Source organism: Haliotis cracherodii, unplaced genomic scaffold, assembly GCF_022045235.1.
Source record: "Haliotis cracherodii isolate W230 unplaced genomic scaffold, xgHalCrac1.p SCAF_7, whole genome shotgun sequence".
Taxonomy (NCBI): Eukaryota; Metazoa; Mollusca; class Gastropoda; order Lepetellida; family Haliotidae; genus Haliotis; species Haliotis cracherodii.
Genome location: NW_027266330.1, coordinates 18,648,241 through 18,771,715, shown reverse-complemented (window position 1 = coordinate 18,771,715; position 123,475 = coordinate 18,648,241). Strand labels below are relative to the sequence as shown.

Genomic DNA, 123,475 nt, shown 5'->3' with positions numbered 1-123,475 from the left:
AGGTAGTTAGAGGAATAACACATGACTGTTAGTCATATGAAAAAAAAGCAGCAGTTATTTGTCGAAACGGGCGAGCATGTAGGATAACTGGTAGACAAGAAATCGCGACACTGCTATGATGCGAAGGTGCCCTGTCGATCACTTCGGGCCTGGCCATTCAATGTTTACGTTGTGATCATGGACTTGCTGCCCATAAATATACACTATACGACCGTAATATTAACGATCATAGCTATCATTCCACATCTTAGGCTTGAATATTTTCTGTAAATCAGCATAATAAACAGAAAGACAGCGCCATGCTAAATCACCATGAAACAGAGTCGACAACTTTCGTTGCATCTTCCCGAGGCAAGAGAGTTAACTGACTATAAAAGTCCAGTTTCCACCCTTGACGAACTAGGCTGGTATTGTGGAGTTATATTTTGGCTGGACTAACGAGTCTATGCATAGTCCAATCAAAATCGCGCACCGAAATCGTAATCCGGTTCGTAAACTGTCGAGCAGATTTCGATCGATTGCAGGATTGGAAAAGCATGTGCACCGCCAACTCGTTGTCAGCAGATATTTTCTAAATCTGTTCATGTTTTTAATCAAGGTGCTCACGTGATTTGATGCATTTCGCGATGTAAGACATGTTATCACAATATAGATCTTGATTATCGATCAGATCGTCTTTACTGGGCGCCACCATTTTGTGTGAAGCAAACGCAACTTATACGAGAGGTGGAATCTGATTGGTCCATAGGAGAGGCTTAGAAGGGACATAACTGGTAATAGCCATTGGTGGCGCTACGATCGAGCCCAGGAATTCCAGCTTTGTTCGGCAAGGGTGGAAACTGGACTTTTACAGTCAGTTAACTCTCTTGCCCCGGGAAGATGCTTTCGTTGCGGACTAAACGTTGGTGGTCTCACGCCAATAACTGTACATTGGGGAACAGTAAATCTTTCTGGCCGGTTTGATATATTTCTTTTTCAAATTGGCTGTCTGATATAATAATAGTTACGTATATGTGTCATGGGTGGATACTAAAAAAATTGCGTCATTCGCATGAAGTTCAGCATGGCAGAAGAAGGACGAGAAGCGCGGTAACCACTTTACTAATCTCGCCATATTTCGCAATCCGGAGCACTGTATAAAATATGAGTTACATGATGTTAAAGCTGAGATGAGTTGGGTGATGATGGTTATAATTTTGATTGTGCGCGCTCAGTCTTTGACATCTTGATTTACAGTTGAAAAGGGACATTTTCACGGGACAATATATGGCCATACGACAGCTTGTAATGTTTCATGTAGAACTCTGACACACCTATTTATGTGACTTGAATATCCACATGATCATGACAAATAATGATAATAAAGAATTCATGGTTACAGTTCTGAGTTTCGTCCGTGTGGTTTTATGCCAGAGAATGTGCATGGGTGTGTCGCTATGGTTTAAATTCTACGATTCAACGATTGTCATTTCAGTACAGTGGAAGCAATGTCTGAGAACCCGTTGAGTTCTGAATCTCGATATAGAACAATTTACATGCGTTCCAAAAGTGTTACATCGTGAGAACGCGTTGAAACGTTCTTAATACGCCTGTTCTGGGTCGAGAACATCAACATTCAGACTATTTTCAGAACACATGGACGCGTTCTAAAAGTGTTACATCCATGTGTTCTGTCTGCTGTAAATAGAACACTTAGGGTTAGGGTTAGAGTGTACAGGACATGGTGCCCGAACCTGCAGTTCCTTTCGTCCAAGACAGTCAGCAGACAGCCAGGTAAGCGGCAGCAGAGGAAACAATACACCTCCAGGTAAGAACGCGAGCAGACCTTCCAATTAGGTTTGGAAATATCTTACCTTGGCTCAAAAACATTACTCTTTTTCTCAGGCGGTCATCACATACGAAGTGGTCAGGCTCGCTGACTTGGTTGATGCATGTCATCGATCCCAATTGCACGGATCGATGCTCATCATGTCAATCACTGGATTGTCTGATCCAGGCTCGATTATTTACAGACCGCCGTCATATAGCTGGAATATTGCTGAGTGCGGCGTTAAACAACAACAACAACAACAACAACAACAACAAAAAGCTACTTCTTACAGTGAGTTGATATCTAATGTTTCAGCTCCGGTTGTGACGCGCCACTTCACATAATGATTTGGTCTCTAGTTATACCCCCGTTTACGAAGTAAATCGGGGGTATATAGCGTTCCGTCTGTCCGTCCTTCCGTCCGAGCTTTTGTACGGCCCATAACTTGTTTACCATGCACCCGAGGCTTCACCAAACTCGCTACACACATTAACCACAATGATTACTTGTGCCTTTTGCTAGTTTGAAGATTCTAAACTTTATAATTTTTGCCGTTTCCATGGAAACATTAAGAAACTTAAAGTTTTAGGATGGGTGTTTTGTACGGCCTATATCTTTCTAACTATGTACCCTAGCTTCACCAAACTTTCTACACACATTAACCACAATGAGTACTTGTGCCTTTTGCTAGTTTGAAGATTCTGAATTTTTAATTTTTTGCCGTTTATCATGGAAACATTAGAAACTTAAACTTTTAGTTTTGGTGTTTTGTACGGTCCATATCTTCTTAACTATGCATCCTAGCTTCATCAAGCTTGCTACACACATTTACCACAATGAGTACCTGTGCCTTTTGCTAGTTTGAAGATTCTGAATTTTTTAATTTTTGCCATTTCCATGGAAAAATTAAGAAACTTAAAGTTTTAGGATGGGTGTTTTGTACGGCCTATATTTTTTTAACTATGCACCCTAGCTTCACCAAACCCTAATGTTTCAGCTCCAGTTGTGACTCACCACTTCATAACTACCGTGAAGATGCGGGATAGAATAGGTCTTCAGCAACCCATACTTGCCATAAAAGGAGACTATGTCATTTGCGTTGATCGATGGTCATGATGTCCATAACTGGTTTGTCTGTTCCAGACTCGATTATTTACAGATTGCTGTCACATTGCTGAGTGTGGCGTTAACAACAAACAAACAAACATTTCAAATAATGTGTTAGTCTCAAATGTTACAGCTCCGATTGTGAAGAGCCACTTCAAGTAATGAGTTGGTATCTAGTGTTGTAGCTCCAACTGTGATGCACCGCTTCATATAATGAGTTGGTATCTAGTGTTGTAGCTCCAACTGTGATGCACCGCTTCATATAATGAGTTGGTATCTAGTGTTGTAGCTCCAACTGTGATGCACCGCTTCATATAATGAGTTGGTATCTAGTGTTGTAGCTCCAACTGTGATGCGCCGCTTCATATAATGAGTTGGTATCTAGTGTTGTAGCTCCAACTGTGATGCACCACTTCATATAATGAGTTGGTCTCTAGTGTTGTAGCTCCAACTGTGATGCACCACTTCATATAATGAGTTGGTCTCTAGTGTTGTAGCTCCAACTGTGATGCACCACTTCATATAATGAGTTGGTATCTAGTGTTGTAGCTCCAACTGTGATGCACCACTTCATATAATGAGTTGGTATCTAGTGTTGTAGCTCCAACTGTGATGCACCACTTCATATAATGAGTTGGTATCTAGTGTTGTAGCTCCAACTGTGATGCACCGCTTCATATAATGAGTTGGTATCTAGTGTTGTAGCTCCAACTGTGATGCACCGCTTCATATAATGAGTTGGTATCTAGTGTTGTAGCTCCAACTGTGATGCACCACTTCATATAATGAGTTGGTCTCTAGTGTTGTAGCTCCAACTGTGATGCACCGCTTCATATAATGAGTTGGTCTCTAGTGTTGTAGCTCCAACTGTGATGCACCGCTTCATATAATGAGTTGGTCTCTAGTGTTGTAGCTCCAACTGTGATGCACCGCTTCATATAATGAGTTGGTATCTAGTGTTGTAGCTCCAACTGTGATGCACCACTTCATGTATTGAGTTGTTCTAAAATGTTTTATCTCCAGTTGCAATGCATCACTTCTTATAATGAGCTGGTATCTAGTGTTGTAGCTCCAACTGTGATGCGCCACTTCATGTATTGAGTTGTTCTAAAATGTTTTATCTCCAGTTGCAATGCATCACTTCTTATAATGAGCTGGTATCTAGTGTTGTAGCTCCAACTGTGATGCGCCACTTCATGTATTGAGTTGTTCTAAAATGTTTTATCTCCAGTTGCAATGCATCACTTCTTATAATGAGCTGGTGTCTAGTGTTTCAGCTGCACTAGTGATGCACCACTTCATGTATTGAGTTGTTCTCATATGCTTTATCTCCAGTTGCAATGCATCACTTCTTATAATGAGCTGGTGTCTAGTGTTTCAGCTGCACTAGTGATGCACCACTTCATGTATTGAGTTGTTCTCATATGCTTTATCTCCAGTTGCAATGCATCACTTCTTATAATGAGCTGGTGTCTAGTGTTTCAGCTGCACTAGTGATGCACCACTTCATGTATTGAGTTGTTCTCATATGCTTTATCTCCAGTTGCAATGCATCACTTCTTATAATGAGCTGGTGTCTAGTGTTTCAGCTGCACTAGTGATGCACCACTTCATTTATTTAGTTGGTCTTATATGTTTCATATCTAGCTGAGATGCACCACATCATATAATGAGTTGTTCTCTTTTGTTTCAGCTCCAGTTGTGACGCGCCACTTAAGATAATGAGTCGTGTACTTATGTTTCAGATCCAGTTGTGAGCACCACTTCATATAATGAGGTATCTCTAATGTTTCAGTTTCAGTTGTGACGTGCCACTTCATATAATGAGTTGGTCTCAAATGTTTAAGCTGCAGTCGTGACGCAACACTTCATATAATGAGTTGTTCACATATGTTTCAGATCCAGTTGTGACGCGCCACTTCCTACTAATATGAGCTGTTTTTTTATGATTTATGTCCAGTTGAGAAGCATCACTTAGACGAAGCAAATTATTTCTCCAGACAGAATCATATTTTGAATATTATGGTGTAAACTCGGAGCTACTTTAACTCCACATAGTTTCTACAGTCACGGTGACTTTGACTGAATGTAAGCATGTCTTTCGACAAATGTAGGTTATACCTAGACGACCAAGGTGTCTGGACATGGGTTACACACTGCAACTGTCCGTGGTCATGTGGGCTCCATACTGAGAAAGCCATGCTATGCTGGACTTTCTCTGTGAAGAATGTGGTCAGTAGATATAGGGGTGTATTTTGCTGGTCCGAATGTTCCGAGTAGTAGAGAAAGTATAACCTTCCGCATTCATGGTGAAGTGTAAGAATGAGTTGCGGGTGCTGTCCACACCCAATGATACCCCAGTTACCATAGAAAGGCAGTTGTAGTGTCAGCTGAGGTCGTCTGGAAGTCTGATCTCTAGAACACATATACTGATATATATTAAAAAGCTATCAGCTTCAGGTTACAATGAAGAGATACCCTCTCTCGGTTTGACCATTAATTAAGCACAAGATTCAGTGCAAAGATTTGGAGTTATAGACCTCTGTGGTGTGTACCCGTTCCAGCAAGTAACTTTTGTAGAGGTTTATAACGAGTTGCTTATCAATACAAAAGGATCATTGTGAAAACAAAATCAAGCCTCTATAGTCTTTATTGAAATGTACCACCTCCAGTAATGATGATTTAGTCTTTTAATGTTTAAGATCCAGTTCGGACGTGCAAAACATATTTTAATGAGTTGGTCTTTCAATGTTTGAGATCAATTTGAGAAGCTTTTGTTTCAGCTGCAGTTGTGATGCACCTCTTCATATAAATAGATGGTCTCTTTTGTTTCAGCTGCAGTTGTGATGCACCACTTCATATAATGAGATGGTTTCTTTTGTTTCGGTTGCAGTTGTGATGCACCTCTTCATATAAATAGATGGTCTCTTTTGTTTCAGCTGCAGTTGTGATGCACCTCTTCATATAATGAGATGGTTTCTTTTGTTTCAGCTGCAGATGTGATGCACCACTTCATATAAATAGATGGTCTCTTTTTTTTCAGCTGCAGTTGTGATGCACCACTTCATATAATGAGATGGTCTCTTTTTTGTTTCAGCTGCAGTTGTGATGCACCTCTTCATATAATGAGATGGTTTCTTTTGTTTCAGCTGCAGTTGTGATGCACCACTTCATATAAATAGATGGTCTCTTTTGTTTCAGCTGCAGTTGTGATGCACCTCTTCATATGATGAAATGGTCCCTTTTGTTTCAGCTGCAGTTGTGATGCACCACTTCATATAATGAGATGGTTTCTTTTGTTTCAGCTGCAGCTGTGATGCACCTCTTCATATAATGAGATGGTCTCTTTTGTTTCAGCTGCAGCTGTGATGCACCACATCATATAAATAGATGGTCTCTTTTGTTTCAGCTGCAGTTGTGATGCACCTCTTCATATAAATAGATGGTCTCTTTTGTTTCAGCACCAGTTGTGATGCACCTCTTCATATAATGAGATGGTTTCTTTTGTTTCAGCTGCAGTTGTGATTCACCTCTTCATATAAATAGATGGTCTCTTTTGTTTCAGCTGCAGTTGTGATGCACCTCTTCATATAATGAGATGGTCTCTTTTGTTTCAGTTGCAGTTGTGATGCACCTCTTCATATAAAGAGATGGTCTCTTTTGTTTCAGCTGCAGTTATGATGCACCTCTTCATATATTGAGTTGTTCACATATGTTTCAGATCCAGTTGTGACGTGCCACTTCCTACTTATATGAACTGTTTTTGTATGATTGTCGCCATTTGAGATGCATCACCTAGACGAAGCAGAGATTTTTTTCCAGACAGAATCATTTTTTTAATATTATGGTGTAAACTCGGTGCTACTTTAACTCCACATAGTGTCTATAGACTCGGTGGCTTTGACTGAATGTAAGCATGTCTTTCGACAATTGTAGGTTATACCTAGACGACCAAGGTGCCTGGACATGGGTTACACACTGCAACTGTCCGTGGTCATGTGGGCTCCATTCTGAGAAAGCCATGCTATGCTGGACTTTCTCTGTGAAGAATGTGGTCAGTAGATATAGGGGTGTATTTTGCTGGTCCGAATGTTCCGAGTAGTAGAGAAAGTATAACCTTCCGCATTCATGGTGAAGTGTAAGAATGAGTTGCGGGTGCTGTCCACACCCAATGATACCCCAGTTACCATAGAAAGGCAGTTGTAGTGTCAGCTGAGGTCGTCTGGAAGTCTGATCTCTAGAGCACATATACTGACATATATTAAAAAGCTATCAGCTTCAGGTTACAATGAAGAGATACCCTGTCTCGGTTTGACCATTAATTAAGCACAATATTCACTGCAAAGATTTGGAGTTATAGACCTCTGTGGTGTGTACCCGTTCCAGCAAGTAACTTTTGTAGAGGTTTATAACGAGTTGCTTATCAATACAAAAGGATCATTGTGAAAACAAAATCAAGCCTCTATAGTCTTTATTGAAATGTACCACCTCCAGTAATGATGATTTAGTCTTTTAATGTTTAAGATCCAGTTCGGACGTGCAAAACATATTTTAATGAGTTGGTCTTTCAATGTTTGAGATCAATTTGAGAAGCTTTTGTTTCAGCTGCAGTTGTGATGCACCTCTTCATATAAATAGATGGTCTCTTTTGTTTCAGCTGCAGTTGTGATGCACCACTTCATATAATGAGATGGTCTCTTTTGTTTCAGCTGCAGTTGTGATGCACCACTTCATATAATGAGATGGTTTCTTTTGTTTCGGTTGCAGTTGTGATGCACCTCTTCATATAAATAGATGGTCTCTTTTGTTTCAGCTGCAGTTGTGATGCACCTCTTCATATAATGAGATGGTTTCTTTTGTTTCAGCTGCAGTTGTGATGCACCACTTCATATAAATAGATGGTCTCTTTTGTTTCAGCTGCAGTTGTGATGCACCTCTTCATATAATGAGATGGTCTCTTTTGTTTCAGCTGCAGTTGTGATGCACCACTTCATATAATGAGATGGTTTCTTTTGTTTCGGTTGCAGTTGTGATGCACCTCTTCATATAAATAGATGGTCTCTTTTGTTTCAGCTGCAGTTGTGATGCACCTCTTCATATAATGAGATGGTTTCTTTTGTTTCAGCTGCAGTTGTGATGCACCACTTCATATAAATAGATGGTCTCTTTTGTTTCAGCTGCAGTTGTGATGCACCTCTTCATATAATGAGATGGTCTCTTTTGTTTCAGCTGCAGTTGTGATGCACCACTTCATATAATGAGATGGTCTCTTTTGTTTCAGCTGCAGTTGTGATGCACCTCTTCATATAAATAGATGGTCTCTTTTGTTTCAGCTGCAGTTGTGATGCACCTCTTCATATAATGAGATGGTCTCTTTTGTTTCAGTTGCAGTTGTGATGCATCACTTCATATAATGAGATGGTTTCTTTTGTTTCAGCTCCAGTTGTGACTCACCACTTCATAACACCCGTGAAGATCCGGGGTAGAATAAGTCATGAGAGGTTCTGCTTGTCGTAAGAGGCGACTAACGGGAGTGGTTAGGCTCGCTGACTTGGTTGATGCATGTCATCGATCCCAATTGCATGGATCGATGGTCATGATGTCAATCACTGGTTTGTTTGTTCCAGATTATTTACAGACTTCTCTCATATAGCTGGAATATTACTGTGTGGGGCGTTAAAGAACGAACAAACAAACAAACATTTCAAATAATGTGTTAGTCTCAAATTGTGTTACAGCTCCGATTGTGAAAAGCCACTTCATATAAGGAGTTGTTCTCTTTTGTTTCAGCTCCTGTTGTGACGCACCAATTCATATAATGAGTTGTTCTCTTTCGTTCATATCCAGTTGCGATGCACCACTTAATATGAATTGGACTTTGTATCAGCTGCAGGCGACTAATGGGATCGAGTGGTCAGGCTCCCTGACTTGGTTGATGAATGTCATCGATCCCAATTGCGTGGATCGATGCTCATGATAACAATCACTGGATTGTCTGGTCCAGACTCGATTATTTACAGACCGCCGTCATATAGCTGGAACATTGCTGAGTGCGGCGTTATACAACAAACCAACCAATTGCGTGGATCGATGCTCAAAATATTAATCACTGGATCGTCTGGTCCAGAATCGATTATTTACAGATCGCCGTCATATATAGGTGGATTTTGGTTGTTTTGTTTTACGCCGCACTCAGCTATATGACGGCGGTCTGTAAATAATCGAGTCTGGACCAGACAATCCAGTGATTGATGTCATGAGCATCGATCCACGCAATGGGGATCGATGACATGTATCAACCAAGTCAGGGAGCCTGACCACCCGATCCCCATAGTCGCCTTTTACGGCAAGCATGGGTTGCTGAAGACCTATTCTACCCCGGAATCTTCACGGGTCCCACGCAATTGGGATTGATGACATGCATCAAACAAGTCGGCGAACCTGCCCACCCGCTGGAATATTGCTGAGTGCGGCGTTAAAACAACAAAGCAAAGCAAAGCAAACCAAAACCAGCTCTCCTGATTTGACATTCAGGCCAATTGTCGGAGGACGGAACAGCCCGACGCAGCGCTTTAGTATTCTCGTCGATATTATTTTAAAACCACTTACAGAGCATGTTTGTGAGAAACGATGAAGTAGACTTTCTTACCCACCTTCCCAATGCCGTACCTAAAGATGCGACTCTAGTCATCTTTGATGTGAAGAGTTTATATATACCAACATACCCCATGACCTGGGATTGGAGGCAGTTCAATTTTTGCTGAGAAAACATTCCGAGGTTATCGACACTAAATTTCCGGATAGCTTCATCATCATTGAATCTTCAAAATTAGTCTTTGAAAATAAAAGCTTCTGTTTCAACGGAAAATCCAGTCATCAAAGAAGGAGAACGGCCATGGGAACCAACATACGTCGCTCCAACATACGCTTGTGATGGGTTAATATAGAGGATATTCTTTACAGGAAGGTACAAGATTCCATGTAAAACATTTGCGCGAAACTTGGAAGGGATTCTTCGACAATTTTTTTTTTTAGTTTGGCTCTCAAACGCGTGAAGATATATACGGAAGCCTTTCAGGGCCATTTAAAAAAAAGAAGAAATCTTGTAATTTCAACGGATTATCTTCAAATTTCAAGATGCTAAGTTTCATGATAATAACTTGAAATTTCAACATAACATCAATAAATTTCAAGTTAGTATCTTGAAATTTGAACTAAAAAAACAAATGGCCCTAAAAGGTTTCCGTACATATACACTTTTCTGAATATTATTATACGCCCCATGCTTCCATCAGTTTTACCATGGAGTTAAGCAAGAGGGAAGTTCCATTCCTTGTAGTTAAGGAAGATACTAAACTGAAAACCGATATCGACTACAAAACAACGGACACCCATCAATACATATAATTCGGTTCATGTCAAGCCAAGCATACATGAACCAACATTCCTTATACACTTGCGCGGAGAGCATGCACCATTTTGGAAACGGATAAACTAGACTCAAGATTGAAAGAATTGATGAGATATCTAAAGTAGCTAGGATATCCGCTTCGCGTCATAAATGAAGCCATAGAAAAGTCGTTAAAATTCCAAGACATACTCTCTAAACCTAATGAATAAAAATTATTCCGTTTGTATCCACTTTCAATCCTCCTAATAACTGTATTATCATGCCAGTCAAAGGACAAGCTTCCAATTCTACAGCAAAGTGATAATATGAAACAAGGGCTGAATAAATTTAAAATTATAAAAAGTACCAGGCAACCCAAAAATCTCAAGCAAATTCTTTGTCCATCCAATTATTCTCGTACAGAGAGAGTACCATGTGTAAGATGCGGCACGTGTAAGAGAAGGTACTAATTTCCTTTTTGCAAATAGCAAGAGTTTCAGTGTGAAAGCCGACATGAACTGCCGCAGCAAAGATGTGGTGTATGCTCGGAGATGTTCGGGATGCAGCGAGGACTACACAGGTGAAACCGGCATGGACTTAAAAGATAGAGTCGCTGTACTCAAACAGCAGATTCGAGACCCTAATATTCAATGCCCAAGTGTTAGCAAAACTATTGTTGGTTTGTTGTTTAACAATTCTAACTATATGACGGCCGTTTGTAAATAATCGAGTCTGGTCCAGACAATCCAGTCGTTAATACCATGCATGAGCATCGATCCACGCAATTTGGAATCGATGACAATGCAAGTCAGTGGGCCTTGACCACCCGATCCCGTTAGTCGCCTCTTACGACAAGCATGGGTTGCTGAAGACCTATTCTATCCCGGATCTTCACGGCTGGTTTAAAAACTAGGATTCAGAACGACAAGAAGAAAATCCGTCTTTCAACTCCGCAGCCCAGTCAGCCTCCCTCCGGTATACAAACCAACCAAAATGGAGATGGGACTTGCCCCAGGGGGAGGCACAGAACCCGTCCAAGAAGACCCTTACCGCCGTCATATAGCTGGAATATTGCTGAGTGCGGCGTAAAACAACAAACCAACCAACCAAGAATATCTTAGATGCACCAACTCAACAGTCCACACTTCTCGAGTGTGCGAAAGCAACTGCATGGCCAGACACACCACGAACAAAATGGCAAGTTACTGATCGAAGCAACATTGGGACAAGGCCTTGCCAATATATATGCATACCAGGCAGCAGAATATTCGCGACCAGCTCCGGCGACTGAAGTTGTAAATATGCCGAGAGTCTGGTTAGCTAACTGCCAAACACTAGTCAGGCGCCTTTGTAAGTACCCCTAACTCCCCCCCCCCAAATAAATCGACTCTGGACCGGACAATCAAGTGATTGACATCATAAACATCGATTCCACGCAATTGTAGGAAGCCTTTTAGGGACATTTTTTAAATTAATTTTTCTCGATACTATCTGTTTGTTTGATTAACGCCGCACTCAGCAATATTCCAGCTATATGACGGCGGTCTGTAAAATAATCGAGTCCGGACCAGACAATCCAGTGATTGGCATCGATCCCAATCACTGGATTGTCTGGTCCACACTTGAAATTTCATTATCCTAAGTTGAAATTTGAAGATACCATCTTGAAATTTTTAAGATACAGAGGTTGATAGTATCTTGAAATTTCAACATATTTTCAGATTCCAACTTCTGTTTCTTGAAATTTCAACTTAGTATTTTGAAATTTAAAGATACATATAGTATCGATTTTTTTATATATAAAAACACATGTCCCTAAAAGGCTTCCGTACAATTGGGTTGGTTGATATGTTGTTTAACGCCGCACTCAGCAATAGCCCAGCTAAATGACGGCGGTTTGTAAACAATCGAGTCTGGACATGGCATTGTCCGAAGTGTTTATATGATGATTTCATGACTTTTCCCAGTTATCTTTGTTAGGATACTAACTGAAATATATGTGCTGCTGACGTAAATGCTCTAGGCATGATGGATGATAAATTACTAGCTATTAAGTACATTTATTATCTGTGTAGTTTAAGTGGAACAATTAACAACATTGTCGGCACTTTTACTAACTACAAACATTTACCATGTTACATTCTCAATTTCTTGCACAAATGTTTGTTTGTTTGTTTGTTGTTGTGGCGCATCACAACTGTAGCTGAATCATTAGAGACCAACATATACAATATATTAATTGTTTGTTTGCTGTTTAACGCCGCACTCGGCAATATTCCAGCTATATGACGGCGACAATCCAGTGATTGACATGCTGATCGCGCCACGCAATTTGGATACGATTACATGCATCAACCAAGTCAGCAAGCCTGACCACTTCATGTTATGTTCTTGTAGGGTCAGGGATGTTTCAGAAACAAATGTTAAACAGAAAAGACACTGTTGCTCTCTTCTGCAGAGAAGGAAATGGGCAGATTAATTTGTGTTGAAAGGGATTGATGAATGAAAGATGTTTTTTAGAAGCAAATCACGCTCTGTTACGAATTAAGAAAACTAGTTTTGTTCTTCACCACGAAAAGAAGAATTACAAGTAAATAGCTTTTTTAAAAGCATTTTAAAATCGTCGGTCCCTGAGTTGTTTTCCCCAGTTTGAAAAGCTTCGTTCAGGTGGGCAAGGGTTACAGCCTTAACAGGGAGGGCACCGTGAACACGGCCTGTGATGTACAGCTGTCTCCCTGCCGTGACACACAGACACTAACATGTGTCATCGCCGGACGAGATTCAAGCAGCTTGTTGGATAAAACGAGACGCTCTGATTTACCGTTAATTCATGATTATTCGCTAATGCATTTATTTTACTTTTGAGCCCTGAGTTTATTCATGACATGCATTTGTTATCTATGAAAAATAATCGTGGTCCTGAAGTTTTCTTTTACAGATTTTTCAGGTATACTTAATACTGAGCCACCCGATCCCGTTAGTCGCCTCTTACGACAAGCATAGTGGCCTTTAACGGCAAGCAGGGGTTGCTGAAGACCTATTCTACCCCGGATCTTCACGGGTCTCCTGCACTAATGAGTAAATGGCAATGCTCCATCAGCTTGGGACATTTTCCGTGTTGCTGCATTTGATTTCTTGGAAATCGTGCATTGGCCGAGTATGATGCTATTGATAGCTGCCCTGTGTTGGTTATAGTTGGGATTGGATCCACAATCATGGTACAGTCCAGGCTGTTGGGTTGGTTGGTTGTTTAACGCCGCACTCAGCACTATTCCAGCTATATATTGAATAGGTCTTCAGCAACCCATGCTTGCCGTAAAAGGTGACTATGCTCGTCGTAAAAGGCGACTAACGGGATCTGGTTGTCAGGCTCGCTGACTTGGTTGATGCATGTCATCGATCCCAATTGCGTGGATCGATGCTCGTGACATCAATCACTGGATCGTCTGGTCCAGACTCGTATTATTTACAGACCGCCGTCATATAGCTGAGGGCGGCGTAAAACAACCAACCAACCATCCAACATGTACTTGGTAATGTCAAGTTGTGGTTAAGTATAGATTTAGTTACTTTTACCTGCAAGCAGAGACGTCGCGAAGAACAGTCCTTGTGTAACGTGATGACTGGTCGACGTTTTATGTCGCATCGTTATCATCAGCACGCCAAACACAAGGGAGAAAACTCCAGCTATCACGACCAACGTTTCAAATGCACGTACAACACCCCATCGCTCGACTTCCGGTGTGCGATCAGCTGAATTTACAAAACATAAACGAACGTTATACAAAACAACAGGCAACTTTTACAGGACCTGTATTAACATTCAACATGTGCGGCGTAAAACAACACTCCAACCAACCAACCAATGTTATTTAAGAATTAGACTGTAAAGACGAGTGGGAATCGTTTTTCGTACAAAAAAACAACTATGTGGTTTATTCTCCCTGCAGAGTTTTATTTTACGATAAACAACGACCACGAGTCGTTCATTTCTTAAATGAGATATCAGTAACCAATGTTTGCCGTTACAGGCGACTATGCTTATCGTAAGTGGCGACTAAGGGGATCGGGTCAGGCTCGCTGACTGAGGTTAGGCATGTCATCGTATCCCATTTGCGTAGATCTATGCTCTTGATATCAATCAATGGATTGTCTGGTTCAGACTCGATTATTTACAGACAGCCGTCATATAGCTGGAATATTGGTGAGTGAGCGTTTAAACAACAAACAAACAACATAGCACATGCATGGTGAGTGAGTGAGCTAAAATTCAAAAATTTACAAAACCATATCTTTTATTGACCCCAACAATGAGACGACTTAATGGATGAAGTGGGTAGGCCCAGACGCTTGGTTGCGTGTCATCGTACCCAAACAGCGTGAATTATTGCTCATGATGTCAATCACTGGATTGTCTGGTCCAGACTCGTATGTTTACAGGCCGCCGTCATGTGGCTGTAATATTGCTGAGCGTGGCGTTAGACAACGTCAAACATGCAAAATTATCCCTCTTGAGGACATAACGAGTCAGACTGACGCGACCATCTCACAATCTGTCTACCAGACAGACGCGGACGCCCATGCGGCACATGGCGACAAACCTTACCTGCAGCTAAACGTCACACAAATATTCACCTCTTTTCTCTTAAGAGAAGAATGACACGGCTGAGTTATTTTAACGGGGTCGTCAGATTCTTCCCGAAGACAACGACGTGCACAATCTGAAGGACAGCAACAGTTGCCATCACTATCCCGCGACAAGCTTTGTGAAGTATTTATTGCAAACATGTTGTTACATGGACGTCGTTACTGTTGATGTGGTCGTTCCCGATAAGGATGATTTCACCTAATGGGCATACAAAGTTTCAGATCGGGATACGCCCTCGGCACAGATTAACATAAGTGTTGAAATCTGGCTCAACTGGCTTCACATATTTGACTTGTGTGACTCCATTACCGTTTATGTGAGGGATTTGTGTGATTCTTTTGGATTAGTGTTGGTCTTGGACGCTGGGATTGCTATATTTGTTGCTCAATCTGGAGAGAATCGTCGAACAGTTTTCAAGCTCGACGTTATAACAGTGTTTATTTCTGTGTCAATAACATTGCACTTTACAAGTGTACACAACTACTACTGCTTCCATTTGCCGTTACTAAACAATCGACGAGAGAGGATTCTGGTGCAAATTTGCTGACAATAATTGCAACGTGCTTAAGAAAAAGGTCAAGGTCAACGGGGAGACGTCGAAATGGATAAGCCCCAGATTGAATCCAAATCGTTTCCAGTTTTCGTGATAGGATCGTTTGTGGCCTATGCTTTGTTGGTCACTGGCTTCTTCGTGCCGTACTGGATTGGTAACGACACTTTAGGTGTCTACAATGGCCTGTGGTTCGTGAGGATATGTACCCCGCAGGATTGTCAGAATCTGTGGTATATTAATCACGGTAAGTCCCGTTGTCATGTAAATTGTATAATGTAGTTGCTTTGAAAAATCAACTTTCAGTATATTGAAATGCCTCACGTGTTGTCTTCATAAAGAAGGGATCGTATCGGAGTGAGTGAGTGAGTATGGTTTTACGCCGCTTTTAGCAATATTCCAGCAATATCACGGCGGGGGACACCAGAAATGGGCTTCACGCATTGTACCCATGTCGGGAATCGAACCCGGGTCTTCAGCGTGACGAGCGAACGCTGTAACCACTAGGCTACCCGACCGCCTCCGGATCGGAGTAAGAGAGATGGTTATAATGAAATTGATCTGGAAGCCTTATTCAAACGTCATTTTCTATGAAAAAATAATTATGCATATTTGGATGTTCGTGATAAATAAAGAGATTGGTTGATATATTTTCAAAGAAATTTGGAACCAATCGGAGCAGTGCGCTCTAAATCAAACTGCATATTGCAAAAAAAAATCTAAAGAGTATCTGTAGTCCACACCAGTGACACTTTGAACAGCTGATATTAAACTATAAACAGATGAGGAGTGTTCTCTGTTATCCAGGGGATTCGAGTGACACGATGCTAAAAATAACCGTCCAATCAAATCACACTTATGAACGAGGGAATTGAAAGGAGAAATAATAAACCGGATATAAGAGGACTTATCAGGAATACCGTGGCCACGAGGGGACATCAGAAAGCTTTGAACCTGGGATATCTAGGTTTTAAATGCTTCTGTGTGACACATATGTGTATTGACCTGTATAGTCTTTCTCAACTTGGCGTGCTTTAGTCCAATGACGTGCTGATACCTGACATCTGAGATATCCTCTTCGTTAGCATCGAAATGGACAAAACTGAGTATGGAGAATTCATTACATTCTTTTTGACCCGTGAAGATTCCGGGGTAGAATAGGTCTTCAGCAACCCATGCTTGCCGTAAAAGGCGACTATGCTTATTGTAAGACGGGATTGGGTGGTCAGGCTCGCTGACTTGGTTGATGCATGTCATCGATCCCAATTGCGTGGATTGATGCTCATGATATCAATCACCGGATTGTGTGGTCCAGACTATTATTTACAGACCGCCGTCATATAGCTGGAATACTGATGAGTGCGGCGTTAAACAACAAACCAAACCAAAACGTTTCGCCATCCGTGTATCGTCAATATTTGTATGTATCGTTATATTTCTTGTATCTTCGACCGTGTATCGTCATCACTTGTACGTATCGTGATATTAACCTGTGTATCGTCAGTACTTCCATTTATCGCGATACGTATCGCATCGACACCCGTGTATCGTCAATTCCTCCATTTATCGTGATACGTATCGCAACGACACCCGTGTATCGTCAGTACTTCCATTTATCGTGATACGTATCGCATCGACACCCGTGTATCGTCAATACTTCCATTTATCGTGATACGTATCGCATCGACACCCGTGTATCGTCAGTACTTCCATTTATCGTGATATGTATCGCATCGACACCCGTGTATCGTCAATACTTCCATTTATCGTGATATGTTTCGCATCGACACCCGTGTATCGTCAATTCTTCCATTTATCGTGATATCGTGATATGTATCGTATCGACACCCGTGTATCGTCAATACTTCCATTTATCGTGATATGTATCGCATCGACACCCGTGTATCGTCAATTCTTCCATTTATCGTGATATAATTTTTCAATTTGAAGTTTACACGATATACGGCTTTTCCATTGGACGAGAGGTCGGTCATATGACCATGAAATTGACGTTCATAAGTGTATGAACGACACAATTTGACGTTCATACGTTTTTCACGAGACCGTGTTCTTTAAATGACGTAAACACTGACGGACTACTTCCACATTCCTGGGGAAACCCCTGGGAATTCCCTAGCACGAAACCACACATAAGCGTTCTTTCTGATCATTTAGAACCTTTATTCTTGGTCTCAGCGTTTCAGTATACATTGAGAAATGTCAGAGAGCGTGACTGCATGATTGTTCACGAATATCCTCGCTGCGGCCTATCCTAATGAACAAACGATGAAATGCACATCTAAACTATCGTAGTGTCGACTCGATCCGTGCCAAGGCTGACATTGACCGTCTCCAGCAATCTATGAATTTACCTTAGTGTCTGTTTGACGCATCTTTATTCACCTTTCAATGATCGGCCAGTTGATCAATGATGACGTACACATGTAGCCGCCGCACGTTCATTAACAACTTCGAAAATCGCTCACGTCACGTTTATCGTGTCGGCCATTTTGACGTCTTGTAGTTGATGTAAATGTATTACGACGCGCTGTCATTGTGACTGACTTACTGAGGTAGTTCTTTACAGACCTTTCTCATCAAATGAGGATATGATTTGAACACACGTGCTGCTTAAGATGTTTCTGAAGTGCAAGTTGTGCATCCATACGCCCATGTCACCTCTCTTTTTCAGGAACTATTTTGCTCCGCGATATAGCTGGTTGTTGTATGGCTGTCAGTGTAAACATGAAGTCACACGTATGTAAATGTAAATGTTTGTTTAGATCTTGGCCTTCATCCTTTGAGGTAAGAAATTGTGATGAAAAAATTATAAGAATTGACTTTCACTTTGTGTGAGTTCATTGGAGTATGAACCTTCATAGAGTGAGGGCCAAACTGTATGAACGTCGTCGCAAGCTCCGACGTTCATACAGTTTGGCCCTCACTCTATGAAGGTTCATACTCCAATGAACTCACACAAAGTGAAGGTCAATTCTTAAATGTATCGTATCGACACCCGTGTATCGTCAATACTTCCATTTATCGTGATATGTATCGCATCGACACCCGTGTATCGTCAATACTTCCATTTATCGTGATATGTATCGCATCGACACCCGTGTATCGTCAATTCTTCCATTTATCGTGATATGTATCGTAACGACACCCGTGTATCGTCAATACTTCCATTTATCGTGATATGAATCGTATCGACACCCGTGTATCGTCTGTATCGTCACTACTTGTAAGTATCACGATATGTTTGATACCGGCACCCGTGTAGTGCTACTATTTGTATGTATGGTTTATATTCCAGGAATTGTCACTACTTGTAAGTATCACGATATGTTTGATACCGGCACCCGTGTAGTGCTACTATTTGTATGTATGGTTTATATTCCAGGAATTGTCACTACTTGTATGTATCACGATATGTATGATACCGGCACCCGTGTAGTGCCACTATTTGTATGTATGGTATATCTTCCGGGAATTGTCACTACTTGTAAGTATCACGATATGTATGATACCGGCACCCGTGTAGTGCCACTATTTGTATGTATGGTATATCTTCCGGGAATTGTCACTACTTGTAAGTATCACGATATGTATGATACCGGCACCCGTGTAGTGCTACTATTTGTATGTATGGTATATATTCCAGGAATTGTCACTACTTGTAAGTATCACGATATGTATGATACCGGCACCCGTGTAGTGCTACTATTTGTATGTATGGTATATCTTCCGGGAATTGTCACTACTTGTATGAATAATATCGTGAAACATATCGTATTGACACGCTTGTTTCGTCATGCACACGGTAGGGCGACAAACTGGGCAATAACTTGTCGAATTATCGTCGTGCAAGCTGATATATTACATTGTGTCGTGGCATTGGTGACAACACAACTATGAATGACTGATTTGTCGTATGTTGAATGTTAATACAGGTCCTGTAAAAGTTGCCTGTTGTTTTGTTAACGTTCGTTTATGTTTTGTAAATTCAGCTGATCGCACACCGGAAGTCGACCGATGGGATGTTGTACGTGCATTTGAAACATTGGCCGTGATAGCTGGAGTTTTCTCCCTTGTGTTTGGCGTGCTGATGATAACGATGCGACGTAAAACGTCGACCAGTCGTCACGTTACACAAGGACTGTTCTTCGCGACGTCTCTGCTTGCAGGTAAAAGTAACTAAGTGTATTCTTAACCACAACTTTACATTACTAAGTATAAGCATAATATGCAAATAATTATGAGTAATATCTCATCGGCTGTACATACTCGTCAGAATCCGGGGTAGATTAGGTCTTCAGCAACCCACGCTTGCCGTAAAAGGCGACTTTGCTTGTCGTAAGAGGCAACTAACGGGATCGGGTGGTCATGCTCGCTGACTTGGTTGGAGCATGTCATTGATCCCAATTACGTTGCTCATGATATCAATCATTTGATTGTCTGGTCCAGAATCGATTATTTACAGACAGCCGCCATAAAGCTGAAATATTGCTGAGTGCGGCGTAAAACAACAAACAAACCAACCAACCAAATCATTGGATGTGTGTACCCATCAAGATCCGGGTTAGAATAGGTCGTCATCAACCCATGCTTGTCGTAAGAGGCGACTATTCTTGTTGTTAAAGGCGACTAACGGGATCGTGAATTGGTTGATGCATGTCATCGTAACCCAATTGCGTGGATCGATGCTCGTGATGTCAATGACTGGATTGTCGGGTTCAGATTCGATTATTTGCAGACCGCCGTCATATAGCTGTAATATTGCCGAGTGCGGCGGTAAACAACAAACAAACAAACGATATGCTACATTTATATGCATGTAAAAAGTTCTTGGCTGTAAAATCTAGCACAGAAAACGCAAGGGTATATGGTGATTGCGGAAGGTTTCCCATGTATGTCAATAGTTATTTAAAGGTTATTAAATACTGGGCCAAGTTATTAAATATGTTAGCTTCAAGATACACTAGACAATGTTATAATATGATGCTTTTCTACAACAGCCATGGGAAACAAAATTGGGCATCAAAACTTAAAAATATGTTATACGAATGTGGATATGGTTATATTTGGTTACAGCAACATATGCCACGGCATTTCTTCACCCGTTTGACACAGATAAGTCCAGTTCTAGAAAAGCAAATCATTACACAGTGACTACATTTAAGACTACTATTATACTAGAACCTTATCTTAGAAGTGTAAATTTTCTTAAGTTTAGAACAACTCTTTCTCGATTTCGTTGTCGCTCACATGATCTATTTATTGAAACAGGCAGATCTGAAGGTATTGCATAGACTTTGTAGGATTTGTAAAACTGATTGTATTGAAGATGAATTATCCAGTGTAAAATTATTCAAGTGCAAAATATCTAAATAACTATGTCCACCATAACCCAAACGGTAACAAATTTTGTAAATTAATGACTTGTGATTGTACAGAAACTATGAGAAATTTATCAATGTTCATGCTATGAAACTATGAACATTATGAATTTGTAACATGCCCCAGACAATGCACTATAGGCCGGTGGGCTCATCAGTATCATGAATACTGATACTTGAATACATGAATACATCAATATACATGAATACATCAATATACATGAATACAGCAATATACATGAATATTGCTGAATGCGGCGTTAAACAAACACGTCCCATTTTAATTCTAGAAACCCATTTGTCCAGAGAGTCTCCATGCTGCGTTCAGTCTCGGTCAAGGGTATTTCCGCTTTTCATCATGCTGTTTTCATGGGCACATATTTAGGAAGAAAAAAAGAAAAAAAAAGGTTTCCCAAACTCAAAATTTAAATTATTTCGCCCATGTGCGAGCATATTTTCATTTGCTCAAAACGCATGTTTTCGTTTTGCAAATGTATAAAAGAGGACTAAGACTGATTGTGGTCTTTGATGAGTTGGTGGTCCGCCGGTGGTATGTTGTAGTCTTGGTCACGGTTGAACGATGGTTGGAATCTTTTGATGTTGATGGCTTCTTGTAGTTTTCTGATCTTGAAGTCTTTGAGGTTGGCGGTAAGGGTTTTACTTTGTCACTCTGGATGCTGTGGCTTGGGTTGTGACGGATATGGCCGATTTAGAGTCTGAACTTTGATGTACTATAATTCGGGTTTTGAGGCTCTATCAGACCATATCCATGACAATTAAAACTATAATTAAAATATTTCTCCCATTTCTCATGGGAGAAAATGTTTAGTGCATGGCCCAGCAAATATATATTCCTTTGCTCTAACTCCTTTCCTGATTATGCAAAAACACAGATGTGAAACTAAATGTATCTTACACATTTGTTGTTTTACGCCGCACTCAGCAATATTCCAGCTATCTGACGGCGGTCTGTAAATAATCGATATCATGAGCATCGAGCCACGCAATTTGGATCGATGACATGCTTCAACCACGTCAGCGAGCATGACCACCCGATCCCGTTAGCCGCCTTTTACGACAAGCATAGTCGCCTTTTACGGCAAGCATGGGTTGCTGAAGACCTACTCTACCCCGGATGGTGCAGGCACGTCGTTATATAAGTGCAATATTTTTTAAAGCTACGTTTAACCCACTTCACCGTTTCAAAGTTAATGATTTCATTTAACTCATTAACATCAGGTACATAACATGGATATATCTAATCCATCTACCCTTTTCAATGTATTGGTGGGGGCACGGGTGGCCCTGTCGTCTAAGGCGTCGCGATTCGCTGTGCAGAGTTGCGTCCCATGGACACGCCAGAAACCTATGATTGTGGGTTCGAATCCCGGTACACCCCGATTATGATTCTAGGTTTGTCAGCACCATACCCGTGCTCGTGGGTTTCGCCGAAGTGGTAAACGTCTGAGACCTGCATCACTTCGGGCTTTCCTCCCACATTAAGCTGACACGCCGTGATATAACTGGAATAATGTTAAAAGCAGCGTTAAACCCAACTCACTCACTCACTTCCTAATCTCTTTGATTACTTGTTCTAAATCTTATAGATGATATAAATAGCTGAGTTGAGGGACTTAGTAAATAGTCTTCAATGCTTAATTGTCTACAATGTCATAGTTGTGGTTTGTTGTTTAACGCCGCACTCAGCAATATTCCAGCTATATGACGGCGGTCTGTAAATAAACGAGTCTGGACCACACAATCCAGTAATCGAATTCATGAGCATCGAGCCACGCAATTGGGATCGATGACATACATCAACCAAGTCAGTGAGACTGACCACCCGATCCCGTTAGCCGCCTCTTACGACAGGCACAGTGGCCTTTTACGGCAAGCATGGGTTGCTGAAGACCTATTCTACCCCGGCTCTTCACGGGTCCTGCAATGTCATATGACGCGAATATGAAATCAAACTGAGAATAGCACTCCCAGATGGGATGTCCAATACAGGACAGTACTTAATCAAAACTAGCGGTTATCAAACAATCATATTGGTTCATGGTTTTCAAAATAATAACAATAAATCGTGATATATATTTATTAGGATGACCGGAACTTGCGCAAGACGCCGCATCAATCTTCTCCGCAGGTATTGGAGCCCGCCGTCCCTTCTGTGGAATGGCCTTGACCCATGACAGGCAGAGAGTGCTTCTTAATGGCGAAATCAGATTCTGTTTATTCCATAATGGTTGTCGTGTTCGGGTTGATCGTCCCAAGTGGGTGTGGGTGTGGGTGTGGGTGTGGATGTGGATGTGTGGGCCTGTGGGCCTGTGGGTAGGGGTGGCGATCCATATGGTGGCGGTGGTGTGATAATCTGGGGAGAAGTTTTTCATCATCCGTGGCAACCTCAACTGCCAGATTTACAGGGATGGCTCTCGTAATCCCGGGACGTTAACATTCCTTCGCCAACAACAAGGAACAACCCTGCAGCACATCAACGCTAGGTCGCACACTGCAAGAGTCGTCCAAGAGTTCTTGGTCGCGCACAACATCGCCATTCTTCCATGGGCAGCTGGCTCTCCTGACATATAAACCCACTGAACACTTGTGAGATCATCTGGATCGTCATTCACCACAGGACCACGGGACCGTCTACAGCTAGAGGCCGCATTGAGGGACGAGCGGCAATGGATTCACAATATGAGAGATGACGACATCGAAGAGACGGCGACCCCCGTCATATAGCTGGAATATTGCGGAGAGCGGTGTTAAACAATATACGAACGAACGAACTTAAATAGGATATATCATAGAAAGTACCCCGTTGATAATTTCTATAAATAGCAATCTAGAGTCAACCTGACACAGTGTGAATACATTGTGTGTATAACATGCGGCTTCGTGCTGTGCGTTCTGTTGAATTCATATTGTTGACAGATTCAGCGACGTCATTGTTCAGGGTGAGTACACAAACACTCCATGTGTTATACTCCAGCTGTAGGAGTTATCGAGTATCATGCGCTTTAACTCCTGCATTCACAATGTGCAGCTCACTCATGTTTCTTAATGTGCGTTGCTGAAACCTACATCACAGCGTCTAGGCCTCAGGATAGGCCTACATTGTACGAAAAAGTAGTAGACCTGCTGGCGATGCATATTAATTGAATTGGAACACACAATAGTGAGACGGACATAGTCAGACAGTATAGCATTTGACACTGTAAATATAAATTGTTTATGGTATAACAGTAGCAGGACTGTTATGAATTGGAGTCAAAATATTATCAGGGACGGAGGGGTAGCCGAGTGGTTAAAGCGTTCGCTCATCACGGCGAAGACCCGGTTCGATTCCCAGCATGGACAGAACGTGTGAAGCCCATTTCTGGTTAACCCGCCGTGATATTGTTAAAAGAGGAGTCACGTCACGAATTCAGTGCGATTAAATAACTTAGAACGAGTACGTTTACAGTAAACGATGGTGTGAAACAAGACTGCAAGTTATCGCCAACTCTGTTCGCCATGTATGTGAAACACCTGGCGGAAGGTGTTTAAGCAGCTAGGATGTGGCACAGATATAAGTGATGTAATATTGTCACTGCTACTCCAGGCTGACCACTATTTGCATAGCTCCAGACGAAAGTGTCACATCAGAGAATGTTGGAGAGCCACGATGGTGTTCATGATGGAGGTTGGAAATCAACAAGGGTAAAATGAAGGTGAGCCTTCTCCGTGTACGCGCCGCAGACACTGCCGCAACTGGACAACGCGTTACAGGCGTTAATAGCGCAGAATTCCGCAGGACAGAATTCGTACACTTATCCAGTCAGTGCCGAGGGGAGGCAGAGACGTGACTGCTGTGCGGGGCGGTCTCACGAGATACTGAGTTCAGCGCCACCTTGTGGCCTTATGTGATATGACAATGAACAGTTTTCAATGCCTTTGTACATCGACAACATGTGACTATATAGCTCATATTTGTATCAATGATATTGAATTAAATATATCGACTTTATTAGGTACAATAAATTTACTAAAATCTACCTGTGCGTTACTTTTTTCGAAGAGTGAATATGTAAGGCTGGATAATGAACTTTACCAGAAAGTAGGAACTAAAGGCGTGGATTGTTGCCAGCAATCTCAAACACTGAACCAGTGAACCATACCGCCTATTTAAGCCTGTTTTCTTTAACTGAATCACATTTATTCCGCCTTCTCTATGTGTATGTTATATCGCGATCTTAGTTTGTATGATAAAACTCCTATATTTCATTATTAAATATTATTATTATTGTTGATATTGTTATGGTGATGATGATTATTATTATTATCAGTATTCATTTGTGTAGTTAGTTTCTTGTCATTAAATGCTATATTCAAGGGTATCTTCAAATTGAAATTAAAAAAGTTGTGTTTTTAGGATTAATGGCTGTTGTCGGCGTCCTCGTCTTCATCGCCACCGTCACGAGAACCGAGATGATGTGGGCTCCGTCTCTCCCAGCTCTTGGGGGCCTGCTGTTCTTTATGTGTGGAGTCTTCACCCTCGTCATCTGTAGATACGATCCTCACGACACCCCTGACGGGACCCCAACTTATGTCATGGGGCAGACTTCATTCTAACGTCGCCTTGGCGTTGTTGGACAGCAAATTCGTTGTCATGGCGACCCGTCGATTTCATTTCGAATTCGTTCGGAATGGGTCAGTGCGTGCTTGTTATTATGGAACAGTAATGCTTTATGTCATTGTGCATACTTAGCTAAATGGGAAACACTAAACTCTCAGGCTAAATGGGTGTCTCACAAAATAGGTCACTTAATAACAGCTGCTTCCACCCATGCGTTTCCGTATACCGTACATACTTCATAAAACGACAGACCCGAGAAGATCCGGGGTAGAGTAGGTCTTCAGCAACCTAGTATGCTTGCCGTAAAAGGCGACTAACGGGATCGGGTGGTCAGGCTCGCTGACTTGGTTGATGCATGTCATCGGTCCCAATTGCGTGGATCGATGCTCATGATGTCAATCACTGGATTGTCTGGTCCAGACTCGATTATTTTACAGAGCGCCGTCATGTAGCTGGAATATTGCTGAGTGCGGCGTAAAACAACCAACCAACCAATCATTAAACGACTGCTGACACACTTCACTAACCCTGCTGACACGACTTATAGATGTCTTCAAGTCAGTAGTATAATTCATGTTTTTTTTTGTTTTTTTTACGGTAAAGTTATCTTGGCCTATAGGAAATACAGTGATACCTTATTAACCCCAAGTCCTTGAGACTATATAAAATATCGAGTTATCCGTACACCGATACAACCAGATACTTCACGGATCCGAGACGTTGTTCATGCTGTCAGTCTTTGTTAAAGTATACGAGTCACGTTAATCGTAAGGCTGCGATCGCGTTGTGAAACGGGACACATATGTCGAGATAAAAATGTTCGAGTTAACGAGGTTCGACTGAAGATATTTCTAATGTACTGGCTGTGCGTATGTAACCTATTCCTATTCACTCAGTGTATCCTACTACCCTTATAATCAAGGATTTCCGTTATTCGGATGTAAGCGTAAACAACGTGTTTTACAGCCTATATGGTAAACACGTCCATTATAAACGGAATTTTGAGGTGACACCCGAACACGCACACACCACCTCCAGACTGAAAGACGATGGATCCCCCCTTATTTCTTTTAAGGTTGTATTTTCAACACTGGACATTTTTTTAGAAAATATTTAAAATATGAAGTTGATAATAGTGAAGTTCGAAAATGATCTAGACTTAAATTTTTTCGATACAATTAGTGGATGACAACGATGCAGAAGACAAGACTGTCCCTTTGTGTCGTGTATGTTGTAGAAACATCCAACCTGCCCCGCATACATCTGCGGAATACCACTACATAGTCGTCTTTTCTTTCAGTTTGGTGCCATGTACTAAGCATACAGCCGTATTGTAATTCAAACCCTATGTTGTACGCACATGTATTTCAATACAGAACACTATTTTCTCTTCTAATAAATTCTAGTATCCTGCTCAAAGTTTATTTTGTTACTCGTGACTAACCTCTAAAGCAAACGGACCGCATCTATTATATACACATGCACAAAAGTTAAGCGCCAGCATATTCATAGTCTCTTGATTTCACGTGTGGGAATCAGAAATACGAAATATGATGATGTATGACTGAATTAGGCTTCCATAGCTTCATGAACCCAAATTTGTCCAGATACCACAAGGAAAGCGTGCTTTACGTGTTGCTGCAGTTCCCTTACCCTATAAATAGTGAAATTCAAGTTTCAGACACGTGGTTGCATTTTCCCCTTCCAATAGAGGTTGAAAATCAGCCATGGTGAGGAGAAAGTTAACGAACGCTGAAAGATGGCAAGTGACGGGCATGAAAAATGCTGGCATGTCATTCAGGGCCATTGCAAGACAAATGGGTCGTCATCACAGTGTTATCACTCGTTTGATTGTCAAACATGGTCAAACCAATGATGTCAATGACATATGTCTGGTAGGCCAAGAAAGACCTCTAACAGAGAGGATAGACGTCTTTTCAGGATAGTCAGACGAAATCCATTTGCCAATTCAACAGATTTAAGACTGCAGTGGATTACCCATCAGAGACTCTCGACGATGACCGTAAGGCGTCGCCTCAGAGCGGCTGGTTATAACGCCAGAAGACCAGTACAACGTCCTCAACTGACTGAGAGGCACATGCGGAATCGTCTGATATGGTGTCGTGCCCGTAGTCGATGGAATTTGGCCAACTGGAGAAGGATCCATTGGTCTGACGAGTGTCGAATGCTGCTACGAACTGTTGATGGTCGAATACGTGTTTGGAGGCAACGTAACACTCCTTTTGCACCAAGGAACATCCAGAAGACATTAGCATGTGGCGGGGGGTCAGTCATGATATGGGGTTGTGATTCCTTCGGCTGCAAACTTCCGCTGGTGACAATTCGTGGAAAGCTGAATGGCCAACAATACCAAGATGCCGTTCTTCGTCAAGTGGTAGTCCCTCATTTTGACAACCATCCTCTTCAGACAAGACCTGTTTACATGGACGACAATGCTAGACCACACAGATCTCGGGCAGTTTTGGCTTATTTGCGTCAAGAAGCTATTGCCACTCTTCCTTGGCCGGCCTGTAGTCCGGATCTTAATCCGATTGAGCATCTCTGGGACATTCTTGGCCGGAAAATCAGACATCGTGATCCCCCAGTTCAAAATCTTGCTGGACTTGAAGCCGCACTTCATGAAGAATGGATCCGTTTGACTCAGAGAATTATTCAACGACTTGTAATGAGTAGGGTTGAAGCTGTGGTCAATGTCCGTGGATCATACACACGTTACGGACGTTTCTGTCTTGCAATAGACTCTGCACTCCCTAGGGTGTCTATGTGACACCTGATATGGTCTGCTGATATCATGGCAGTTACATGACAAAAAAAGTTTTTCAATGTTTTCTAATCCTTCAATTTCTGGTCTTCGGTTAAATATCTTTCTGCTCATATTCTTTTGGAACACAAGATAAACTTGCTTTGGGACAACTTTTGCATCACATGAGGTTTACATATACGGCTAATAACAATCGTACATCTCGTTATAATAGACATAATTAAGTGCCAAAAGTAACAGCTCACAAATATGGTGGGTGGCGCTTAACTTTTGTACATGTGTATATGTCAAAGCTTTGTCAAAGACTTGTATATCTTGCGCTTTTTGTTATCATCAGTAGATGAAGCTTATGGTAAACCTTCATATGTAATATACTACTCAAAATTTGATAAGGATCGTAGATATTTTTCTTAATAAAAAAACAAAATAACTGCATAACTGGCAATATTGTGTTTAAGTGAAATCAAAAACGTCTCCAACACACTTGCACGTGCATTTCATGCCATGGGAAATGCGTTTCACATCACAGTTCATGCTTTTGCTACCATTGCACGATTTCCATTCAGGCAACGGTGTCTGATTCATTCTGAAACTTTAAACTCAATTGAGTGTTTACACTACGTTTATCTACGCAATGCCCCCTCAACGTGTAAGGCGTCGCCTGACGACAGAACAACTGGGCAGATGTATTGGAATGCTTGATGCTGGCTATTCACAACGTGACGTTGCCAATGCACTAAACGTCAGCCAGAGCGTTGTAAGCAGGGCCTGGTCCCGACAGCAAAATTTTGGTACAGCAGCACACCGACATGGGGGTGGTCGTCAGAGGTCGACAACCCAACGCCAAGATCATTTTGTGGCTCTTCAGGCACGACGTCATCCCTTCTGGACAGCAACCAGCCTACGTAACGACCTCCTGAACGCCTCGGGGGTGAATGTGTCCACTCAGACGATACGGAATCGTCTTCACAATGCAGGTCTCTACTCGAGAAGGGCATGTGTCCGAATCCCCCTGACTGTTCGACACCGGCGGGAGCGATTGGAATGGGCTGAAGATCATGTCACTTGGACATGGAACGATTGGGTTCCAGTTCTGTTCACCGATGAGTCCAGGTATTGTTTGGACTTTACAGACAGGAGGCAGCGGGTGTGGCGACGACAACGTGAACGTTTCCATGATGCCAACATCAGTGAACATGACCGTTATGGTGGTGGTTCCATCATGGTCTGGGGTGGAATCAACAGAGATGGAAGGACAGATCTTCATGTCCTGGAGAGAGGAACAATGACGGGGGTGAGGTACCGGGATGAGATCCTCGATGCGTACGTCAGACCCTACGCTGGTGCTGTTGGCCCTCAGTTCATCCTGATGGATGATAACGCCCGTCCTCATCGCGCCAGGGTGGTTGAGCAGTACCTTGAGCAGGAGACAATTGTCCGCATGGATTGGCCAGCGCGCTCGCCGGACTTGAACCCGATTGAGCATGTCTGGAACATGCTGCAGGTTGCCCTTTCACGCCGTAGAGCACAACCCACGACTTAGGCAGAGCTCGGACATGCCCTCGTGGAAGAGTGGAACAACCTTCCCATTGGGAACATCCGGGTGCTTATTGACAGCATATCTCGACGTTGGCAGGCCGTCATTGATGCAAGGGGAGGTCATACTCGATATTGACACTTCATCGACTAAGTGTAATGATGGACTATCCCTCATAACTGTGTAATTCTTTCTCTTGTTTGCTGTTAACATTTTTTACTGAAATGCCTTTTGGTGTTTGCAGATTTCAAACATTCCATATTGATACAAGTTCATGCCGTTCATGAATTTTCATTCATAACATGATTAAACACGTTTCTGAGTCAGAGTCATGTCTTTTGTTATGTTTGTGGTAACTTACACACATATCACCTTGTGATCCTTATCAAATTTTGAGTAGTATACATGAAGACACGCTTGTTGATAAGTGATTATCACATAGTGCTCCAATACGTGTACATGTAAAGTGTGCGTGTCTTCCTTACCGCCACGCTTAGAAATAGTCCAGCTATGTGACGGCGGTCTGTATATAACGGTGTGGACCGGACAATCCAGTGATTGATAACATGAACAAATATCCACGCAGCAAGGGTACGTAGACACATGTCACCGATGCAGCGTTCCACAAAGTGATCGTAGCGCTAAGGTGATCGTAACATCCACACTTTAACATTGACTTACGACTGTTGTTGAGCTACGATCGCTTTGTGGAACGGGGCAGTGGCCACCTGATCCACTGAGACGCCCCTTACAAACAGCCGATGTTGGTGGGAGATCAGTACTTTCTTTTACTAGCCCCCAATTTTAACCAAGAATCCCTCACGACTTGCAGATTTGTGGGACACAGTATACTAGTAAGAACTTCATTACTGTTACTTAGGCTGCTGGACCCGTGAAGATCCGGGGTAGAATAGGTCTTCAGCAACCCATGCTTGCCGTAAGAGGCGACTATGCTTGTCGTAGAAGGCGACTAACGGGATCGGGTGGTCAGGCTCGCTGACTTGGTTGATGCATGTCATCGATCCTAAATTGCGTGGATCGATACTCATGATATTAATCACTGGATTGTCTGGTCCAGACTGGATTATTTACAGACTGCCGTCATATAGCTGGAATATTGCTGAGTGCGGCGTTAAACAACTAACCAACCAACCAACTGTAGCTGCTGAGCATAGTCGGGGTTTAAAACGGTGTCTGTTTGGGAACTTAGGTATCATTAGTATGTTGAAGTTCAGATGCATACGCACGCAATGACGCAATGTGCTGTTAATAAAAAGGCCAACTTGCACGAACCTTGGATCGGTATGGCTGACAGCCCAAAATGATTGTTTTAAGTTGATGAGACAAGACCGCGACATCGTGATCTGCCGCATCGCTCTTGTGTTAAGTCACCACTTTCACTACATCGACGGCACGTCAACGTTTGACAACGACACGATAGCACGACAGCACCAGTCGACCGAACGACGTCACGCCAGAATTTTATTTTTGTTCGCACCGTAGACATTTTCGTGGCTGTTGTGATGTCGTCGCGTCGCAGTAGAGGTGACAAAACAAAATGTGACGTCACTATAATATATGAGTTTTGGAAACAGTAGCTTTACGTGTATTAACTGTCATATCATGTGGAGTTTATTAAATCAATACCTAATGTTTAATAAAATTAAACAACATGCAGACACTTCAATGATCCGACGGATTTCACAAAACACATTCGAACTACTTAGGGAAGCGGCCGTAAAATGATCACAACCTGAGCCGTGTATCTCAATAACAACGTGTACAAACAAACACGAGAAATATATTTTATTGCACTTTGAGTTATCAAATATATAGGAAAATATATCCAGTGTCTCTCTAAAGTAACACACGCTCTTTTAAGATTGTTGTTACTTGCGAAAGTAAAAATGTCGTATTTAGAGTCTTCTAACTCATTTACATAAGTTGAGGACTATCACAGAAATTTGTCCGAAATCACATACGAACAATTTCCATTTTTCACACAAAATATTTCAGGCCCTGCCCTAGAATTGAGGTGTTGTGCACTCAATACTTAGTTTTTTACCAGGTGGTATTCGCATTTTTGTAAAAAAACATATATGTTTTTTCTTGCCCCTTAAAGATAACAACATGTTTTACATCAGGTCTCAGGTTAGTCGCACAACAACAAAAAATAAATCCTTTTTTCGAAAATGTCTGCATTTAAGTTATTTACACGATACGTCTTCGATACGCACTTGACAACCTGACACATTCTGTCATAATACTGCTTATTTGTGTCACAAGATTTGGGTTGGTATTGAAAACCAGGAAGGTGAGATAGTCGGCGTCGTTCATGCGGTGCCACTGTTGGAGATGATGCAGTCAGACGTTGACGACGTCCTAGACCTTACCACCCCTCATAGCCGTAGCGGTAGATGTGGTAGCCGACCGCGGTGCCGTCAGCGATGGAGATAGACGCCGCCAGCAGCGACAGGGACGGCCCCCACACCAGCAGATCCATGTTGGACTCCGCGTAGAAGATGATCACGGCCAACAGAGCTGCAACACCTGAAAAGAGCATCATTGATACTTATAAACATATATTTAACAGAGTGCGTGAGTGAGTGAGTTTTACGCTGCTATAAGTAATGTTTCCGTCAGAAATTGTCTTCATTTACTGTACCCATGTTTTGAATCAACTCGTGTCCAGGGCGTGACGAATGAAAGCTTTGACCACAATGATATCACAACATCTTAAGTTGCGTCCCTTAACCGTATCAGGATCCGCTAACCGTAGGTTCGAATCCAAGTTTCGCACCGACTGTTATCCTTGGTCTGACATCTGACAGCACTGTAGCTACTTGTGATCACGTTGTGTAAGATTTTACCTGTCATGAATGACGCCACACAAAACATCAACTGTGACGTGCGTCTGAAGACGTCGTACTCTCGAGAGCATACTGCCAGTGTCGCCGAGCACGCTATGACGGTGAAGCCCACGACCACAGCAACCGTTTCTAGGCAACGGACGACGTCGAACCACACGGGCAGGTCAAACAAAAGTTCAACTGAAACAAAACATCGTTGATACATTAATAAACGTTTCTGTATGGAACTATTGATTGCGAGAAATGGGCATATGCAAAATAACAGAATACGTACAACAACACCTAAAGTCCATAAACTGTTTTGTACACGGGGACTGCTTGGAGAGTAAATGACTAGTGTTCCTGGGTCTCGTTTGTTTGTTTGTTGTTTAACGCCGCTATATGACGGCGGTCTGTAAATAATCGAGTCTGGACCAGACAATCCAGTGATTGACATCATGAGCATCGATCAATTGGGATACGATGACATGCATCAACCAAGTCAGCGAGCCTGACTACCCGATCCGGTTAGACAATGACGGCCTGTAAATGATCGAGTCTTGACCAGACAAACCAGTGATGGTTATATTGAGCAACGATCTATGTCTCTGATAGCGAATGTTAACCCGGAATCCAGTGTGTCCCCATATTCCGACTTACGGATCGACGGTCGTATTGATTTGATTGTTCCACTCCCAATTCATCTTCCCGAGGCAAGAAAGATAACTGACTTTAAAAGTCCAGTTTCCACCCTTGCCGATCTAGGCTGGAATTCCTGGGATCGATCGTAGCGCCACCAGTGGCTATTATGAGTTATGTCCTTTCTATGCCTCTCCTATTGACCAATCAGATTCAACCTCTCGTATCACTTGCATTTGCTTCAAACAAAACGGTGGCGCACAGTCAAGACGATCTGATCGATAATCAAGATCTATATTGTGATAAAACGAGTCTTACATGGCGAAGTGCATCAAATCACGTGAGCACCTTGATTAAAAACATGAAAAGATTTTGAAAATATATGTTGACAACGAGTTAGCCGTGCACATGCTTTGCAAATCCTGCAGTCGACCGAAATCTGCATGACAGTTTACGTACCGGATTTCGATTTCGGTGCGCGATTTTGATTGGACTATGCATAGACTCGTTAGCCCAGCCAAAATGTAACTCCATAATACCAGCCTAGTTCGGCAAGGGTGGAAACTGGACTTTTATAGTCAGTTAACTCACTTGCCTCGGGAAGATGCTCCCTATTAGGCGTTTTAGGTCATGTATGACGTTCATATATACTACTCTAAAGATGTTTAGGAACAAACGATTCTTTCATATTACTATAGTTAATCTGTCATAATCTGAGATATTAACCATAGTAATATGAAAGAATCGGGTGTTCCTTAACTTCTTTTGAGTAGTATATTTCTGACTGTGGAGTGAAGCCTGAATTAAGCCTGAATTCGTCTACCGACTGGAAAGAATGAAACCGGTGCCGAGTGAGTGAGAGAGAATTGGGTTAACGCCGCTTCTAACAGCATTCCAGTTATATCACGCCGTGTGCACATGCTTTCGGGGAAGGCAAGAAGTGATGCAGGTAAAACCTTTACCACTTTGGTTAAACCCACGATCATGGGTAAGGTGCTGACAAACCTAGAAACACAATCGGAGATTCCACCCAACAATCATATGTTTCTGGTGTGTCCAAGGGACGCAACTCATCCATATATGTGCGGCGCCTTAGACGACTGAGCCAATCGTGTTTAAAAGAAATACCGATTTGTTTTTTCCTTTTTCGGGGTTACGAGTGGCCTAATCGCCTGAAGGGCGGCAAACTGATGAGTTGCGTCCCTTGAGCGTGCCATGATCCTATGATCATGGATTCGAACCCAAAATTACTGATTATGATAATGTTTGCCAATGTATATCTATGCTCGCAGGTATCACCAAAGGGGTAAACGTGTAACACCTCTTACCTCATGCTTTCCTCTCGCATTTGGCTGACCCCCGTAATATAACTTGATAATGTTCAAAACGACGTAAAACAACACTCAACTGACTCAAAATGAAATTCTAAAAGGTGTTTACAAAATATGTTAATATATTAGAAACATGCTTTACATACCATCTGTATAGCCCAGGGTGTGGCACTTGCCGCGGTAGCAGGAGCGGCCGAACCACAGCCCGATGTCCTTGTGCATAGCTGGCAGCCGGAAGGTGAACCACACTGGCACGAAATACGCCGCTAGGTGGAGTATGAAGGCCGCTACAGGCAGGAACACCACCAACACGGGGCGTCTCATCTTCTGACATCACGAAACAAAGAAAACAATATTATGGTCAAATGTTCTGATTAATCTGGTAGTATACATCGGATTTGAGATAAAATGATTAACAAATATTTTGGACATCGTCACCTTCTCGCGTTTTCGAACTTTCGACTTTTCACCAAAATTCGAGATGTCAAGTTCGAAGCCCCTTACGGTATTCCATAGGCATGGGTTAAAACATGATTGTTTATTAAAAGTGACGCTTTCAATTAAGAAGATGTCAGATAGCCACGTGGTTAGTGTGTTCACTTGGCATGCTGAGCCCCCGGGTTCGATTCCCCACTTCCTTGGATTCCTGTTCCATGTTAATACTGCAGGCAGTGTTAAAACTGGATTAAAATTTGAATACGTCACTCTGAATGTTCTACCCTTGAAGATCCGGGTTACAATAGGTCTTCAGCAACCCATGCTTATAATAAAAGGCGACTGTGCTTGCCGTAAAAGGCGATCGGGTGGTCAGGCTCGCTGTTTTGGTTGATGCATGTCTTAGACCGATGCTCATGATGTCAGTCACTGGATTGTCTGGTCCAGACTCGATTATTTACAGACGGGCATTTATAGAGCTGGAATATTGCTGAGTGCGGCTTTAAACAAAACAAACAAACAAACAAACATATACAAGGTACTGCATGTGTATGTTTGTGTGTTGACAAATAAGAAAGAATACGATATAGACTCGGCTAATTGTGTGTCAACGTGCTACGATGGCACGGATGATTCTTCATGCTTTCAGTCACGGGTTTGCCTGATCCAGATTCGATCACTTTGAGGCGACCGCCATAAAACGCCCGATTCATTTAGTCGCCTCTTACGACAGGTATGGGATGCTTGGGACCAATATTCTCACCTGAATCCCCACAAGTTAATACATTGTGAAATTATGCCTTGCTTTTGAGAGGAACAGTATGGGCTAATGGAGGACAGCGCCGTTTTGGCGCTTCTGTGAGCATGATTTTACGCCGCTTCAAGTACTATTCCGCAATATCATGCAGGTCGGGTGACACTAAAAAGTTGGTTGGTTGGTTTGTTGTTTAAGGCCGCACTCAGCAATATTCCAGCGATATGACGGCGGTCTGTAAATAATCGAGTCTGGACCAGACAATCCAGTGATTAATGTCATGAGCATCGATCCACGCAATTGGGATCGATGACATGCATCAACCAAGTCAGCGAGCCTGACCACCCGATCCCGTTAGTCGCCTCTTACGACAAGCATAGTCGCCTTTTACGGCAAGCATGGGTTGCTGAAGATCTATTCTACCTCGGAATCTTCACGGGTGACATTGAAAAGGGATCCACACAGTGTCACAGTGCAGGGAATCGATCTCTGATTTTCGGCTTGACGAGCGAACGTTGTTCTCCTTCTGTTTGTTGTTAAACGCCGCACTCAGCAATATTCCAGCTATATGACGGCGATCTGGGCACCACACAAACCAGTGATTGAAGTCATGAGCATCGATCCACAAAATTGGGATACGATGACATCAACCAAGTCAGCGAGCCCTGATCATCCGATCCCGTTAGTCGCCTCTAATGACAAGCATAGTCGCCTTTTACGGCAAGCATGGGTTGCTGAAGACCTATTCTAACCCGGATCTTGACGGGTCTCATACCATACTCACTTACCTACTGATGCCACAGAACATAAGACACCATAGAAACATGATCAGATGCTTTCAATAAACTAATTTAAAGTTATTACCACAAGACTACGTTCATCATACCGCTAATCGTCTCATATCTCAATCTGATATTCACGTCGACCTTCTCTTTACGGAAAAACCCGAGTGGTCAGGAATAGTCCTCACCACTTTTTTTACTTCAATGGTAGATGCCGCACGCTTCATGCAGCCTCCCTTCTGTGCAGAATCGACTCGTCCGGAACGGGGTCTGTCGGAAGATCAAAGGAAAAGGTAAAACAAACAATGTGTCAAGATTGCCTGAGGGGCGTGGCCTAGTTTCTCTGATAAGGAGATTACCTAGATTATCAACTTGGCCCGAAACAAAGAGACAAACGAATATGTTATCGCACGGGTACTTACTGCCATTGTATCCATGATCAATTAAACTCAAGACAAAATATTAAAGGTGACAAGATATTTTATCGCATGAGTACTTATACGATCGCCATTGTATCCATGATCAATTAAACTCAAGACAAAATATTAAAGGTGACAAGATATTTTATCGCATCTGTACTTATAATATCGCCATTGTATCAATAATCAATTAAACTAATGAAGAAATTTTTGAGGTGAAAATAAAGTCTAATGAATTGATGACATGGTTTTCATCAGAGGTCTTGGCTTGTTTCAGTATATTAGTCCTAGAAGTTTAAATGTGTCACAGAGTGCCTCTGTAAATATAGCTTGATAACGGTGTTAGAACCTACACCGAAACGTCGCTCTTAATTGTAATAAAGAAGTTGTTCATCCATAAATTCTTATCCTTACTTAGTACTCCAACTTCTAAATGCCTATCAAAGAAGTTACTACTACTACTACTACTACTACTACTACTACTACTACTACTACTACTACTACTACTGCTGCTGCTGCTACTGCTAGTCGCTAATACTACTAGACGTATTGACTGCAACATGTTATCTTTTCAAATTTGGTATCAATAATCATAATTACAATGATAACATAATATTGTCAAAATAATTTGTTGTAATGTCATGTCGAAAACAAAATCAGCGAAGTGTGCCAGTGTATACCGTACAGTTACTAGTACTTCTATCACTGTCCCATACAGCAGTGTATATGAACGTAGGGTCTTTACTACTACTACTACTACTACTGCTGCTACTACTACTACTGCTGCTGCTACTACTACTACTGCTGCTGCTGCTGCTACTGCTACTACTATTGCTTCTGCTACTGCTACTACTACTACTACTACTGCTGCTGCTGCTGCTACTGCTGCTACTACTACTACTACTACTACTACTGCTGCTGCTGCTGCTACTACTGCTGCTACTACTACTACTACTGCTGCTGCTGCTACTACTGCTGCTACTACTACTACTGCTGCTGCTGCTGCTGCTGCTGCTACTACTACTACTACTGCTGCTGCTGCTCCTGCTACTGCTACTACTACTACTACTACTACTACTACTACTGCTGCTGCTGCTACTGCAACTGCTACTACTACTACTACTGCTGCTGCTACTTCTACCGTTATTATTATTATTACTATTGTTGTTATGATTGTTATGATTATTAATTATTATGATTATCAATATTATATTATAATCTGAATCATAGTCATGGAACCCAGTTCTTGCACCTTTCTCTCAAATAGCGTCGTTATTACGAAGTAATTATGAATCAATCCGACTACCTCCCGATAGGCCCGTGAAGACCCGGGGTAAAATAGGTCTTCAGCAACCCATGATTGTCGTAAAAGGCGACTAACAGGATAGGGTGGTCAGGCTCGCTGACTTGGTTGATGCATGTCATCGTATCCCAAATGCGTGGATCGATGCCCTATATGTCAATCACTGGACTGTCTGGTCCAGACTCGATTGTTTACAGACCGCCGTCATATAGCTGGAATATTGCTGAGTGCGGCGTTAAGCAACAAACAAACAAACAAACAAACAAACAAACCTCCCGATAATCTTGCACATCCGACACAAACCAGACGAAACTCTTGCAAAAAAGTTGACCAAAGATGAGAAAAAGATCATAACTTCAATTTAGCTAAACTAGTCCTCGTATAGTGTCAGACACGTAAATGTACTCACAAATCAGTCGCTGTAATCACCATGCCATATACCTTTGACCCTCTGAGATGAAGTGAACTCGTAACGCGTGTGTAGTTATTTCATAAAATTGTGCTCACTGTTTGCCCCGAGGGGGTATACACAGCAGCAGGAATATCGGCGCTTCCGAGTGGCCCCCCGGGGTGTTGTTAAAACACCTCGAGACATTCGGTTGAGTTTCCTTTAAGCAGGTCAGCCCCCCTACGAAGATGACATGTACACAATGTATTTACTTACTTGTATACGCAGGTTAAAATACTCCGTTTTGCCAGTTTTAATCACAGTATATTAAGTCCGCCATGCCGCTCTATTGTAAAGTAGTCAGGAAATATGTGAAATATTTTAACGCTTGGGAAATACGTATTGATATTTTATTATACTATTGCCATATCTGTACAAACCTTATACAGTGACTTTTTAGAATTGTGAATTATCAATAGTGTGAATGAAAAATTGTAGCACATGTATTTTGAGCAACAGGCTGACTTTCTCGGACCTTGGTCCTGACCCACACTGAAGCACATGTAGCACATGGTTTTTTTTTGGTTTTTTTGTTAAACACCGCACTCAGCAATATTCCAGCTATATGACGGCGGTCTGAAAATAATCCAGTCCGGAACAGACAATCCACTGATTAATATCATGAGCATCGATCCACGCAACTGGGATCGATGACATCCATCAACCAAGTCAGCGAACCTGACCACCCGATCCCGTTAGTTGCCTCTTACGACAAGCATAGTCGCCTTTTACGGCGTGGGTTGCTGAAGACCTTTTCTACCCCGAATCTTCACGGGTCTTTGGCACATGTAGCACATGTGGTGTCTCCTTATGATTAGGCAGGAGACCTTGTTCGAAATGTGCCTCTGTTCACCCATCAGCGAATGGGTACCCGGTAGGATGAGATGACAATGTGACTTTTGACTTTTTATCGCCTCAGAGGCAGCTTTGGTTATATACTCCCCGGGGAGCTGAGAATGAAAATCGAGTGCACACCGTTTCATTGACAGGGGCAGTAATGTAGCGCGTTGAAAACGCTTGAGAGTTTTGATACTTGATTGATTGGCGTAACTAAAAACACACCACTTCTTATTGTTTATTGAAAAGAAGTGTGCTCGAGACATACCTGCCAATAGTAAGTTATTTTGAAACTAGTTAGAAACCTTCACTGTGAGATATTACAGCTCTAGTATCCTAACTTGTATTCTATGACTAACGCTAGGACTATCAAAATATATACTATTGATAGAAAAACATAACTCCCTTTAAATTGAAAAGGAGCCCCAGCGAGATGAGATTCAGAGGGAATTCTAGACTTGCTTCATTTAGGGCTTTTGCATTACAGTCAGGGTTGGGCGGAAGGGAAAATAATATGGCTTAGGGACACTGAGACAGGCTGTGTTCTGCCTGCCGTGAACTAACCTACTTGCAGTTTTGCTTATTAATTCCTCTGGCGTCTGTGGTCGGAGTTTAACTCTGTCATCATGGCGTCCCGGGTCACGTGGTTGTCGTCTCGCGGTCACCATACTCGCGTCGTCAGTTAAAAATTGGATGACTTTCATTTCACGATACTTATTTCTTTAACTGATGTAATTTTTACATGACATCGTCTTTTGTGATCGGAATAAAGACAATAACTTTAAGGGACAGTTATACAGTTATACAAAAAAGTTTATTTTTATTCCAATCGATTCGAAATCAAGTCAAATCGACATCGGAATCCAACCCAATTAGGACAGAAATACGAGTAAAATTTCGAGTGTTGTGCCTTTGATATTTTACAATTTTCTTGACTTTAGTGAGTTTTGTGGAGTAAATTTGGAAATCAATACTTATTAATATCCTTATAAGGAAAAATGGTTTTGGCGCGGCCAGTGCAACTCAATCAACAGTGGGCTACGTAAACAAAACTTTGATTTCTTAAAGGAACACTCCGCTCTTCTAACATTTATTCCCAGAAATAAAGTAATCTTATTTTAAAATATATATCTTCAAAATAAAAAATTCAAACGAAATATAACCGAGAACAATGCTTAATTTCAGGAGCTGAGGCAATCTGGACTACCCAAATCATTCTAGACTTGAGTTGGATTCGTTTTTTAATTTCTTCTCTAGGGTCTGTTAGATAGACTACTCCACGGTCTGTCCACGTCCGTAGTAGGTGCAGCGATCAGCGACGACAGCGAGTATAGTTTTATGCTGTTTTCAGACATTCCAGCATTATCGGGACACCAGAAATGGGTTTCAAACATTGTACCACTGAATGAAATCGAACCCAGACTTTCGACGTTGACGAGCGAACACTTGAACCACTGGGCTACCTCACCAACTCTACAAGCAGGTGTAGACATTGTAATTAGAGCCATCTAGATGAAATTATAGCAAACTAGGTCCGTTGTCTCGTAAGGAACGTTATTATTCAGTCCTTAACTGATCAAAAGTTAAGAGAGAATCGAAATGGGTAATTATTTGTAATTTATATCAACACAGAAAGTAAACACACACAAAACAACGAGCAGCTGTAAATATATGAAACCTGTAAATACTAAAATAGGACTAGATTAGACTTAAGACAGGATAAATACATTTTTAAACAACAGAGACCCTATAAACCTGGACCCAAGCAAGTACTCTGTAGTCAATGAAAAAAAGGGGTTTAACGTCGCGTGAAGATTATTGCACTACGGTCATTACGAATTAAAATTAGTGGTCTCTATGAGTTCATTATAACCGTAGTTTACTGTAGTTAATCTGTAACGGTTATTGCAGCTATATATATAACGAACTCATAGAGACCACTAATTCTAGTTCGTAATAACCGTAGTTCGTTATAAGCATATATACAACAATTGGCCTGGACTAAAAAATAAATTCGTTATATCGGTCAGTTCGTTATAAGCGTGTTCGTTATAAACGTAGTAAGTATATTCAAATGAAAAACCTGATGTTCTTCAACAAGTTATACAAAGTTAAGAATTGACATTTGAACCGACCCGGGTTAGACATTTGGGCTCAAAATTGTCAAAATGGACAATTGGCATTCCTGAGATCACGCCCAGGAGCGGTGTCTCATATAGATTGCTTGCTGGAAGTAACACGGACAGAGGGTTCGCAATATAATGGGAAAGGGTTTCAAGATTGTTTTCATTACAACTTGAACAGTATAGAGATCTTTGGCAATGATTGATGTGTATGCATCGATTCCAAAATGCCTAAAGCGACGATCCATCCCTTCGTTTGCGCATGTGGAACTATAGTGAGTGAGTGAGTTGTGTTCCAGTTATATCACGGTGTGTCCGCTTAATGTGGGAGGAAATCCCGAAGTGATGCAGGTTTTAGACGCTGACTACTTTTGGGAAATCCACGATCACGGGTATAGTGCTGACAAACATAAAAGCGGCATCGAGGCGAACCGGGATTCAAACCCACGATTATAGGTTTCTGGCGTGCCCAGTGGACGCAACTTTGCACAGCGAATTGCGGCGCCTTAGACGACTGGGTAGGCTTAACTAGAAGCGACGTTTAGTTATGGATGCACAGAATACATATGGCGACTGAAGCATATTCAAGTAGACTTTTAGTGTGATCTCCATCATACAATATGCATCATACATCATACAAATACTCCAAATGCTTCAGATCTTTCACTGCGTCAAGAACCGTTGTGAGGTGAGGTGAGGTGAGGTGAGGTGAGGTGGGATTTAACGTCGCGTCACTTTTACAGCGACGTGCACGCATGACGCTGCCAGGAATCGAACCGCCGACCTTCCACATTCCAGGCAACGTTAAATCCAGTCAAGATCTGAGGACACCAACACGAACGGTTGACCCCCAGCAAACTTTTCCCACCCAATCAAAATGCTGGACGCGTGTGATCTTCAACCAATCAGATGTCAGCTTTATGGAATGATTTGGCTTAATTTCTTTACAACCTGGATTCGGAAAGTTCGATTAAAAAACTAGAAAACCCGCGCCGGATACTAATGTTCCTAGAGTGCTACTCCCTTTTTGGTGCAGATGCAATGGCGCTCAGAAACGACAGGGTGTATAAAATATCCACAATAAAATAATGACGCGCCCTTCATTACGAACATTCGGGAAAGGTATTTTAAAGTTCGTTTTCGAGACACAGAATCTGATGTGCTTGTCTGAATGTCTCGCCACTCGTGCTATCAACCACACAACCTAGTAACAACAAGTTTCATTTTTTCAATAATGATGTTATACATTAGCGTTCAGATGCGTCATAGTTCCTCGCCTGATAATGTAAATCTTGCCTCGTATTACGTACCGTGTAATGGATTTGCACAAACTATACACACATTGTTTATATTCAGACTAGAATAGGTTGAATGTCTGACTGTATAACACCTGTATCAAGCTGACATGGTGTGATTTAAATGAAATATTGTTCAAAGCAGTGTTAAACCAAACTCACTCTGAGTAATTTCGATCAATTTGATCATAGTTCGTGGCTGGCTTACTATAGTCTGCGACAGGGATATTCGGATACAAATATTTCACAAGGTAGAATGTTCCATGTTTATAATTCAGTATATAGAACCACCGCCTGTTATCCGAATGCAAGTAGTAGCGCTTTATTACAAATTAATTGTGAAACACATTCTGTGTTCATGACTCCACGCCTTGCTACATACTCCCACGTCAACAGAAGGCACGTCCCGGGCCGCATAGTAGGGTACTATGAACGTGCTCAGCCCCACGTTGGGCGCCATAAAATGTCCGAGTCCCGAGATGGGATTCGAACCACGGACCTTCTGATCCGAGGTCGGACGCCTTGTCCACATGACCAAAGAGGTTAACCCCGTCAGCAAGCTGAGAAGGCGAGGATGTCATCTGTTGGATGACTCCACGCCCTGCTACACACTGAAGGACGCACAATGCATAACTTACAAGATCTAGCTGCTGCCGGTTAATATAGGTATACGTATTTCCTTGGTAGTTTCAGGCAGCTAGACGTATGAATGGTCAAAGCTCTAAAGTGACCAATCCTGATTATATTTACGGTACCCGTGTGTATTAAGGCTGAACCCCCTCCTAGTTGTCGTAAATGGTGTTGACAGATACTCATGGTACCAGAGTGAGTGAGTGAGTATGGTTTTACGCCGCTTTTAGCAATATTCCAGCAATATCACGGCGGGGGACACCAGAAATGGGCTTCACACATTGTACCCATGTCGGGAATCGAACCCGGGTGCTCGGCGTGATGAGCGAACGCTACAACCACTAGGCTACCCGACCGCCCCCGTGGTTCTAGATACCCATAGTGGTGTATGGCAAAACGTACTGCATTATGGGACATTCAAAAGCATCATCCCTCATCGTCCCTTATTCTCTGAGTGTACATCATAGGAACTGGTGAACGAGCTTCGTATGCTGAACAAACACGGACGAATTGCTTGTTGACTCTCCTGCAGACACAAAGAGACATATCGGCCCCGGGTATAAAACCTGATACGATTTTCAACTAAAAGATATTCCTGAAGAGGGAAGATAAAGGCGACGGAATCTAGTAAACATTCAGTTCAAACAAAGCGTCTTGGCACAGGTTTTGATAGATGTAAATTCAATACAAACCTCACTGGACACACAGTTTCGGATTTAACCAATCCATGTTAAACTTGTTGAGAACAGAAATACCCCAATGGCTGTCACACGAAACCGTTTTAGAAAAGAAGAGTTAATAATGAATTTTTGAAATATATATACCTTCAAACGACTGTGTCGGTGACAATTATTATTCAGATAGACCCAATCTGCACATTTGCATATAAAACTGCACATTTTAAATTGTGCAGATTCTAAGTTGATTCATGTTGTAATTTTCTTTAAGATTGATACAATTAAACATCGGATCCCCGTGAAATAACCTTTACATAATCAGTATTAAACATCGGATCACCATGGCCTAACCAATACACAATCCATGTTAGACATCGGATCAGTGAGGTTTAAACAATACACAATCCATGTTAGACATCGGATTCCCGTGGTCTAAGCAATGCATAATCAATGTTAACCATCGGATCCCCATGGTCTAACCTTTACACAATCCATGTGAAACATCGGATCCCCTTTGCCTAAGCAATACACAATCCATGTTGAACATCGGATCCCCGTGGTCTAACCTATACATAATCAATGTTAACCATCGGATCCCCGTGGTCTACGCAATACACAATCCATGTGAACCATCGGATCCCCGTGGTCTATGCAATACACAATCCATGTTGAACATCGCATCCCCGTGGTCTAACCTATACATAATCAATGTTAACCATCGGATCCCCGTGGTCTATGCAATACACAATCCATGTTGAACATCGGATCCCCGTGGTCTAACCAATACATTATCCCTGTAAAACATCGGTTTCCGATGGTCTAACCTATACATAATCAATGTTAATCATTTGAACCCCGTGGTCTACGCAATACACAATCCATGTGAAACATCGGATCCCCGTGGTCTAAGCAATACATAATCCATGTGAAACATTTGATCCCCGTGGTCTAAGCAATACACAATCCATGATAATTTTTTGATTTGAAGTTTACACGATATACGGCTTTTCCATTGGACGAGAGGTCGGTCACATGACCGCGAAATTGACGTTCATAAGTGTATGAACGACACAATTTGACGTTCATAAGTTTTTCACGAGACCGTGTTCTTGAAATGATGTAAACACTGACGGACTACTTCCACATTCCTGGGGAAACCCCTGGGAATTCCCTAGCACGAAAACATACATAATCGTTCTTTCTGATCATTTAGAACCTTTATTCTTGGTCTCAGCGTTTCAGTATACTTTGAGAAATGTCAGAGAGCGTGACTGCATGATTGTTCACGAATATCCTCGCTACGGCCCATCCTAATGAACAAACGAAGAAATGCACATCTAAACTATCGTAGTATCGACTCGATCCGTGCCTAGGCTGACATTGACCGCCTCCAGCAATCTATGAATTTACCTTTGTGTCTTTTTGACGCATCTTTATTCACCTTTCAATGATCGGCCAGTTGATCAATGATGACTAACACATGTAACCGCCAAAGGTTCAACAACAACTTCGGAAATCACTCCCGTCACATTTATCGTGTCGGCCATTTTGACGTCTTGTACTTGATGTATATGTATTACGACGCGCTGTCATTGTGACTGACTTACTGAGGTAGTTCTTTACAGACCTTTCTCATCTAATGAGGATATGATTTGAACACATGTGCTGCGTAAGATGTTTCTGGAGAGCAAGTTGTGCATCCATACGCCCATGTCACCTCTCTTTTTGAGGAACTATTTTACTCCGCGATATAGCTGGTTGTTGTATGGCTGTCAGTGTAAACATGAAGTCACACGTACTAAATAAAATTGTGTTTAGATCTAGGCCTACATCTTTTGAGGTAGGAATTGTGATAAAAAAAATCATAAGAATTGACCTTCACTTTGTGTGAGTTCATTGGAGTATGAACCTTCAAAGAGTGAGGGCAAAAAAACCAGCTCCGACGTTCATACAGTTTGGCCTAAACATTATCCCTGTAAAACATCGGTTTCCCATGGTCTAACCTATACATAATCAATGTTAATCACTTGAACCCCGTGGTCTACGCAATACACAATCCATGTGAAACATCGGATTCCCATGGTCTAAGCAATACATAATCCATGTTGAACATCGGATTCCCATGGTCTAAGCAATACATAATCCATGTGAAACATTTGATCCCCGTGGCCTAAGCAATACATAATCCATGTGAAACATTTGATCCCCGTGGTCTAAGCAATACACAATCCATGTGAAACATTTGATCCCCATGGTCTGAGCAATACATATCCATGTGAAACATTTGATCCCCGTGGTCTAAGCAATACACAATCCATGTGAAACATTTGATCCCCGTGGTCTAAGCAATACACAATCCATGTGAAACATTTGATCCCCGTGGTCTAAGCAATACACAATCCATGTGAAACATTTGATCCCCGTGGTCTAAGCAATACACAATCCATGTATGAATTGAGATGGTTGTGTTTAGTTCTGTATGGTTTCCTGTACGTGTGATTGGCACGCAGCTTTACGTTATACGAACACATAGCCATAAATGTACCCTTTCCTAATCGGGTAGTTTGCTTGCCAAAGCTTCGAAGCTTACACCACTCATTCACGCGTGACATAACCGGTTGTTATCGTCAACGTCATTTTCAACACCATAATCCACATCGACGACGTCAATGTCATCATCAGTGACCACCGTTCATGTAACCACTAAATCATTTACGTCACAAGGAGCAACGCCATTATCGCCTAATCAAATACATCATCGTCCAACCATCGTCGATCTCAGCAGCAGCATTTCCAACATCACCACTGTCGGTGCATCATCATCTTCGTCAATGTAGTAAGTTCCACCATCGTTGTTGTTGGGTACACTCAGCCTCATCTCGTTTCTTCCCCATAAAACAACAATACTCCATTCAATAGGTCGTACAGCTTTATTTGCGCATTCTTGAAATCAGTTACAGAAACAGGGAAAAAAATCATGTACAAAATCAGATAAATATACTGTAACATTCTCTTAATGACACTTTATCATTGACAAAACAAAATCCAGTAAAGTTCATCGCGATATCATAGACAGTGGAAAGTGGAACGGACTGACTGGGAAAGTTTAATGATACATCTCTGGGGTCTGTCTATCCAAATCAACGGCCCTGAACAAGCTTTCAATAAATACAGGTTTCCATGTGTAGTTTCTTTGTATATTGTTATTTGTTTTAATCGTACTTGCGATTGTGACTGATTGTGAACAGTGTGACATTTGTGAACGACTATTTCATTGAAATTCATGTTTGGACTTATAACCCAACAACACGGATTAAACATCTCTGTCTCTCGGTGAACAGATTTGAACAAGCTAGAAAATAGCGAATAACATCTGAAGACCCACCATTTTATATTCGTGTTGGGGTGATTTCTAGGATTTTCATTAAACGTAATGGAACCTGGATTCCTCTACAAAAGTATTGAGGAAATCAGTTAATCTCAAAATAAATGCAATATAAAAACTGTCACACCTGGATGGTAAAACAGATATACGTGACAAAGAATATTTTTCTCAAAAACAATCCTAAGTTTCATAACCGACCCCATCCAATTCGGCCCCCAACTTAAGTCCCACCCCATCCAACAGAAATAAAATGAACGGTCCCTCAGAATGAAACAAAAAGAGAATATCAAATATATCAAAATGACAAATATTCTCCAGTCCGTCATCTAGATAGGTGAGCGAGTGAATAGTGTTTGACGCACCACTCCTCCACATGTTCTCAGCGCACGGTATTCACGAGTCCATATGTCCACTGTATACACAAAGCGTTGGTAAATACGTCATTTTATTCACATAAAGAAAACTGTCTCACGAAATGCCAAATCCTGTTGTTTATACAGTGTATAACAATGAATATTTACAAATAAACAACGGACATTTGGTCCCTTTGAGATGTAAACAATTTGTAACAAAACAATGCTATGTAAACAAACCTTCATTTGGTTGGTACTGTACAGCATTATGATGATGACGTCAGTACATTCATGATGATGATGACGATAATATACGTGTGATATTTACACATTAAAATATCCATGTCTTTGATTAGAACATTGACGTCTCTATAAATAGTCCTACACGTTTCGATTACAGAAATACGGTTCAATAAGGTTATATTATTATTATTACATCATATTTTCATATTTCGGTTTATTTCGTAAATTCTAGTTTAAAAAACCACAACGACCTTATCTAAATGATCGATTAAACTAAACGATCTAATTAACGGAAAATAGATCTTTCCATGTGTGTCATAGGGTTTTTCACACCTGCAGGGGGTGGTAAAGATTGCCCGAATTCTTTAAAACTAACACATCACCTGAGACGCCACTCGAACGAGCGACATGAATGCATAGGTTTCGTTTCAGATATCTAACATTCCACATTTGACACACCCAATGACATTCGCAATAGCGTCGGTATGTTGCGGTCTTATTCAAATAAACCGGCGATCATGAAGACAGACTTCAAGTATCAAAGCTACAAACAAATATGATTAATTGTTTAAATAAGCATATAGGCGACAAATGTAAAGCTAATATATGGAATGTGTAATCTCAGAAGTATTTAATAAAGTAACGAAAGTTAATATTGGGATGTCAAAAATGAAAAAGGAACGTCTGTAGGCCATATCAGGAATATGAAAATAGAGATTTCGCTCTGCAAGTCCCGAGGATAATTAGTTTTCATAGTGTCCAAAAAGGCTGCATAATGTGTTCGTATTAAAAGAAAAGCAATCTGGATCTTCTTGGGGCATATTTCATTCAATAATAGTCATTACCTCAGTTCCCGTTAAGACAATTTTATATCATTTGTCACTGCTGATAGTTATAAAGTTAACTATGGTCAATTTATACTCCATCCATACAGCTCTGACGTACGTTGCTCGTTTTATTGACATCACATGTTAATAAATTTCTACTGAGTCGTTAGTAAGTTCAAGCATACAGCATAATATATTGAAGCGCACGTAAAATATTTGGAAAAGGCTTCATGTCATGAATAAGGAGTGCTCATAAATTTTGTTCGATTTGACGGACATGATGTTGGCTCAGAGTTCCTATGTACAAACACAAACAGAAGAGTTACTTAAATGTATTTTTCTTTCTTTGCCATTTCTTAACATAAACATACAAGGGATCTTATTCTTTAAACTCCTGCAATCACTAATGGTAAACAATATGTAACTGAAGCTCTCTAATCCGGACATAACGAAGGCTGCTACAGCGGCCTGAGCCGAACAAAAAGACAACGCGAACTCACTTCCTTGTTCGAGCGTGCAGTGAGTTTCGGATATAACGAATTATACTACTCAACTTTTGCTGAAGATCACACTTTTGACTAAATACGACAACTATTTGTCTTTGGCAAATTCGAACTTTGAGTTCGTTTAACCCGAAGTTTATCTTTCTAGCTTCCTCAAACAGAATTATGTCCGGGGCGTATTGAATGAATAAACAAATCAGAAAAATTAATTATTCTACCTTTCCTCATACCGAGGCACATATGTTAAACCTCGTTCTTTCCTGAAATATAATGACCGCCTTTTTTAAAAAATCTCAAAATGGATTTTAGAAGCTAAAAAGGAAATTAAAGGCTATTTAATCTTCACAGTAACCTTCCCCGCCTATATATTTAACCTACGCGTCAGTTTGATGTAATCGGTAGTAATAGACGTGAGTGAGAGAATATCATTTTACGCCGCTTTTAGCAATATTCAAAAAGAATCACGAGGAGGGGCGCCAGAAATAGGCTTCACACGTATACCATGTAGGGTGTAGAACCCTGGGCATAAGCGTGACGAACGAACGCATTAACCACTAGGCTACCCCACCGCCCAAGTAATAGAAGGATGTATAAATCGTATTCACGTTATCTTATGGAATTGCGAAACACTTCCTACTGTTTATAATCAGCTGGCTGTATCGTATCCGTGAGTCCATTATCAATCGGAACGCGTTGACGCTCGCTCGCTCGCTCGGCCCAGGGCCCTCCGACAGTGGTTTTCGCAATACCGGGGATGACTGTTTTCAAACCTCAACGCCATGAAACTTAAGGAGGTATTATGACGCAATCTGCATCCTGGTTCTGCCAGGGATGCAATCAAAACGGTTAATTATCTTCACACGGTTATAAACTGGGAAGGTATCGCGTGATGGAAACATATTACAGTGATCACAGTTAACAAATGTATAGGAATGAAAACAGGCAGCCCCGGAGATTCGTACAGTACGTTACGAGTAAGATGATTCACTGTGATTGTCATAACAACGTAAATCTGAAATCAATAACAAAATAACTATTCATACGATTACACTGGTGTACAAATCGGTATACAGACTGCAGGGTTCACATTCTCATGTCTATCAATTCTGGAAATACTGAAAATATTCGGTAATATGAACGATGGAAATAATGGCAGATTTCATTGCTAGCTGATAGGTAAATGAATGTACAGTAAACTACGGTTATAACGAACACGCTTATAACGAACTAACGGATATAACGAACTAATTTTTAAGTCCCGACTATTTGCTGTAGTAATGTTTATATGCTTATAACGAATTACGGTTATAACGAACTAAAATTAGTAGTCCCCTTGAGTTCGTTATAACCGTAGTTTACTGTACTATGTCTTACACGTGAGTATAAGTTACAAATATCAAAGGTGTTCTCTTACGGCAGATGAAGTAGACAACGTAGGAGTATTTTGGAGCATCTTTCGTGTACCAGAATACAAATCTATTGTCTTTCGTTTTCAATGTTTGAGCACAATCGATGCGATGACAGAATCTACCAAGAGAACAGATTTAGGTTAACTGACAAGGAGATATCTACAAGCACGCCCTTGATATCTGTGGCCCGGCTTTGACGCCTTCCTACCGTTGGAGAGAGTGGGAAATGGCTTCACACATTGTACCCATGTGGGGAAACAAATGGAGTGGGCTGACCTCACGGAAAATGCGAGAAACAAAAGACTTTTGTTTGGTCTTGGAGAAGCTGGTATAAATGAATGATGGTGACATGGTGATTGTTAAAGCAGCATGATGATTATATAATTTCAAACACTGAAAATGAGACATATCGGGAACCAAATAATTGTATAAATGAGATGATGTGTAAGGTGACCAGTACTAATGAAAACGTAAAAAAACGAGGACTAGATCTACGTAATTCCGGTATTATAAAGGGATTCTCTTATCACGTGACTTCTACCAAACTTGCAACCATATGCCTGGCCTGTCTGACAGTATTACCTGTGGTTCCGTGCGTAATGGCAAGAATTGCTAGGTGGTAGATTGTAAATCAACGATGAATGGTTAATGACTAGGTAACCTTCGATACATTCATAGATATAACAGACAGTGGTATCCAATCGATTGTCTTTAGAGTTATCCTGCCTTACAGCCATGACCTTTATCAGGTTTGCTCAGCTCCATTGCTGCGCGTGCTACATGTAATGTAGATAAGAAAGAGGGCAGCAACGATGCGTCACTGTTGGGAATTAGGCAGTCGTGTTCGTTGATCAAATGAACCAAATTAATACTCAAATGACCTTTTGGTATCTTACTGACGAAAAAACCCGATCCAAATGTCTCTTCTTCGCTTTAATCAGGTTGAGATTCTCCGTCATGTGCTGTATAGTATTTGTGTGGAGATTTGGTTGTTAACAGAAGCTTAGCTTCAAGACAGTCAAACGCAGCAAGAATATTTACTTTTGCTCAGCAAGGGGAATGTCGATTTTCTTCGATTACTTCTCTAATAGCCAAGGAGATGACAGTTGAAACGTGAATTGCCTTCGAATGGTGGTTCCCTCTCTCACACTTCTGACACAAAACACTACCCTTCAAGCTCACGCGGCAATTTAAGTTTTAAATTGGAAAATAAATTGGGTAATTAAAAAAATTAAGGGATAAATTATCCGTTTTTAAGACCCAGAGATTGAAAAAAACTGTTAAAGGTATTTCCTACATCGCTTAAAGTGCCTTTACTGCTTTCATTGCGGGCTTGATAACAATTGCTGTACCAATGCCTTATATCGGGGATTTGTTCTGGAATTCTTCGTTATAACACATTCCACCAGTTTTTATTCCCCGCACTAAGTATGAAGCCAGGATAAGCCAGGATGTGTATTCCAAAAGGTTATTAACCAAGATGATTACTGCCAGACTTAGCGGAGACATATCAATACAAAGTTTGGACTAAAGCTATTACAAGTTGACCGACTAGCAGCATCTCAGACACGGGGCATCCGGGTACTCTGGGTCTTCTGTCAGAGTCAGGGATCCCGGATGGACACGGGACGGTAAAATTCTCTCACATTAAGGCTACGACAAAAACAGCTTCCATATAAGGCAAAATGTGAACCAAAAACACCCATTAAGCATTAACAGATACAAAATCCACGTTCTTTTCAAACATCAGATATATTATTATACACATATTCTTGAAAAATATCCACCATCTGAGCTCTGCATACTTCAGAGTCTAACCTTGCCACCAGTCAACTGTCAATGTCTTCAAAATGAGGAAGACATTGCGCGCACGTAATGTCCGTGCGTTTGGGGGCAGTGGAAGACATGTATGGTGCACCGTTCTTGTCAAAATTCGGGATCGCAGGCCACTAGAAACTATGGATGAGCTGTTGTATTTGCCCGAGTAGCGGGAGGCACCGATTGGTAGAGGTCGAAGAACTGCCGGTTCCTGCTTTTATGACGTCTTTGGTCCCTTTGATTGTACTATCATCTTCATCTTTTCATTGGCAGCATTAAACACATATATCCAACTTCCGGTTCTAAACGGAAGTAATACGTCTCCTGTACACATTTTGGCGTCTAAATAATGGTCCCGTAAAAGCATTTGATGCGGGGTCCATCATTAGCACCAATATCAGATACGTTCCATCGTATCCTCTCTTCAACTACGACCTCTGTAGTCCAGTGATTTATCACATATGTAATGACGTATTACACGACACATGACCCCTGGCGTCATACGTTTGAAGTCACAGGTAGCGGGGAAGACGCGGGGTATATTTCGGAATTGTTGGACGTTTCCCAATCAATGTAATCCCTTTTCCTTTTTGTTGGTTTCTCAATGGGGCGATCGGATGACAGACTTATGTCATCGAAATCGTCGCCATATTTATCTCTCCAGCTGAGATATCCTCCAAACGCCACACCCAACTGCAGGATCCCGCCAACTCCTGGCAGTGCCGGTCCCCATTCCAGTTTGTACACATCCTTATCAAGCATGGCACAGAATATTATCACTCCTACTCCAGCGGCAGCTCCTGAAATGGAAGAAGATAGTGGTATGAGTGAGTGAGTGAGTGAGTGAGTGAATGAGTTATGTTTAACGTCGCTTTTACCAGTTTTCTAAGTGATGCAGGTCTCAGACATTTACCACTTCAGTGAAACCCACGAGCACGGGTATGGTGCTGACAAACCTAGAAACATAATCAGCGCGAACCGGGATTCGAACCGACAATCATAGGTTTCTGGCGTGCCCAACGGCGAATATTTTTTTCTCTGCGGCGCATTAGACGACAGGGTCACCCGTGTCCACAGTTTACAATGATGAATGAGTGGGTGAGTTTGGTCTGACGCCACTTTGTAACACTATTTCCGTTACATCACGAAGCTTGTTGTGGGAGGGGGGCCTGAAGTGATGCAAGTCTTACACTTAACCTCTGTTGGGAAACCCACGAGCACGGGCCTCGAACTGACAAACCTAGAAACATAATCTGGGCGAACTGGGGTCCGAACTCGCGAACATAGTTTTCGGGCACGCAACTCTGCGAAGCGATTTGCGGCCCCTAAGGCGACTGGACCACCCGTGGTCTCCGTCTTCAAAAGGATTATCCTTTAAAACGTTTGTAAAAGGTTGATATTAAACGATTGCAATGAATACCTTAAGAGGAGGAACGCTGCGGTATGATCGATATAGCACAAAAACCGTGGGAGGCGATCTTCCTTGACTGGAGTGGGGGAGGTGGTTGTGTACTAACATGTTGCTGTAACACTACGTTGTAAGAGAGGGTGTCACTCGGCAATGTCCTGCCAGGATGCTTTTGTTCGTGTTCTTGTCGATCCCGTTACTTACAGACTGCCGCGATGAAACTGTAAGGTCACTTAAAAACCGCCTCGCTGTAGATGTACGATTACGTACAATCCGCCTCGATGCAGCTGTAAGATTAAATACCAACCGCCGCAATGAAGCTGCAATATTACTCTCTCTCTCTCGCAGATCTGTTTCCACACAATTCGTTGTCTTTAATAGACGCCTTTTTTCAAGGCATGGATGTAATAATGAGGACACATCAGACCCGACGTTCGATTTTGGTGAGACTTTCAGTTCCCGTAGGAACATATTCATGAACCAGTGGGTGAGTGAGTGAGTTGGGTTTAACGCCGCTTTTAACAGTATTACAATTATATCGCGGCATGTCAGCTTAATGTGGGAGGAAAGCCCGAAGTGATGCAGGTCTCAGACGTTTTCCACTTCGGTGAAACCCACGAGCACAGGTATTCATGAAAAAGAAGACAGCACGGTACTTACCTCCAACAGCTGCGAAGGTCAAGTACGCGGCCTTGAGATGTAACGTTTTGACCTGGGTCCGCATCATGAGGATGATTTTGATGATGTATAATATCAGGGCGATAAACCCCGTCACAAATCCTGGCGTCACGAAACACTTGGAGACCATAAGTAAAGAGGGCACCCTGTCGAAATCTGAAACAAAAATTCGAACAATTACGTTTTCGCTCAAGAATCTTCTAATGGACATATTTTTACACTGGAAGATGATAACATGTAAGATGACGAAGTGTTTCTCGGGCATAGACGCGTCGCTTTAAACCCTGTGCATTAGACATTTTTACTTCCAATAAAACAACATTGTTCCAATTTCCTGTGTCAGTTGAAGCATACCTTGTTATCAATATAACTGATAACTGACATTGTGTTATTGGGCCAAGGTCAATGTATGCCAAGTTGTGTTTGTTAGTTTTCTTGGTGGGAAAAACAGTCCATGCCATCACTTTTGTTTTAAATAAAATATAAAAATCCTATCAACCTCTTCACTTTTGCGAAAAATATATTCTTGTATGGAGCCTCTCCGATCAACCTGAGGCCCTATTACCTAAACCTGACCCCCATTGACTTATTGATTGATTCTGTCTCTGACCGAGAACTATTTACGGCTATCAATCTTACAGCTCGAATGCCCCACTATCTCGACTTCCTACTTTGAACTCGAGTTCAGTAAGTAGTGGTTTAGTGAGTCAAAATTAATTCGGTAACATTTCAGCCATATTGAACAAAAATAATATCCATATTTATAACTAGTCATATTAATAACTTAATATCACATCCATTAACTACAAAGAGTAACCTCCAGTCACACACCGTTTCCCGCCATCCCTTTTAACCCTATACAAAAACTGTCTGACAAAGTGGTCCGTTTGTACTCAATGGCGTATATTCGCCATCCCTCGCCATGTCAATACCGCCTCAGTATGAAACAGGGTACTGGTAAACGGAAGCCTGACAACAAGGTTGGCTTTTAGTCTTGTACGCGATAAAATGATCAACCATGTCATAAATAGTTCTATGTGCATGGAAAGTGTTGAATAACCAACAGACTGATCCGTGTTACATTACAGCAGGACCGTAAAACTAAATCTCACTGATTCAGTCATCTCTAAGCTCAAATACTCCTGTCAGGCTTTCTTTCAAAATATTGCTCAAAGTCCCATAATCACAAATATCACTTTGTTCATCGATTCACTTCCCCGCTAAGCGTAGTGATTCCTAATGCCGTCAATCCCAATTTTAGATATTGCCGTATTTCGAACAAAATGTGAAGCATAAAATACATTACTGTCAAAATCTTGAAGATTTCAAAGGCTAGTAAACGCTTAGAAGGCATCCGTTACCAGTTAACGATATTGCGCTTTCAGCAGAGGGCCGGAGGCCTGATTGACCGAGGACAGAGCGCCAACAACGGCTTGTTTAGAAAAACACAGAAATCAATAAACATGAATAGGTGCAATATGTTCCAAATCAATGCCCACAATGTGTCTATAAACTAATTTCATTCTTGAACGTCAGCGAAACCCCGCTTGTATCGTTGCAACATTGATTCGTCGTTCGCGTCAACGGTAACAGTTGTTGGTTTTTGTCGAAATGTTTCTCTATTACAAGGTTGGATACTGTCCAGTGTATTCCTAACGTGAAACTGGAGACAAAACGGGAGAGCTGGGAAACACGAAAAAAACAACCGATCATCGAATACTGTACAATATATTGGTGGGACGAGAGTGTTATGCACGAGTTCTGGTGGGTCTAACAAAGGGAGACAACCGGTGAGAGATTTGTGAAACGCATTAGCAAGCATTCGTCGCAAGTGCTAATCGTGCTGAGATGAGTGTATTCCAGATAAGGGGGGGGGGGGGGGGGGGTTATTTGACCAACAAGAAGGCTACCCAATGCTGCATGATGTGATTACCCGCGAAAAATGAAAATTGACGAGTTTGGGGACATGTTTCGCTTTCAGCTAGTCGCCTCGTGTACAAACAATTCAATTTGGGCGTGAGCGAGCTCCATAATACATTTACTCTCGCCTCACAATCGCTCTTTTTGTTCCATAATCAAATAGCCCCACTTCTGCTTACGCTCGTCTTCCGCAGTAGTGGGTAAACATTTCCAGACGTTCTGGAATTAGAAGGTTTTGACACATGCAGGGTTGCCTCCCCTTTTGCACCAAGTTTAAAAATAGCAGCGTGATCTTTTGTTTTACGCAATGTGGCGACATACGGACGTCTGAAAGGTCAAATATTCTTCGATCTTTTTTTTGGTAAATGACCTTTTGGATGAAAAAATAATGTTTGAAACCTTGGTTGTTTTGGAAAAGCGTTGCAGAGACGTACGAGTCGCGTCTTTGTAGGGGTAGGGGAGATAACTCTTATCATGTGGCAAATTATTATGGGATATAAGGAAGGGGAGGTAATAGGATTTATTTTGGAGGATCATCGTTTGACCCACATGACATCAGCAGTTCAAGGCAAAGCCCGATAATAAAGACGCACAATGACCAGAGATGACGAAGCAAGGGATATTACTTCTCCCGACACCCATCAACTCATCCCATCCCAATTATGTTTTCTACCACGGTCAATCTTCTCCAATCACCGGACAGTCGGTGTAACCAATCCGTGCACACTCGACTCTTCTGTCGTGGACGCTTAAAGTCGTTCAATCAGCCTGTCCCCACGTACACAACCCCGTCACAAAACAACTTCAGAATTCCTTATCGTGTCACGATCCAAACCCACAGCTGTCGAAACCCAACCTAGCACTCATTAAGCTTTCATTAGGTAAATGATTCTGTTAATTGTCCTCCCAATAGCGTAGTTACTTGATATTTACCAGTTAGAAAGGTCAAAAGCTAACGTGTGCTTGTTGATGAAAAATAAAAGCTATTACCCTGAGGAATAATAATATTATTTTAATTACAAATGTCGTATGGAAGTAGTGCTAAGCATGCAACAACTGATATAGGACTCGGATGTCTTATCGCCGATTTGTTGGTTCATGAAGAGACGAAGGTGACGTAGTCCCTCTGTAAAGGCAAACGTCATTTTTGTCAGAGAAGCGAAGCCTGGCGGAGAACTGGTTTGTTTATTGAGTGGTTGAGTGTTTGAGAGAGTTGAGAGAGAGAGTGTTTAAAAGATTTTGTGGTTGAGAGAGTGCTTGAAGAGTTTAGTGGTTGAAAGAGTGATTACATTGTTTATTGGTTGAGAGACTGTTTTCCATGTTGTTTAACGCTGCAATCAGCAATATTCCAGCTATATGACGGCAGTCTGTAAATATTCGAGTGTGGGCCAGACAATCCAGTGATTGTTTGTTGTTTAACGCCGCACTGATCAATATTCCAGGTATATGACAGCGGTCCGTAAATAATCCAGTCTGGACCAGGCAATCTGACATCATGGGCATCCATCTATGCAATTGGGATACAATGACATGCATCAACCAAGTCAGCCAGCGAATGATTGAGTGAGTTGAATCAAGGGGGCATATATTGTAGGATGAGTCAGCGAGGAAATAGAGTGCAGTGGGTGGTTGACTGAGTGAGTTGGCAAATAAGAGTAGACAGCAATATTTGCACTAGCTGACGACATAGAAAAGACTAATACAGGGTTGATATTGTGAGCATCCATTCACGTGGTCAGGGTATGACGTCACACTAAATCAACCAGGGCCAGTCTCTCCTATATATAGGGGTTCGTGTAAAAGTAAAAAATAAAGTTCCAAACTTGAATGTACGATAGACGTTTTGGAACAAGATGCAGAAAAGCCTTCTTCCCTCACGGCAAAACCTATATAGATTGTGAAACAAAATAAGGTTGTAAAAACCTTTAAAAGGGTATTAAATCTGCTCGTAGAAATACGATATATGGATTAGATACCCTTTAAGCACCGTGTATATGGCAAACATGCTGACTCTTTTGATGTGGTATTGAAAGGGTATTAAATAGTTATTAACCATCCATGGTCTTAATTTAGACGAAGTACGGTAACCTCTGCCCCAATGGGAGTTTCAGGTACCAAACAGGTAAGTCGTTAGAAGCTGAGCATTGTTTTCAACGCCACACAGGGGATATTTGTTTACGTCATTACGGAGCTAGAGTCATTAATGCATCTTAGTTGAGAAATATTTACTTTCTTTGAAACCATTAACCATTGCCTCGTGCAGGTCAGTCAGGAATATGCTAGACAAACGTGTAGTCTCTGATAAGATGCTAGACTAACGCGTAGTCTCTGAAAAGATACTCAGCAAAAAAGTTAGGGATAATGAAAATTTTGGGGGATATATTTATGAACTGTTGTGCTCATTCTTCACTACAAAAAATAACCCCAACAATATTCATGATTTCTAACCTTTTTTGTTAAGTATATATCATTTTGATAGAAACAAACAACTACATTTCAATTGGGAGGAGCCCCGGTGAGATGGGAGTGAACCTGTGTAAAATCTAGACTTGCTTCATTGAGAGCTATAACATTTCAGTAAGGGCTGGGCAGAAGGGAAAATAATATGGTTCAGGAACTTTGAGACGGGCTAGGAATAATCACGCGATGGGTGATACCTTTAGAAGTATCAGTTTAATATAAATCAGAAACGTGGAAATCTTCCTTGCTTACAGCGACAACGCAATTTCCATGAAGTAAATAGTTCGGAGCACTAAACACGTGAACACGATGAACCAGGCCATTCGTTTGTTAACATTGCGCATGTACATGTTTGTGAGTGTGAGTTAATCGACGGTTTGAACAGTATCTGGACATGAGGTGAGGTGAGGTGAGGTGGGAAGAGGTGGGGTTTAACGTTGCATTCAAGATTATTGCATTTATATAGCGACGCGCTTGTACGCGCGCGTGCGTGCGTGCGCGCGTGCGTGAGTGTGTGTGTGCGCGCGCGCGCGAGCGGCTGTTTGTACTAGTCCGGACTAATGTCTGTTTTTTTAGTGTTAGCCCACTGATTAGCCCGTTAATGCCGAGCGCAAGGCAGGGTAACAACAAGTACCATACGTCTTTTGGTATGACGCAGTCGGGGATCGAAGAACCGACCGGGAGGGGCTCTAGCCACAAGAGACAGAGGCGGTCAGATTTGTGGGTAAAGCCCAAATAGATGAAGATCGTTAAACACTTCGGTCAACCCAACCAGGATAGGTACAGACGGACCAAGGATAACAAGTGGAACGAACAAGAGATTCGAACTCACGATCAGCGGATCCTGGGACGAAAATGCACGGCGATTTGCGGCGCCCTAGACAATTGGGGCATATACTAGTGTGTGCCCAAAACTGAGTGAGTGAGTGAGTATGGTTTTACGCCGCTTTTAGCAATATTCCAGCAATATCACGGATTGGGACACCAGAAATGGGCTTCACACAATGTACCCATGTCGGGAATCGAACTCGGGTCTTCGGCGTGACGAGCGAACGCTTTAACCACTAGGCTACCCGACCGCCCCGTATGTGCCCAAGAGATTATCAGTATCTAAAATAGGCGAAACATATATGCTAACTCCTCGCTCATCATGCCAAACGCCGGCTTTCGTGATATAACTGCACTATGACGGCGTAAAGGTATACTCCCTCACTCATCATAACGGCCACGCAGATTAATATACTCAACAATTTCATGCCCACAGAATCTGTGTCGGATATATGAATATGGTAAAAGAAGTTTCTGTGTCGAATAATTTTAGCGGACATATTTATCGGTTACATCCGAGTCTTATCACGCTGTGTTCTTTACAGGACACTCCAAAGGTTTCTTGTTCCTAGTAATAAAAAAACCCAAACTTTTAGTCATTATCTCTGCTTTGATCAGTATCTTACTGAAACTAAACGTTAAAAGTTTGCATCAATATAAAGTCATAAACTAACCCCAACGTACGCTAACCAAGTGACGTTTATTGTCCGAATAAACTCTATTGAATATGCAATTGCTGTGAAATGTGTTTCGCCAAAGAAATACTCCCTCAAATCCACCGCTTGTCAGGTTTAGAGGTGTAAGGTACGATGCAAACTTCAATAAATCACACGAATATCGGCGTCTCTAAGTAATACTTCCTCATATCTGTCAACGCTTTCATTCCTTATTGCTCAATTCTCCCTAACTGAGCAAAAAACCTGCTAATGGAGTCTCACTCCAAAGCCTCGTTCTTTGTTAAACTAATTGTAGTCATGTGGACAATATCACCTGTTAAACGGAGCATCCTAGCAACGCGAGATATTACCCTGAGAACTAATGATATGTAATGGGTCAACACGAGAAGACTTGTTCTGATCTGTTGATTTTATTGAGAGACTCGCTATCAATCATAACGAGAAGCGATAACTCCCTTAGCTACAATATTACAAAAGAACTGGGGATCAAACATGAACTGAATAGTCTCACTCCCGGGGGATTTCACTGTCAAAAGACAATAAATATTTATTGACTTGTTGTTTGTGAAATCCATCCAAGCCAAAGTGTATATTCATATTGAAATCGATGTGATATTAATCACAATCCGGTATGATTGATTGATATCTATTACACCGGTGGCGAAGCTACAGTTGCAATGACGACGGATTGTGCCAGAGCTAAAACAATTCATCTCTTTCATGGCACGCATACCAATCATGCTAAAAATATGGATTGATATAAATATGAATTTTCATTCTGTTGAGGACGTATTTGACCCACATATGTCAAAAGAGCTGACATATACACGACTGTATAAGGCGTTCGCGGAATCCTGACGTCAAGGCGCGTCTATGAAAAGACGTAAAGACGAGACACTACAAAAAATATTGGATTAACAACATAAATATTTTGTTGAACTATAAACTACGTGATTGTTGCGTATGTTGGAACTAACATAGATTCTAACGACTTGAAACTGAAACCCCAGACTTGAGTAGACAAGTTAAGAAATAAAACTTGATTTTTATGCATTTTTTTAATTCTGTCGACGGCTGTAACAAAACGCACTTGCTGTAAGGAAATTTGCTAGGCAAACGCATAATCTCTGAATATATCTAATTTTGTAGAAACATAGAAACAAGACACTGCGTTTAAATTAAAAAGAAGCCTTAATGAGAAGGGGGTGAACCTGTGGAAATTATAGACTTGCTTCATTTAAGGCTATAGCATTACATGAAGGCCTGGGTGGAAGGGAAAATGACATGGCTCAATGGTTCAGAGATGCGAGACAGACTTGGGGTTATATATTTAAATGAAAAGAAGCCTTAATGAGAAGGGGGTGAACCTGTGGAAAATATAGACTTCGTTCATTTAGGGCTCTAGCATTACATTAAGGCCTGGGTGGAAGGGAAAATGACATGGTTCAATGGTTCAGAGATGCGAGACAGACAAGGCGTTATATATATCCCGCATGTCGTCATAGTGATGTGTCAGACATGGCATCTGACGTTAGAGGGCAAATGCATGGTCCAGGCAACGCGGATTGATGTTGTGGCAATAACGTGACAAAGGAAGACGTCTCATTTGGGATGAAGATGAAGATGACCCATGGACTAACGAACCTTATTTACTTCCCTTCAGGATGTCATTCACAACCCGCATCATGTTGTCATTGATCAATGGCGTTGCAAGGGCAGCTACAAGGTGTGATAATGATGATCGGCATTGAGGGGCAAAAACAAGGACTGGTCGGCTCGGAGTCAGTGTACTGTGTGTGAGTGGGGTATTCATGTTAAACTGCGGCATAGTATCTCAGGCGGCTAAAACAAGGACTGGTCGGCTCGGAGTCAGTATACTGTGTCTGAGTGGGGTATGCATGTTAATCTGCGGCATGGTATCTCAGTGGGCAAAAACAAGGACTGGTCGGCTCGGAGTCAGCATACTGTGTCTGAGTGGGGTATTCATGTTAATCTGCGGCATGGTATCTCAGGGGGCTAAAACAAGGTCTTGTCGGCTCGGAGTCAGTATACTGTGTCTGAGTGGGGTATTCATGTTAATCTGCGGCATGGTATCTCAGTGGGATAATGAAAACAATGGCGGCGTGGACCGTACACTCTGCTTCATGTTACCTTAATTTCAGCAACATACACAACCTCCTATTTGAAATTCAACAAAGCGTGTCTGCAAAACGGGAAGTTGTCAAGTACCAACCAACAAACATTCTTTGGTTTTATCTTATTTCCATATGTCGTTACATATGTTCTGATTTTGATTTACAGAAAGTCGGTTTTATACTGTCCAGCCCAAAATTGATTTTTTACAACTGCCAAGACCTGCAAACATATTTTAACGACCAGATCAGATTCTTGACACCATGTTGTACTATAGACTATTCTCTTTCGTAAATAGGGGGCACGGGTGGCCCAGTCGTCTAAGGCGCCGCGATTCGCTGTGCAGAGTTGCGTCCTTTGGGCATGCCAGAAACCTATGATTGTTGATTCGAATCACGGTTCGCCCCGATTATGTTTCTAGATTTGTCAGCACCATACCCGTGCTCGTGGGTTTCTCCGAAGTGGTAAACGTCGGAGACCTGCATCACTTCGGGCTTTCCTCCCACATTAAGCTGACACGCCGCGATATAACTGGAATACTGTTAAAAGCGGCGTTAAACCAAACTCACTCACTCTTTCGTGAATAGCCTGGTACAGTCTTTTGTATCGTGTGTAATATATGTGAAATGTATACATGTTATATAGTCTCTCGTATCTCCGTAGGGAGTGGCTCGTTACTCTATATGCTTTCATACTAAGATATTTTTAAAGAGTTTACTCCCAATGTTATATATGTAACAAGGTGAGACTCAAATAAATTATCTGTCTGTCTTCACACACCCCTTCCCAATTCGTTAATGGAGTTTTGACGGCTCAAATTTAAGGGTAGGTCAAAGTGTTCACTGTTATCTTAAGACGCCATCAAGGACAGTGACGCTACTTTCGATTTCCCTGTTACCGCCACTTCACACAACGCACCTAAAACATAGCACCAGAAGCAGCAACATACTTAAGCCCCTCGACGTAGGGAGAATTCGATGGATTAACTTCAAAGGGCTATCTCCAAGTTAACTATCATGTTTGGGGGTTTGGCATATTTTTCAATCTTCGAGGCAAATTATGTGTTATTTTGGAATATTCCGTTAAAACGTTTCCAGGTGGACGAGACAACTTCGGCTTTTCTTTGAATATCCACAAAAACCCCAGTGATGAAGCCAACAACGATACCGTTACTCACTGACTGTATCCTTTGCATCTCTGGTTCTACGATTGTGTCAGTGAGTTGGGCTTAACGCCACTTTGAACAGTACAGTAAAGTACGGTTATAACAAACTCAACGGGACTTCTAATTTTAGTTCGTTATAACCGTAGTTCGTTATAAGTACATATACAGCATGACTACAGCAAGTAGTCGGGACCATAAAGTAATTTCGTTATATCCGTCAGTTCGTTATAAGCGTGTTCGTTATAACCATAGTTTACTGTATTTCAGTTTAATAACGGCTTGTCTGCATATACAGAGGAAACCCAGAGTGACACACGTAAGTGATTACAACTTTGGGTGAGACAAATGTTTGTTGGTTTGTTTGTTGTTTAACGCCGCACATATTCCAGCTATATGACGGCAATCTGTAAATAATTCAGTCTGGACCAGACAATCCAGTGATTAACATCATGTGCATCGATCCACGCAATTGGGATACGATGATATGCACAAAGTCGGCAAGCCTGACCATCCAATCCCGTTAGTCGCCTTTTACGGCGAGTATGTGTTACTGAAGACCTATTCTCTACCCGGATCTTCACGGGTGGATGAGAAAATGACGAGCGGATCTTGTCACGGATAAGGGACGCAACTCTGTTCGACGAATTGTGGCTCCTAAGACCATTGGTTCAAAAACGGTACTTATGTTATTGTTTCATTTACTATCATCGATGAGGCGTCTGGGCACTGTCAACCTCATGATCATGGTGAAATAAACAACCATCTTTCTACGCATTTTTTACGCCAATGACTGGCCAAACTATGGTGAGCTGACAAAAATTCAAGCTTATAATTGAACACTTCGCAACATTTCTTTAAGTGTTTAATATTTTTTCTTACAATAATTGGGAAACGGTAAATACATCTCCGTTACATCATGTAAAGTCTCTTTAGCAAAGGGAGACAACTGTTGTGTGTAAATTTAGAATGATATAGATACACACAAATCAGAAATTACTGTTTTTCACTATTTGATCAGTAGAAATAAAAATTAACAAATTACTTTATATTCAATATTAGGATTGGGATGTGTTACAGATAAAAATTATTACCAGCTAAAATTAAATTTACGTATAGTATAAGGTAATCAGACACCAATTAGTGCTCCATAATAACTTAATATGCAATAGATACTTGGTGAACATTTTATTTTATAAGAATATTACAGTTTCTCTACTGTAATATTATTATGTTAAAAGTATTTGGTTGCATGAAAAGTGAGATACCAAGCCGCAGTTAACATGATACCCACTCAGACACATTACACCGTCTCTGATCGGACCAGTCCTTGTATCCCTTGTGCCGAGTGCCAGGCAGGGTAACAACAAGTACAACCTTTTAACGTCTTTAGGTATGACGGGGCCGGGAATCGACCCCGGACCTTTCGCTCTCCGGGCGGACGCTCTACCACTAGACCACGGAGGCGTTTATAACAAAGACTGACCAAAGCTTTCTAGGGAATCGAACCACCGACCCTCTGGTCTCCAGACAGACGCTCTATCCACTACACCACGGAGGCAGTCTCAACTAAAGGATCTGTCCGAACCATGACGTCATGTGACGTTGAGTCAATCAAAGAAACCCCTGTCTAAAACTACTTATCTGAATCTTTATGGGTAACGTCTGAGAATAAAAGCCGTTACTGTTTCCTCGGATATCATTAATGCAACGGTTTATGACAGCTATCAATGTTTGATTGTCCTCACTTATCATCATTTATGACACAGTCTAGCACTAGTCAATCTGAAGCTTGATGTTTGAGTCAGCTACTCAGACATAGAGGCGGTATGAACAGCGTTATCAGGTCTGGATCAGACAAACTGGTGATGGATAGTGTGAACATCCGACAATGTCCAGAACCATGTCAACATAAATCTGCCATCTTTTCTGTATCTTTAACCCATTTGTCTACTGCGCTTGTATATACATGTACACTGTAGGTATAACCTCGTGCCTGTTACTTTAGTAGTGAGTGAGTGAGTCTGGTTTAACGCCGCTTTTAACAGTAATCCAGTTATATCGCGGCGTGTCAGCTAAATGTGGGAGGAAAGCCCGAAGTGATGCAGGTCTCGGACGTTTACCACTTCGGCAAAAACCCACGAGCACGGGTAAGGTGCTGACAAACCTAGAAACATAATCGGGGCCAACCGGGATGTTACTATTGCACATATTTCAAGAGAGGTAAATTCTTACCTTTGCAGATATTTTGAGAATGGTAAATATTTATATTTTGCAGATTTTTCAAGAAAGTAAATTTGTATCCATACTCCACGGTCATTGTGACCAACTAATCCACCTTTTAGTCACATTGTAATGTTCTGTGCAGGACCCACTTGCACAAAGCGATCTTAGCGCTACAACTATTGTAAGCCTATGTTAAAGTATGGGAGTTACGATCATCTTAGTGCTAACATCGCTTTGTGCAAGTGGGCCCAGCTAAAGTGTTCCAAATGCTACTTGTTTACTCTATTTACATGTTTACTATACTGTATTGTTTATGGTGGCGTCAGTATTCTCATTAATTTATGTCATTTACTATTCGACGCATTCAATAAAGAAACTGTTTCATTACGCATTCCAATTACAGAAAACTACGGTTATAACGAACTTAAAGGGACCACTAATTCCAGGGCCCCGTTCCTCAAAGCCATCTTAGCGCTACAATGATCGTAAGCCTATGTTAAAGTATGGGACTTATGATCACCTTAGCGCTAAGATCGCTTTGAGGAACGGGGCCCAGGTCGTTATAACCGTATTTCGTTATAAACCTATTTACAGCCAATGGACGCGACCAATAACTGTTCGTTATATCCGTCAGTTCCTTCCGTGCTCGTTATAAACGTAGTTTCCTGTATTTCAAATGATTCCTCATTAAACATTAATACACTTTGTATCTTTTTTACTTTGTTTTCAAAAATAACTTATAACTCCTTAGTATCATAGTTTCCCAGGGAGTTGAGAATACAATTGGAACGCTGGCTGGGGCCGGGTAACAATCGCTACACTATTAGCAAGCGTTGAATGGATTTAGTGCTATACAAATGTACATGTCATTATTATTATCAATACTTAGCCTAAGCTCTCATGGACAAAAGATCACAAGTGAATTATCATTTGATGAACAGCATAGTGAAAAATATCGATAGCTTTTCCTAGAGAGAGAGAGAGATTTCCACAAGCTTTGTGTTATGCCAATTAGAGGCTTAATGGGCTTAACGAAGTGTACCGTTGTATGGACTAGAACTATGTACCACAGTCAAACACCCTGCCACTTCCTGGGTTTCATAGCCTGGAGTATCAATAAACTGTTGGAGTGAGTGAGTGAGTGAGTCGGGTTTTACGCCGCAACAGTATTCCAGTTACATCGCGGCGTGTCAGCTTAATGTGGGAGGAAAGTCCGAAGTGATGCAGGCCTCTGACGTTTACCACTTCGGTGAAACCCACGAGCACGGGTATGGTGCTGACAAACCTAGAAACATAATTGGGGCGAACCGGGACTCGAAGCAACAATCATAGGTTTCTGGCGTGCACAGCGAATCGCGGTGCCTGAGACGACTGGGCCACCCGTGCCCCCAATTCTAACCGGAATGACCACGGACCTTTGATTATGCGACCGATGTATATGCCTACATTACGAACAACCATTACAAAGCAAAAAAGAAGATTATGTTAAGGACAATAGCCACAAGCTCACACAAGGCTTCAAAAAGACGCACTTGCAACGCGTGACTGGTTAAACTGAACGACCGAGAGAGTATGGTATTCACAAACTGTGTGCATAAATGGCCGTGAGGAAACAGACCAGTCTCTTGTTTTCGATTTCCAATTATTAAAAGTGTCAATATTGTCCGTACGCAGTAATAACCCATCACATCCTCAAACAAGTCCCGCTTTCATGTGTCCCACCTTTATCGAGAGTAAACATGTTGAACAAACACAAGTGACATTCGGGAAATACCGGGAGAATCAGGCCGGAATGGCCGGTCACGTCCGGAGCGGACCGCAGATTCCAAGATGGCGGACATGTTGGTCAGACGATTATGCCACGTTATTGTGACGCTGTTGTGTTAATGGAGAATGAGGTCCTTGTGCTAGTGATTTAATCAGTTATTCTCTGGTTATTGTTCGATGTTGATGAGGACTCACATTAGCGCCATTGCTACATGGCCGACGGGTATCAAGAATGTACTTAACACCGTTTAGTTCTCACTTCATTTGAGGTAAAATATCTTATTTGGTTTTGTGAATAAAAGCGGCAAAACTCTTTACATAGCCACATGAAACCTCTGCTAAGAGCAGAGTTGATTGTACGATTCCGACTATATCACTGAGTTAGTGAGTTATATCCAGTTATATCCCGGCGTGTCAGCTTAATGTGGGAGGAAAGCCCGGAGTTATGTAGGTCTCAGATATTTATCACTTCAGTAAAACTTCGGTGAAACCCTCGACCCATGGGTATGGTGCCGACAAACCTAGAAACATAATCGGGGCGAACCGGGATTCGAAGCCAAAATCATAGATTTCTGGTGTGCCCAAGGGACGCAACTGCACAGCGAATCGCGGCGCCGTAGACGAATGGGTCACCCGTGCCACACACCAACACCCCCCCCCACCACACACACACTATATCATTAGTTTATGAATCACTATCAAATAGTGATGCTACACGGTGTTGCCGACAAGGGGAGCGTATCCTGCCACCGTAACATCAGTCACAAACACATGCCAAAAAATCTTCAGTTTACAAGTTAAATAGGATGAGTTACTACTTTTCTATGAATATATGAAGATCCCTATCGTTAGCTAGAGATAATCCACTATTTGGGATGGTATTAAAGTGATTGACCACATCTGTTGTGGTCTGTCTTTTACAGGATAACATGTTCTCTAGGTGTATACGCGGACTATTGTTGGGTGCGGTATTCAACAACAAACAAACGAAAGAACAAGCTTCTTAACACTGCCATTGTTTTGAGCACACCTCAAATACACAGTGTCTGAGCCAAAGCAAAATATTCGTTTGAAAATCATAATTCTTTCGATTGATATGAAAGCTATGGAAACTAGGCTCTCTGACGTCAGCTTTATCAAGACTTAATATATTCAATCACAAAACGATCTGGAAATCAGTGCTGACAAATTATATATGTGCGTGACATTTTCAATCGAGCTCTCCCAGTTCACGGTATCAATCAGCACAGCGTAATAACAAACTCCTATAATTAATACAGATTTACGTTTCACAAAACACTTATCACAGGGTGTGATCAGCACGAGTGATTATGGCTCGTGTATTTCAAACCTAAGAGTAATTGCATAATGCATGTAATTTGTATGCATCGCGTGACAATTACAAAGTCTCACGGGTAACCAAGCGTAGTATATTTATAATTCTAGAGAACAGTACGATTTAAAAAACCCGGGAAACTTCAAAAAACTGTTTTGGAAACTGTGATCAAGCGAAGAGTTTTGTTTTTCTTCCCCAATTCCGTTTGTAATGGCGACCGTCCCACTGGAATCTCCGGTATGGTAATTGGCCACAGCGTTGCAGGAATCACTATGGTTGGTTCGCTCACAGCAACGCTGATTCGGCTGATATGATTACAATAGCACTAATTACACGTTCAGTGCAAAGTGGAATTTATTTCACTCCGGTTATAATCTCTTATCTCCATCGTGGGTTGTATACAGGCTGAATAAGGTGTCAATTTCAGCAACGACAACGGAATTGCAATGTCAATTTCAGTTCAAATACGAAATTAATTACAGATGAAAATAGATGGATCCCGCGGAGATAATATAATTGCCATCAGTTGTAATGCTATGAGAATTGCATTATGGATTCCAAATTCATTATCACTTAAAGGTGGTATTGAATTTATCATCTTACACATTTAAGTTGATCAGATTTCGTTCCAGCAATATATCACGTATTGACAGGTGTGTTGTTATCGACACAAAGCCATTTTCGCACCAACCGTTGTTTCTTAAGAAACTGTAACGTAAATATTCTTGAGCCAGGTTCACACATTTCAGCCATTCAGAGCAATCTTTCTTAACTAAGGAACGTCTTGCATAAATCTCCTATCGATAATCTTAACAGGTGTTTTCAGCGGTTGTAAATAACGTTAACTATCGGTTCCATGTGAAAGTTGATGCTTATCACTGATCTATCCTGTTCTCGCTCTTACTGTATATAATCTGGTGCATCTACTCGACTTGGGAGATAATAGAGTATTAGGTTGCAGTGCATGATTCCGCTCCCGGGGGTATTTTTCATAGAAACTTTAAATTTACTTTTACAAAACGTTGGTAGGTAAAACAGTTTGCTATGTTGCGTAGCGTGGGAGTAGCGTGGGAGTTGCGTAGGCGTTGCGTTGGAGTAGCGTTGGAGTAGCGTTGGAGTAGCGCTACGTTTAGCAGTCGATAAGCCACGCTGCATTGAAGGACTTCGCGAATCGAAATGATGAAAGCATCATTATCCTCTTATCCGCGTATGGTAAACAGAAAACACGAGATAGCCAAAAACCCAACACCTTCTTTGGAAGCACGGGCAGAGAGGCTTCCCGATAGCTCGTCATCATCGTCATTCTCATGCTTGACGTTATTGGACCCGTGAAGATCCGGGGTAGAATATGTCTTCAGCAATCCATGCTTGCTTGAAGGCGTCTATGCCTGTAAAATGTGACTAACGGGATCGGGTGGTCAGACACGCTGACTTGGTAGATACATGTCATCGTATCCCATTTGCGTGGATCGATGCTCATGATGTCAATTTTTGGATTGTCTGGTCGATCATTTACAGACCGCCGTTATTTCGCTGGAATATTGCTGTGCAGCGTTAAACAAACAAACAAACAAAAAGCCGAGTGATACTGCACCAGGGTGTTACGACATGTGGCCTACATTATTGTATATTATTCTATCACGGCCGCTTACACTGCTAAACAGTAGTTGGCCTTCCAGGCGTGGCTACTAACAGTACAGTTGTCATAGATGTTTTGACCATACGACGCCAGGTAACACTCATTCAACATGTCCATCGATCTCTCAACACAAGGGGGCACGGGTAGCCCAGTCGTCTAAGGCGCCGCGATTCGCCGTGCAGAGTTGCGTTCCTTGGGCACGCCAGAAACCTATGATCGTGGGTTCGAATCACGGTTCGCCCCGATTATGTTTCCAGGTTTGTCAGCACCATACCCGTGCTCGTGGGTTTCTCCGAAGTGGTAAACGTCGGAGACCTGCATCACTTCGGGCTTTCCTCCCACATTAAGCTGGCACGCCGCGATATAACTGGAATACAGTTTAAAGCGGCGTTAAACCCAACTCACTCACACTCTCAACACAATTCCACTTCAATGCCCTGCACCTTGTAAATACCACGTACATCATACGGAAAATTTAGCCAATAAACAGCTCTGGTACATCACATCTGACACTCAACATCCTAAACCTCGTCCCGTCATATCATCCCCACAGATAACATGGAAACCTTTTACCAGTACCCAAAACTAAACACTTAAGCCGAGGTTATTGCCGAGCTCGCATTAGCCCCCTCAGTAAGCCACACCATACATACATCACTTGAAGCATAAGAATAGCTTTTCAGCCCCTCATGATGGAAGAGAGAAGATACCCTAGACACGGAGGCCAATCTTGCGGGCTAAATATGCTTCGTAACCTCAAACGAGCTACAGATGGAAGATGAGATCAATGAGGAGCCAATTGAGACCACTGCGAGGTCAAATATCGGCGTTTTGACGACCGTGGGGTAAAACGGACCAAAGCCTCGTCATCAATCTCTGTTTGGATTTAATACGAATAATTTGGCTACTTATGGATATATTTTGGAGACAACGACGTTAAATGTCATTTGTGTAGGCGAAAGCTTTATGTTACCTTTCTTCGATACATGTCTTCATCTGTCAAACGTATGTTGTGTAGATGATATGTCGTATCTTTAAAGAACGCCGCCGTAATGAGAACAGCCTTGCGTTGACACTGTTGAGAGGCGTGGTGTTGAAATATGGCTAATTCAATGAATTACGTTAGTCGCAATTTTTTTTGTTTTGCACATTCAGAAATGTATCGTGTACAGACTCAACTATATTAGATCGTAATACGGCTGAAAGCTAAATAAAAAACCTTAATTACACGCAACAGGATTCGTAACCGTGCGCCATTGGTCGTGACGTCATTGTGTTGTTTGTATACAAGATGACAAATTGAGAGAGAGTAACAAAGTCATGTCTACATATTGTTTCGGTTTGCAGCCATGAAAATTGAAGCTGGCCATTCCACAAACTGATAATCTAATAGCCTATGTTCTTCTTAAGATAAGTACATCAAAAACTCCACGTTGCGCACACCTAGTCCGAGGTTTTTGATGCACAAATGTCCAGGGAATAAGGCATAATGACCCTCCGTTAATGCCTGTCACATTTTGGATGCCCTTCCCTGAGAAGACAAACTGCACAAGAATTTCATATTTTATGACAAACTGTCCGTTTTGCATGACCCTCCCGTATATTATTTTTTATGACTCTCCCCTAGAGACTGTCATTGTTGTTAATGACCCATCTCTGATCCCCTCTGGCTGCCCCCCCCCCCAACACACACACACAACATTAATAAAAGACCAGACCCCGTATATAAATAGGATCTTCATCCCTCTTAGCACTGACGTAAAGTGAGTGAGTGAGTTACAATATAAAGGCAGTAAACGTAGACATGTGAAGGATAATTTGAAAACGTGTCTCGATTTCGCTCTCAGACCGTTGCTAATATTAGCTCTCTGAAATTGCTCAGCAATATGGGGCAAGTACTGCACTGTTGTACCAAGGGCTAATCAGACTGGCTTTGTTTTATTGCCCTGCGCCAATCCCTTCATATAAGCTTATTCATATATATTGCATATTCGACGAACATTCAAATCTAGTTATCCTTTCAAATACTTACATACCTACTCCTAATCGCAAGCAAGCACGCGAAGGTTCCACTAGCTTAAAAAATAAATCAAGGGGCTTTTTGGACGCCGGAATTGGACTGTTGAGACTGTTTAATCACGACTTCGGTGAACAAGCCGGATATTATTCTAGCCATTTGAAATCATTTCACTTATGTTCGTCGTCAGAAGCGCCGACTTACGCAGCTCAGGGATCAATGGAGGTCTGGCGAAGATCAACTCAAGTTGTCTGTGTAACGCTGTATAGATTGCAACGTGGTGGACAGCGACGTCAGACTGTGTGGTCGACGCACGCAATCAAATACATGTCTGTTGTGCCAGACTCATGGGCACGTTGTTGTCAGCCATTATGTGAAATGACAGGGCCATTTTCTTTAATACGACAGACTGGGCGTCACGGTGGAACGAAACACCGTCTAAATTCAAATGCATTTTAAACTTTGAACGAAACAGAAGCTTGGTGATGCGTATCTTCCACTTTCAATCAGTTGAAAGGAATTTTAAAGCATGTGTGGTGCCAAGACTTAAAGTACGTGTATTGTGCAAGAGGATAAAAACATATATCGCGTAGGCGATCTAAAGTACGCGAATAGTGTAGGAGTCCTAAAGTAAGTGTATTACGCAGGAGAGCTAAAGTACGCGTGTGGCGTAGGAGAGCTAAAGTACGTGTATTACGCAGGAGACCTAAAGTACGCGTGTGGCGTAGGAGAGCTAAAGTACGCGTTTAGCGCAGGAGACCTGAAGTACGCGTGTAGCGTAGGAGACCTAAAGTACGTGTATTACGCAGATGACCTAAAGTACGTGTATTACGCAGGAGACCTTAATTACGCGTGTAGCGTAGGACACCCAAAATACGTGTATCGCATAGGAGACCTAAAGTACGCATGTAACGTAGGGTAGGTAAAGTATGTGTATCGTCAAAAAGACATAAGCGCGTTTATTGCAAAGTACACCAAGAACGTGTATTGTGTAGGAGACGATACTGTATTCGTGTACAGCGAAAGAGACTTAAACACATTACGATACACTACATTTCATTTCCATCACAACCACTGGAAATAATATGGACAGTTCTAGCAGTGTCAAACACCATGCCTAGAGAGTTAAAGTGAGTACGTTGGATGATACGCCGTTTGCAGTTCAATTATTTCTCAGGGTGCCATCCTAACTTGAGAGAAAAACTTTACATTTTAACCGATTTAACACCACATCTCTATCAGTTATTCTGACAATACAGTGGATTTATCACAGTGAAATGAAGACTGGGCCAGTCTAGTTCCATCGATAACGCAGAGGACGTATCAACTAACCTCAACCCGTCTAATTCACCTTAGAAGTGGGGTGATGAAGATACTTCCATCTCAGATAAGAATGCCGTACTATATAACCGTATTAGCATATCATGGCCACCACTGTAACACATGATGAATGCGATGATTGCCCAAACAGCATCAACCCTTCTCGAGTAACCTCGAGATCAATGTGGGGCCAATTTATCCAATTTGAGTTGACACTCCTGCATAGTCCAACTGGTTGATCTCCCAAATCGGGCATCGATCAATAGCCAAGAGAAAGAGACGCTGGTATTGTAAGAACAAACAATGGCACAGGTAGTCTTATTTGCCCTTCTCCGAGCGCCTGGGGTACTCTTTTGATAGACTAGACTTCTATCTACAAAGTCTCTATTTAGCGTAAAGTTCACCGACTGGGATACCGTCTAAGGGTTCCTGTATTAAGCGTAAACTTATCGCACTGGGTTACCGTCTGTACATATCTTTAAATAGGGTTACTTTCTATGCGCGTACCAACAGGGAACCAGTTTATTCCTTTGACTGTCCGTTGTTCATACACGTCACTTCCTTTTTACTCAATTGCTCGCCGCGTTTCGAGGATCAGTGTTTGGAATGAGCTGTGGACATGGGTTTTCGATTTCGCTGTTGCGGTGACAGATCCGTTGGCTTGTCTAAGTGGCATATCGATGACATAACATGCAATTACGAGGCGAAATAAAAGGAGAACCCTATTGGTTATTGGAAATGGTCAAGGGGGACAATTTCAACATACCAATGATTTCCTGTTGGAAAAACTATAGTGGGTAATTATTTTCAAAACAGCGTCGATCGCAGAGCTTCACTTTCAAAAGTTTTAGAATATTTGGATTTTTTTAAAAGTAAGCACCTGTTCGATAATGGCAATATTACGTGATCTCAAAAGTGAGTCTGTGCGGCTTGGTCAGTGAGTGAGTGAGTGAGTGAGTGAGTGAGTGAGTGAGTGAGTGGTTGTCCTGTGCCTTATGTAATGGGGAAATCATGGTTCATATATAATATCTATAATTTTGCAGTTAGTGTCAGTTTTACGTCTTTAAATTTTGTTCAGATAGCCAGTGAATTAATGGCTCAGAATCAACTGCAACAATAGCGTGACGTCATCATAATGGTTGAATCACAGATCAAAGAGGGACCACTTGCACAAAGCGATGTTAGGGCTACGAGGATTGTACGATTTCGTTGTACTCGTGGGCAAAGGACAATAAAATCAAACACGACCCTGACAGTGGTACTTAGACATCTAACGGGCACTTCATTATTCTGGTCGGAACACGTTCAAATCACTCAACGCAACCTGTAAACTTCAAGTAAATGGCTCTCCTGAATACCTGCTCAATCATGAATTCTCTGAACGTCCCACACACCTTCCAGCAGTTAATCGATGAGGAGACGTTGAGTAAACTCTTCACTAATGCATCGACACTAAACCATGACAACCACAATACACAAGCGATTAACACGATTAATCCAGTCCCGCCAAGTACCCTCAGACACGGAACAGATTAGTCGGAAAAGTGATGAACAGATAAGACTAGTGTATGCACTTGTTCTAGCGATGGCAGGACAGGAGGGTCCAGTTTCAACAATAATGCAGTGTTCCCCGTTGCTGTGGGCTTCAATCACGCTGATTAATGAGATAATACGATAGATGGAAATACGACAGATACGTCAGTTTATCATCACATCGAGCAAATTGCGTTCAATCAGGAAATTATGTAATTACTGTAGGGACTAGTGAACTAGGTGGGTTTAATGAAAGGTCTTAGCTTTGGGTAAAACTGGGATCGTTCTTATATGCCACCTCCGGTTGTAATTTATTGCCACTATGCTGAATTAAACCGGTATGTCTCGAGGGAACGATAGACTAAGCAATTTATTAAGCGATGTCAAATGGAGGACGGCGACATAATAAACATGGAGAGAAGTAATTATCTGCCATATATTAGGCTTGGCTGATGTTTTCCATTTGACAATGCATTTAACTGCTATCTGAGAGAAACATGTCGAACGAAAAATAAACTGCCATTTTTACAAGCATCGAGTTCACATAAACAGCTCACAAAGGGCTCCGTATGGTGGGATATTTTTGAGTAAAATTAATGTTTTGTAGACAAGAGTGCAAAAGGGTTAAGACATACCACGGACCTAGTTATACAAGTCCGTGGACATACTTAGCATCTCTTACATCAACGCAGACAGTGACGTTTCACGTGCACGAAGACAGGACCACGTCCTCGCGGTACCTGCGTGACCACACGTTCGCACGTGAAATCATCGCGCGCGCGCACACGTAACCAGTCATGGTCATGACAATCAAAGGGTAATTATAGCGAAATTGGGATTAGAACCCACGATCATCTGTTCCTGGTAACCATGACTAAATAGAGGTGAGGTAGGTGAGGTGAGGTGAGGTGAGGTGAGGTGAGGTGAGGTTTAACGCCGTGTTTAATATCATTGCACTCACTCACTAGAATAGTTTAGATGACCTGCGCGTGTTGGATTCATTATTCACGATTTCAGTCAAAGCTGACTCACTGCACTATTCCCGATTGAGCGGAAATGACGGGTTAAACATGCCCGTAGCTTCCGGTCACGTGCTTCCGCCAAGCCAGTATTCATCATAGATGTGTCCGTCTAATAGATTTCGCAAGTGACCACAAACATTACATAGAGCTACGTTCTGAAATTATTTATCAAATAAAGTATGACTGTACATAAAGATAGTTGTCATATGTCGTTGAAATGCCGTGACTAGGATCCTTCTGTCTAAATTATATATTTAGGTTTTTCAATCAAATATTAGTACTGTGTGGGAGAAAAGCCCGAAGTGATGATGGTCCAAGGAGGTGAAAAAACAATTATCATAGTCATGTCAAACTTGGTACGCGATCATAGGATTCTGGCACGTCTAAGGGACGCAACTCTGCAAAACGGCGGCTTAGGTGTTCGGTCAAGCAAGTAGACTTTGAATCGGTAGTGACAACCCGTCAACGATTGACATTCAGAGTTGACAAAGTTCATAGTCACGTCCTACAGGACAGAAGGAGGATGTTTCTCCACATCTCAACCGGACACACAGTCATGCTTAGTCATCCTTTAGCATACTGTGCGTCACACAACTAATGAAATCGATCGTTGCTATTTTGATACATATAATTATTCGAAAGATTTCTTCAAACCAGTACGCATCTTCAGAGTAGGAGTAAATTATTAAGTAATTTCCTAATTTCATAATCAATGGTTGTCACAAATGATTGTATGTAATCATACAGTTGGATTTTTATACGCTTATTGTAGTCTGTGAAAGGAACGGTTCCAGCAACGACTTCCAACGTCAAGTAATCACACTTAAACGTCTACAATTTTCCGCGAAATGATAAATTACTTTAATTTCTCAATAATTTCGGCCTTCATCGATACATGTAATATCTGAATTTTTAATGACATATTAGGTCACATCTCGACAGAGTAGAAGAACGTTTAGGAGAGCTTTGGGTGCATGGAACCGTTTCGTGTTTTAATTTTTTTCTTAAATTGAGTTTTACAAATAACAAACTGTACACACGACATTTGAATTTGAAGTTACAAAACAAATCATCATTTATGATGGGATAGCATAATATTCCGTTTCGTCCCGAATCTGAAATCAGATATTTAAGGTTTCAGCAAAGCAATGAAGTCTTTGAGGAGAGGCCTCCAAATGATAGCACTGACACTGAAGGGGAGTAAGAGGCGTCAGCTCTGAAAAGGCTCGTGGTACATCAATAGCTGGTTAAAGGCTATTTCTTCCAACTGGACAATTAGGACCGAACATAAAATAGCAAGAGGATTGGAAATAAGACTAGTTGAATAACAGAAATTGGATCTCCAAAGTACCAGTAAAATCGTAACTTTTCTGATTTGACATGTTTAAGCCCAGTCGTCCGTCATCATGCAGCGATGCTTTCAACGTGAAATCGCGAGATTTAACCCAGGTGACCCTTAAACTTAATTGAGTCGCGTGAGGGGTCAATTTAACTAACGCAGCTACCGAGGCTTACCACCAATTCATCACATCAGCTACCAAACTTGCGGAATATTGGATGTGTTTAATAAACTGTGAGCATGATTTGTTCCTTTCCGATAAATGACTGCTCTCATGGGACGGTTTGGAACTCTTCAGGAGTGGAGGTTTCTTTTGGTCATCGATCCGAAAGTTGTCGCCCTTTGGAGCATGAATACAAACCAGCAAGTGATCTATCGAGAGGTCGAGGATGTGATATCACTTTTCGTCTCCGTGCCATTACTTTTGTTTATTCAACCTTGATAAATATTACCCTTTGACAACAAAGGGCGGTGAATTCCATTGGAATAGTTCATCATCATCAATAAGTATTTGATACCGTAAGAACGTCAGTATTGACTGATTCTTTAGGTAAAGGTGCGGGCAGAATCGCAGAGTGAATGAGTGAGTTTGCGTTTATGCCGATTTTAGCAATATTCCAGCAAAATCACGACAGGGGACACCAGAAATGGGCTTCAAACATTGTAACCATGTGGGGACTAGAACCCGGGCCTTCGGCGAAACGAGCGAACGCTTTAACCACTAGGCTACCCCGCGCTATTTAAGCAGGAAAATCGTCGAGAGTATAATGACGCGTCAGAAACTGTCTAAGTTAACGTACTGAATGCAACGCAAGACAAAAAACATAACTTCCCACGATATTCTTGCTTTGCTGCGCAGGAAGTGACAGTTCTGTCAACATTCTGTACATATGTTTGTTCCATTAGGAACATTTGCTGGATGTTTTCATGCAAGTCAATGCTAATGATTACTTCTAAAACAACTTTTGGAATCAGCATGTTTTACGTGTTGTCGCGTCCAATATGCTTGGGCTGTGCTCCGGTCATGCATTTGGCAAGCAGAATCGCTGACGTCTGACTTTCGTCCATGGGTGTATCTACCTACAGTGCTGACATGAATGCACTTGGGTTGTTTTGTGACCTGTACTGCGGTCAGTGGTCATGTGTGGGTGTATTATGGTCATGTGTTTGTTGTTTTACGCCGCACTCGGCAATATGACGGCGGTCTGTTAATAATTGAGTCTGGACTAGACAATCCAGTGATTGACATCATGAGCATCGATTTACATAATTGGGATACGATGACATGCACCCATAACGTCAGCGAGATTGATCACCCGATCCCGTTAGTCGCCTCGTATGACAAGCATAGTCGCCTTTTACGGCAAGCATGGGTTGCTGGAGTCGAGTGTGCAGTAGTACAACGTTGTGTCAGCTTCACACGTGTGTGTGTGTGTGTGTGTGTGTGTGTGTGTGTGTGTGGGTGTGTGTGGGTGTGGGTGTATGTCTAGGATTCGAACCCACTATCAGAGGATTCTTGCACGCCTAGGTGCGTACATGACATTCGAGCAATACCCTCAAAATGTCCTGTATCACTGATAAGCGACAAATAAAGCAACGATACACTAACATGAAGGGTGCATCACGTATTAGCATACTGATTTAGGTGAGGTGAGGTGAAATTCGGTTTAACGTCGCGTCCAAGATTATTGCACTTATATAGCGACGTGCATGCACGTGTGTGTGTTTGTGTGGCTGCTTGTACCGATTTATGGTGCTAGCCCACTGAGATACCATGCCGCAGTTTAACATGAATACCCCACTCAGACACAGTATACTGACTCCGAGCCGACCAGTCCTTGTTTAAGTCCCTTAATGCCGAGCGCCAGACAGGGTAACACCAAGTACCATCTTTTTACGTCTTTTGGTATGACGCGGCCGGGGATCGAAGCCCGGACCTTCCGCTCTCCGGGCGGACGCTCTACCACTAGACCACAGAGGCGGTGTACTGATTTAGGTCCGAACCCGGACTTTGATCGACATGTTACCCAGTGCACATAACGCTCCTATACAATATCTGAAGGAATTCGACGAGTTTCAATCAACCATTTTGTCTAGACCATGACAGCATTTGGAACCAGCCAGCGATCAGTGTACCCCTTTTAGCATAGAGTATGGTTGGGGTACATTAAGCACCATTTGATCTGTCAGGTAGAATATAGGATATGCCGACAAACTCATTCTAGAATTAGGTTATCACTAGAAAGTCTCAGGTGCACGACTTCATAGTATGCATATGAAAGTTGACGTTTCAGAAAGATTGCAGAGTGCACAGCACTTTCTACAACTGCTTTGTTACAGGGAGGATATGCTGTCCTTTAAACATGCAGTGGTTCGACTCGCACGGGTAATATTTCCTAAGGTTACGATTTGTACTTAAAATACACACCAAGATGTGATGATAGATTACAAATTTCCATCGCCCAAAAGGTCTAACACATCTGCGGCCAAGGTGGGAGAGAGCAGAAATTCCGAGCAAAAGCCATGTTTCCTATACAACCATCAGAGAATTGGAGCATGCCCTTCCGCACATTGAAACATAATCAATACATGACAGGAAGCAGGATATTCTAAAATAACACATGCTTCAACTAACATTGATAAAAATATTCTAAGGCTGAACGAGCGTGTGTTGTTCCCGAACAAAAGAAATACTGGAGAATTCAGAAGTGGTTTAACGTTGATGACAATACATTATTTCACAACGGTTTTAAAGTTGGTCTAGTTGGTGGCGGAAATTCGATTGTCAAGGTTGTTTTATACTCGTCCTTCATTGTGACCATTCGATCCCCATTGTAATACATCCTTATATATTACACTTCCCCACCATCGACCACACAGGAAACAGGCGAGTACCGCCAAGGTCTCACTGATCAAGTACTGGTCTATCACCTGTTAATCTTGTTGAACCACAACTTCGTGCAATAGTATATATCCAAATCACAAGTCCGTGAAACATTGTTACTGTGTACAGCAAGGAAGCTCATATTTCTAGTGTTTAGGGCAATCCTTTAAATACAAAATGGTTAACGTTGACACATGTGATACAGGGTCACACGACGGGGACCGATGTTTATCCCAACTTGCCACAGCTGTACAAGGTGCATATACAATACCAAATGTTAAACAGTGGACCTGAGTCATGTTTCAGAATGATGTCTATGAACGTAGATAATTTCTCTTACGTATTTTGTTGGTATGAAACGCCACAACGTGACTGTGCCAGAGGCTACATTTGAGTTATGTTTTAACCGCTACAAAGATAGGCTGGAATAAATTAGGCTGAATATTCCAGCAGTGATGTTTCATTTAAATAAATAATCACGAGTCCTACCGAGGAACTCTCTTTATGAGAAGCCGCGATGAAATGACGATCAAGTGAGTGAGTTTTGGCTCTTCCAGCAATATCACCCGTTTCCTACCCCCCTCCCAAAAGAAAATAATCTAAAAAAATATTAATAATTATTAACATTATCACATGAAGGAAAAAGTATAAATGTATTTTTTTTCAAACACAAAAATATATATTTAGGATCGAATAATAAAATGTTGAATGCGTAGAAATAAATCAACGAAACAACAGCGATCCCGGATGCAACCATGGCATATTTATACGGGTGATCAATAAACTCAATGAACATGTAATATACGATTCCGTTGACAATATAACATGGCATTAGGAATATATAATTACATGTGCAGTATATCACAGTGTGCCACAAGCAATAAAACTGTCACCTACTGTAACGAACAAGGCACAGGCGCTGATCACTGCCAGAGAAATAAACGCCATTGAATGTACCCCCGTGGCTGTTAATAATCTGTAAGATCTACATAAAGGACCAACCATGGGATCACTGGGGCTAACATTTATGAACTGTAACACAAAGGCTTTGAAACCGCCTGTAGATATTTACTTACAAAATTCTGAACAACTGCATAAAAGCTGACCCGAAAGGACACCCCCCTGTCTTACACCCTCTATATGTTTCCGTAGATCTTTGTATAGGTGTATATAGATATAAACTGACTTGTTGATCGCTTCAGTGACTTTGTGAGCCTCTATTATAGTGTACATATTGTGCTTGTTTACAAAGAATTTGCTGGGCTGCAGGGTGAATGGCCGAGGTAAGTAATTTCACGTTGGGCCTATTCATGTGAAGGCCGATATCGTGCTCATCAAAGTGTTATGACTTCAAGGTTCAACGCCAGCTACTTAGATAACACAGGAGGGGTGAAAGAACTGTAAGTGTGTCTTTCTGTAGCTTTGTGTGTGTTGGGTAGGTGTATTCGGGCTAATGTATAGCTGTAGGGAAACGGAGACACGCACGCTGTGATGGAGTGCCGTTGTGGTAGCAGAAATATAGACAGTATATAGTGCGTGATAGACTAACCAGATGTCTGTGAAATCTGTTATAACACAACATAATTCCCTCCCCGAGAATATATATTACTGAACATAAAAGAGCTGGCTAGACATGCTTTTTTAATATCAAGATTGGGTTTGGTTTCATAAAGTACATATTTTCAAGTCATGGTACAGGATTGAGTGAGTGAGTTTGGATATACGCCTTTTGCAATTGTCCTGTCACATGAAGGTGAGGTGAGGTGAGGTGAGGTGAGGTGAGGTGAGGTGAGGTGAATGGAGTTTAACGTCGTGTCCAAGATTATTGCACTTTTATAGCACGTGTTTGTGCGTACGTGCGTGTGTGGCTGTTTGTACTAGTTCGGACTAATGTCGATCTTATAGTGTTAGCCTACTGTGATACCATGCCTCAGTTTAAAATGAATACCCATTTAGACACAGTATACTGACTCCCAGCCGACAAGTCCGTCGAGCGTAAGGCAGAGTTACAACAAGTACCATCTTTTAATGTTTTTTAGTTTGACGCGGCCGGGGATCGAACTCCCGACCCTCCGCTTTCCAGGCGGACGCTCTACCACTAGACCAAGGAGGCGGTATTCACATCACGGTAGCGGCATCAAGAATAGGCTTTACCATGTGGGAATCGAGCCCGTGTTTTTAACCACTACCAGGCTATCCCACAGCTGGGCATAGTCGATGGATAATCGAGTCTTAGAGAGTCTTAGAGAAGAAAGTACCACGCTAAAAGTGACTGAGTTGAATTTAAACTTTATCTTTCAATAAAACCACGCGTGTAAATGAAAAATCGCTAGGTTAAATCAGGTGATGGTAGAGTGAGTGAGTATGGTTTTACAACGCTTTTAGCAATATTCCAGCAATATCACGGCAGGGGACACCAGAAATGGGATTCATACTTTGTACCTATGTCGGGAATCGAACCCAGGTCTTCGGCGTGACGAGCGAACGCTTTAACCACTAGGCTACCCACCGCCCGTGGGGTACAATGACACACAATCAAGCTGGGTCACACATTACATCCACATCCTCATCCTCATCTACACAAGACCAACTTAAGTCGGCTCTTGAGCCATGCTTTGGATTCCGGGGACCTGCTCCACCTAGGAATCCTCAAGAGCTAAAAGATACGGAGACAATCTGAATAACCGAAATGTAGAGTGTTCAATGCGCTCAGAGCAGCTGGCATAACCTGCTCCATAATGCGACAGCCGGGCTACTAAATTGATAAACACTTCACGATAACAGAGTCATAAATCGAAATGTCAATTCACAAAACCATGACAACGCATTACGAACCAACGAACATACGTTTAAGGGAAATTTAACTTTGATTTTTAAACACATTACACGTTTCTAGGGACATTCTTACAATCATATCGACTGGATGAACAGAATAATTACTATACACTTGCAACAGCAGGCATGACGTGTAATCAGTTTGATAAAACAAGGTCCCACTAGCACAAAGCTATTGAGTGTGCGTGAATGACACTCAGGTAGGGTTCCCCCGAAGTGAGTGAGTGAGTGAGTATGGTTTTACGCAGTTTTTAGCAATATTCCAGCAATATCACGGCAGGGGACACAACAAATGGGCTTCACACATTGCACCCATGTCGGGATTCGAACCCGGGTCTTCGGCGTGACGAGCGAACACTTTAACCACTAGGCTACCCTACCGCCCCACAAAGCTATTGAAGTGCTACCAATGTGTAACCGAGAAACATATGCAGTAAACGACGGTTATAACGAACTCAAAGGGACCACTGAGTTTACATTCGCTTAAACCGTAGCTGGTTCATATATATATCGCGACGCCTTAGACGGCTGGGCCACCCGTGCCCCCTAAACACCACAAGAGGGACGCCAGACATGGGGTTCAAACATTATTCCTATGTAGGGAATTGAACCCGGACCTCTGGCGTGGCAGATCACCAACAATAGTAATATCAAGACACGTATCTATCAAATATTAACTGACTTATCGAAGCGTATTTTAGTAGCTGTAATGTCGATGAATATAACACGTTGTATCAATTATTTCAGGTCGGATATTGTGATTCGGCGTTGAAACGTAGAAAGTTTAATATCTAAGCAGTCTCGATGGAATCAACACATCACGACATATAATTGCGGTGTCCTGCAGAAGGTATATACTGATAATGATACGCTCTCATTACTTTGCAAAACCGTTCACGTATATCGATCGGAGTTGTTATCCTCAATGGCGTCATAAAATCACGTTCCGTTCACCGCGTATTGTACATTATTCATAAGAATGATTGACTGCAAATACTTTTCTCAAAACGTGAAGAGCTCGTGGATACAGCGTCTGATCGGAGAGCGGAATGTCGGTGATTCGATCTCCGATCGCGACATACCAAAAAACGTTGAAACAGATACTTGATGGGCTAAAACGACCTGATCGGCTCAGAGTCAGTATACTGTGTCTGAGTTGGGTATCCGTCCAAAGTTGTGTGAACATGATATCTCAGTGGGCTAGATCTATATAACTTACGTTAGTAACACAGTCAGACACACACAGAGGTCGCAATATAAGTGCAGTAATCTTGAACTCATTTCATCTCACCTCAAAAGGTAACGCTAGATGTGTTGCCAATCCCATCAGCTGTTGCAATGCAGATCAAGAGTGAATGAGTGAGTTGTGTTTGACGCCGCTTTTAACATTATTTCAGTTATATCACGGCGTGCAGGATTAATGTGGGAGGAAAGCCCGAAGTGATGCAGGTGTCAGATGTTTACCACTTCGGTGAAACCCACAAGCACGGGTATGGTGCTGACAAACCAAGAAACACAATCGGGGCGAACCGGTATTTTATACATATCATATAGGTATACAATCATAAGTTTCTGGCGTGCCCAAGGGACGCAACTCTGCGTAGCGAATCGCGGCGCCTTAGACGACTGGGCCACCCGTGCCTCCTGTAGATTAAGAATTGTCCAACTATGATTTGTCCTATCTATTACGGGTTGCGTTTCTTAAGTCTTTATAGGCTGGGCTTTGCATTTCTACATATATATGATAATTCTATTACATTTGTATCCAGTCTTGTTTCAGTGCAAAGTGTGACACATTAATAAAATACTTTTTCCTTTTCTCTAATAGTACATTACATTTAAGAAAGCAATAATAAAAGGATTCTGCCCAGGCTTTTCAGTGTTTCCTAAACTGATTTTGTTTGTTGTTTTACGCCGCACTCAGTAATATTCCAGCTACATGACGGCGTTCTGTAAATAATCGAGTCTGGACCAGACAATCCAGTGATCGACATCATGAACATCGATCCACGCAATTGGGATATGCATCAACCAAGTCAGAGAGTCTGACCCCCAGATCCCGTTAGACGCCTTTTACGACAAGCATAGTCGCCTTTTACGGCAAGCATGGGTTGCTGAAGACCTATTCTAACCCGGATCTTCACGGGTCGTTCCCAACCTGAAATCGACTCATTACTTACAAATTGCTAACGACTGGTCGGTCTACCGCCAATGACAGACATCCTTTCCAAGAATAAATTCCCACTTTTCATGTAAAAAGTCCTCAAATTCCAATGGCTATTTTCACCCCAAATACTTTTGATACTACTTTCCTTAAGTGGACGTCGTAATTCCTGGCGTCTCGGTTTACGTCTGGTCTTTTCTGGTGTGAAATATAATACATTAATACATGTATGTCAATAAAGTCACAACGCCCATTGTTGCCATGACAACACAATGTTTTGCTGTATACAGGATATACGACGTTTAATAACAAAAATACGACAAATTTCGTAACTACGATGGCATCAACGACTGGTGTTTGTGGTGTACTGCGTGATTATATGACTTGGGTCGCTAAAATTCGATAGACGGGAGCTCAGTTTTTCATCCAAGGGGTTGCATCACCTTTGACAAAACTGGCACTTTCCCACTACATAATGACGCTCTCTGTCACCATTCTAATCCCGGAAGCCCCTCGTGACACCATGGTGACGGAATTCTGCCATTGTTCCTGCTCGTAACGGATCACGTTTCACCGTTACACCAAGGTCATGTTCTGGAGGTCATTATCGTGACGCCCTCACAACGCGAGTTGTCATAACGCCAGCTGCCATACTCATTTTCTGACATGTGCAGAATTGTCCATTTAGGCGTTTGTTCTTCATCCGAATGCGCGTGTGACTTCGCAAAATTTGTCTTTGTAAATCAATATCTAATGGTGCACGTGGCTTCAGTGTATTTAGTGGGAGAGTGTTTTATCCTCCTCTTGGCAAAATGTATCGATAATAACATGGCGTAGAGTTGACAACCTTGCCGTGTCAACTTCCTGACGGGATAATCACTTTGGTCATGGGGGCGCCACTGGTTGCCCAGTCGTCTAAGGCGCCGCAGTCCCCTTGGGTACGCCAGAAACCTGTAATCGTGGGTTCGAATCCCTGTTCGAGACAGTTATGTTTCTAGGTTTGTCAGAACAATACAGGGTCCCAACAAAGTGGGTTCGGAGAAACGGTTCGGGCGTTTCTCCCACATTAAGCTGGCACGCCGTCATGTAACTGTATACACCTGTTTTAAACCAACTAACTCACTCCTTGATGATGTGGACATGATCAGTCGACTATCATATTACACTACCCCAAGCAGTTCAACTAATCAGATACATGTTATGAGTGAGTGAGTGAGTGAGTGTGGTTTTACGCCGCTTTTAGCAATATTCCAGCAACATCATGGCTTAGAAACCAGAAATGCGCTTAACACATTGCACCCATGTGGGAAATCGAACCCGGGTCTTCGGCGTGACGAGCAAACGCTTTAACCACTAGGCTACCCTACTGCCCATCCATGTTCTGAACAATGGAGGTTTAACATACAATGTCTGATATAAATCAAATTGTGTACAGTTGAAAGAATATACTAAAAAAGACACTTAGGATAACAATGCCATTACTGAACTCAGTGTACCGTTGCTCGTTAGTACAAACTACCATTACTTTACAAAACCCATTTGTCGCTATTCTTTAATATTCATAACTCGCTGAACAAATTGAAACCAAATTACGTGTATCATCAATGCCGATATTTCGCCATCTGTCGCTGAAAGTCTACATATGCTCAGTTTTAACAGATCAACCCAGCGCCACTGTCACAGCTGTTGATAATTTCACTAAGTCATGTCCAATGATAGTTAATACACAACGGAAAAACATATATTTATATTCATATGTAAATAAGGTTGACGTGTCGAGCACGCGCGCGTTAAATGAGTTGTCGCTGCAGTATTATCACGATAGGGTCACTAAGAACGAACCCTACATACTGGGAGGGAACCAAACCACGGTATTCGGCGAGACGAGCGAACACTTTAACCACAGCCCCATCTGTGTCCGAGCTCCCATGTGTATGGTGTAGGCGTTTCTACATTTAGTAGTTCTACAGTTAACGCGTAGCATTCTTGACGCGGACATTGCTGAAGGTTTTTAATGCAATACTGTTGATAGATTGACGTAGCAACCAACGTATACTCTTAACTGACAACGCTAATGTCCATAACATTAAAACTCATGCGTTTTCCCATGCTGATGTTGTGAATTGTACACAAGAAATATTCTCTGGAACTGTGGGTTTTGTCGCACACGTGAATATATAAATGAGACTAAAAAGTTCCATGAACCTCATCTGAGTGTATTATGCTGAGACGCGGGGACTTCGCACCTGAACAACCATGAATAATGCAAGGTAACATTTCGATGACAGGTAGTGATTCACTTCAGCGGTATTTTCGATCTGCATAGATGCATTGAGTCCTTTGAAATAAATTTCGAACTGTGGAACATCAATATTTTAGCATCTATTGAGTAGCGTCGGCTGTCTAGTCTCTGATGTGGACAGGTTGGGCTGCACAACGTGAATGGCGGACGAACACAGCATTGGGGGCCATTCAGAACACGCCTTTGATTTCGTCTGTCCGTGTTACAGATTTCAAGTCAAATCGGCGTTTAATATAATGTTTGTCAGACCTATACATGTATAGAGACTGCAAGCGAGAGAGACCGAAAGAAACTGAAATGAGTGTGGTCGCCCTTTTAGTAATATTTAAGCAACATCACGGCGGCCACCAGAAATGGACTTCACACAGAGAGAGAGAGAGAGAGAGAGAGAGAGAGAGAGAGAGAGAGAGAGAGAGAGAGAGAGCGAGAGAGAGAGAGAGAGAGAGAGAGGGGGGGAGAGAGAGAGGGGAGAGAGAGAAAGAGGGGAGAGAGAGAGGGGACAGAGAAAGAGAGAGGGGGAGGGAGGAGAGAAAGAGGAGAGAGAGAGGGGGGAGAGAGAGGGAGGGAGAGAGAGAGAGAGGGGAGGGAGGGAGGAGAGAGAGAGAGGAGAGAGAGAGAGTCGGACTCTGTCCCTTGACTGATTGCGTGTGACCTTAATTTACAACTTTCTATTAACCGCTGGTCTACCTGTCTTAGACTCCATCATAAACAGGCTAATGAATTTATTCTCTACCAAATACTTCATCAACAGTAGTCAACAACAAACTTGTTACTCGTACTGTTTCTCATGTTTATAACTGTATAACTACCCACACATGTTCCAAGGCGCTGCATAAACTTAGGACATCAATTTTGAAATATAAGACTCCAGAAGCCGCCGGACTCACATCAATGGCGATCTGTTCATGTTCGCCTGAGCATCTCCAGGGAATGTTCTTTTCTCTATTTCTAAAAAATCCTTTACATCTACTGATAACATTAAGCCGACATCAACAGAACATTCTAACATTACATGGCCTGGTAAAATGTCTCGCTCTGGCATTGTATCTGTAAATTGCTTTCACCCTATCCGATGACAACCGGGTAGTTTTGGGGAGTGGGGTCATTGTCTCAGATAGGACAAGGTTTGGAAGAGGGGGGGTTGTCTAATGTTAGGGGGTAGTACAGTCTTTGTCTACGTGGATGTCAGACGCAACAGCTGCCACGGTGAATAAATACGACACAAGGGAAGCGATCGACACCGGAATTAATAATATGAAATTACCCTGGATACAACAAAGCGAGATCCACGGGACAAAGGATGTGTTTTTAAGAAAGCCATTGAATAGGTTTGAACCGAAGTTAAACCAGCAGGAGTTGGTGAAGGGTTGCCTTGGAGAGGGCAAAGGTCAGGAAAAGGAATTTTGATATTTGCTTCATTTCTGCAGAATGATGGGAAGCTCTTAAGGAGAATAACATAAAAATTATTTTAATAATAAAAATCGGTAGTTTCGGGTTACACGTGACCTGTATTATCTGTCGTCGTGGTACAATGTATTGACTTATCTATAATATTATACAGACAATCTCTTTTATCGTTTTTATAGATTTTGAATTCGTTTTCAAAACGTTTTAAAATCTATGCACATAATCAGCCTCCTTGACGTCCCCTGATTACATTGATCGTATCAACATGAAAGGGGGAAAAAATTAACATTAGTACATTATTCAAATCCAATTGAAATAAACTCTTAGAAATCTACTAGTTTCCTTCTCGTATTATTAATGTATCACCAAAATTCCCGATTATCGATTTCAAAATTGCTACAAAACACATAAATAAGGGATAAATCGGAAGAAAACAATCCTTTCCATTAATAATTGCCAGGCAGGTCTAATCACGTTGAATGTTCAAGAAAAAAATATTTAAAATCGACGACGGCCATGACTTTCGGATTCACATAAAACCCCGAAAAAAAGTCTAAAAGAATGTTTGGGTTTCTCGTCTAATGAGAACCCCAAAGGCCACGTGTCTCTAAGGCCAATTATAAAAAAGATTTTAAGTGAAGTAAGATTGAGTTTGATGGCGCTTTCATTGTTCACTGAACACATGTTAAGGGCTATAGGGAAAACGTAAGCAAGGAAAAAACATGATAGAATCACTCGCAACGGCAACAAACGAGTCCACGCCACCTGCTCGACTCGTCCGGGGACAGTATCAAAACCAATTATAACGTTTAACTTTATTATATGGTCTAATGGTTACATGTCGAATGGGTACACTGTTCTCTTTGTGTGTCCTTACAATGAGGAAGTAAATATTATTTGACGCCATATTCAGGAATTTTAACTTTATAGTACGGCCGTTTGTTAAAACTCGAGACCGTTCCACACACACCAACGGTTGATATTATGAATAACGTCAAAATAGATACAAAATGTTGACCAGGCTCAGAGCAATATTTGACGCTCACTGGCGAACAACGACCCGCGACAACGGGGTACGATGACACAAACAGGTCACACATGCTGATTTTCATATAGATTGTGGTGTTAGTCTGTCCCGAATCCCCACAGGGTGTCTAACTGAATAAAATAGATTTTAATAAATGATCAAAAAGATTTCGATACAATCCCTCTATTTTAAAACATTAATTCGTTTCAAAACAGATTTACAGCAGCGGTCGGGTTCGTTCTAAAATTGTTGGTGAGACAATTAAGACGATAATATATTATATATTTTGTGTTGCAAGTTTTCATTAAACGCCCAAGACTAAAATGGAACAGGAAGATACAAACTCACTTCTAATCTAAGGTTAAAAGGCGGTCTGTATATAATCGAATCTGGACCAGACAATCCAGTGACTGACATCATCAGCATCGATCTACGCAGTTGTGATAAGACGAGATGCATCAACTAAGTCAGTGCGCCTGACCACACGATCCCGTTAGCCGGCTCTTGCGACAAGCATAGTCGCCTTTTACAGCAAGCTTGGGTTGCCGAAGACCTATTCTAACCCGGATTTATCTCTATTTGTGTCGGGCTGTCTGAATGGCCCTCAGAAACGTACAGACGTTTCCGTAGAGTTTCAGAGAAACTGTGTCTTTGCGTGTAGTGTGCAAAATAAATCACCATGGCCCAAGCAACTTTGAGTTTGACCATTTCAAAAGCCCAATAGTATAACAGCGCTAAGACTAACATCCAGTCTCTGAAATGAACATATACTACTCAAAAGAAGTTAAGGATCACCTGATTCTTTCATATTACTATATTTAATCTCTCATGTTATGACCGATTTACTTTACCATTATGAAAGAATCGGGTGATCCTTAACTTCTTTTGAGTAGTATATTTTACAGGGGAAAAAAGAAGTTAAATTATTGTTATAAAACATTAAAAAGGAGCCCAAAGACTTTCTTCATTTTCAGATACTGCAGTAATCTTGCCAAACAATATAGACTTGCATAGGCTGTATTTGCTATATTTGTTTCAGGGTCTGCACGAAAGACTCGTGTTTATGTACTGATGGACTACAGTACAGTACAAAGTATTGTACAAAGGGGAGACAACTCGCTTATTGCAGCTCTAGGGCAGTACACGAACACATACAAAATTAATGTTACCTGAAACAGAATTTTGAGCAGAAATATTTTTAGAAGTGTCTAGTCGTTGGTTTTAAAATAGACTTAATCCAACAGATGGAAATATTGACTGTTGGGTTCATTACGAATGTAAACATGGGGACGGGGTAATTGATATTAAGAGTTACGTCCCTTGGGCGTGAAAGCATTACATCATCACGGGTTCGAATCCTGGATTCGACGTGATTGCGTCTCGATTTGTCAGCACCATACCCATGTTGTGATTCACGAAAGTGGTAAACATGTCCATGGGGTTTAACGTCGCGTCCAAGATTATTGCACTTACAAAGCGACGTGTGTGTGTGTGTGTGTGTGTGTGTGTGTGTGGCTGCTGGTACTAGTCCGGACTGATGCCGATTTATAGTGCTAGCTCACTGTTTAACATGAATACCCCACTCAGACACAGTATACTGACTGTCCGACCAGTCCTTGTTTTATCCCCTTAATGCCCAGACAGGGTAATAACAAGTTCCATCTTTAAAAGTCTTTTGGTATGGCGCGGCCGGGGATCGACCCCGGACCTTCCGTTCTCCGGGCGGACACGCTACCACTAGACCACGGAGGCGGTCTATAACAGAAAGGCTGATCAAAGCGTGCTGTAAATGACCTCCTGATCAAAGCGACCTTAAACCACAAATAAACACAGATATATCGCTACAGTTATAAAACAAATCTCCGATCATCCTCGATACATACACACGACATTTACTGTCAAGCACATGGTATGGTCTTTTTTTTTTCTCCCACCACCATATTGATGTTAAACATCGCCAGCAGCATCACACGCAACAGCTGCCCGTCAAATACAAATGGTACACGTGTTGCTATCACGCTAATGGTAATAATTCATCCTAATCAATTATACCGACACAGGAATAAAAGTATATTTATCGACTCAATAGTCTTGTGTATCCTGACTTACCGTAACGAGGACTTAAATCACAATGCTGACTACATCCTACAAAAGATTGAACTCTCAGTTATACTAGCATCGATAAAGATCAATATGCACCTATTGACCCGTGTGTAGCATATGTTCTGTTGGGCATCTTACGATATAGAATTGGTGAGGAGTTATACTCAGTGCTCGTTTCTGCCTGCAACAAATATATCCAATACAGCCCATGTAAGTCTATAATATTAAGCAAGTCTATATTACTGCAGAAAATGAAAAAAGTCTCTGGGCTCCTTTTTATTATATTTCATAACCATAATTTAACAACTGATTTTTTTCTGTAAAATAGTTAATTTCAGACACTAGATGATATTCTAGTTTCAGCCCAAAACATGTTAAAAGTAACGTATTGACCAAATAACGGAATGTGTACTTATCGATCAGTCTTGCTCGTATATTTGGCTTTTAATGTGTCAAACAAGGCTTTAACTTTTTCCCTTTTTAACCCTTCTGATTGTGTAGCGACGGAATCTGAAGCCTATACCATCGACACAAGGAGAACCTGACGTTGTCTTGTGCTATGACGATGTTGGGGGTTAATAGTCTTATTGCTAAGGCTTTGTAAAAGCGGGCCCAAGTTTACAACATCAGATCGTTCACAATGGAGAGTGGAAGTAAGGTACTTTAAATTGTTTTGTATCGTATAAGAAAAACAACGCGACCATGTGGATTTAACGCTATGCGAAGTTACCCGTGAAGATCCGGGGTAGAATAGGTCTTCAGCAACCCATGTTTCCCGATAAAGGCGACTATGCTTGTCGTAAAAGGTGACTAACGGGATCGGGTGGTCAGGCTCGCTGACTTGGTTGATGCATGTCATCGATCCCAATTTCGTGGATCGATGCTCATGATATTAATCACTGGATTGTCTGGTCCAGACTCGATTATTTATAGACCGCCGTCATTAAGCTGGATTACTGTTCTCCCCGAATAAACAAAGACACACACACAGCAGACAGAGACACAGACACAGGCACACACCTTCTAGACCCCGTCACCCCTCCACTACGACTACACAGACCCAGATCTTTCCACATCAATCCGTGAAGATCCGGGGTAGTGTCTAGGTCTTCAGCAACCCATTCGTGCCACATAAGGCGACTATGCTTGTCGTATGAGAGGCAACTAACGGGATCAAGTGGTCAGGCTCACTGACTTGGTTGATGCATGTCATCGTATTTCAGTTGCGTAGATCGATGCTCATGATGTCAATCACAGGATTGTTTGGTCCAGACTCGATTATGTTCAGACCGCATTCATACAGCTGAAATATTACTGAGTGCGACATTAAACAACAAAGAAACAAACAATTGACACGTCTTCATCCCACCACACACAGACACACAGACGTACACAGACACACACACGCACACGCTGACAACTCAATCAAAACTTGAGACATATATATGTATGCAGCAGTAATTTAAACACCACTTCCGCGTAACGCACAGTGTACCCCATCTATTCCCTTCACGTAACAGTGTCGTAACCGACCCAACCTAAACGTCCCCTCGGGGCTGTGATTCAAGTGCACATGCATGTACATGAGTAATGTCACGAACGTTACCGTAAGTTACGTCACGTTATGTCACGGCGCTCCTCGACCATGTCAGTTACATAAATCAGGTAAATATATTCAGAGAACAAGATTCATAGTTGTCTAACACTGAATTTTTCGGCAAGCTAATGCCCCAAGGCGCTAGACTGTCCAAGTATATGGACGCGGATGTCACAAACAGGCAAGCAGCAATGAATAAAAGGATTCCGAATAACAATTTTAGCAAAGTACTTAAGGATATCTAACAGGATCAAGGAAACCATTGCTACTTTGCTCTGTTCAATTTTCATGACCTGATTGAAATGTATTACAACTGGAATTTAGTCCCAGAAATAGAGTTATCTTATTAGTGAGTGAGTGAGTTTGGTTTTGCGTCGCTTTTAGCAATATTCAAGCAATAGCACGGCGGGGGACACCAGAAATGGGCTTCACACATTGTACCCATGTCGGGAATCGAACCCGGGTCTTCGGCGTAACGAGCGAACGCTTTAACCACTAGGCTACCCGACCGCCCCAGTTATCTTATTAAAGATATATATCTACAAATTATAGAAAATCCAAATGGAGCCCAGAACAATCCTTAACAGGCAATCTAGACTTGCCAAATCATTCTAGACTTGAGTTGGACTCCTTATTTACTTTATTCCATAGGGTCTTGGAGACATATTAGGCAAATATGTAATTATGGGCTTATTTCACATTCGTGCATATGTTATAAAACTATATTCATACAAAATATTTCCCTATATATATTTCCTTATTTATATTGTGCGCCACGAGACGTTTCCTCCTCGGGGCATATCTCTTGTTGAACCGAGAAAGGTGACCTACATGTACGTCACGTACACGAAAAAACGTAAATAAATAAAGTGGTGATACTGTACACAGATAAACAGTGAGTGAGTGAGTGAGTGAGTATGGTTTTACGCCGCTTTTAGCAATATTCCAGCAATATCACGGCGGGGGAAACCAGAAATTGGCTGAACAGACAAAATGTACAATGCACGCGATACTGGTAAGTTTTACACGATACGGATTGAAACAAAAAACCTGTTTCAATATTTCTAGATAACGATTGGAAACGTCCTGCAGCTAGTGTTAAAATGCAACACGTTGTACATGAAACGTCGATAAGCGATTAACACAGGACATCGCTGTGGCCTACTTCAGATCCCAGTACTGATCAAAACGTAATAAAACCGGATTATCAGAGAACATAATACACAGTATATATGACATGAGGTATAAACCTTCACTATATAATTAGCTCAGCGCGAGGACGGGCCTCCCATGATTAATGCACGTCATATTTCAAAACTGTCCTGGTTTCATATAAATGGCAATCAATATAGTTGTTAGAATCTGCAACGTGTTACAGCAAGAACATCTGTTCTCGAATGAAAAACAACATGTTGAGGTTTTCCTCATGGTGTTTGTTTTAACTGTAACAACCAGCACGCTTAGATTTCAAACAACAACACTCGTTTACAGTAACCCTAATAATCTGAATATATCTATATACAGTAAACTACGGTTATAACGAACTCAAAGGAACCCTTAATTTTAGTTCGTTATAACCGTAGTATGCTGCACGCATATATACAGCATATAAACAGCAAATGTTCGTCATAAGCGTGTTCGTTATAAACAAATTAAGGACCACGAATATTTTTTGTGGATATGTGTATGAAATTGTGTGCTTAGTCTTTCATTACAAAAAATATCCCCAAAAATACTCATGATCCCTAACTTTTTTTGTTCAGTATATATCATTTTCTTATAAAACAAATTAAGGACCACGAATATTTTTGTGGATATGTGTATGAAATTGTGTGCTCAGTCTTTCATTACAAAAAATATCCAAAAAAATACACATGATCCTTAACTTTTTTTGTTCAGTATATATCATTTCGTTAACCAAGGCTCACGGGGTTTTCCTGTCTAACGTCACGACCTTTGACCTACGATTGATAAGTTCTTGACCTACAATAACCATTGCCTATGGGGGGGTACTTAATCTCTGACCAGGTCATTTAAAATGACCAACCGCCCGGCTGTAGTGTTTGTGGTAAACAAAAGCCATCGGTTCAACACGGTGGGGACTGGCGTCTTAATATTCCACAGGTCATTTCCTATGAATGGAGGATAAGGGGTTTGGTGTATGCAGATTTACGCTTAATGGGTTTAGTCTTATGTTGGGCGTTTGTCTGCTGGCTATTTACATAGGTTGGTGGATGCGCAGCGCTGCTACAAGACCAGTGACGCTCTGGGATATCTGGACGGGGTGGGGGCGGTGGGGGACATGTTCAATACATGTTGAGGTCTCCATGGTGTCATTTTTTTAGGGGAGTGGGGTAGGGTAGGTGGGATGGGGTAGGGGTGTAGAGTGGGGGTAGGGTGGTGTTTGAGCAAAGGGTAGGGTTAGGAATAAGAGGCGGAATAGGGACATAGGGGTTGGCATTGGTAGCTTAAAAAACACAATACGACAGTAAAAGCCTCGTTTTCGCATTAAGCAGCGGTTGACATTGGCATCCGATGACTACCTCTAACATGTATAGAGTTGCCTTATGTATGAGCTGGGGCGGTCGGGTAGCCTAGTGGTTAAAGCGTTCGCTCGTTAAGCCGAAGACCCGGGTTCGATTCCCGGGCCAACATGGGTACAATGTGTGAAGCCCATTTCTGGTGTCCCCCGCCGTGATATTGCTGAAATATTGCTAAAAGCGGCGTAAAACCATACTCACTCACTCACTCACTCATGTGTGAACCCATTAGTGACGTATCGGCCATTCACCAGCTGTTTAATCAAAGCAAATATTACATTTCAAAAAGTTTACAAAAAATCGCAAATTACAGGACGAATTAAAAAAATTGAGATAATATAAATTCATCGCAAATGAGCGTAGCCTTTTCTTCGCTGGGCGTCGTCTACCACCTCGAGTACATGTAACCGTTGTGTTATGTAATGGAAACCCAAATAGATCGCGATAACACAAATAAAAACATAAAACTAACAAAGCACCGACCCCTTTCAACAGCGTCAAAACAGCATTAGCAATCTCATTGTTTAGGAACGATACACATCTATATTTTGGGTCAAAGTTCTTAAGCCGACTGCAATAAGCAAAGTAAATACCACTAGTAAAGATAGCATCGACATTGTTTATGGGCGATCTTCATGCCTTTAGTGCCCGGCCGGTTTAGTGCCACGATATAATCTCGCGTGCAAGATCACTTAGCAAAATAGGAATGTCTATGGGGTGATTTACTCTCTTCCCATCATGCAATATTCATGAGTGCTGATCGCGACTTCCGGTCCTGTTGAAGCCTTAGATGGTTGATGAGGATATTTATTTTATTGTAAGGCAGACAAATCGTAATTCTGTTTCGTATTTGATTTTCAGATTCGTGACGTTCTCCGGACACAGCCTTGGCTGGTTTTGACACAAATACATAAATGTGTCTTACATCACGTATATTATTTGATGCCTCTCCACAGAAGAAGGGTGTCGACTGTGATCGCGTGTGTGGGAGATACAAAGCTCTGCGCCATGAATGTGGAATATTTCTTTTTTTCTTCTTTTTTTTTACTAAATGCCTAGGCAAGTCTAGATCAAACTAACCAAGTCTACTTCTCTTGGTATCACAGCAGAGTAGGAAAGTTCTTTTGAAACAAAAATTCAAATGTTTTAAAAAACTGTTTTCATAGACAAAATGTTAGTCTCAGTGATGCATAGCCAAACGTCACCCCTTGTCGCCATCTACTATTGACCAGTGTAACCCATTCGCTACCATGCATTGCGTTGTTTTGAACCATATTCGAAAGACATGTCGCTAACACAAGAAATCCAATCAGATTACACGCCTGAGCGAGAGAAATCATGTGCAGTTGGTGATAATAGAACTGGAGATGGTGACGTCACTTCCGAAAACGAAAAATCCAAATAATATATAGTGACGTAATACATTGGAGAATCGAGGATGAGTTATCTCGCGAAATGGTGCACTTATATAAATACTTTAGTTAGTCTGTTGGCATGGCAAGCAAGCATACTTCAACATGTCTCATTACGTCCTTGCAATACTAGATTAATCAATGTCGATAAATTAAACACGAATATAAATAGAATCTAAAACAGTCACATCTATTTCAATGTTACATACGCATGAACCGAATTCAGTTGGGTTCGGAGATTCGAAATACAACAGATTAATTATGCTACAAAGATCAATGACAATATTGTATCAGATATGATAAGCTTATCGATTTGTACAGACAAAGAATATTCCTTTCTTCTGTTTCTGTTGACGTCACAGCTTAATATAGTTCTACCTTGACTCACAACAGCATGACTATGTCGACAGTAGCTATTCTGACTCAAAACGCAGATCAACTGTAAAACAATGAAAGTTTTCAAAACTGAAACATCCGCAAACTGAAAAAAATCAAATCTAAATCCTACGAATATCATCCGGGCCTTCGACATTAAAATGTTTCCATCAAACTTATATATTTTCAGAGACTAAGAGTTAGTCTACGATTGGACAGTAAAAAATCGCCCTGGGAAGATCCAGGGTAGAATAGGTCTTCAGCAACCCGTGCTTGCCCTAAAAGGCGACTATGCTTGTCGTAAGAGGCGACTAACGGGATCGGCTGGTCAGGCTCGCTGACTTGGCTGATGCATGTCATCGACCCCAATTGCGTGGATCGATGGTCATGACATCAGTCACTGGATTGTGTGGTCCAGACTCGATTATTTACAGACCGCCGTCATATAGCTGGAATATTGCTGAGTGCGGCGTCAAACAAAAACAAACAAACAGTAAAAAGTCCGTTTGAAGTATAGAGGTACGATTGTCATCAAGTTACGAGCGTGCAGTGGATCAGAACCCTGTCTACGTTTAATGAGATAGTTACCATTAACGTTCAGGAGTTATCTTTGTCAACGCTCTTAAACCTATGACACTCCTGTACAAAACACAAGCCTGAGTAGGTAGGAGTGTTAATTGCATTGTGAAACTGTCCTGCACCCACTTGCACAAAACGATCTCAGCGCTACGATGGTCGTAACTCCCATACTTTAACATGGCCTTACGATAGTTGTAGCGCTAAGATCGCTTTGTGCATGTGGGCCCAGTAAAGACTAATTTCATCTTGTTGGGAGCCTTATCGCTGTGAGGGGAATGAAAATTAGATTTCAATTTCTAATTATGTTTTCATCTTGTGTTTGTAACAAATTGCTACGCCCTAACCATCCATTTGCAGCATCAGCATCAGCATGGCATCAGCATGTTCTCATTACTAAACATGGCGGCCGGGATAATGAGGCTATCCATGGATTACTGCTAACAAAGGTAATCATAATGCTTCACCATTAGCTCATTATCTTAAGTGTCATCGGGTTTCTGAAGGACTTTCTTAATTTTAAGGATTATTGACTTCCAACTGAACACGTTCCTATAGCATCAAGGCTGAACCTTTGCAGTACGAAACTCTTTTGGAGTAGCGGTTGGTATGGCGCTAAGGCGATCGGAAGCATCCATTACGACATTCTGATTTACGGTAGTTGTGCCGTTTTACCATAGTCGTAATGCAGTGGTAAATCATTCGTATCGTCAAGATACTTTAGACATGTTTTCAGGACAGGATGTTACAAAGTGTTTGTTGAAAAGGGTTCAGTGACGAAGTTTCCTCGTTAGAAATATAATCACACATGATTTGATAACTGCAGCCGAGCTAACACGAAAAAAGGAAAAAACCGGAAAATGTGTTGATGGCATCTTGTTCCGTCTGCAGTCATTTCAATGCAGTTGTTATACCGTTTATGCGGCATTAGATAGTATTCCGCAACTCCCCTCCCCGAGTAGACTAACATTTAGTCTCTGAAATAAACATATTTTACAAAGAGAAAAACAATTCTTAAATTATAGTAATAAAATATTTACAAAACGAGTAGAGACATTCGTCATTTTCAAATACTGCCGTTATCTAGGTTTGCCAAATATTATAGACTTGCACGGTCTGTATTGGATGTATTTGTTTCAGGGTCTGTATGACAGACTTCGCCCTCGTGAGTGAGTATGGTTTTACGCCGCTTTTAGCAATTTTCCAGCAATATCACGGCGGGGGACACCAGAAATGGGCTTCACGCATTGTACCCATGTCGGGAATCGAACCCGGGTCTTCGGCGTGACGAGCGAACGCTTTAACCACTAGGCTACCCCACCGCCCCTATGCCCTCGCGAGACAGTGCTCAGTTGACAATGCCTCATTGGTTGCAGAAGCAGAATATGTATTCTAGATTACAAAATTTCCCAGGGAATCGAGACAGATGACCTTGCAAAGTAAACTTATACAACATGGCGACCACGTGTATCACACTGGGTGGTTGGGCTATGTTAACCTTAGGAACTTCCTGATATATTCATTCATTGTATAACGATGTAACAACTAACAAAGGTCTTTGATTTAGGTCATTACATTTCGAATGTTACTATTCCACAACTGAAAAAAATAATTCAGCTTGAACTCTTGCGGTCTCACGTGCCTGATTTTCAGCATCAAAATGGCCGGCCCTTAATTCCACCCTAATTCGAGATGAATGACGACCAATATTAACCAGGCTATCCATTACTCGAACAAAACGTTGTAACTCTGATAATAATGTACCACCTGAATTTATAGAAGGCACACTATATACAGTAAGTTAATATAATGCAAATACTCTTTCAAGGGACATTCATCGAACAGCTTAGAGGCCCTTAACCAAAACCTTTTCATTCAGGACAATGGTGTTTTTACCAACGGTCAATACTCGTACCGTCTATTTATAAACTAAGCCCGTATCGTTTCAGAGGCCGGACAATTATGACATGTTTATGATTGATTGATATTAATTTTGGCGGTTGATTGATAATTACCACTAAACCGTGCGTTATCTCCAAGGCTCATATTCATGTGGTTTATTAATTCCACGACAAATGAACTAGTGTTCACCCTGAGTCTACTCTTCTGAGAGATTTCGGGGGACGCGAATTTTACGAGCCATGGTTGGGCGTGTGGGTGTTTTTCAACTAACATCTGGTTTAGTTTTGGCTCTCGGAAACGTGTCATGGCCGGTGTTGACAATCTCGAGCTGTGGGAACCCAATCTAGACTTGCTCTCGTCTCCATTGAGAAAGTTGTATGTGGGAGTTATTTAGATGTAAGATCAAACTTTCACCTAGAAGAGACCAGTTTCCATACCCTTTACTTAATAATTCTTTACAATAATAGTTTGACTGTTTTAAATAGTATTTTGTAACTGTATGGTACTTAAGAAAAATATAGGAGAACCTGGTTCAAGTCTAGGTCACATTGTATGACCAAGTGTATGAAACTGCCACACATTGGCAACACTTCCTTATCGAGCTACACTTGGTGTGAACTGTGTGATCGTATTGGAAAACTTTATGATATGATATTTGAAACCCTGGTGCTCGAGAGGCGCTGACATCACGTGACTCACGCGAAACTTAAACGCCCACGCCATTACGGAAAGAGAACACTTGGCTGTTTATTTTTCTATACGGCTCAGCGTTTGATAGGGAAATTAAGTCTGTCGTACAGACCCCGAAACAAATATATCTAAAACAGCCCATGCAAGTCTATAATAGTGGACAAGTCTAGATTCCTGCAGTATAAGGCGCGAGTCTCTAGGCTCCTTTTATAATATTTTATTAAGATAATTAAACAACTGTTCATTTCAGAGACTCGATGTTAGTCTATTGGATATTCTGAGTGTCCATATGTTGGGTCCATCTGTCAGGATGATTGGAGAACGAAGAGTGAGTGAGTGAGTTGGGTAACGCTTCTTTTAACAGTATTCCAGTTATATCGCGGCGTATCAGCTTAATGTGGGAGGAAAGACCGAAGCGATCCAGATATCAGACGTTTACCACTTCGGTGAAACCCACGAGCACGGGTATAGTGCTGACAAACCTAGAAACATAATCGGGGCGAACCAGGGATTCGAACCCACGATCACAGGTTTCTAGCGTGCCCAATGGACGCAACTCTGCACAGCGAATCGCGGCGCCTTAAATGGTAATGCCGAGCGTGTACGAAAGTAGTGACAGTATATGAGTTTATCTATATATGTAAGGCGAAAGAGTCACGAATCCTATTCAGAGTTTGTAGGGGGACTTTTTAATCAACCGACTTCCAGGACATTAAATCCTAAAATGGATATTTCATCATTTTATTGACGTTTACTGTGTCACATTTGACGATGAGAAATAACATCAGACCAACGTATCCAGCTCTAATTTGAAGCCAGGTCAGTTAACAGTGGCAGCATTGCTATTTGTCATCATTAGCCCCGCGGACCAGACAAACTAGTTATGTTTCAAAGCCAGGTAGATATAAAAATAAATTCTATGTCACAATAAATATCCTATTCGGTATGAATCATCATCAGGAAGTCATGATAAACATGATCGTCTTTTCTCCCCAAAACATTGCAATTAGAAGTTATGGCGGTGACCGACTCACGTGGGCGCTGCGGTCGTGTCTTGTCGCCGCTGGTTGGTTTGTGGACTGTCTTGATGTAGACAAAAGGATATTGACTTGAGTTTAATTAAATGTAGCATGCAATCGGTAAATATACATCTGTGTCCTTTCAGTGACCAAAGATTCTTGATCTTACCAGATACTGTTACCATGGCAACCATCCGTCTGCATTGCACCCGATACCATCCGTTCGTTTCAGGCACTACCAGGCGAATGATTCCTTGATTAAAGGGTTCATCAAGTACACGATACTGCCTGGCGTAACTGTGTCTGATAAGCATTCGAGAAGACAAGTAGAGTACTTTCTGGTTCATGTGTAGTAGATCGGCCCAGAATTGATGCGTTTAAAATACACCCATAATGCGTCTGACGGCCAGTATGATAGTCTGTCTTACAGACCCTGATACAAATATATATAAAAAACAGCCCATGCAAGTCTATAATGTTTGGCAAGTCTAGATCACTGCAGAGAGTCACTGGGCTCCTTTTTATTATATTTTTATTAAGATAACTGAACAACTGTTTTTATGTACGATATGTTCATTTCAGAGACTAGATTTTAGTCTACCAGTATGATCGTGGTGCATTTTGCGATTGCGTCAAGTTCGTGCAAAGGATGCAATTAGTGCAAGGTATGATACGTTCAATGAGTAGGTGAGTGAGTGAGTCGGGTTTAACGCCGCTTTTAAAAATATTCGAGTTATAACACGGCGTGTCAGCTTAATGTGGGAGGAAAGACCGAAACGATGCAGGTCTCAGACGTTTACCACTTCGGTGAAACCCACGAGCACGGGTATGGTGCTGACAAACCTAGAAACATAATCGGGGCGAACCGGGATTCGAACCCACAATCATAGGTTTCTTGCATGCCCAAGGGACGCAACTCTGCACAGCGAATCGCGGCGCCTTAGACGACTGGGCCACCCGTGCTACCCTGATACGTTCAGACCACCATCACTACACGCAAGAAGAGTTTGGATTGTTTGGGTTAAATTGTCTTTATATATATATAAGAAAAACACAGAAGGAATCGAGGAAATATCAACTCGCCAAAGTTTTGTAGATTTGCATTGTTTCTAACTACGTTTGTAACGAACACTAATCCTACCGGGTACCCATTCACTGCGGGGGGAACAAAGTCACTAACCCAAGGTGACACACACGTGTAAGATGTGCTTCAGTGAAGGCCAGGACGTAAGCTCAAACACGGACTTATTTTATTAGGTCCGTGGCTCAAGTTACTCTCGGGTACGAAGCTGCGGAACACGGGCCCTCACACAACTCCACTCCGCCATCAACGTACGCCTGACCCCGACTTGTGACCAGTTACAACACGGCATGTCAGCTTAACATGGAAGCACGACATAATACAGGTTCTGGGCATTTAACTATAAAGTGCGGCCCTTGAGTAAGCATATGTTCCTAGCTGTACATGGATTTAGAAAAAAAATAATAATGAAGAAATTATCTTAAATCAATAGTCTATGTATCCACCGACATCGTAAATGCTTAGCAAATGCACGATTTTTTGTGCATTTGTTTAGTTGTGAGTGGATAGCCAAGGCAATTTTCTCACGGCGTAAGTATCCAGCAAAGTGTATTTACATAGAGCCTACCATAAGTGGTGAGGTAGATAAAGCACAATAATCAAGGTCACTATGTGATCCCATGAACAATGAGACAGTATATCGTACTTGATTTAACACGTCCACCATGCGATACAATACAGTGCCCGTGTTTTACAAAGGAAATGTTATAACCAATAAATGATTGGCTGGTTGTTGGGAGTATGGGAGTTACGACCATCGTAGCGCTAAGATAGTTTTGTGCCAGTGGGCCCAGGACAGTTTCACAATGCAATTAACACTCCTATCTACTCAGGCTTGTGTATTGTACAGGAGTGTCATAGGTTTAAGAGCGTTGACAAACATAACTCCTGAACGTTAACGCAGGTCTGACAATGGTAACTATCTCATTAAACGTAGACAGGGTTCTGATCCACTGCACGCTCGTAACTTGATGACAATCGTACCTCTATACTTCAAACGGACTTTATACTGTTTGTTTTTGTTTAACGCCGCACTATGCAATAATCCAGCTATATGACGGCGGTCTGTAAATAATCGAGTCTGGACCACACAATCCAGTGATTGGTATCATGAGCATCGATCCACGCAATCGGGATCGATGACATGCATCAACCAAGTCAGCGAGCCTGACCACCCGATCCCGTTAGTCGCCTCTAACGACAAGCATAGTCGCCTTTTACGGCAACCATGGGTTGCTGAAGACCTATTCTACCCCGGATCTTCACGGGTCACCAATAAATGAACCTGTGTGTAACAAATGAATGTTATCATAGTGTTACATCCCCTTGTACGTGTTGGAACAGCGGGTGTTATAGTTTTCCACATGCCTTGCGTCAGAGGTCCATGAAATGGCTACAATAAGTTCTTGGTGCCTGAAGGACACATGTGGAAATGATGTTTTTCCAACAAAAATAACATTTGACGATGTTTTCTCTGTGACTTCATAACGTGAACGCTGGGAATAATCCGTCTCGAATATACGCCGAAAGACATTCCTTTAGGGCGTAAAAGGCAAAATAGTGATGACATGATTGGCCCACTGAGAATCAGATGACGCCGAAGCCAGTGTTAAAAGCAAAGTGGACATATTCATGGTAAATGATCCTATGAACATGCGTAACAGTATGCTTCACAAAACAAACTGATGATTTATCAGGAATGGAAAAAGGGTAATATTAATCTAAAACTTTCTTAATTTTCTCGGTAAAGAGTATCAAATGTTTTATTATGGATAACACTTTCTTAGTACAGTTCAAGGGGCGGTCGGGTAGCTTAGGGGTTAAAGCGTTCGCTCGTCACGCCGAAGACCCGGGTTCGATTCCCGACATGGGTACAATGTGTGAAGCCCATTTCTGGTGTCCCCCGCCGTGATATTGCTGGAATATTGCTAAAAGCGGCGTAAAACCATACTCACTCACTAACTAGTACAGTACAAATTCTAGTACTTTGTTTTTTGTTTTTTTAGTTTTTGGTTGAGTCCCATCCGGGATTCGAACCCACACACTATAAAATGAGATTCACAGGTGGTGATGGCTAGTACGCTTAAATACCAAAGAAGACACCTGACTAGACACTTAGTCAATGAAAACATGTCTTTAAAATATATTTTTTTAAATTCTCCGAAAGAACCTTTCCTGTTCTGCTGTTTTCACACAAGCAATTAAGACTTGTTAGTTTGATCTAGACTTGCCTAGGCTTTTAGTAAAAAACAAATACCTAAAAACTAAAACTTCCACAGTCATTGTGCAACACCTGAGCATCTCACCGAGGGACCTGTAGCAAACATCTATAGCTACAGCGCGTAGTGTAAACATATACTCCTATCTCAACTTACGGTGTAATCTATAAGTAAACAATGTCATTAGTACGAAGGTGGCTCTGCTTGCTACGCATAAATGGAACATGGATGTTATCTGATTAATGAATTATAGACGCAGAAATGGATACCCTGCGTGTATCGTTGTGACCACAAATATCACATGCAGCTTATATCAGTGACAAAGGAGGGAATATAATATGTATAAGGCTTATTCACACTCCCCAGATAAATGAAGGCGTGTTGTTTTACGCATATGTTTCTCACAGGGTTGGAAAAAAAGCGTCTGGGCCAAACCAATGGTTGAAAGCACGGATTACGATTCACGAGTACGATTTAATGTGTTCAGTCAGTTCAGACTTTGTAGCGACCCGATCCTCAATTTACTGTTCTTACGGCAGTCATTGGATATGTGAGTGAGTTTGGTTTTACGCCGCTTTTAGCAATAGTCCAGGCGTATCACGGCAGGGTACACCAGAAATGGGCTTTGTACCCATGTGGGCAATCGAACCCGGGACTTCGGCGTGACGAGCGAACGCTTTAACCACTAGGCTAACACCACCCCAGGACACTGTATGCAAGGCTGCCCCATCACGGGTCAGTGTCTGGACGGTGTCAACTGTCCGTGATCATTCGTACCTTTCCGGAACCACGTGATGCATGCCACGGAACGATGCGAACGGTGACGAATGTGCAAAAGGGCCCATGTAAACCGTAGTTTCTTGTTACATTCAGGACGTCGAGTCGTTTCATTAGGGTCACCCAATTACGTGGATCGATGCTCATGATGTCAATCACTGGATTGTCTGGTCCAGACGCGATTATTTACGTCGTCATATAGCTGGAATATTGCTGAATGCGGCGTTAAACAACAAAACAATCCTAAGGGTCACCCTCAAACCCGCGTTCTCATCGCATGACATGATAAGCGCTTGGGGTAATCGTAACATTCGTCCATTAGCCAAACTTTCAAAGACGGGATGAACATTTGGATCAGTGATCTGGCCGTCCGATCCCACCACACATGAAAGCTTGGGTGGAATGAATCACTGTATTAATATTCCGTACATTATTTTGAGTATTTCCGGTACCGTGCACCCTGGTTTCATATAGACTTTTTCTTAGTCGTGTGATGGATATTAACATTCCCGTTTCATTTTTCTTCATGGCCACTGATCTTAATTACCCGCAGAGTTAAGATAATGACTATTCCTCTAAACTAATTACTTTATCGATTGGCCTATGTAATCACAGGGCTATACTATCGAGATCAGTGTTGCGATCGGCTACTTTCGTGAAGACTCGTTACGTCCTACAGAAGCCGAATTGCCTGCATGGAGTTCACGAAGGTTCGCGAGCTATGACGAATCCACTGACCACTCAAGCTACCATATACATACAGGGCAATAAATCTCTACTGTTGCATTTCAGGACTTAATGCAACCAACGAAAAAAGGCCTACGCGCTCTGGCATTTCAGGGACACCCTCAGTTGAAAGCAGTGACATTATGTATTGCCGGGAATTATCGGAGGAGGGGGGAAGGTGTCATTTACTCATTTGAGCAAATATTTTACTTGTACTTTCCTATAATGTGTAGCTTGAATGCTATAACGTTCAAATATATCCCAAGTCCAATATTTACTACTAAAATGGAAGCCTGTAACAAGACAAAGTGTTTTTCACACAGACTGGATAATGAATCATGTAGACTAACTCAAAGTCTCTGAAAATGTATAATTTTGATAGAAACATAACGCCATTAAAATTGAAAAAGGAACCACAGTCAGATGGGAGATCCTCAACCCGGGGAAAATCTAGACTTGCTTCAGTTTAGGGCTTTTGCATTACAGAAGGGGCTGGGTCCAAGGGAAAATATGGTTCGGGGACTGTGAGACAAACTATGAATCGTGCTCTTTTACAACATGGCAAACCACGCACAGCGAACGTTACGATAATTACAATAACCAAACGATAAAATCAGGAGTAAGTACCATGTGCTTTGGCTCTGCAATGGACTTCTACGCAGCGTTTAGCCAGCCCTACAACGTAAGGGCTGTGATCAGTTTACTACCAGCCTACATTGTCTCAGCAATGGCCCAATCTCGCCCATCAAACACTTACTGTATGTTTTGCGTTATTACTTAATAGCGACTCTGCATGCCGTGTGTGTACAACCGACCCAATTACCGTCCTGCTTGTTCTGCGTGTCTTTAAGGGATGGGGCAGTTTGGGGACGCTTGTATTAAATAGACCGTCCACTGTTCATTCTGATGGTATGTATATAGGGGATTGTAGATGGTTCTGGCTGAAGACATTCAGGCAGCGACCACTTCATAGGGTGTTGTCTTAAAGGAGGGCTGTGATCCACAGACTTGGGTCCATGTCTATTCTAAGGCCAGACACTAGCTGTCTATTCAAAGACAAGGAGCACAGCCGAGAAGATCCGGGTTAGAAATGATCTCAACCCATTCTTGCCGTAAAAGACGACTATGCTTTTCGTAAACGTGGACTAACGGAATCAGGTGGTCAGGCTCGTTGACTTGGTTGATGCATGTCATCGTATCCCAATTGCGTGGATCGATTTTCATGATGTCAATCACTGGATTGTCTGGTCCAGACTCGATTATTTTCAAACCGCCGTCATATGGCTGGGATATTGCTGAGTGCGGCGTTAAACAACCAACCAACATTGTCATTAAGGTGTCAATAATCAAATATGATGTACGACAAGGGATCTCACGGTATGATAATTAATTAATTCTTTGTTTTATGACACTGTTATCAGACTACCATAAATCTTGTCTAAAATAGAATTTGTTCAAAATTTGTTCGCCATTTCGAAGCAACAGTTTCTTTCGTTCTGCTAGCCATTGTGATAAGTTATTAGTTTTTACTTTCATAAGGATTCCATGACGTTCGGAACAACGTGATACATTCTCAAGGAAGATAATAGTGAAACAGTCCAATCTTGGTCAGATTAGATCAACATTGGTCGTAAGGTAAACAAAGTGAGCCGGGATTCCCAATCTCATTGTTTACACGTGTGAAAATTAATTTTGCGCAAAAATAAATTGACATTTCAAACTTTCAATTTTTTTCCCACTAAGAATGCTAATTTACTTCACGCGGACCTATTCTGATGGGGCTCCGATGGGGCAAGTGCCACAGGCTGAAGCTATATAGTGCTGGTGTTAGGGGAAGGACACTGTCTGCGTTACACCAGCTGCAACATATGTTACAGTAGATGTAACATGAGGTTACAATGGACGTAACTTAGGGCTACCAAATCAACCAGGGTCGTCACTGCCCAACACCTCCTCATTGATCCCCAAGAATTAAACACATGCATCCACCAATTCTCTGAGGGCAACTACCTCTGCCTTTATGCGTCAAAGACGTCGTTGCATAAAGAAGCCATTATTTGTATTTTGTGTAAGTCAGTGTTAGGGAGCTGCTTGAATAAAGGAGTTGAGATCGGCCACAACATGGCCTTAATCTCATTAAGTCCTGTACGGAAGTCCTGACTTTGGCCATCAATTACATCCAATGCAATCATTGAAATTAACTTAGCAATACATCCTGTTCGGACATATTTAATTCCTGGCTGAACTTGGTCTTGAATTCCTAAAACACGTTTAAATTTCAGCTGGAAGAGATTAAATATCTCTCCCCACTCCTGCTCGATTTGTCGCCGGAATCCTCAGGGGATTGCTCTACTTTTTGACTTCCCTGGAAATAATGGACAAGAAAAAAAATACGTATGCGTAGTTTGATACATAAAAAAAATATTTTTCGAGTTTGTTTCGAGTTTGTTTATTTTTAAAAAAATCTTTTTATTCAAAAACATAACATTGCTTTTACTCGCCGCACAGGCGTTTAGTGACGGAGTGAGTTGACCCATCCCTGATAAGTAATTCGGCTGTATCAGAGCGTCTCGGTGTGGAGTACGTGTGTACTACAGAAGTGGGTGAGTGAGTATGGTTTTACGCCGCTTTTAGCAATATCCCAGCAATATCACGGCGGGGGACACTGAAAAATGGGATTCACAAATTGTACCCAGTGTACTACAAGTATCTAAACCTATGGCTATGAAAGAGAATGAGAGAAGGTCAGCTTGGGGTTCCTGTTGGACATTGTTGGACATTACTGGACATTATTCAGTACTTCCACAGCGTGTCAGTTTATTCGGGAGACAGTCTGACTTCTTTGTTTGTTTAACGCCGCACTCAGCAATATTCCAGCGGTCTATTAATAATCAAGTCAGGACCAGAATATCCAGTGATTGACATCATGAGCATGGATCCACGCAATCGGGATACGATGACATGCATCAACCAAGTCAGCGAGCCTGACCACCCGATCCTGTTAGTCGCCTTTTACGGCAAGCCGACCTTTTAAGGCATGACGACTTTGGTGAAACCGACGAGAACGGGTAAGGTGCTGACAAACCCAGGTTCATAATCAGGGTGAATCTGGGATTCGAACCCAGCATCATAGGATCCTAGTCCTATAAAGCCTTGTGCTGCAGCGAAGGTAGCACGCGCACACTTTGAGATCGATTCCATATATTGGTACACAACTAAATACAGCATGGGCGTCCTCATTAGAGAAATAATTAATGCTTCGATCGTGAATACTCTGACACTATATCCCGGAAACACCCATCGACAGATACAACAATAAGTAATATGACACCTTCAGAAATCTGGCGGTCTTTCTGCGGGTTTTCCACCTCTATACCCAGCCCACGGTCGATGGTGGGTGGGAGGGGCGTCACAGATGTGGTATTCCAGTCTACTGCTGAGCGCTCGACGGACGGTCGGTGTTAATTTCTCTGCAACCCTCACTATTGACCCCGTAGATCGTAAACCATATTTCACACGGCTCTCTACAGATAATCAGTTTCCCCTGTGTATATTTACATGATCTAAGTGTATTTGTCGATATTGACCAAACGGTTACATCATCCCACAGCTCCAAGCAATACGGGGGTCATGATGAAGTAGCTCACTCAACAGCCCGATAAATCAGCACTGCTAACTTTGTGGTTAATTCGCCACATGGTTTGACATGAACAGTCCGATTAATCAGGGCCTCAAACTCCTGTACTTGAATATACACCCATTCCATACGCCGAACTAACAGTCCTGTGTGGGCGTATACGCTAATTATACTATTTAGTTGGACAGTAATGAGGTTATGAACCAAAGTTTCCAATCTGAGGGAGCTGAACGAATGTTTATTCGTCATTTAACGACAGAAATGTCTTCATCATAATTAATAATCATCAGATAATAAAGATGACGAGATGCAAAGTTGATAACAACTTCTCACTTCAAAAAATAATATATATACATGCATAGGTGTTTCCTATTTCAGCCCATCCAAATATAGGGTAGGCTTATCTGTATTGTTAGGTTTTGTTGTTATTATATTTATTTTCATTTTTTTAAATTATTATTCATTTAGCTTTTTTGGTGTGTGTGTGTGTGTGTGTGTGTGTGTGTGTGTGTGTGTGAGGTTACTGTTCTTTTCGGTATTTTGTAATTTTGTTGTATGTCAGCGAAAGCCTTCTTTCAAATTACGATAACAGGTTTATCCAACAGTGACGATCTGGATCGGTCGCAACCCGGAAACAAATGGAGTTCCTGGTCAGAATGGACATCCAGCACCCAATGCTAGTCGTAAGGGCTTGTTAAGTCCACGTTAAAGTATGGGAGTTACGATTGTCGTAGCGCTGCCATCGCTGGCTCTGGCTGTGTTGACAACCATTGGTTTGTCTAGCTTCGACCAGATTACCATACCAGAACATCGCTGACTGCATCGGACACGACAACCACTCACTCACTCACACACTGATGCGAACAGCACTTCGATGTCTGTCTTCTCTAATCACAACAAAACAACGAAGGCTACACACAACAATAGTATTAGCCTTGGTCATTACAAGTTAATCAACGATGTGGGTTGAGATTTATTTTTCATCGGTACACGTAGTGTTTACGGATGCTACTTAACTGGTTATTTATTAATAATCCCCGCTCACTTGCGCCGGTTTCTGTATACACTTTACGATAAAGTGTAAATATTCAAATCGTGCTTCCCGACATGGCTGTCGTGACAGCCTATCGCCTTATAAAGAGGTCAAGTGGTAAGTGTCAGTGTCATGATTCGTTACATCGGAGGACGAGGAAACTACTGACAAATATGCCTTATCTCCGGCTTAGATGAAAACAAATGTTTAGCTTTCAGCTTTGCACGTAGTGCGGGCAATATGCTATGAAACTATGTAACATTATCTATACAATTGTTGTTGTTTTTTATAAAGTACGAACTTTAAGCTCTATCTTTTCCTATATATGCTTGTTTAAATATTTCTGAATTTGCACTACGAGAACTCCGGAGGCAGTTGGTGCTGAATACACGATCTCTATTTTAATTTGTTTTCAATGCATGAATATTTGATACTCAGCCCGAGAAGCTGTTTAGTAAACAGGAAAGTTGATGTTTCATGGTCGAGAGATGCGACCTGGAGGCATGGGTGACTTGCATTGAGTGTGGGAACGTTCCGGGCAAAGGCTTACAGAAACACTCTGGATCACATGTCTTTGAGTTTGCGAAAGACCTTTTTTTAAATAACTTAAACAAATATTACATTTTGGCTTAATTTAAGATTCGCTTTTTAAGGTAAATTATTGTACTCACTTGATAGTAATATTACTAGATATTATCATTTACTATACATCGGGAGTTGAAACCCTCACGAAATTAGTTAACTTCACTGTAGGCTAACATATACAGTAAACTACGGCTATAACGAACTCAAAGGGACCACTGATTTTACAGTTCGATATAACCGTAGTTCGTTATAAGCATATATATATACAGCAAATGGAAGGGACCACTGATTTTACAGTTCGATATAACCGTAGTTCGTCATAAGCATATATATACAGCAAATGGAAGGGACCGCTGATTTTACAGTTCGATATAACCGTAGTTCGTCATAAGCATATATACATCAAATGGCCGGGACCAAATGTGTTCGTTATATCCGTCAATTCGTTATAAGCGTAGTTTACTGTATAGTCTATGAAATATCACTTTTCACAATAAAATTCTCTCCTCTGAAACAATACTTTGTTTGCTGGTGCTGAATTCATATGAGGAATAGACCTAGCACGACTTGTTTTATATAATCTAGTTTGTCTTTGGTTTAATAAAATAATATATTCTACAGTCTTGATGCAGTATTAACTTTACCATTGTATTCAGTGTTGATTTGCAACATGTCGACTCGTGTATAGACAGACATGAAGGTAATGCTTTGATAAACATTCTGAATCGGAAATAACAATAACAGAAACACTACACGCGATCCCTCGTCAAAATACCCATTGTTTCGCTCAGGTGTGTAATATTTGGCATGTTCGTAGCGATACATTCCTCCTTGACTGTCTGGCCCAGGTAAACGAGCACACCTGCCCTACAGGTATGTCCCACCTGTCTACTCAGCTACTGCACAGGTGACAAGGACGCTATGTGCCTCGACTCTTGCCCAAGGGCATTGCGTTATCTTGGTGTAGATATCACTCTCAACATATCACTCGATCGACGGTACTTCTACCTGTTCATCATTCGTCGGTCGTTTATTCAGAGCGAATCTTAATTTGCTTGCCTAACTGCGTCACCGATTGTTTCTGATTATTTCCGTTTGGGAGACTGAGTTCAATTATTTACACTGCTTCTGAGAACATCATCAAATAGTCCAATTTGTCTCGGGCCAGTAAAGACCGTCTACAGACATGAATAAATTAACTGCATGAAACATAGGAAATCGACCTCTTATACTTCTCAATCAAAGGCAGGTATATTCTCCGAGGACGGCTGATGTTACGAGAACTTATGGTTAGGAATCTGTCAGGCATAAAATCAGCAAAGGTGGTTCGTCAAATAGTGACGGTACCATAGACATTATGACATTCGGGAAATCAAACCTAAGATTGAGTGACGGGCGAACACCTTTTAAGATCTTCAACTTGAAAAGGAAGCACGTTCACTTCATGTATTCCATCTGCTGGTATAATGCCTACACACGCATTACCAAATTGCCTAGGATATGATGGTGCACCTCCTCAAAGATTAAAGACGACAGATAATCATTATTGTAGAAGAGGACAGGGAGCATTAGCGTTTCATTTTATATGAAAGTAGGAATATTGACAAAAAGATGTGTGACAACCGGTTGAAATTGCCATCTAACTTGCCGACGGATGACATCGCTCTATATACATGGGTAGAAACTCTCTTTAATGTCACATGTACTTTCTGAACTGATAATTTAAAAACGGCAAAACAAAGAAGCGAAAGTGAGGATTTGCATATCTTCTTGTTAGTCCCCCCCCCCCCCCAAAAAAAAAATAACAATAATAATAATTTTTTTATAAAATAATAATAACATAAATAAAATAAAATAAAATAAAATAAATAATAACAAAAAAACCCACCCAAACAACAAACTGTTTATATGCCACATGAAAACAGCATTTGTTCCTTATATTACAAGGGATGAATAGCAGAGTGTCTGAATTAAAACAGTCATGAGTCGGCCGACACATCGGTTGTTTGATTCCTATTTCAAAAACTAGTCTGGGACGAAGCTGCTCTCTGTGATGGTGTTAAAAGTCGTTGTGCTTGGGTGGGAAGGGGTGCGTGTTCGCAGTTTAAAGGGGCCGCGTACCCACAGCTTTGAGGGGCTGATAAAATTGGCTTTTCCTTGATCCCCCAAGCTCCCCAACCACAGATCAGGGGCATGATTATTCATACGCCGGCCATAATCGGGCCGAGTTAACCAGATATTCGGTCTTCTCGTGTCGTGTTCATTTGTGAACGTGAGTTGATGGCGATTATAGGGAAGACAGACTTTTGTCCTGTTCAAACAAGATGCTGCTGCCCAGCGCAGAATTCTCAGTGGTATTTCTCAGAATTATTTCTGAACATTTACCTTAGATCAGAGACCATATAATAGTATATTATATGGTCTCTGCTTAGATTCAACAAACACTAATGTTCGCCTGAGTTTTAACGAATGATGTACCGTCGGTAGTGTTTGACGGGTGTGTACCATACAGATTCATATTTAGTATATTTGTTAAAGGCTACTTCATATCAATATAAATTTATGGTGTTAGACAAACACAGATAAGTTATCACGGATATTATACTGTAACAGACATATTTGACCAAACAGGCTTACGTAACATATCTATCTACATATCAAATAATTTGTTTCCTTTACCCCAAACTCGTACCTAAAGGTGCAAGTTTTTAACATAGCGACTATTAAGTTCATTTTAATGATAATAATATTTCAACTTTTAACCCAAAAAATTTAAAACCTGACAAGGAATAATACTATCATCAGTTCACGATTGCGCAAACAGGAATTCTACATAAACTGGGATGGTCACTCGCGTCGGTCCTTATTTGTACGAATTTAGGAAATACGTACGCTTATATAAGCGATCGACATCCGCTTCACAACGATTGAGCAATCACTGTGACAGTGTCATCCTATTTTTAAGACATGAAGATGGGTTAGGAGAGTTTTTAGACTTATAATCAAGTAATCAAGTGATCAAGCGTTTCAGTTCTTAAAATTATTTGTAAATTTAAACTTTACACGGCACCCCCAAATCCAACCCAACGGACACAATACACGCCCTTCTCTCCCCCTCGGATCGGACAGTTATATGAAGTTAATCAATCTCTACCACAACCACCCCCTTACTGCCTCGACCCTCCCTCCCTGAACTGTAAACAAACTCTGTGAACTCGAACAACATCCTATAAAGTTTGAACAAGGATGTCTCCTTTGTTTGAACAAAGGACTCGGTTAAATGTCCAAATCCTTGTATAATGAGAGAAGTTAACAATGCCTACCTTCTTCGTGATGCCAAGTACTGTTACAATAGTCTGCCTTCCTGCACTCAGTCTTGGGCTTAGTTTTGTATCCAGACGTTTTCTTGCAATTTTCCTGTCCATTTTCTTGCACACACTCTGTTGTTTCCCACTTTATTCTCAGCTGTTTTGTTGTACAAATAGTATCGAAACACTCCACGCGAGTCCACAGACTAAATCTCACATCGCCCTCTGTTTTATTAACAGGGGCTGTCCACATCGGGACAAACGAGCCCGAAAGTTCTAGCCCAAACCCCACAAGCAACAGAACGGCGGTGAAAATAGACAGAGCTAACTTTTCCGACTTCGTGGCCATGTCGCTGACAAACTTGAATGACTGGACACACCGATTTCGTCACACTCGCTCACTAGGCCTTGGAAAATCCCCGGAAAGTATACTCCACTGTTATCCGTGATCAGTTCACAACATGCTTCGCTTCATATGGTGTAGTCGGAATTTGACCTAGTTAAGAAGTGCTCAAGTCGGATGTGACATTCAACTGAACACATGACAAGCTGACGACTCTCCAGCCCTGTGACGTAGCAGCGAGATAAACGCCCGTTCAAATTCCCGCGAGCGAGGAGCAAGTGGTCGCCCTTGCAGCAGACGATACCGAATGGCTAAAGCGCCCGTCCGCTGTTACAGCTTGGCTACTTTTAAAGCTCTAAATCATATCGGTGTTACCTCCATACATAACAAACTCTGTCTATTGATCAATGATGGGCTCGCGAGAGGCGAGCGTCCCCGCAACATATAGCCGAGCAGACGACATTGGAGAGTTTGCCGCGCTCACTGGCGGGAGGCTATCAGTCTGTAGGTGTGAAGTGTTCACGTTTTCAGTCTAACAGTGAACAAGAATTGGCCTCCAATCATCAAAGCCTGCCCTTCCTGTATATCGTGGCCTTCCCCGCTACATCAGATCAAAGTTTTATTGAACATGTCCAACTCTGGATTAATCAGAGACTGTTGCACAGTACAAAGGCGATCTACACACCTCTTACGGATGCTGTAAATCCCGCGTTTCTTTCAGTGACTGTGCAAAGCTGCCGAGAGCTGTGATTACTGCTTGAACTTTCCTTCAACGGACTCTGAGAAGTGTTCGGCCCTGTCCGGAGTCCTCAGCTCTTCAACCCCGCCCTACAATCACCCCAGGAGACCTGAAGCTATTACGGCCATTGTGTACTCGGTGTTCACTCAACATATGCATGAAATTGTCTCTGCCTTGTCTGTTGAGAATACCTGAAAAATGATCTTAATGGAATAGTAAAACTAGACGCGGACTTCATGTATATCTATTGTCCTTCCACCTCGCTTTTCCAATAAGCGCTAATTATTAAGATGTACAATCAAATCCCCTGTCCAGGACAAAGAGCCGTCCGTTTAGCCGCTAGGTGTCTACAGCGTGACCGCGATAGGAGGGAACTAGTGTTTATTGTAGACTGTACGTTTCAGTGCGTGAAATTGAGAATACTCTTGGCTCGTTTCTATGACCACCTATGGATCGTTAGCAAAGGTGTTTTTAATTATCTTAAATCTTGGCATCACATGTACTCGAGAGTATGTGACACGTCAGCAAGTGTTTTAAGTATTCAATTCTTCATGGTTTAATTTAAACACCTGCTCATTTAATTAACTTCTAAACCCAGTGTCACAAAACACTATAAAAACCCTCGACAGGTATGTGATCATTACGTGCTATTACAACTGTAACAAAAGATAGTTTAAAAGACCCTTAACATTGAGAGCTAAAGTACCCCTTCAGTTGAAAGGTTATCCATTTTGTTTTGTTGATAAACAACCTTGACCTTAAACGAATGTTGACCTTCACCCGAAAAATTTCCCCTCCCTCACGTGCACCCGACCTTACATAAAGTGACATCACAATTCACGCGCCTTTGTCCGATTCGAAGCACGTCTGCCGTCTGCCGTTGTCGTCCCTGATCGAGAGGCAGTTGCGTGCTAAATACCCGGCACAAAGCACGTTTCGGTTGGCTTGACGGCAGGGAAGGCCCTACTTGTTTGAGGGGTGGCAAGACAAAGGATCAGTTTTGAAACTTAGGTATCACGTGACTGATACATTTTCAAAGAAAACCGCGATTACTCTGTTTGTTTTTAAATGATTAAAGCGCTTTATTAGTGGACTTTGTTCTGTCTGAATTATTGACATTGTCGTGATGATAAGTTGTCTTCATCGTCAACATTTCCGGGTAGGCTATGAGTTGCATGAAACACGGAGTATATATTCAATTTTAAATTGTATAGACACCCGGGGTGAAATTGTTGAAGATTATTGTACTTATATTGCGATTTGCATGCGGGCGCGCGCTTGTGTGGCTGTTTGTACCAGTCCGGACTAGTGCCGGTTTTATAGTGCTAGCTCACAGATATACCATGCTGCAGCTTAACATGAATACCCCACTCAGGCACAGTATACTGACGCCGAGCCGAACAGTCCTTGTTTTAGCCCCTTTATGCCGAGCGCCAGGCAGTGTAACAACAAGTACCATCTTTTAGCCTCGTTTGGTTTGACGCGGCCAGGGATCGAACCCCAGACCTTCCGCTCTCCGGGCAGGCGCTCTCTCCACTAGACCACGGAGGCGGTCAAAGAGTGGTTGTGAACGGTCTGCAGGGTCAGCTGTCTACGTGTTTTCAGTTTTTTGCGACTTCTAAAGCACCATGAGCATTCAAAAGCACGCCGAATTCCGTCCCATTAATATACAATAAGCGTGTCAAAACAGAAGATAGAGAACTGATAGTATGAATGATCACATATGTCCACCCGCAAAATAGTTGCCTGACACGACGCAAGGGAATGGATTCATTGTTAAATGGTCATTAAGATAACTATTAGTTTGTTTAACTTGTATGAATAATATTTGACTGACGGTGTTGTACTCAACATACTCAACAGTGTGAGCGTCGGTAGTTTACTCAAAGCCCGAATACTTTACAGGTCATCCAACCCCACAACCCCCTACCCACCTCCACCCCCACTCCCCACCCCGACACCCCACCCCGGTTGCCGATTAGTCGCACCGCCCTAGAGTTATCAACGTGTAGTTCTAGTGTTAAAAGGACCCCATGCGATCTCTACCGTCGCGAGCTAGCAACATTGTCCATGAACGCTTTGTTGAAAGAAGCTCTTTATCTTCTGCCGATGTGCCCCGAGACCATGTATTGCCTCAACAACCCTACTTTCATACGTGCGGCTTATGGGGAATCTCTACCAATCAAACATTTATAGGCTTAAAGGTTCATTTGTCTCTGCTTTCTGTTGCCCAAAAAATATTCGGTTTCTCTCACAATGTTAAAATACATATAGCCAGGGAAGTGAAGAGGCAATCACACACACAAGGCTTACTTAGGGATTGAAGTGAGTTCAGAGACACCCGCCCTTGCCGTGTCCTTAATCACCTTAAAACACGAACCCGGGCTGAAACCCGAAACTGGTGCTACCCTTAAACGTAGTCTGTAATACACACCCAGAAACAATATATCCAATACAGCCCATGCAAGTCTATAATATTTGGCAAGTCTAGATTACTGCAGTATCAGGTCTGTAAATGATCAATTCTGGATCTGAAAATGAAGAGTCACTGGGCTCCTTTTTATTATTTTTTTAAAGATAATTTAACAACTGTTTTTTTTGTCTGTAAGATATGTTCATTTCAGATAATAGATGATAGTCTACCTTAAACGGAACTCCTAGTTTGGCACTGCAGCTTAATGGTTTAATGACTGTCAGAGACAATTTCACGCGATATATGGAATAGAACTCAGGTCTTGTCCGCGATGGGCGAACACACAAACAAGAGGCCACACCGGGCTTTCTGCTATCATCAACGGACCGCGTAGATTAGGCCGATTTCTTGCTTCGCATCGAACCGTTCACGAAACCTTCGTCCTCAAGAGAATGTTTCTCAACAAGACGATCAAATGTTAAACAAACCGTCCGATGATGAGTTTTATTAAGGTAATATTGGCCGTTGAGAGGAGACAGAGAGAAAGGTCGGGTACGTGTTGGGTAGACTAATATGTCCAGAAATAAAGTAATAAATAAGGTTTTAATAGATAATTCTATAGAGTAACACACGAGTATTAATTAAAAAACCTCACGCTTCTTGATTCGATAGAACTGACCATGCATGGAACGAGAATTTAGGCGTTGGGGTTATGCTGGGATAGACCTCCCGGTCTGGGCAAGGGGGTGAGGTGCTCTAGGGGGTGAGGTGAGGTGCTGTGGGGGCGAGAATGGTGCTGGGGTCGCCTTGATGACATTGCGGTTGTGAGGATTGTATTGCTGGAGTATGTGAGGATGACGTGCGTGCGTGCGACAGAGCGAGAGAGAGAGGAGGATGGTATTGGGGGTGGTGTGAGGATGGTATTGCGGGTGGTGTGAGGAGTGTATTGAGGGTGTGTGAGGATGGTATTGAGGGTGTGTGAGGATGGTACTGCGGGTGGTGTGAGGAGTGTATTGAGGGTGGTGTGATGATGGTATTGCGGGTGTTGTGAGGATGGTATTGCGGGTGGTGTGAGGAGTGTATTGAGGGTGGTTGGCGGATGGTATTGCAGGTGGTGTGAGGATGGTATTGAGGGTGGTGTGAGGATGGTATTGCGGGTGGTGTGAGGATGGTATTGCGGGTGGTGTGAGGATGGCATTGCAGGTAGTTGGTGGGTAGTATTGCGGTTGGTGTGAGGATGGTATTGCGGGTGGTTGGCGGATGGTATTGCAGGTGGTGTGATGATGTATTGGGGGTGGTGTGAGGATGGTATTGGGGGTGGTGTGAGGATGGTATTGCGGGTGGTGTGAGGATGGTATTGAGGGTGGTGTGAGGAGTGTATTGAGGGTGGTGTGAGGATGGTATTGGGGGTGGTGTGAGGATGGTATTGCGGGTGGTGTGAGGATGGTATTCTGGGATGATATTGTGGGTGTGTATGAAGATGGTATTGTGGGATGATATTGTGGGTGTGTATGAAGATGGTATTGTGGGATGATATTGTGGGTGTGTATGAGGATGCTATTGCGTGTGGGTGTGAGCATAGTATTGCGGGTTGGTGCCATGGTGCTATTGTGGTGATGTTTGGGGCTGGAATGGCGCTGAGGGTAAGCTTGAATTTGCGCGGCGCATGTATGACGATGTCACAATAAGCGATTTAGCGATTCCATGTAATACTTGGACGAACACATGCCATCTTCTCTAGTGCTTTAGCTAACATTTCGATTTGATGTAAACAAAGATTGTCAAAGATGTAAATGAATTTAGAGCTTCCAACATCCTGTTCACATGACGTCATATTCAGTAATAGCCGCTACTTAATCCACAGATATTAGAGGTATCGTCAAGACAGCGTCTGTATGGCACAATAACACCCCGGGGCAATAAAAGTATTGAAAATCATTTCATAGTTTCCCAAAGCCCTAGCATCTGGTATTACGCTATTCAAAACGTGTCCGGCCAACACTCGCACACCCATCAGATAAACCAATTTACAACATAATTCGAGAGCAAAAAAAATTAGAAATCCCGTTAATATTAGAGGCCATCATGGCCGCAGCATAGTGACTTGGTATGATCGTCTCAATATCAGCATCAATAGTTCTGCTTCCCGGTATCAATACATTGAGCGACGTCTCCAACAATCTATAGTTGAGGCGATATGTGACTCCCATTACTGGAGTATTACATCACAGACCAATTCGCCTTCAGGGCTGAAACTCTACTTAACAACATTGATCGCTGCAGCGAAGAGGACTCGCTTCGTGTGTCAAGGTATGGGGTTTATTGCGGGAGGAAGGACGCCTGTTAGATAAACCACTCAATCAAATGTATCGAATAACACCGACAAGGGGGAGAATAGCCGATGGGAATATTAAGACCCTGTGACGGTAACGGAGAAACTGCTCCGTCCTACGCTTCGTCGAACACGCGATAACAGAAGTTTGGAAAAGAGACTAGGCTTCTGTCTACAAAAGCGGGCGTTGGATTGACGTTGGCAATGTACATGCTCTGCTCCATGCATGGGCGCATTTTAGCGAATTGGCTTTAAGTTTACTGATGTTTTGTTAACACTGGATTGTAGTACATTCTGCCCGTGTTTTTTAAAGGGCTTCGTTTTCACTATCCCTTTAATGTTGTTTAGGATATATCAATATGCATGAATGTATTGATCTGGGATAAAATAGGATTTAGGTTTCTGAACTGTTTGTGATTGGAGACTGGGTTTCTGACTACTATATTACCCAATCAGCTGTTTCTCTAAATTGACGTGAGCTCAATTTCTTTAAATGATAATTTGGCTTCATATAAAAATGTGTACATCATTTTTATGAATTAAGCTTTCATAATGTTCTAAGCAAGTCCATTTTTTAGTTATCTGACTTGCGCCGTTCCTAAAATTAAACATTCTGTCAACGAACATACAACAAAAATTATAACGGGGCATTATATGAGTAAGTGAGTATAGCTGCTTTTCACAGTATTTCATATCGTCAGCTCGGTGTGGGAGGAAAGCCCGAAGTGATGAAGGTCTTGTCCGCGATGGGCGACCGACTAGCAACAGACCACAATGGGCTTTCTGCTGTCATCATTCCCGCTTCAGTGAAACCCGTTAGCTAATCATAATTAGGACGAATCAGGGATTAGAGCCCATGGTTCCTGGCACGTCTAAGGGACGCAACTCTTGACAGTGAAATGCGGTACTTTAAACGATTGACCCACCTGTGTCCCCATGTCTGGAGGAACGTGGATCTGAATATTATAATCATTACAAGATGTAGCAGTTGTTCTTGTGGGCATTAGGAACTTCAAGTATATGTTCATGAATCACTGACGTGATACAGACGAATGCTGCACATGGAATTAATGCCATGAA

General features: G+C 41.9%; 3 protein-coding genes across 3 annotated transcripts; 1 reads left to right on the top strand and 2 right to left on the bottom strand.

Annotated features, from left to right (window-relative positions):
* Positions 1-15,083: 15,083 nt before the first annotated feature.
* Positions 15,084-26,579, top strand: LOC139448305 (uncharacterized). The gene is made up of 3 exons (XM_071229855.1): positions 15,084-15,752; positions 19,516-19,692; positions 25,322-26,579. Exons 1-3 carry the CDS (start codon positions 15,557-15,559, stop codon positions 25,519-25,521), a joined length of 573 nt encoding a protein of 190 aa, XP_071085956.1. The 5' UTR covers positions 15,084-15,556; the 3' UTR covers positions 25,522-26,579.
* A 5,654-nt stretch (positions 26,580-32,233) lies between these two features.
* Positions 32,234-38,788, bottom strand: LOC139447710 (uncharacterized). Its single transcript, XM_071229161.1, has 5 exons — positions 38,766-38,788; positions 36,823-36,904; positions 34,810-34,990; positions 32,715-32,894; positions 32,234-32,394 (listed from the first exon to the last, which is right to left on the bottom strand). The coding sequence occupies exons 1-5, from the start codon at positions 38,786-38,788 to the stop codon at positions 32,234-32,236; spliced, it is 627 nt and encodes a 208-aa protein (XP_071085262.1).
* Positions 38,789-47,277: 8,489 nt separating this feature from the next.
* On the bottom strand, positions 47,278-117,273 carry LOC139447117 (uncharacterized). The gene is made up of 3 exons (XM_071228287.1): positions 116,584-117,273; positions 54,973-55,146; positions 47,278-53,704 (listed from the first exon to the last, which is right to left on the bottom strand). The coding sequence occupies exons 1-3, from the start codon at positions 116,915-116,917 to the stop codon at positions 53,403-53,405; spliced, it is 810 nt and encodes a 269-aa protein (XP_071084388.1). The 5' UTR covers positions 116,918-117,273; the 3' UTR covers positions 47,278-53,402.
* Between the last annotated feature and the right edge of the window lie 6,202 nt (positions 117,274-123,475).

Excerpts from the sequence above, each read along its gene's own strand:
- LOC139448305 (XM_071229855.1), top strand. The coding sequence starts at position 15,557 with ATGGATAAGCCCCAGATTGAATCCAAATCGTTTCCAGTTTTCGTGATA. Across the intron at positions 15,753-19,515 it reads TCTGTGGTATATTAATCACG|CTGATCGCACACCGGAAGTC; the intron begins GTAAGTCCCGTT and ends TTGTAAATTCAG. Across the intron at positions 19,693-25,321 it reads CGCGACGTCTCTGCTTGCAG|GATTAATGGCTGTTGTCGGC; the intron begins GTAAAAGTAACT and ends TTGTGTTTTTAG.
- LOC139447710 (XM_071229161.1), bottom strand. The coding sequence starts at position 38,788 with ATGGTGATTACAGCGACTGATTT. Across the intron at positions 36,905-38,765 it reads GTGATTACAGCGACTGATTT|ACCCCGTTCCGGACGAGTCG; the intron begins GTGAGTACATTT and ends ATCTTCCGACAG. Across the intron at positions 34,991-36,822 it reads CCATTGAAGTAAAAAAAGTG|AAGATGAGACGCCCCGTGTT; the intron begins GTGAGGACTATT and ends TCGTGATGTCAG.
- LOC139447117 (XM_071228287.1), bottom strand. The coding sequence starts at position 116,917 with ATGGCCACGAAGTCGGAAAAGTTAGCTCTGTCTATTTTCACCGCCGTT. Across the intron at positions 55,147-116,583 it reads TACTTGGCATCACGAAGAAG|ATTTCGACAGGGTGCCCTCT; the intron begins GTAGGCATTGTT and ends TTTTTGTTTCAG. Across the intron at positions 53,705-54,972 it reads GACCTTCGCAGCTGTTGGAG|GAGCTGCCGCTGGAGTAGGA; the intron begins GTAAGTACCGTG and ends CTTCCATTTCAG.